Raw genomic sequence first — 120,557 nt, forward strand, 5'->3', positions numbered from 1 at the left:
CCGCCATTGGGGTGTCATGGCTGCCATTGAAGTGTCATGGCTGCCAATACCACCATGGCCGCCATTGGGGTGTCATGGCCGCCATTGAAGTGTCATGGCTGCCAATACCATCATGGCTGCCATCAGGGTGTCATGGCTGCCATTGGAGTGTCATGGCTGCCATTAGGGTGTCATGGCTGCCATTGGGGTGTCATGGCCGCCATTGGGGTGTCATGGCTGCCAATACCAACATGAGGGTCCTGGGGGTCCCTAATGGGGAAGGTTTGGGGGTCCTGGGGGGGGGTCCCTCATGGGGGAGATTTGGGGGTCCTGGGGGAAGGTTTGGGGGTCATTGGGGGACATTTGGGGGTCCTGGGGGGGTCCCTCATGGAGGAAGTTTGGGGGTCCTGGGGGGAAGTTTAGGGGTCCTGGGGGTCCCTTATGGGGAAAGTTTGGGGGTCCTGGAGGGGGTCCCTCATATGACATAAGGGGGAGGTTTGGGGGGTCCTGGGGGGAAGGTTTGGGGGTCCTGGGGGGAAGGTTTGGGAGTCCTGGGGGGGGGGGGGGGCCCTCCTGATGTGGCCCCGCCCCCTCCCGGATTAACCCCTCCTCCCCCGGGTCCAATCGGTGATGGGGGGGGCGGCTCTTAAAGGGCCCGCGCTATAATTAGTGTAATTAGTATAATTAGCCTAATCCGCTCAGCGCGTGCCTAAGCCGCTTTCCCGCCCCTCGCACGAGATCTCCCCCCCCCCAAATAAAAATAAATCCCGACATGCCCCGGGGCCGCGGGGTGGGATGGGAAGGGGGTCAAAGCCCCCCCACCCAAAAAAAATTAAAAAAATTGGGGCGCAAAGGATTCTGGGAGAGACCCCCGCCCACGCACCCCCCCCAATGGGGTGGATCTGATGGGGGGGGGTGGGATCCCCATCACCTTGGACCCCTCCCCAAATCCAGGGACCCCTTCACCTCCAGGGACCCCTCCCCAAATCCAGGGACCCCCCTCCCCAAATCCAGAGAACCCTCCCCAAATCCACGGACCCCCTCCACTCCTGGGGACCCCTCCCCAAACCGAGGGAAACCCCCCCTCCACCTCCAGGGACCCCTCCCCAAATCCAGGGACCCCCCCCAAAAATTCACGGACCCCTCCACCCCTGGGGACCCCTCCCCAAATCCAGGGACCCCTCCCCAAATTCAGGGACCCCCCTCCACCTCCAGGGACCCCCAGCCCTGGGTCCCCCCCCTATTAACTCCAGGTATCCAGGACCCCCCACCCAAAAAAAAAAAATTTCCCACTCAGACCCCCCCCAATGACCCCAGGACACCCAGGAGACCCCTGACCTCTGACCCCACCCTGAGACCCCCCATTTGGGGATCTCCCACTCCCCATATTGACCCCAAGGGTCTCAGGACCCCTCCCCACGACCCCCACCCACTGTGACCCCCCCCCCAACCTCCAGGTGACCCCAATTTTTGACCCCCAAGTCACCCAAATATCCCCTGAGACCCCCCGACCCCTCCCCAAATTAACCCCAAACCTCCAGATCCCCCGGGGAGGGGGGGGATCCCCCTGGAGACCCCCCAAAACCCACGACCCCCCCCTTTAATTCCTTAAAGACCCTCCTAAATCTCACCCCGGCCCCCCAAAGACCCCCGACCCCTCCCCAAATTAACCCCAAACCTCCAGAACCCTGGAGACCCCCACCCCTGACCCCACCACCCCCAAAACCCACGACCCCCCCCCTTTAATTCCTTAAAGACCCTCCCAAACCTCACCCCGCCCCCCCAAAGACCCCCGACCCCAAACCAGCCCGGCCCCCCGCGACCCCCGCCCCTCTGAGCACCCCCAGGACCCCCTGGGACCCCCTGGGGACCCCCCAGGACCCCCCGGTCTGACCTGCGCTCCCTCGGCGGGTCCCGGTGCCCCGGGGCCGGATTAGCCCCGCCCGGGGATTAAAATAAATAAATCCCCCCGGGGGCGGGGGCGGGACCCCCCCCCTAATCCACCCCTGGGGCTTCTCAGAGAGGGAGACCCCTCCTCAAATAATCCTGGGGGGGTTTGGGATATGGGACACCCCCAAAAAATTATCCCGGGACCCCCTTAATTAATCCTGGGGGGGTCAGGGATATGAGACCCCCCCCAAATTATCCCAGGACCCCCCTAATCCACCCCTGGGGCTTCTCAGAGAGGGAGACCCCTCCTCAAATAATCCTGGGGGGGGGTCAGGGATATGAGACCCCCCCCAAATTATCCCGGGACCCCCCTAATTAACCCTGGAGGGGTCAGGGATATGAGACCCCCCCCCAAATGGTCCCAGGACCCCCCTAATCCACCCCTGGGGCTTCTCAGAGAGGGAGACCCCTCCTCATATTAATCCTGGGGGGGTTTGGGATATGGGACCCCCCCAAAAATGGTCCCAGGACCCCCCTAATTAACCCAGGGGGGTCAGGGATATGGGACCCTCCCCAAAATGAACCCGAGACCCCCCAAAATGCTCCCGAGACCCTCCCAATTAACCTCAAGGACCCCTCCCCATTAATTTCAGGAGAGTCAGGGATCCAGGACCCCCCCCATGACCCTCAGGACCCCCCCCCCCAATTGGTCATGGAGGACCCTCCCCATTAATTCCGGGGGGTCTCAGGGGTCCGGGACCCCCTCCCTTAATTCCAGGGAATCCAAATGTCCCCCCAAATAAAGGGGGGGGGGTCTTGAGATCCCATGGGACCCCCCCCAAATGAACTGACCCCTCCCCATGGATTGGGGAAATCCCTGGGAATTGGGGACCCCTCCCATGAATTGGGGAATCCCCTGGGAATTCAGGACCCCTCCCCAAAAATCGGGGAACCCCCAGGAATTGGGGACCCCCCCCAGGAATTCAAGACCCCTCCCATGAATTGGGGAACCCCCCGGAATTGGGGAAATCCCAGGAATTCAAGACCCCTCCCCAAAAATCAAGAAAACCCTCGGTAATTTCAGGACCCCTCCCACAAATCCATGAACCCCCATAACTCAGGGACCCCCAGGATATTCCAGACCCCCCCTGGGATACCCAGGACCCCTCCCCACATCTCAGGAAGCCCCTGAGCCCCCCAGGGGGGGTTTCGGGGGGGTTTTGGCCGCCGCAGCCGCCGGGGACGCGCCGTTACCGGGGAGGCTCCAGCGCCGGGCCGGGAACGCGGCCCCGGACGGGCCTTTGGGGGCTTTTTTGGGGCTTTTTGGGGCTTTTGGGGGGCTTTTTTGGGGGCATTTTTGGGCTTTTTTGGGGCTTTTTTGGGGGCTTTTTTGGTTTTTTTGGGGGGGGCTTTTTGGGGTTTTTTGGGGGGCTTTTTTGGGCTTTTTTGGGGCTTTTTGGGGCTTTTTTTGGGTTTTTTGGGGGCTTTTTGGGGCTCCCCTGGAGCCTTTTTTTGCCCCCCCCCAAGATCCTTTTTTTGGGACCCCCCAGACCCTTTTTTTGCCCCCCCCCCCAATCCTCTTTTAGACCCCCTGGAGCCTTTTTTTAGGCCCCCCCAGATCCTTTTTTTGCCCCCCCCCCGACTCTTTTTTAGGCCCCCCCCAGACCCTTTTTAGGACCCCCCAGACCCTTTTTAAAGGCCCCCCCCGACCCTTTTTAGGCCCCCCCCAGACCCTTTTTAGGACCCCCCTGGACCCTTTTTAGGATTTTAGGACCGCCCCCAGACCCTTTTTTAGAACCCCCCCCGACCCTTTTTTAGGCCTCCCCCAGACCCTTTTTTAGGACCCCCCCAGACCCATTTAGGACCCCCCTGGATCCTTTTTTGCCCCCCCCCCCCCAAAATTTGAGCCCCCTCCCCAAATCTGAGAACCCCTGGACCTCCCCAAGAAATTTTGGGGCCCCCCTGTGGATTTTTGGGGACCCCCCCCAAAATCTGACCCCCCTCCCCTTTATGGAATTTTGGGGGCTTCTCTTGGATTTTTGGGGACCCCCGCCAAAATTTGGGGTCCCCCATTTTGAGGAGGGGTCTCTAAGGGTCTCCATTTCCCAGTTTGGGACTGGGAGAAGGAACTGGGAGAACTGGGATCCCCCCAAAGTGGGGGAGGGGAAGGGGCGGGGCCAGGTTTGACCTCGAGTGACCCTGCACAGGCCACGCCCACAATTAGCCCCGCCCCCTTCGTTTGTTAATTACAGACAGAGCGGCCTGGCTGGGCCCAGTGCTCCCAGTAAAGCCCAGTTCCCGTTCCCAGTGCTCCCAGTGCTCCCAGTAAAGCCCAGTAAATCCCAGTTGCCATTCCCAGTGCTCCCAGTTACACCTCCCAGTATTCCCAGTAACCCCACAGGGATTCCCAGTGCTCCCAGTTCCTGTTCCCAGTGCTCCCAGTGCTCCCAGTAACCCCCCAGTGCTCCCAGTTATCCCGCCCAGTGCTCCCAGTCCCTCCCAGTGCTCCCAGTAACCCCTCAGTCACTTCCCAGTAACCCCCCCAGTGCTCCCAGTTCCCATTCCCAGTGCTCCCAGTAACCCCCCAGTGCTCCCAGTAAATCCCAGTGCTCCCAGTCACCCCCCCAGTGCTCCCAGTCCCTCCCAGTGCTCCCAGTAACCCCTCAGTCACTTCCCAGTAACCCCCACCAGTGCTCCCAGTTCCCGTTCCCAGTGCTTCCAGTAAATCCCAGTGCTCGCAGTCATCCCTAGCCAGTGGTCCCAGTTCCCCCAGTATTCCCAGTTCCCATTCCCAGTGCTCCCAGTGCTCCCAGTAACTCCCCAGAGCTTCCCAGTAACCCCCCCAGTGCTCCCAGTTACACCTCCCAGTATTCCCAGTTCCCATTCCCAGTATTCCCAGTTGCCATTCTCAGTACTCCCAGTAAATCCCAGTATTCCCAGTAACCCCCCAGTGCTCCCTGTCCCCATTCCCAGTGCTCCCAGTCCCTCCCAGTGCTCCCAGTAACCCCCCAGTGCTCCCAGTCTCCATTCCCAGTGCTCCCAGTAAATCCCAGTTCCCCCAGTTGCCATTCCCAGTGCTCCCAGTCCCTCCCAGTCCTCCCAGTCCCCCCCACATTTCCCGCTCTGGCCCTTTAAGGCCCCTCCCCCACCCCCTCCCCCCAATCTCTCAATGGGGTCGGTGGGAACCGCCGCAGGAGGCCACGCCCCCTCATTACCACAGGGGCGTGGTTACTACAATTAACCCCCTTATGTGGCTGAAAGGGGCGTGACAAAGGGATGGGGCGGGGCTTGAGGGTGTGATGGGGGCTTAAAACCTCTGATTTGCATAAGGGGGCGTGGCTTGTGGGAGTCTATGGGTCATATTAGCATAAGGGGCGTGGCTTATGGGTATTTGGACTTACTATTAGCATAAGGGGCGTGGCTTGTGGGGGTTCGGGTGTTTATTTGCATAAGGGGCGTGGTTTTGTGGGATTTTGTGGTTCATATTAGCATAAGGGGCGTGGCTTGTGGGAGTTTGTGATGTCTATTTGCATAAGGGGCGTGGCTTGTGGGTATTTGGAGATCTATTAGCATAAGGGGCGTGGCTTTGAGTGTTATTTTCATTATTAGCATAAGGGGAGGGGCCAGGCAGATCCAACATGGTGTATTAGCATAAGGGGTGGGATATTTAGATATTAAAATGAGTTATTTGCATAAATTGCAGGGAAATGAGACTTTTAAATGTAATTAGCATAAAAGGCGGGGTGAGTGAGCTTTAAAATGAGTTATTAGCATAAGGGGTGGGGTGTAACTAATTAAAACCCAGTTATTGGCATAAGGGGAGGGGAATTCTGGGGGGTTATTAATGTCTATTTGCATAAGAGGTGGGGCTTGCCAGATTTAGGAAAAAACCTTATTAGCATAAAGGTAATGGGTGGTAATGGAAGGTAGATAATAAATAAATATATGGAATTTAAAATAAATGTAAATATAAATATAAATATAAATGTAAATGTAAATTATAAATATAAATGTAAATATAAATATAAATATATTTTTAAAATACAAAATGCAAAAAAACCCCCACAATAAATAAAAATAAGTATATAAAGTGCAATATATATTATATATATTTAATACATACATTGTATATTTTATATTATATAGTTGTAACTACTATATATGTATGTTTTTGCAAAAAATGGAAACGCATAAAAATAAAATATATATAAATATACACAGATATAAATATAAATATAAATATAAATATATAAATATAAATATAAATGTAAATATAAATATAAGTAGAAATAGAAATAGATGGTAATGAGACATAATAAGCAGATGCTTTAACAACCCTCATTAGCATAAATGGGCGTGCCCCATTTTAAACCCCCCTAATTACCATAATGGGCGTGGCCTTCTCTTTACCATCCAATCCCTAAACCTCTTTATTGGGGGGGGGTTTTCCAACCCGCTCTGTGGGCGTGGCCACGGCCCTTTATGGGCGTGGCCAACCAGCCCTGTGGGCGTGGCTTCGGCCCTTTATGGGAGTATCCAACCAGCCTTGTGGGCGTGGCTTCGGCCCTTTATGGGCATATCCAACCAGCCCTGTGGGCGTGGCCAACCAGCCCTGTGGGCGTGGCCAATGGGCTTTGTGGGCGTGGCCTCCGAGCCCATAAAGGGCCGCGCCGGTTCCCCCGCGGGGAGTCGCGGGTTCGAGTCCCGGCGCGGGCGGAGCCGGAGAGAAGCGACAGCCAGGGGGAGGGTGGGGGGGGATTAAAATAAATTAAATTAAAAATAAAAATAAAATTAAATTTAAAATCAAAAGGATAAGGAGGGAGCAGAGATGGCTCGGGACAAGGAGAAGAGGAGCTGCGGGCAGGTGGTGGCCGAGTGGAGGGAGTTCCTGTGGGACCCCCGAACCCGCCGCTTCCTGGGCAGGACTGGATCCAGCTGGGGTGAGTTTTATTCGGATTTTTGGGGGGGTTTTTTTGGTTTTTTTTGGTGGTTTTTATTTTATTTTATTTTATTTATTTTTTTAATTTTTTTAGGAATTTTTTGGGGGCTTTTTAGGGTTTTTTTTTTTAATTTTTAGGAATTTTTTTGGGGTTTTTTAGGGGTTTTTTTTGAAATTTTTAGGATTTTTTGGGGGGTTTTTTAGGGTTTTTTTTTGGAGTTTTTTTAGGTTTTTTTGGCGGTTTTTTTAGGTTATTTAGAGGGTCTTTTGGGGGTTTTTTTTGGGTTTTTTTAGGATTTTTTTTGGGGTTTTTTAGGGTTTTTTTTTTTGGTTTTTTAGGATTTTTTTGGGGTTTTTTTTAGGGGTTTTTTGGGGATCTTTTTAGGATTTTTTTGGGGATTTTTTAGGGTTTTCTTTAGGAATTTTTTTTTGGTTTTTTAGGGTGTTTTTTTTTAGGGATTTTTTTTTGGTTTTTTAGGGTGTTTTTAGGGTTTTGTTAGGAGTTTTTTAAGGGTTTTTTAGGGGTTTTGGGGTTTTTTTTTGTTTTTTTTTTGGGGGGGGTTTAGGTTTTTTTTTTGTTTTTTTGAGGTTTTTTTGGGGGCTTTTAAAAAATTATTATTTATTTATTTTATTTTGGGGGGCGGAGCTCGTTGGGACCACCCCCCTCCCTATTTTTTAATTTTTTTTGGATTTTATTAAACCCCCCCCTCCCCATTAATTAATAATCGATTTTTGGGGGAGGGGCTTCAATGGCACCTCCCCCTCCCTATTTTTATTATTTTTTAAATCTCATTAAAACCCCTCATTAATTAATAATCAATTTTTTAGGGGATTCCCCCTTTTCCTTTAAGCTCCTCCTTTATTTTTATTTTTTATTTATTTATTTTAGGGGGAGTTTTGCTTAGAGACCCCCAAATTTATTTTTATTTTTATTTTTATTGTTATTTTTATTTTTTTATTTTATTTTTACTTTTTATTTTTATTTTTATTTTTATTTTTATTTTTATTTTTTATTTTATTTTTACTTTTTATTTTTATTTTTATTTTTATTTTTATTTTTAAATTTTATTTTTACTTTTACTTTTTTTTATTTTTTGGGGGGGGTGGTGAGTGGGGGTGTTGCTTAAAGACACCCAAATTTATTTTTAATTTAAATTTAAATTTAATTTTAAATTTTAATTTTAATTTTTAATTTTTATTTTTATTTTTATTTTTATTTATTTTTTTAGGAGGGTGGTGAGTGGGGGTGTTGCTTAGAGACCCCCAAATATATTTATATTTATATTTATATTTATATTTATATTTATATTTATATTTATATTTTTTAGGGGGGTGGTGAGGGGGGTGTTACTTAGAGACCCCAAATTTATTTTTATTTTTATTTTTATTTTTATTTTTATTTTTATTTTTAATTTTAATTTTAATTTGGGTTCACAAACCCCTCCCCCCCCCCATCTGTCACTTTATTTTTATTTTTATTTTTATTTTTATTTTTATTTTTATTTTTATTTTTATTTATTTTTTGGGGTCACAAAACCCCCCCTCCCCCATCTGTCGCTTTATTTTTATTTTTATTTTTATTTTTATTTTTATTTTTATTTTTATTTATTTTTGGGGGGTGTTACTTAGAGACCCGAAATTTATTTTTATTTTTAATTTTAATTTTAATTTTAATTTTGGGGTCACAACCTCCTCCCCCTCCCCCATCTGTCGCTTTGAGGCTCCAAAAGTAGGTCACGCTCCGGGCTGGGGGATGGGCACCTCCAAAACCCCCCAAAAACCCCAAAATTTAAAATTTTCACCCAAAAAAACCCCCCAAATCACCACCAACACCCCTCCCTAAAATTAAAATAAAAAACCCAAAAAATCCCCCAAAAAATCTCAAAAAAATCCAAAAAAATCCCCAAAAAATAAAAAAAAATCCCCAATTTTTTTTTAATTAAAAAAAATTAAAATTTTCACCCAAAAAACCCCCCAAATCACCACCAACACCCCTCCCTAAAATTAAAATTAAAAACCCCAAAAAATCCTCAAAAAAATCTCAAAAAAATCTCAAAAAATCCCAAAAAAATCCCCCCAATTTTTTTTTTTAAATTAAAAAAAATTAAATTTTTCACCCCCAAAAAAACCCCCAAATCATCACCAAAAAATCCCCAAAAAATCCCCCAAAAAATCCCCCAAAAAATCTCAAAAAAATCCCAAAAAAATCCCCAAAAAAATCCCCCAAAAAATCCCCAAAAAATCCCCAAAAAATCCCCCAAAAAATCCCCAAAAAATCCCAAAAAAATCCCCCAAAAAATCCCCAAAAAATCTCAAAAAATCCCAAAAAAATCCCCAAAAAATCCAATTTTTTATTTATTTTTTCCCTTCCCCCCCCAGGAAGGAACAGATGGTTGTGATGAGGATTTAAATGTCTGGGGGAGGATTTAACGAGGAGATTTTTAATTTATTTTTATTTATTTGGGGGTTTGGAAAGTCCAAAATTTAATAATTTTTTATGGGTGAATTTTAGGAATTTTTATTTTTAACTGGGAGATGAAAAGTGGATTTTAAAGGGATTTTTAAAGGGATTTTTGGGGGAATTTGGGGGAATTTTGGGGAATATTTGATAATTATGGGGTAAATTAATGAGATTTTGGGGGTTTTTGGGGCATTTTTTGGGTTATTTGGGGGAATTTTAAGGAATATTTGACATTTATGGGGTAAAATAATGAGATTTTGGGGCAATTTTGGGGTTTTTTTTTGGGTAATTTTAAGGAATATTTGACATTTATGGGGTAAAAAAATGAAAATTTGGGGTTATTTGGGGCAATTTTGGGGGTTATTTGATATTTATGGGGTAAATTAATGAGATTTTTGGGTTATTTGGGGCAGTTTTTGGGAATATTTTATATTTATGGGGTAAATCCATGAGAATTTGGGGGTTTGGGGCAGTTTTGGGGGAAATTTTGGGTATTTTTGGGGATATTTGGGACAATTTTGGGGTTTTTTTATAGAATTAGGGCAATTTTAGGTATATTTTTAAGTCCTTGGGCCATTTTTGGGGATATTTTGGATAATTTTAGGGCCATTTTTGGGGTATTTTGGTGCCATTTGAGCATTTTTGGGATTATTTGGGGGATTCAGGGAAGGATTTTGGGGTTCTTTGAGTTCATTGGGGCAATTTTTGAGGGTTTTGGGGGAATTTTTGGGGTCCCAATCCCCAAAACTGAATTTTTTTTTGGTGATTTATCCCAAATTTTAAGGATTTTTTTCATCCTTTTTTGGGGGAATTTTGGGGTCAGAATTTCCAGGTGGAATTTTTGGGGTTTTTCCTCATGGGAATTTTATTTTTTGGGGTCCCAAACCCCCCAAATTTCCCATTTCGGGGCTGATCCTGCTGTTTTACCTGATTTATTTTGTGATTTAATCCCAATTTTGGGCCCATTTTACCCTTTTTTTGATGGAATTTTTTGGGATTTTTCACCCATTTTGGGGTCAAAATTTCAGGGTGGAATTTTGGGGGTTTTTTTCTCATGGAAATTTCATTTTTTGGGGTCCCAAACCCCCCAAATTTCCCCTTTTGGGGCTGATCCTGCTGTTCTACCTGATTTATTTTGGTGATTTATCCCCAAAATTCAGGATTTTTGCTCCATTTTGGGTGGAATTTTGGGATTTTTTCTCCTGGGGGGTTTTCCCTCATGGGAATTCCATTTTTAGGGGTCCCAAACCTCCCAAATTTCCCCTTTTGGGGCTGATCCTGCCCTAAAATCCCAATTTCTGGGCCTCTTTCATCCTTTTTTGGTGGAATTTTTGGGATTTTTCCTTATTTTGGGTGGAATTTTGGGATTTTTTCTCATGGGGGTTTTTTTCTCATGGGAATTTCATTTTTAGGGGTCCCAAACCCCCCAAATTTTCCCTTTTAGGGCTGATCCTGCTGTTTTACCTGATTTATTTTGGTGATTTAATCCCAATTTTGGGCCTATTTTACCCTTTTTTTGCTGGAATTTTGGGATTTTTCCTTATTTTGGGTGGAATTTCGGGGTCACCCACCCCTGGGGGGTTTTCCCTCGTGGAGATTCCATTTTTTGGGGTCCCAAACCCCCCAAATTTCCCCTTCCAGGGCTGATCCTGCTGTTTTATCTGGTGTTTTACGGGTTCCTGGCCGGGCTCTTCGCGCTCACCATGTGGGTGATGCTGCAGAGCGTCGACCCCCACGTGCCCAAGTACCAGGACCGGCTGCTGACCCCCGGTGAGACCCCCGTCTGCACGTGGTTTGCACGTGGTTTGCACGAGGATTTGCACATTGGGGGGTCCTGGATGGGGGGTTTTGGGATGGGGGATTTGGGGAAAAAATTGGGGGGAATTTGGGAAAAATTTAGGGGAAATTTGGGACACGCCTGGTGAGACCCTCGGGGGTTTGTACAAGAATTTGCACGTGGTTTGCACGCGGATTTGCACGAGGATTTGCACAAGGGGGGTCCTGGATTGGGGGTTTTGGGATGGGGGATTTGGGGAAAAAAATTGGGGGGAATTTGGGGTGGGAATGGGGAAAAAATTGGGGGGAATTTGGGACTCCCATTAGTCTTTGCATGGGGACTTACACAGGGATTTGCACGTGGTTTGCACGTGGTTTGCACGAGGATTTGCACATTGGGGGGTCCTGGATTGGGGGTCTTGGGATGGGGGATTTGGGGAAAAAAATTGGGGGGAATTTGGGAGCCCCTGGTGAGACCCTCGGGGGTTTGTATGGGGATTTATATGAGGATTTACACGTTGATTTACACAGGGATTTGCACGTGGTTTGCACGTGGTTTGCACAAGGGGGGTCCTGGATTGGGGGTTTTGGGATGGGGGATTTGGGGAAAAGTTTGGGGGGAATTTGGGACCCCCCGTGTCTCTCCCCCCTCCTGTGACCCCTCGTGACCCCGATGTGACCTTTGTGTCACCTCCCCCTTTGTGACCCTGTGTGACCTCCCCATGACCCCGATGTGACCCCGATGTGACCCCTGGTGGCCTCAGTGTCCCCCAATGTCCCCAATGTCCCCCAATGTCCCTGATGTCCCCAATGACCCCCAATGTCCCCGATGTCCCCAATGTCCCCAATGTCCCCAATGTCCCCCAATGTCCCCAATGTCCCCACTGTCCCCACTGTCCCCAATGTCCCCAATGTCCCCACTGTCCCCACTGTCCCCACTGTCCCCGATGTCCCCAATGTCCCCAATGTCCCCAATGTCCCCCAATGTCCCCACTGTCCCCAATGTCCCCAATGTCCCCGATGTCCCCAATGTCCCCAATGTCCCCACTGTCCCCAATGTCCCCAATGTCCCCGATGTCCCCAATGTCCCCCAATGTCCCCAATGTCCCCACTGTCCCCAATGTCCCCAATGTCCCCGATGTCCCCAATGTCCCCAATGTCCCCCAATGTCCCCCAATGTCCCCACTGTCCCCAATGTCCCCAATGTCCCCAATGTCCCCCAATGTCCCCCAATGTCCCCACTGTCCCCAATGTCCCCGCTGTCCCCAGGGCTGATGATCCGTCCCTGTGCTGAGGGTCTCGATGTCACATTCAATGTGAGCCAGAGCCAGACGTGGCTCCAGTACGTGAGAGCCCTGCACCAGTTCCTGGAGCGTGAGTGAACTGGGGGGACTGGGAGGGACTGGGGGGGACGGGGGGGACTGGGGGGGGACTGGGAGGGACTGGGATGGCCCTACCCCATACTGGGAATGACCTAACCCATACTGGGATGACCCTAACCCATACTGGGATGACCTTATCCCATACTGGGATGACCCTAACCCATACTGGGATGACCCCATCTCATACTGGGATGACCCTACTCATACTGGGATGACCTTAACCCATACTGGACCACAACAAACTCATACTGGGATGACTCTCCCCGTTCTGGAACACACCAAACCCATACTGGGACACACCAAACTGGTACTGGGCAGGCTCAGGGCGTCTCCCAGTCCACACTGGTGAACCCCTGACCTTCCCCCAGCGTACAACGACAGCGTCCAGGCCGCCCGCAACGCCGCCTGCCCGGCGGGGCGATACAACGAGCAGCCCGACGACAGCGTCCCCAACTACCCCAAACGCGCCTGTCGCTTCAACCGCTCCCTGCTGGGGCCCTGCGCCGGCCTGGGGCCGCACGGCGACTACGGCTACGCCTCGGGCCAGCCCTGCGTGCTCGTCAAGGTCAACAGGGTGGGTATTGAGGGGACTGGGGGGACTGGGATGGACTGGGATGGACTGGGAGGGACTGGGAGGGACTGGGAGGGACTGGGATGGACTGGGAGGGACTGGGAGGGACTGGGACAGACTGGGAGCACTGGGAGCACTGGGAGGTCACTGCTCAGTTGAGCTCCCTGCTCTGCACTGGTCCATACTGGTCCATACTGGTCCATACTGGTCCATACTGGTCTATACTGGTCCATACGGGCCCATACTGGTCCATACTGGTCTATACTGGTCCATACGGGCCCATACTGGTCCATACTGGTCTGTACTGGTCCGTACTGGCCCATACTGGCCCATACTGGTCCATACTGGTCCGTACTGGTCCCGCAGGTCATCAACTTCTTCCCGGGGAAGAACAAGAGCATCAACATCGTCTGCGCCGCCAAGGTGACGTCACCGTCCCCTCCCCGATGTCCCCAGTGTCCCCAATGTGTGTCCCCAAAAATGTTCTCTCGATGTCACCAAATGTCCCCAAATGTCCCCAATGTCCCCAAATGTCCCCAAAAGTCATTGATGTCCTCAATGTCCCCAATGTCCCCACTGTCCCCAGTGTCCCCAATGTCCCCAATGTCCCCCAATGTCCCCAATGTCCCCAATGTCCCCCAATGTCCCCAATGTCCCCCAATGTCCCCAATGTCCCCCAATGTCCCCAAATGTCCCCAATGTCCCCAATGTCCCCCAATGTCCCCAATGTCCCCCAATGTCCCCAATGTCCCCAAATGTCCCCAAATGTCCCCAAATGTCCCCAATGTCCCCTCACTGTCTCTTGTCTCTGTCCAGCGGCCCCGGACAAAGGGTGACCCGGTAAGGGGGGAGGTGCTTCCCAAAAAATCCCTCAAAATCCCCAAAATCCGCCAGTTTAGTCCCAAAATCCCTTTAGAATTCCTGGAGTTGGGTAGATCTGCCCCAAAAATCCTTCTAGGAATCCCCAAAATCCTGGAGTTTAGCCCCAAAATTCCCGTAGGAATCCCCAAAATTCATTAGTTTGCCCCAAAATTCCTGTAGAAACCCCAAAATTCACTAATTGCATCTCAAAATCCCTTTAGAATTCCCAGAATTGGGTAGATTCACCCTAAAATTCCTGTAGGAATCCCAAAATTCTGGAGTTTATCCCTGAAATTCCTCTAGGAATCCCAAAATCCTGGAGTTTAGCCCCAAAATTCCCATAGAAACCCCAAAATTCGCTTATTTCACCCCAAAATCCTTGTAGGAATCCCAAAATTCACTCGTTTTGCTCCAAAATTCCCGTAGAAACCCCAAAATTCACTTTTTTCACCCCAAAATTCCCATAGGAATCTCGAAATTCACTCGTTTCGTCCCAAAATTCCTGTAGAAATCCCAAAATTTGCTGATTTCACCCCAAAATCCCGCTGGGTGTCCCCAGAGCGTTTGTGTCCCCAATGTCCCCAAATGTCTGAAATGTCCCCAATGTCCCCAATGTCCCCAAATGTCCCCAATGTCCCCCAATGTCCCCCAATGTCCCCCCAATGTCCCCAGGTGTCCCCAGTGTCCCCAATGTCCCCCAATGTCCCCAATGTCCCCCAATGTCCCCAATGTCCCCAATGTCCCCAATGTCCCCCCAATGTCCCCCAATGTCCTCCAATGTCCCCCCAATGTCCCCAATGTCCCCAATGTCCCCAAATGTCCCCAATGTCCCCAATGTCCCCCAATGTCCCCAATGTCCCCAATGTCCCCAATGTCCCTCTGTCTCTCTCTCGCTGCCCGCGGGGCCCAGGGACACTCGGCCACCACCGTAAGGGACAAACTGGGATGAACTGGGACAAACTGGGACAAACTGGGGGGCACTGGGACAAACTGGGACAAACTGGGATAAACTGGGGGGGAACTGGGACAAACTGGGATGAACTGGGACAAACTGGGGAGATTTTGGGGGGGGGATTTAAAGGGGAATTTCTTGGGGTTTTTTTTCGGGGGGGTCCCAGGAAATATTTTAGGGGGTCCTGGGGGTATTTTGGGGGGTCTTGGGGGTATTTTGGGGTCACTTTCGGGGTCTTTTTTTGGGGGGGATTTAAGGGGAAATTATTGAGGGTTTTTTGGGGGGGTCCTGGGAGTATTTGGGGGGAATATTTTGGGGGGTCCTGAGGGTATTTTGGGGGGTCTTGGGGAGTTATTTTGGGGTCACTTTTGGGGTATTTTGGGGGGTTTAAGGGGAATTATTGATTTTTTTGGGGGGGGAGGGTCTTAGGAATATTTAAGGGAATTTAAGGGGGAGTTTTTGGGGGGTCCTGAGGGTGTTTGGGGGGTCTTGGGGGTATTTTGGGGTCACTTTTGGGGTCTTTTTTGGGGGGGATTTAAGGGAAAATTATTGAAGGTTTTTTGGGGGGTTCCCAGGAATATTTGCGGGGGGGGGAATTCAAGGGGGAGTTTTTTGGGGGAATATTTGGGGGTCTCTGGGTCTTTTGGGGGGTCCTGGGAATATTTTGAGGGGTCCCAGGAATATTTTGGGGGTCCTGGGAATATTTATGGGGGTCCTGGGGAATATTTTGGGGGGGGGGGGGATTTAAGGGGGAGGGTTTTTGGGGAATATTTTGGGGGGTCTCGGGAATATTTTGGGGAAATCCCAAATACATTTTTTTGGGGAGTTGTGGAGGTCCCAAAACCTTTTAAATCTTCATTTTTTGGGCTTCTTGGGGTGACTTTTATGGGGCATTTTATGGGATTTGGGGGGGTTTAAAAATAAGGGAATTTGGGGGTGGGAATGGGGGGATTTTTGGGGTGGGAATGGGGGGATTTTTGGGTGGGAATGGGGGGATTTTTTGGGTGGGAATGGGGGGATTTTTGGGTGGGAATGGGGGGATTTTGGGGTGGGAATGGGGGGATTTTTGGGTGTCCCCTCCCCTGTTTGGGGCCATTTGGGGACACCCCATGTCCCCCCGCAGCGTGAGGAGGACGCGGCCCTGCTGGGCCCCCTGCAGCTCTTCCCCCCCAACGGCTCCATCGACCTCATGTACTTCCCCTACTACGGGAAACGAGTCCACGTGAGCCCCAAAAACACCCCAAAAATACCCCAAAATACCCCCCAAAACCCTCCCAAAAATACCCCAAAAACACCCCAAAAACACCCCAAAAATACCCCAAAATACCCCCCAAAACCCTCCCAAAAATACCCCAAAAACACCCCAAAAACACCCCAAAATACCCCCCAAAACCCTCCCAAAAATACCCCAAAAACACCCCAAAAACACCCCAAAATACCCCAAAATACCCCCCAAAACCCTCCCAAAAATACCCCAAAAACACCCCAAAAACACCCCAAAAATACCCCAAAATACCCCCCAAAACCCTCCCAAAAATACCCCCAAAATACCTCCAAAAATACCCCAAAAATACCCCCAAAATACCCCAAAAATACCCCCCAAAATACCCCCAAAAATCCCCAAAACCCTCCCAAAAATACCCCCAAAATACCTCCAAAAATACCCCAAAAATACCCCAAAAATACCCCAAAAATACCCCAAAAATACCCCCAAAAAACCTCCAAAAATACCCCCAAAAAAACCCAAAAAACCCAAAAAAATCCCCCCCAAAATATCCCGAAAAATCCCCCCAAAACCCCCTAAAACCTCAAAAAAAGCCCCCCAAAAATCCTCCAAAAAATCCTCCCAAAAACCACCAAAAAAACCCCCAAAAAATCCCCCCCAAAATCCCCCCAAATTCCCCAAAATCCCCCCTAAATCCCCCCAAATGCCCCCAAAACCCCCCTAAATCCCCAAAATCCCCCCAAAAAACCCAAAATCCCCTCAAAATCCCCCTAAATCCCCCAAATTCCCTCAAAACCCCCTAAATTCTCCAAAATCCCCCAACCGCCCCAAAATCCTCCCCAGAACCCTCAAAATCCCCCAAAACCCCCCCCAAAAAACCCCCAAAATTCACAATTCCCACCCCACCCACCCCCATATATTTTTTTATTTTTATTATTTTTATTTTTATTTTTTTTATTTTTATTTTTATTCTTATTTTTATTTTATTTTTATTTTTGCTTTTATTTTTATTCATATTTTTATTATTTTTAATTTCATTTTTATTTTCATTTTTTAAATTTTTTTATTATTTTTAATTTTATTCTTATTTTAATTTTTATTTTAATTTTTTTTTATTCTTATTTTCATTTTTATTTTTATTTATTATTTTATTTTAATTTTTATTCTTATTCTTATTATTTTTATTTTCATTTTTATTTTCATTTTTTTAAAATTTTTATTATTTTTATTTTTATTTTTTATTTCTTTTTATATTTTTATTTTCATTTTCATTTTTATTTTCATTTTATTTTCATTTTTATTCTTATTTTCATTTTTATTTTTATTTATTATTTTATTTTTATTTTCATTCTTATTTTTATTAGTTTTATTTTCATTTTTATTTTCATGTTTTTAAAATCTTTATTATTTTTATCTTTATTTTTATCTTTATTTTCATTTTCATTTTCATTTTCATTTTCATTTTCATTTTTATTTTCATTTTTATTTTAATTTTATATTTTTATTTTTATTTTCCCCTCTCTCAGGTGAACTACACGCAGCCGGTGGTGGCCGTGCAGTTCCCCAACGCCACGGCCAACGTCGACCACCACGTGGAGTGTCGCCTCAACGCCGCCGGGCTCCGCACCGACGACGAGCGCGACAAGTTCGCCGGGCGCGTCGCCTTCCGCCTGCGGATCAACCGCGACTGACCCCGCCCCCTGCGCCGTAGCCCCGCCCCCTCCCCGCCCCCCCGGCCCCGCCCCGGCTCTAATCCCCTGGCCCGGCCTAATCTGAGCAGAATAAATGTACATAGATATTTTTTATATGAGGAATCTATTAAAAGGTGCAGTAGGGTTTGGCCCGTCCCTCTTTACAGTCTCGCTCTTGTCTCGTTTGATGGATTTTGGTGGTTTGTGGTTGGGATTTGAATTTTTGGAGGGGTTTGGGGGGTTTGGGGGGAGTTTGGGGGGTTTAAAGGGGTTTTTTGGGGGGTTTGGAGGGAGTTTGTTGATGTTGCGGGAGGGCAAGATGGCCGCCGAGTCGCTTGACAAGATGGCCGCCTGCCAAGATGGCCACCGGGTTGCTTTCAAGATGGCCGCTTGATGACTTTCAAGATGGCCACCAGGTCGTTTGCCAAGATGGCCGTCAAGTTGCTTTCAAGATGGTCGCCAGATTGTTTTCAAGATGGCCACCAGGCCAAGATGGCCGCCAGGTCGTTTGCCAAGATGGCCACCAGGCCAAGATGGCCACCAGGTCATTTGTCAAGATGGCCATCAGGCTGCTTTCAAGATGGCCACCAGGGACCCAAGATGGCCACCAGGGTTACAAGATGGCTGCCACGAATCCAACATGGCCTCCAGGTATTGAAGAGGGCCACCAAGATGGCCACCAGGGACCCAAAATGGCCGCCAGGAATCCAAGATGGCTGCCATGAATCTAAGATGGCTGCCAAGGACGCCATCTTGGATCCCTGGTGGCCATCTTGGATCCCTGGTGGCCATCTTGGGTCCCTGGTGGCCATCTTGGAACCCTGGTGGCCATATTGGATCTCTGGTGGCCATCTTGGAACCCTGGTGGCCATCTTGGGTTCCTGGTGGCCATCTTGGATTAATGGTGGCCACTTTGGATCCCTAGTGGCCATCTTGGATCCCTGATGGCCATCTTAGATTCATGGCAGCCATGTTGTGCCCCTGGCAGCCATTTTGGGTCCCTGGTGGCCATCTTGGATCCCTGGTGGCCATGTTGGATTCATGGCAGCCATTTTGGGTCTATGGTGGCCATCTTAAATTAATGGCGGCCATCTTGGGTCCCTGGCGACCATCTTGGAACCCTGGTGGCTATCTTAGATTCCTGGCAGCCATTTTAGGTCCCTAGTGGCCCTCTTCAATACCTGGTGGCCATGTTGGATTCATGGCAGCCATCTTGTAACTCTGGTGGCCATCTTGGATTCATGGCAGCCATCTCGGATTCCTGGTGGCCATCTTGGATTCCTGGTGGCCATCTTGGTGGCCATCTTCAACACCTGGTGGCCATGTTGGACTCATGGCAGCCATCTTGTAACCCTGGTAGCCATCTTAGGTCCCTGGTGGCCATCTTGGATTCCTGGTGGCCATCTTGGATTCATGGCAGCCATCTTGTGTCCCTGGTGGCCATCTTGGCTCCCTGGTGGCCATCTTAGATTAATGGCAGCCATCTTGGGTCCTTGTTGACCATCTTGTCACCCTGGCAGCCATCTTGGATCCTTGGTGGCCATCTTGGATCCCTGGGGGTCATCTTGGAACCCTGGTGGCCATCTTAGATTCCTGGCAGCCATTTTGGGTCCCTGGTGGCCATCTTGGTGGCCATCTTCAATACCTGGTGGCCATCTTGTCCCTCCGCCATCTTGAATTCTGATCCCTCCCCAAATTTTTGGGGGATTTCAGTGGGTTTTGATTAAATGGGGGGGCGAGGGGCATCCCTTTGATATTAAACCTCCAAATTTTGGTGAAAATCCCCAATTTTGGTGAGTTTTGGTAACTTTTTTGGACTTCAGGTGGCTTTTAGTGAACTTTTGGTAAATTTTTTTGTGTGTTTTCAGATGCTTTTGGTGTTTTATGGGGGTTTTTTTAGGGTTTTTTTGTGATTTTGGGTAATTTTTAAATTTTTGGTGCATTGGGGTCATTTTGGGGTGTTTTTTTTTTTTTAATTTTTTATGTTTGGGGTGATTTTGGGGTAGATTTTTTTTTATTCTTTCCTATTTTTTTTGCTGCATTTCACTGATTTTTTAGTAATTTTTTTGCTGGTTTTTTCTGCTTTTTGTCACTTTGATTTTTCCCATTTTTGTCCCTTTTTTGGCTGTTTTTTCCTGCTTTTTGTCACTTTGATTTTCCCATTCTTGACCCTTTTTTTGCTGTTTTTTCCCGTTTTTTCCTATTTTTTGGCAATTTTTTCCCCTCCAGGAGCAGCGAAAGGGCCTCGGCTCCGGTCGGGGGCGTTAATTAGGCCAGGGGGGGGTTGGGGCGTTAATGAGCTCGTTAGGGCGGCTCTGCCCGGGCCCGGTGCCCGCCCCTCCCCCCCCTTGGCAGGGGGACCCCCATTGACAAAGGGGGCGTGGCCTGGGCTGTGACGTCATCGGGGAGACGCCGAAATCGCCCCTGTTTGACCCAAATTTTCCTGTCTCTCCTCTAATTAACCCCTGAAATTAATGACCAAATTAACATCTCGAATCCTCTTTTTCCTAATGGATCCCTAATTAACACCCCCCAATTAATGGGTCCTAATTAATACCCCAAATCCACTTTTTCCTAATGGACCCCCTAATTAACAGCCCAATTAATGGGTCTTAATTAACACCCCTCCCAAATTAACACCCCAAATCCCCTTTTCCCTAATTAACAGCCCCCAATTAACAGCTCCTAATTAACACCCCCTCATTAATATCCTCCAGGAGACCCCCCCCAATTAACAACCCCCTAAAGATTCAGCACAATTAACGAATCCCTAATTAATAGTCCCTAATAAACCTTTCACTTGTTACCAGTCCCTAATTAATAACTGCTAATGGAGACGTCTAATTAATAGTCCTCTAATTAATAGCTCCCCATAGAAACCTTCAATTAACACTATTAATAGCCCCGAGATTTCTCAATTAACAATCTCCCTAATTAATAGTCTCTAATAGTCCTTTAGAGACTGATCTAAATGTCTGACCATAATTAATAGCTCTTAATTAAGCCTTTAATTAATCCCCCAACAAAAAGCCCTTAATGGAGGCCCCAAATCACCCCCCATTTATTAATAGCCCCTAATAGAAATACTTCTAATTAACAGCCTCTAATTGCTAATTAACAATCTGTGATTACACCTCCAATTAATAATATTAACGCCTCTAATTGCTAATTAATGATCCCAAATTAACCCCCCCAAAAGAGAAACCCTTCTAATTAAAAGAATAAATTTATTTTTAATTAATTGCTAATAAATACCCCTCCCAATGAAACCCCCTCACTTAATTAACCCTCCAATTAACAACTCTTTAATTAACACAATCTGCTCCCCCCCCACAGAGACCCCAAATTAACCCCTTTCTAATTAACCCTCCCCAAACGAATACATCCCAATTAATTAACCCCCTTAAAAATTAACATCTCCTAATTAATTAACCCCCCAAACTAACACCTCCTAATTAATTAACCCCCCCAAAAATTAACACCTCCTAATTAATTAACCCCCTCAAAAATTAACACCTCCTAATTAATTAACCCCCTCAAAAATTAACACCTCTTGATTAATTAACCATTAATTAACCATTAATTACAACCCAAATTTCCCCTCTGGAATTCTCCCCCCCCCCATTTAGTCCTATGGAATAACCCGCCCCCCCTTTAATTAATCCCCCCTTAATTAATCACCCCTTAATTAATCACCCCGCCAAATCACCCCTCCCTTAATTAGCGCATTAATTACCCCCCTCCCCTCCCCTCCCCCTCCTGACCCACATTGCCCTGGGGGGGGTGGGGGAGGGGCAAATCCCTCCTGATCCCCTCCCCCCCTTTAATCCCCTCCAGATGGTTCCTCCCCCCCCTTTTTTCCAGCCCATCCCCCCCTTTTTTTTTGGGATTTTTTGGGGGGAATTTGGGGGGTTTTGGGGCATCCCCGAATTTTTGGATTTTCCCGAGATTATCCCAGACCCCTCCCCAAAATCTGGGACCCCCCCGGAGCCCCCAAAATGGGTCCAAGGTCAAGTGAAGGGGACGGAGGAATTTTCCAGGCCGGGATTTGGCAGGAAATGGGAATTTGGGGGGGAAAAAAGGGGGGTTTGAGGCCACGCCCACCTTTAACCCCTCCCCGCCCAGTCGGGAATTGGAACTGGGACCAGTTAGAGCCGCCCTGTGGTCCCAGTGGGCTCCCAGTGACCCCAAACTGGGCTCCCAGTGACCCAAACTGGGCTCCCAGTGACCCAAACTGGGCTCCCAGTGACCCCAACTGGGACCTGCCTTCCCTCCCAGTAACCCCAAACTGGGCTCCCAGTGACCCAAACTGGGCTCCCAGTGACCCCAACTGGGCTCCCAGTGACCCCAAACTGGGACCTGCCTTCCCTCCCAGTGACCCAAACTGGGCTCCCAGTGACGCAAACTGGGACCCCAAACTGGGACCCACTTCCCTCCCAGTAACCCAAACTGGGACCTGCCTTCCCTCCCAGTAACCCCAAACTGGGCTCCCAGTGACCCCAACTGAGCTCCCAGTGACCCAAACTGGGACCTGCCTTCCCTCCCAGTGACCCAAACTGGGCTCCCAGTGACCCAAACTGGGCTCCCAGTGACCCAAACTGGGACCTGCCTTCCCTCCCAGTGACCCAAACTGGGCTCCCAGTAACCCGAACTGGGCTCCCAGTGACCCAAACTGGGACCTGCCTTCCCTCCCAGTGACCCAAACTGGGCTCCCAGTGACCCAAACGGGGACCCCCTTTCCTTCCCAGTGACCCAAACTGGGACCCCAAACTGGGACCCCAAACTGGGACCCCCTTTCCTTCCCAGTTACCCCAAACTGGGACTGACCCCAAACTGGGACCCCAAACTGGGACCCCAAACTGGGACCTGCCTTCCCTTCCAGTGACCCAAACTGGGCTCCCAGTGACCCAAACTGGGCTCCCAGTAACCCCAAACTGGGCTCCCAGTGACCCAAACTGGGCTCCCAGTGACCCCAAACTGGGCTCCCAGTGACCCAAACTGGGCTCCCAGTAACCCAAACTGGGACAGCTCAGATTTTAACTCCCTCCCCAGTGAGCTCAAAGTGGGACAGTCCAGAATTGCCCCGTCCCAGTTACCCCAAACTGGGACCCCCTTTCCTTCCCAGTTACCCCAAACTGGGACCTCAAACTGGGCTCCCAGTAACCCAAACTGGGACCCCAAACTGGGACCTGCCTTCCCTCCCAGTGACCCCAAACTGGGACCCCCTTTCCTTCCCAGTTACCCCAAACTGGGACTGACCCCAAACTGGGACCCCAAACTGGGACCCCAAACTGGGACCCCAAACTGGGAATCCCCAAACTGGGAATTCCCAAACTGGGAACTCCCTTTCCCTCCCAGTAACCCCAAACTGGGATTTCCCCCAAACTGGGACATCCCCAAACTGGGAATCCCAAAACTGGGACCCCAAACTGGGAATTTCCCCAAACTGGGAATCCCCCAAACTGCGACCCCAAACTGGGAACTCCCCAAACTGGGAATTCCCCAAACTGGGACTCCCCAAACTGGGAATTCCCCAAACTGGGACTCCCCAAACTGGGAATTCCCCAAACTGGGAACTCCCCAAACTGGGAATCCCCAAACTGGGATTTCCCCCAAACTGGGACCCCAAACTGGGAACTCCCCAAACTGGGAATCCCCAAACTGGGACCGGTATAAAAATTCCCTTTATTGTATAAAAAATGCTTTAAAAAACCGCGGGGGGGTGGGGGGGCGTGGCCAGGACTGAGGGGGCGTGGTCAGGTATGACGTCATGCAGGGCGAGGGTGGGGTTAATAAGGGGCGTGGCTAAAACCAGAAGGGGCGGGGTCTAAATCAAATGGGCGTGGCTAAAATACCGTGATTAGAAGGGGGCGTGGCTAAAGCAGTGATTGGTTGGTGGTTAATGAAGTGGGCGGGGCTACACAGGGCTGACCAATGGGAAGGAGGAATGGGTGGGGTGGGGTGGGGGAAGAAAAGGGGCGTGGTTTAGGGGAGGGGGCGTGGCCTCAGTGAAGGGGGCGGGGTCAGTCCGAGTCCCCCGACTCCCCCTTGAGCAGCAGTTTTTTCCCACGGGGCACCGGCCCCTCCCCCCGCGGGCGACGCCCCCTGGTCCTGGGGGGGGAGGGGGGAGTTAGAGACCCCCCCCAAAATATCTGGAGTCACGAATTAACCCAAAAAATCTAAATTGTACCCCCCAAAATTCTGGAGTTACAAATTACCCCCCAAAAAAACCCAAAATGGGACCCCAAGGCCCTCCCAACCCCCCAAATGTGACACCAACTCCCCCAAAGTGGCCCCAAACCCCCCAAAGTGACCCCAGGACCCCCCAAAGTGACCCCAAATCCCCCCCAAATGCCCCAAATTGCCCCCAAACCCTCCCAAAAGCCCCCAAATTGCCCCCAAACCCCTCTAATTGCCCCCAAATCCCCCCAAAGTGACCCCAAATCCCGCCAACACCCCCAAATTTCTCCCCAACCCCTCCCAACCCCCAAAATTGCCCCCAAATCCCCCCAAAATTGCCCCAAACCCTCCCAAAGTGACCCCAAATCTCCCAAATTTCCCCCAAACCCCTCCCAAGCCCCCCAAAGTGACCCCAACTACTCCCAGCCCCCCAAAATCGACCCCAAATCCCCCAAATTTCCTCCAAATCTCCCCAATTGCCCCCAAACCTTCCCCAAATCCCCCAAATTTCCCCCAAACCCCCCAAAAAACGACCCAATCCCCCCCTCCCCGGGGGTCTCACGTTCGGGGCACCGTCCCCCCGTCCTCGGTGGCCTCCAGGGCCTCGTTGATCATCCGCAACATCTCGAAACGTTTCCGGCCCCGAACCTGCCCCGGGACCCCCAAAAATGGGTCAGGGAGCCTCAAAAATGGGTCAAGGACCCCCAAAACGGGTCAGGGAGCCCCAAAACGGGTCAGGAAACCCCAAAAACGGGGCAGGGACACCCAAAACGGGTCAGGAAACCCCAAAAACGGGGCAGGGACACCCAAAAATGGGGCAGGGACACCCAAAACGGGTCAGGGACCCCAAAAATGGGCCAGGGAGCCCCAAAAATGGGTTAAGGACACCCAAAAATGGGTCAGGGACCGCCAAAAACAGGGCAGGGACACCCAAAAACGGGTCAAGGACCCCCAAAAATGGGTCAGGGATCCCCAAAAACGGGGCAGGGACACCCAAAAACGGGGCAGGGACCCCCAAAAACGGGGCAGGGATCCCCAAAAACGGGGCAGGGACACCCAAAAACGGGGCAGGGACCCCCAAAAATGAATGAAGATCCCAAAAGGGACCCCAAAAAAGGCTGGAGACCCTTCAGGGACCCCCAGAATGAATGGAGACCCTCAAGGACCCCCCAAAAATGGATAGAGACCCCTCAGGGACCCTCAAAAATGGCTGGAGACCCCAAAAGGGACCCCCAAAATTGGATGGAGACCCCCCAAAAATGGATGGAGACCCGTCAGGGACCCAAATTTCCCCCTTGAGACCCCAAATTCCCCCCCCCGGGACCCCAAATCCCCCCGGCCCCACCTGCAGGATGAAGATTTCGGGGTCGGGCTCCAGGACCCTTTTCTTGGAGCTCTCGGGGGCCTCGTCCGGGGGGGGCAGGGCTGGGGGAGGGACAGGCCACGCCCATTATTCATCAGCTGATTCCTCATCAGCATATTTAGCCACACCCCTTTTTGACCACACCCACTTGGCCACACCCATTTTAATTCCCATCCTCAGTTGGTTTGATCCCACCCTGCTTAAGCCACGCCCCCAGACCCTTCAAGCCACGCCCATCTCCATATTTGGAGCACTGGCCCCCACCCACAATCCAGCCAGTTTGGCCACGCCCCCTCCACTTTAGGCCACTCCCCCTCCATTTTAGGCCACACCCACTCTATGCCCTGTTTCCACCCAGGCTGAGGCCACGCCCCTTTAAGCCCAAGCCACGCCCACATTTGTCCCCACCCATCCTGCCCCAGGCCACGCCCACCTGGTCCCACCCAATCCCAGCCCATGCTTTCTACTCTTAGCCCCGCCCACCTGTCCCATCCAATCACAGGCCCCGCATTTACTCAATGTGACCACGCCCACCCAACCCCACCCTACTTTAAGCCCCGCCCCCAATTCATTGGCCACACCCACCCCAGGCTCAGCCCTCACATTGTGGTCACGCCCCTTTTAACAAGCCACGCCCCTTTATGTCCAAGCCACGCTCACCACCTTTATCCTCGCCCATCCTGCCCCAGGCCACGCCCACTTGGTTCTATCCAATCCCAACCCACACCCTTAGCCCCGCCCACCAGGCCCACCCAATCCCAGCTCACACCCTTAGCCCCGCCCACCAGGCACCAGCCAATCCCAGCCCACACCCTTAGCCCCGCCCACAGGCCCCACCCAATCCCAGCCCGCACCCTTAGCCCCGCCCACCTGGTTCTATCCAATCCCAGCCCACACCCTTAGCCCCGCCCACGGGCACCAGCCAATCCCAGCCCACACCCTTAGCCCCGCCCACCAGTCCCAGCCAATCACAGCCCGCACCCTTAGCCCCGCCCACAGGCACCAGCCAATCCCAGCTCACACCCTTAGCCCCGCCCACAGGCCCCACCCAATCCCAGCCCGCACCCTTAGCCCCGCCCACCAGGCAACAGCCAATCACAGCCTGCACCCTTAGCCCCGCCCACCAGCCCCGCCCAATCCTAGCCCACACCTTGAGCCCCGCCCACCAGTCCCAGCCCACACCCTTAGCCCCGCCCACCAGGAACCAGCCAATCCCAGCCCGCATCGTTAGCCCCGCCCACTATGCCCCAGCAAATCCCAGCCCGCCCTCACCTCTCTTGGCCCCGCCCCTGGCCCCGCCCCTCCGGGCCTGGTTTTCCTCCTCCAGGCGCCGATCGCGGCCGGGGCAGGCGCAGACCCGAACCTCGAAACAGCGTCTGCCCAGGGTCTGACCCCTGAAAACGGGGTTTGGGGACCCCAAAATTCATTTAGAGACCCCCAAAAATAATTTAGGGACCCTAAAATATCCCGGGAGCCCAAAAATCCCCACCCAAATCCACCCAGGGAAACACAAAATCCCAAATTTAAATTTTTATGAGCATAAAAAGCAGAATTTTGTGCAAAAAACCTCCAGATTTTTCTGCACAAATCCCAGATTTTTGGGCAAAAATCCCCAGATTTTTTGGGTTAAAGCTCCCAGTTTTTTTGGTGATGTAAAGACCCAAATTCTGGGACAATCCCACATTTTTAGGAGCAGAAAAAAACCAAATTTTTGTGCAGAAAAATCAGATTTTAAGTCCGAAAAATTAGATTTTTGTGTAGAAAACCCCAAATTTTCGGGTGAAAACCCCCAGATTTTTTAGGATTAAACCTCCCATGTTTTTGGTGTGAAAAGACCCAAATTTTGAGGTGATCTCACATTTTTAGGAGCAAAAAACCTCTTTTTTTTTGTGCAAAAAATCCAGATTTTTGTGCAAAAATCCATATTCTTTGGGGTTAAAGCTCCCAGGATTTTTTGGGGTGAAAAGATCAAATTTTGGGACGATCCCACATTTTTAAGAGCAGAAAAAACCCAATTTTTTGTGCAGAAAAATCAGATTTTAAGTCCGAAAAATCTGATTTTTGTGCAGAAAACCCCAAATTTTCGGGTAAAAAAACCCAAATTTTTTAGGATTAAACCTCCCAGATTTTTGGGGTGAAAAGGCCCAGATTTTGGGGTGTTTCTGGGTTGTTTTTGGGGCTCACCCCGGGCCCTCGAGGGTGAGGATGGTGAGGATGGGCCGGCGGTTCATGCCCCCCATGCAGGAGCTGTTGCACATGAAGTTGTAGAGGATCGTGGTGCACTCCGAGCCCACCTGGGATAGAGGGAAAAGGGATTGTTAGAGGAGAAAAAAAGGCAAAAAACAAGCCAAAAATAAACCAAAAATGGCCTAAAAACAAACATAAAATTGTCCTAAAAACAGCCATAAAAACCACCCTAAAAATACCCCAAAATTGCCCTAAAAACAGCCCCAAAACAGCCCAAAAATGAGCCTAAAACAACCCAAAATCATCCCAAAAATACCCCAAAAACAACCTAAAACAACCCTAAAATCACCCTGAAAATACCCCAAAACCGCCCTAAAAACAGCCACAAAATCGCCCTGAAAATACTCCAAAAATGACCCTAAAAACACCCAAAAATCATCCCAAAAATCACCCTAAAAACAACTCAAAACCACCCTAAAAATCATCCCAGAACCACCCTAAAAACTACTCCAAAATCATCCCAAAAATCACCTCAAAACCACCAGGAAAATCACCCCAAAACCACCTTGAAAATACCTCAAAACCACCACAAAAATCACCCTAAAAACAACCCAAAACCAACCCCAAAAATCATCCCAAAAATCACCTCAAAACCACCACAGAATCACCCCAAAAATCACCCTAAAAACACCCCAAAATTACCCCAAAAACCACCCCAAAAATCACTTAAAAACCACCCAAAAAACACCCTAAAACTACCCAAAAACCACCCCAAAAATACCCAAAAACTACTCAAAAAACACCTCAAAAACCCTAAAAACCACCCTAAAAAACGACCCCAAAACTCTCCCAAATTCTCAATTTGGGGCAATTTTGGGGTTTCCAAGGAAGTTCAGGAAGATTTTGTGGTCTCAGGTGGGTTTTGAGGTCTCAGGAGGATTTTTTTGGGGGTTCAGGGGGATTTTTTGGGGTCCCAGGGTGGGTTTTTGGGGTCCCAGGGTGGGTTTTGGGGTCCCAGGGTGGGTTTTGGGGGTCCCAGGGTGGGTTTTGGGGTCCCAGGGTGGGTTTTGGGGGTCCCAGGGTGGGTTTTGGGGTCCCAGGGTGGGTTTTTGGGGTCCCAGGGTGGGTTTTGGGATCGCAGGGTGGTTTTTTTGGGGTCACCTTGGGGGGAATTTTTGGGATTTTTTTTAGTTTTTGGGGTTTCTGAGTTTGGGGAGATTCAGGGGGGTTTCAGGGGATTTTTTGGGGTTCCAGGGTGGTTTTTTGGGATCCCAGGGAGGGTTTTGGGGGTCCCAGGGTGGGTTTTGGGTCACCTCGGGGGGGATTTTTGGGGGTTCTCTGTTCTCTATGAGTTTGGGTAAACCCAGGGTGATTTTTTAGGATTTCAGGGGGGTTTTTTGGGGGTTCAGAGAAGTTTTTGGGGCTCACCTCGGGGGGCTCGTAGGGCACGGCCACGCTGTGTCTCTTGGTGGTCTCGTCGTCCTGGTACCGGGCCTGGGGGTTCCCCTCCACCCGGATCAGGTGCTGGGCAGGGGCCGTGTCTGGGGGAGACCCCGAAACCAGCCCCAAAATTAACCCCAAAATTGACCTCAAAAGTCAAATAATCAGCCCCAGAAATCCCCAAAAATCAACTCCAAAGTCAGACTGAAAATTAACCACCAAAGTCCAAAAATCCCCCAAAATCGACCTCAAAATCAGCCCAAAAATTAATCCCAAAACTCCAAAAATCAACCCCAAAATTAACCCCAAAAGTCAAAAAGTCAACCCAAAATTAACCCCAAAAGTCAAAAAGTCAACCCAAAATTAGCCCCCAAAATCCAAAATCAACCCCAAAATCAGTCCAAAAATCCTCCTCACCACCTCGACCACGTGCTCCTACTTCTCACCCCCATTTTTTGAGGTCCTCTCCTCTTTTTTTGGGGTCCTCTCCCATTTTTAGGGTCTCTCACCCCCCTCATCCCATTTTTTAGGATCCCCACCCCATTTTTTTGAGGTCCTCTCCCATTTTTAGGGTTTCCCACTACCCCATCCCCATTTTTCAGGGTCCCCATCCCATTTTTGACCCCCCAAACCCCATTTTCGGGGTCCCCCACCCCATTTTTGACCCCTCCCACCCCATTTTTGACCCCCTCCCACCCCATTTTTTACCTCCCTCACCCCATTTTTGACCTCCCCCACCCCATTTTCATCCCCTCCACCCCATTCTTTACCTCCCTCACCCCATTTTTGGCCCCCAAACCCCATTTTTTGACCCCCCCACTCCATTTTTTAGCCCCCAAACCCCATTTTTAACCCCAAACCCCCATTTTTTGCCGTCCCCTCTCACCGTGGGGCGCGCAGCGCTCGTGGTGGGGACACCTCCTCACCACCTCGGCCACGTGCTCCGATTTCTTGTAGACGGCGACGGCCCTGAGCAGGGCCCCGGGGGGAGGGGGGACCCCCACCCGCACCTGCACCGGGCACGGCTTGGCCACGCGGCAGTACAGCTTGTTCAGCACCGGGGAGTACTGCCAGGCACCAACATTAAAAAAAAAAAACATTAAAATAGACATAGGTGTGAAAAATCCCCGTTAAAATAGACCCAAAAATAAAGAAACGCCATTAAAATAGAGCCAGTGATGAAAAATCCCCATTGGAACAGCCCCAGTACAGCTTGTTCAGCACCGGGGAGTACTGCCAGACACCAAAATTTTAAAAAAAAAACATTAAAATAGACCCAGGTACAAAAAATCCCCATTAAAATAGAGCCAGATATGAAAAATCCCCATTGGAATAGCCCCAGTACAGCTTGCTCAGCACTGGGGAGCACTGGGGGGAAAGTGGGGGTTACTGGGAGGGCTCAAAAACCCAAAAAAAACACCAAAATCCCCATAAAAATAGACCCAGGTATGAAAAATCCCCATTGAAATAGAGCCAGGGATGAAAAATCCCCATTGGAATAGCCCCAGTACAGCTTGTTCAGCGAGGGGGAGGACTGAAAGAGAACTGGGGGTTACTAGGAGGGCTCAAAATCCCCACAAAATAAAAAAAATCCCCATTAAAATAGACCCAGGTATGAAAAATCCCCATTGAAATAGAGCCAGGGATGAAAAATCCCCATTGAGATACATCGAGGAATAAAAAAACCCACAGTGAAACCACCCCAGTACAGCTTGTTCAGCACTGGGGAGGACTGGGAGACACCAAAATTAAAAAAATCCCCGTTAAAATAGACCCAGGTGTGAAAAATCCCCATTGAAATAGACCCCAAAGTAAAAAATCCCCATTGGAATAGACCCAGATATGAAAAATCCCAATGGAAATAGGACCAGGGATGAAAAATTCCCATTGGAATAGACCCAGATATGAGAAATTCTCATTAAAATAGACCCCAACCCCAAAAATCCCCATTGGAATAAACCCCAAAATAAAAAATCCCCATTGAAATAGACCCAGATATGAAAAATCCCCATGGAAATAGAGCCAGGTATGAAAAACCCCCATTGGAATAGACCTGACAATACCAAAACCACATTGGAATATCCCCAGTACAGCTTGCTCAGCAAGGGGGAGGACTGGGAGACACAAAAATTAAAAAAATCCCCGTTAAAATAGACCCAGGTGTGAAAAATCCCCATTAAAATAGACCCAGAAATAAAGAAACGCCATTAAAATAGAGCCAGGGATGAAAAATCCCCATTGGAATAGAACTGGTAGGGCTCGTTCAGTGATGGGAGGGACTGGGAGACACCAAAATTAAAAATATCCCCATTAAAATAGAGCCAGGTGTGAAAAATCCCCATTGGAACAGCCCCCAAGGTAAAAAATCCCCATGGAAATAGACCCAGATATGAAAAATCCCCATTGAAACAAACCCAGGAATAAAAAAAATGCAAAAAAATCCCCAGTACAGCTTGTTCGGTGATGGGGAGTCACTGGGAGGAAACTGGGAGACCCCAAAAACCCAGAAATTTTCCACCAGAATTTTTTTCACCCATTTTCCCTCAGAATTCCCTTTTTTTCCTATTTTTCCCCACACTTTTCCCCCAAAATTCCCACTTTCCCCTCAGAATTCCCATTTCCTCCCCCCCTTTTCCCTCAGAATTCCCATTTTCCACCCACTTTTCCCTCAGAATTTTCATTTTTTCCCATTTTTCCCTCAGAATTCCCATTTCCCCCCCACTTTTCCCTCAGAATTCCCAGATTTTTCCCCACTTTTCTCTCAGAATTCCCATTTCCTCCCCCCCTTTTCCCTAGGAATTCTCATTTTCCCCCCACTTTTCCCTCAGAATTTTCATTTTTTCCCATTTTTTCCCCCCACTTTTCCCTCACAATTCCCACTTTCCCCTCAGAATTCCCATTTTTCCCCACTTTCCCCTCACAATTCACATTTTTTCCCTCAGAATTCCTATTTTTCCCCTCATTTCCCCCCACTTTTCTCTCAGAATTCCCTTTTTTCCCCATTTTTTCCCCTCAGAATTCCCAGATTTCTTCCCTTTTTTCCCTCAGAATTCCCATTTTTCTCCATTTTCCCCACATTTTCCCCTCAGAATCCCCATTTCCCATTTCCCCCCATTTTTCCCCTCAGAATTCCCATTTTTATCCCCATTTTCCCCTCAGAATTCCCATTTTTACCCCCATTTTTCCCTCACAATTCCCATTTTTCCCCCATTTTCCCTCCACTTTTCCCTCAGAATCCCCATTTCCCATTTCCCCCCACAGAATTCCCATTTTCCCTCACTTTCCTCTCACAATTCCCATTTCCCCCCATTTTTCCCACAGAATTCCCATTTTTCCCCATTCCCCCCCATTTCCCCCCACTTTTCCCTCAGAATTCCCCTTTTTTCCCCAGAATTGCAGGATTTTTTCCTCACAATCGCCATATTCCCCATATTTCCCCCTCACTCACGGTGCAGGTGACAGACTTTGCCGTCCCGGTCTCCCTGAACTCCAGTCTGAAGTCGTGCTCCCCCCCATAGTCCTCCGTGCTCGGCACCACGGGCGAGGACAGCGGGAGGGGCGGGGCCTCCTCAGGGGGCGGGGCCAGGACAAACCCCGCCCCCTCCTCAGGCCCCGCCCCCTTTCCAGGCTCCGCCCCTTTTCCAAGCCCCGCCCCCTCCCCGAGGGGACTCAGCTCCTATTGGGGAAAAAGGAGAGAAATTTAGGAAAAAAATATTAAATTTCGTAAATTTTTTTTTTTTCGCAGGGAAAATAAAAATTGAGGGGTTTTGGGAGAAAAATAAAATTTGGGGGGTTTTGGGATTATTTTTTGGAGGGAAAAATATCAATATTTGTGATTTTTTCGGGGAAAAAATAAAAATTTGGGGATTTGGGATTAGTTTTGGGGGGAAAAATAAAAATTTTGGGGTGTGTGGGATAAGTTTGGGGGTTTTGGGACCATTTTTTAAGGGGAAAAATCCAATTTTGGAGGAAAAAAATCACTATTTTTTGGAGGAAAAAAATCCCATTTTTGGGGGTGAAAAATCTCATTTTTTGGGAAAAAAAATCCCATTTTTGGGGTGAAAAAATCCCATTTTTGGGGTGAAAAAATCCCATTTTTGGCGTAAAAAATTTCCCAACTTTTGGGGAAAAAAGTCCCTTTTTTGGGGGGAAAAAAATCTTATTTTTGGGGTGAAAAATCCAATTTTTTTGGGGTAAAACTCCCACTCACCCACTCGAGAGGATCCTCCGGGAGGGGGTTGATGGGATCCGGGAGCCTGAGGGGGGAAAGGTCAGAGGGCAAAGGTCACACAGGAGAGACCCCCACACCCAAAACACCCCAAAAAACCCCAAAATCCTCCCAAAAATCCCAAAACCCCCTAAAAAAACCCAAAATCGCCCCCCCAAAAAACCTAAAACTCCCCAACTCCCCCTAAAAAAACCCCCAAACCCCCCAAAATCCCCTTAAAATCCCCAAACTCCCCCTAAAAATCCCCCCAAAAAACCCTCCAAAACCCCAAGCCCCCCCAAAAAAGAACCAAAAAACCATCAAAAATCTCCTCAAAGAAAAAAACCAAATCCCCCTCAAAACCCCCAAATACCCAAAACCCCAAAACACCAAAACCCCCAAAATCACCCTTAAAAAAAACCCTCCAAAAACCCCAAAAGCCCCCCCAAAACCCCCAAAAATCCCCAAGCCCCCCCCAAAAAAAACCCCAAAAATTCCCAAATCCCCTCCAAAAACCTCCAAACGCCCCAAAACCCCCCAAACCCCCTAAAAACACCCCAAACCCCCCAAATTCCCCCCAAAATGTCACATTTTCCAGAGGTCCAGGAATCCTTCCCCTTCCAGCAGCGGCTCCAGGTCCTCGGCCATGGTGGGGGAGGGGCGGGCGGGGGGAGGGGCGGCCCGGAGCCCTTTGGGGGGGGGAGGGGAGGGGGGTCAGAGGTGTTTTTTACCCATTTTTGGGGTGAAATCCCCGTTCTTTGGGGTCTTTAAATCTTATTTTTTAAAGGGGGTCCCACTAAGTTCTGCTAAAGAGGGCGTGGCTTCACAAGCCACGCCCTTTTTTCATTTAAGCCACGCCCCCAAATAAAAATTGCGGGATTTTGGGGTAAAATTTGGGGTTTTTTGAGGGGGATTTTTGGGGATTTCCCCTCTCAGGACACCAAGACATTTTGGGGAGCCCCAAATTTCCCTTTTTTCCCCTCACGGAGGGGCCTGACAGCCGCGCCCCCTCCCCCTCCAGCCAAACCCCGCTGTCCCCATTGAACCCCCGGGACTGGGGGGACCCCCCTGAACCCCTGAGCCCCTCACGACCCCCCGGGACCCCCAAAATCCCCTAAAAAACCCCAAAATCCCCCCAAAAATCCCCCTCAAATGCCCTCCCCGGTACCGGCGGCGGCTCCCGCGCCTCACGCGTTGGGGAATCCCCTCTCCCGGCGTGCCCCGCGCGGGAGCGGGGCCGGAAGGGGCGGGGCTTGAAGCCGCGCCGCCATCTTGGTTAAGGGCATTATTTAATAGCGGGCGCCATTTTGAGTGCGGGCAAAAGGGGCGGCGCCATCTTGGATAGTGGAAAATGGGCGGCGCCATCTTGGGCGGCGCCATCTTGGACAACGGCCAATGGGCGGCGCCATATTTAATGAGGGCAAATGGGCGGCGCCATATTTGATGGTGGTAAAAAGGGGCGGAGCAACTCTCAGAAGGCCCCGCCCCTTCTCGCCGCCCTTTGCACGGGGTGGGGGAGGGGGAGGGGGGTCGAGGGGGGTCCATCATTAATTAACAGCCCCCCCTCCCCCCCTCACTGGGACACACGTGACCCCCCGCCCCCTCCAGGGGACTTCGCCCCCTCCCCCCCTCACCCCCCCCATCCCCAAAGCTGCCCCTGAGCTGCGGCAGGTACGGAGCGGGACGGGACACAGGGACCCCCCTGGGACCCCCCAAATCACCTGGGACCCCCCAGGACCCCCCCAAATCACCCTGGACCCCCCCTCTGGGACCCCCCAATCACCTGGGACTCCCCCCCTCGGGACCCCCAAAAAATCACCTGGGACCCTCCCCCAGGACCCCGCAAATCATTTGAGATCCCCCCCTGGGACCCCCCAAATCACTTAGGACCCCCCCAGACTCACTGCACCCCTGGGACCCCCCCAAATCCCATCAGGGTCCCTCAAATCCCCCTGGTGACCCCTGACCTTGGTGTTGTCTCCCCAAATTTTGGGACCTCCCCCTGACCCCCCCCCGTGTCCCTTTTTTTTCCCCCCAGGTCACTGGACATTGGGGACCCCCCCCAAAAAACACTCCTGGGTCACCCCTGACCCTCCTGTGACCCCTGAATTCTCCTGTCACCCCCCAGTGTCCCCTTGGTGTTCCCAGTGTCCCCCCAGTATCCCCCCAGTGTTCCCAGTGTCCCCTTGGTGTCCCCAGTGTCCCCCAGTGTCCCCCTGACCCCCATTTCCCAGTGTCCCTGTGTCCCCCTGTGTCCCCTGGGTGTCCCCTCAGTGTCCCCATGTATCCTCAGTTGTCCCCGTGTCCCCTGGCTGTCCCCATGTCCCCCCTGACCCCCCTTGCCCGGTGTCCCCATGTCCCCTCGGTGTCCCTGTGATCCCCTGACCCTCCTTGCCCGGTGTCCTTGTGTCCCCTGGCTGTCCCCGTGTCCCCTCAGTGTCCCCGTGTCACCCCTGACCTCCATTTCCCAGTATTGCTGTGTCCCCTCTGTGTCCCCTGGGTGTCCCCTGGGTGTCCCTGTGTCCCCTCAGTGTCCCTGTGACCCCTGACCCCCATTGCCCAGTGTCCCCGTGTCCCCTCAGTGTCCCCGTGTCACCCCTGACCTCCATTTCCCAGTATTGCTGTGTCCCCTCAGTGTCCCCTGGGTGTCCCTGTGACCCCTGACCCCCATTTCCCAGTGTCCCTGAGTCCCCTTGGTGTCCCCTCAGTGTCCCCTGGCTGTCCCTGTGACCCCTGACCCCCATTTCCCAGTGTCCCCTCGTTGTCTCTGTGTCCCCTCAGTGTCCCCGTGTCACCCTGACTTACATTGCCCAGTGTCCCTTTGCTGTCCCCTCGGTGTCCCCTGAGTGTCCCTGTGTTACCCCTGACCCCCATTGCCTGGTGTCCCCTGTCTGTCCCATTGCTGTGTGTCCCCCGTGTCCTCACTGTCCCCTGTGTGTCCCCTGTGTGTCCCCTGTGTGTCCCCTGTGTCCCCTGTGTTCCCATGTCCCCCCGGGCCCGCTGGCCGTTCCCCCCGGGCGCGCTGCCGGCGCTGTCGGGCGCGTTCCTGTGACCCCTGACCCCCATTGCCCGGTGTCCCCTGTGTCCCCTGTGTGTCCCCTGTGTCCCCTGACTGTCCCCTGTGTCCCCTGTGTCCCCTGTGCCCCTGTGTCCCCTGTGTCCCCGTGTCCCCTGTGTCCCCTGACTGTCCCCCGTGTCCCCTGTGTCCCCTGTGTCCCCTGTGTCCCCGTGTCCCCTGTGTCCCCTGACTGTCCCCTGTGTGTCCCCGTGTCCCCTGTGTCCCCTGTGTCCCCTGTGTCCCCGTGTCCCCTGTGTCCCCTGACTGTCCCCTGACTGTCCCCTGTGTCCCCCGTGTCCCCTGTGTCCCCTGTGTCCCCTGTGTCCCCTGTGTCCCCGTGTCCCCTGTGTCCCCTGACTGTCCCCTGTGTGTCCCCGTGTCCCCTGTGTCCCCTGTGTCCCCGTGTCCCCGTGTCCCCTGTGTCCCCTGACTGTCCCCTGTGTGTCCCCGTGTCCCCTGTGTCCCCTGTGTCCCCGTGTCCCCGTGTCCCCTGTGTCCCCTGACTGTCCCCTGTGTGTCCCCGTGTCCCCTGTGTGTCCCCTGTGTGTCCCCCGTGTCCTCACTGTCCCCTGTGTGTCCCCTGTCCCCCTGTGTGTCCCCTGTCCCCCCATGTCCCCCCGGGCCCGCTGGCCGTTCCCCCCGGGCGCGCTGCCGGCGCTGTCGGGCGCGTTCCTGTGACCCCTGACCCCCATTGCCCGGTGTCCCCTGTGTCCCCCTGTGTGTCCCCTGTGTGTCCCCTGTCCCCCCATGTCCCCCCGCTGGCCGTTCCCCCCGGGCGCGCTGCCGGCGCTGTCGGGCGCGTTCCTGCAGGTGGCGCTGGTGAGCGGCTCGGTGCGCGCCCTGGGGCTGTGCCTCCCGCCGCTGGGGGGCGCCTTCGGGGCCCCGGCCCGCGCCGCCGCCATGCTGGGAGCCTGCCCCCTGGCGGCGCTGCAGATGGGCGGTGAGAGAGTGGGGTAAACTGGGTTATACTGGGTTATACTGGGTTATACTGGGTTATACTGGGAGCCTGCCCCCTGGCGGCGCTGCAGATGGGCGGTGAGAGAGTGGGGTAAACTGGGTTATACTGGGATATACTGGGTTATACTGGGTTATACTGGGTTATACTGGGAGCCTGCCCCCTGGCGGCGCTGCAGATAGGCGGTGAGACCCCGGGGGAGGCTGGGGTAAACTGGGTTATACTGGGGTATACTGGGGTATACTGGGAGCCTGCCCCCTGGCGGCGCTGCAGATGGGCGGTGAGACACTGGGTTATACTGGGATAAACTGGGTTATACTGGGTTATACTGGGTTATACTGGGAGCCTGCCCCCTGGCGGCGCTGCAGATGGGCGGTGAGCAACCACAGGAGGACTGGGGTATACTGGGAGGGACTGGGAGGGGCTGGGAGGGGCTGGGAGGGCATTGGGAGTGACTGGGAGGGGACTGGGTTATACTGGGAGGTGATTGGGATGGACTGGGAGGGACTGGGAATGGATTCAGGGGGACTGGGTTATACTGGGACAAACTGGGAGGGACTGGGGGGGTGTGGGGGGGACTGGGAGGGGATTGGGGGGGACTGGGAGGGAACTGGGATGGAACTGGGAGCGCTGGGAGCACACAAAGGGGTGCCAGGGCCACTCTCAGTCCCCCCAGTCCCCCCCAGTCCCCCAGTCCCCCCAGTCCCCCCCAGTCCCCCCATACCCCCCAGTCCCCCAGTCCCCCCAGTCCCCCCCAGTCCCCCCATACCCCCCCAGTCCCCACATACCCCCCCAGTCCCCCCATACGCCCCCAGTCCCCCATACCCCTCTACCCCCCCCAGGCCCCCAGTCCCCCAGTCCCCCAGTCCCCCCAGTCCCCCATCCCCCTCTCCCCCCCAGGCCCCCTGGCGGCGGCGCTGAGCTCGCGGTTCGGGCCCCGGGCCGTGGCCATGGCCGGGGGGCTCCTGGCGGGGGCGGGGCTGGTCCTCAGCACCTTCGGGACCCGCCTGGAGCACCTGTACCTGAGCCTGGGGGCCCTCACCGGTAACGGGACTGGGGGGACTGGGGGGACTGGGAGGGACTGGGAGGGACTGGGTTATACTGGGATATACTGGGAGAGGATTGGGAGGGGTTGGGATGGACTGGGAGAGGATTGGGAGGGACTGGGAGGGGCTGGGAATGAAATTTAGGGGCATTGGAGGGCACTGGGAGGGACTGAGAGGGACTGGGAGGGGAGTGGGAGGGGAGTGGGTGGGATTGGGAGGGACTGGGTTATACTGGGAGAGGATTGAGAGGGATTGGGATGGACTGGGAGGAACTGGGAATGAGATTTGGGGGCATTGGAGGAGACTGGGATGGACTGGGATGGACTGGGAGGGACTGGGATGGACTGGGGGGGTACTCGTGTCCCCCACCCCATCACCATGACCCAGAACCCCCAAGTGACCCCACAGACTGACCCAGAACCCCCAAACAACTCCACAGACTGACCTAGAACTCCCGAATCTCCATTTCCCCAGGTCTGGGCTGGTCCTTTGCCTTCACCTCGTCGCTGGGCGCGGTGTCGGGGTGGTTCCCGCGGTGCCGGGCGCTGGCCACGGGCCTGGCCGTGTCCGGAGCCGCCGTGTCGGGCCCGGCCGTGGCGCCGCTGGTGCCGCTGGCGCTGCAGGCCCAGGGCTGGCGGGGGGCGCTGCTGCTGCTGGCGGCGCTGGCCCTGCACATGGTGCCCGCGGGGGCCCTGCTGAGACCCCCTGATCCAGAACCTCCAGAACGTTCTAGAGAACCGACAGAACCGTCAGAACGTTCTAGAGAAGATCCAGAGCTGGCCCTGCACATGGTGCCTGCCGGGGCCCTGCTGAGACCCCCCAGGGGATACAGAGAACATCCAGAGCGTTCTAGGGAACCAACAGAACCTCCAGAACCTTCTAGAGAACATCCAGAGCTGGCCCTGCACGTGGTGCCCGCGGGGGCCCTGCTGAGACCCCCCAGGGGATACAGAGAACATCCAGAACATCCAGAACCTTCTAGAGAACATCCAGAGCATTCTAGAGAAGATCCGGAACTGGCCCTGCACATGGTGCCCGCGGGGGCCCTGCTGAGACCCCCTGATCCAGAACCTCGGGAACCTCTGGAACATTCTAGAGAACATCCAGAGCTGACCCAGCCCCTGCTGAGACCGCCCAGGGGTTACAGAGAACATCCAGAACCTTCTACAGAACCTGCAGAGAATCATCCAGAGCTGACCCAGCCCCTCCTGATGAGACTGCCTGATCCAGAACCTCCAGAACCTCCAGAGAACCTCGCAGCCCTAACTGGGCTCCTCCAGCACCGCCCGCCCCAAGCCCCTCCAGAACCTCCAACTCCTCCAGAACCTCCAGAACCCCCAGACCCACCAGAACCATCAGAACCTCCAGAACTCCCAGAACCCCGAAAACCCCCAGACCCACCAGAACCTTCTCCAGAACTTCCAACTCCTCCAGAACCTCCAGAACCCCTCCAGACCCCCTTGGGCCTAATCCCTCTCCTCCACCACCCTCGTCTAGAACCTCCAGACCCACTGGGACCTCCAGAACCTCCTCTAGAACCTCCAGAACCCGTCCATCCCCCCTTGGGCCTCACCCAGCTCCTCCACCACCCTCCTCTAGAACCTCCAGAACCCCCAAATCCCCCAGGCCCTCCAGAACCTCCAACTCCTCCAAAATCTCCAGAACCCCCAGACCCACTAGAACCTCCAGAACCTCCAGAACCTCCTCCAGACCCCCCAGACCCCCTCCATCCCCCCTTGGGCCTCACCAGGCTCCTCCAGCACCCTCCTCTAGAACCTCCAGAACCCCCAGAACCCCCTCTAGACCCCCCATCCCCCGTCCATCCCCCCTTGGGCCTCACCCAACTCCTCCACCACCCTCCTCCAGAACCCCCAGACCCACTAGAACCCCCAGAACCCCCTCCAGACCCCCCACCCCCCCTCCACCCCCCCTCGAGCCTCACCGGGCTCCTCCATCACGGCGCTTTCCTGCGTTACTCGCTGGCCTTCGCCCTGCTGGACGTCGGTTACTACGTCCCCTTGGTCCACCTGGCGGGTCACGCGCTGGAGCTGGGCCTGGGCCGCGCCGGGGCCGCGCTGGGGGTCAGCGCCATGGCCGTGACCGACGGCCTGGGCCGCCTGATGTCCGGCTGGGCGGCCGGACGCCCCTCGGCCTCGCTGCTGACCCACCTGGCGGCCTGGACGGCGCTGACCGCGGCGGTCGCTCCGCTGTTCCCCGTGGCCGGAGGGGCGGCCGGGCTGGTCACTCTGGCGGCGATTTACGGGTTCTGTGCCGGGGCAGTGGCCACTCTGCAGTTCTCGGGGGTGGCCGAAGTGGCCGGAGCCGGACGGGAGGGTTTGGCCATCGGGGTCATGCAGATGGTGGAGAGCGTCGGGTCGCTGGCGGGGCCGCCGCTGGCCGGTGCGGATGGGGATTTCTTGGGGGTTTTTGGGATGATTTTTGGGGTGTTTTTGGGGGATTTGGGGCATTTGAGGGGGTTTGGGGAGAGTTTGGGAAATTTTGGGAGGATTTGGGGGGTTTGGGGGACAATTTTGGGGGGATTTTGGGTGATTTTGGGGAATTTGGGGTGATTTGGGGAGGATTTGGGGAGTTGGGGGAAATTTTGGGGGGATTGGAGGTGATTTGGGAGGATTTCAGGGATTTCAGGGGCTTTGAAGGGTTTTTTGGGGGATTTTGGGGAAATTTTGGGTGATTTTGGGGTGATTTTGGGTGGTTTAGGGGGATGTGGGGGGAGTTTTGGGTGATTTGGGCTGATTGGGGAGGGTTTGGGGTGATTTGGGTGATTTTGGGGGCTTCTGAGGGAGTTTGGGGGGATTTGGGGAAATTTTGGGGGATTTTTGGGTGATTTTGGGGTGATTTGGGGAGGATTTAGGGGTTTTTGAGGGAGTTTGGGGAGGGTTTGGGGGGATTTAGAGAATTTTGGGGGGTTTTGGGGGGATTTGGGGAAATTTGGGGTGATTTTGGGGTGATTTGGGGAGGAGATGGGGGATTTTGGGAGGATTTGGGGGCATTTTGAGGGATTTTGGGGAGGATTGGGGGGGTTGGGGGGATTTGGGGGGATTTTGAAGGGGTTTGGGAGGATTTGGGGAAATTTGGGGTGATTTGGCTGATTTTGGGGTGATTTGGGAGGAGATTTGGGAGGATTTAAGAGTGATTTTTGGGAGGATTTGGGGGGCTTTGGGGGGATTTGAGAGGATTTGGGGGGATTTTGAGGGAGTTTGGGGCTGTTGGGAGGTGATTTGGGGGGAATTTTGGGGGGGGTTTGGGTGATTTGATGAGGGGTTGGGGGGATTTGGGGGTTTTGGGGGGATTTGGGAATTGTTGGGAAAATTTGGGGGAGTTTGGGGGGATTTTGGGGAAATTTTGGGGGGTTTAGGGGGATGTGGGGGGATTTTTGGGTGATTTGGGGAGGGGTTGGGGGGGTTTGGGGGGATTTTGTGGGGATTTGGGGGGAATGAGGGGGTTTGGGGGAATTTTTGGGGGAATTTGAGGGAGTTTGGGGGGATTTTTGGGATGATTTGGGAGGGTTTGGGGGTTTTGGGGGTAAATCTGGGCTGATTGGGGGAACTCGTGGCTCCCCCAGGGTGGCTCCGCGACGTCACCGGCGACTTCGGCCTGTCCTTCGTGGTGGCCGGAGCCTTCCTGATGTCCAGCTGCCTCCTCATCCTCACCCTGCCCCGGGAGCCCCGGCCGGGACCCCCCCGGGACCCCCAAAACCCCCCCATTTAACAGGGGGGTTCTAGGTGTCCCAACGGGGGGTTCTAGGTGTCCCAACGGGGGGTTCTAGGTGTCCCAAAGGGGGGCTTGGGGGGGTCCAAAATGGATTTTTTTGGGGGGTTTTATTTTGGGTGATTCAATGGTTGGGGGGGGGTTGGTTTTGGGTCGTGGATTTTGGGGTCAAAATTTGTGGGGGTTGGTTCTAGATCAAGAATTCTGGGGGTGGGTTCTAGGTCACAAATTTTTTGGGGTCAAAATTTGGGGGGGGGGTCAGTTCTAGATCATGAATTTTGGGGGTCAAGATTTGAAGGGTCGGTTCTAGGTCATCGATTTTGGGGGGTCAGTTCTAGATCATGAATTTTGGGGTCACTGAGTTGGGGGTCAAAATTTGAGGGGTCAGTTCTAGATCAGGAATTTTGGGGGGGGGTCGGTTCTAGGTCACGGATTTTGGGGTCAAAATTCAAGGGGTCAGTTCTGGGTCGTTCATTTGGGGTCACCGATTTTGGGGGTAAAAATTTGGGGTCCCCCATTTATGGGCGTGGCCAATTCCACATCCCCCCCCCCCCCCCCCCAAAAAGAAATTTTAGCACAAAAGGTCACGCCGAGGTCAAGCCGAGCCTTTATTCCATTGGTTGCTGCCCTTGGAAGGGGCGTGGCTTCCCTGAGGGGGCGTGGCTTTGCCAATAAGGGGCGTGTCTTCCCTAAGGGGGCGTGGCTTTTCCATGAGGGGGCGTGACTTAGGCAATAAAGGGCATTTATTTCCTGAGGGGGCGTGGCTTTGCAGAGAAGGGGCGGGGCTTAGACAATAAAGGGCATCTATTTCCTGAGGGGGCGTGGCTTTGACAAGAAGGGAGTGCCCTTGCTGAGAGGGGGCGTGGCTTTGTCATTAAAGAGCATTTATTTCCTGAGGGGGCGTGGCTTTGATGAGAAGGGTGTGGTCTTGCTGATGGGGGGCGTGGCTTCACAGAGAAGGGGCGTGGCTTCCCCGAGGGTCTTGTCTTTGGCAAGAAGGGGGCATGGCTTTGCAGGAAAAGGGGTGTGGCTTTACATAGTGGGCGTGGCTTTCCAAAGGGGGTGTGTCTTTTAAAAAAGTGCATTGTTTACATAGTGGGCGTGGCTTTGCAGAGAATGGGCGTGTCTTTCTGGGGGTGTGGCTTTCTCGAGAGTGGGCGTGGCTTTCCCAGGGGGCGTGGCTAGAGGGTGGGGTGCTTTGTGGGCGGGGCCCGGGCCAGTCTCTCGGGGTGGTCCGAGGCCATCAGGGAAATGTCCCGGAAGATGTCGAGGTAGGTGTCGTCACCTGGGGGGGAAAATCCAAAATTTGGGATCCAAAAATATGGGGGTTCATCCTAAATATTGGGATTCTGCCCCAAAATGGACAAAATTGGGGATTTCACATTAAAATATGAGGGTTTCACCTCAAAATTCCCATGGAAATACTTGAAAATTCAGGAATTCCAAACACAAATCCAGAGATTTCACCCCAAATCCAGGGATTTCACCCCAAAAATCCCATGGGGACCCTCCAAAATCCAGAGATCCCCCACAAAAATCAGGGATTTCACCCCAAAATCCAGGAATTCACCCCCAAATTCCCATGGAAATACTTGAAAATCAAAAAATCCACCCCAAAATCCAGGGATTCCCCCCAAAATCCCCTCAGGACCCCCCAAAATCCCTCCAGGACCCCTCAAAACCCCTCAGGACCCCCCAAAATCTCCTCAGAACCCCCAAAAATCCCAGAGAAATCCCCCCAAAATCCCAGAGATTCCCCCAATTCCCCTCAGGACCCCCCAAAATCCAACAATTCACCCCAAAATCTCCTCAGGACCCCCCAGCACCCACCGCTCTGTCCCTGGGCCACCTCCAGCTCTCTCATCTTGGCCAATCTCAGCCTGGGGAGAAGGAAGGTCAGATTTGGGGTGTCCCCCACCCCAAAAGCCCCCCCCAGCACCCAAGGGTGCCCCCCCGGGCTCTCACAGGGTGACGATGTCGGCGTTGGCCAAGTCCATGGCGATGCTCAGGGGGTCCCGACCCTCGGCGTCCCGGGCGTTGACGTCGGCGCCGCGTTTCAGGAACAGGCAGGCCAGGCTGGAAGAATTTGGGGGGATTTGGGGAGGGGGAGACTTTTTGGGGACTTTCTTGGGACTTTTTGGGGGGATTTTGGGGTCAGGGGGATGTGGGGATTTTAAGTGAGGTTGAGGTCACCCATCCAGGTGAGGACCGAGGCTGGCCCTGCTTAGCTTTAGGGAATGGGAAACTGTGCCAAAAAAAGGGGAGATTTTGGGGGATTTGCACCCCAAAACTGAACAAGGACCCCCCCTAAAAGGGGGAATAAGGACCCCCAAAATACATAAAAAACTCTTTAAAAAAAAAGAAAAAAGCTCCTTCAATGAACCCAGTTCAGGTCACCCATCCAGGTGGAGACCGAGGTGGGACCTGCTTAGCTTTGGGGAGTGGGAAAACTGCCAAAAAAAGGGCAGATTTTGGGGGGTTTTGCACCCCCAGAAAAGAAAAGGGACCCCCATAAAAGTAGGAATAGGGACCCCCAAAATAAATAAAAAACTCTTAAAAAAAAAAGAAAAAAGCTCCTTCAATGAACCCAGTTCAGGTCACCCATCCAGGCCCTGACCAGGGCAGACCCTGCTTAGCTTTGCCCACAGCTGCTTTAGGGGTGAGCACTGTCACCATTCACACTATGGGGGTGAATCAGGGCCCCCTCCCAGTTCTCTCCCAGTTCATCCCAGTCCCCTCCCAGTTAATCGGAGTCCCTCCCAGTACATCCCAGTCTCTTCCCAGTTCATCCCAGTCCGTCCCAGTCCTCTCACAGTCCATCCCAGTTCATCCCAAACCTTTCCCAGTTACCCCAAACCCTCTCCCAATCCCATCCCAGTCCTTCCCAGCCCCCTCCAGTCTCTCCCAGTCCTCTCCCAGTCCATCTTAGTTACTCCCAGTCCCTCCCAGTGCTCACCCAGTATGTCCCAGCACGGTGGCGTGGTGCAGGGGTCCCCTCCCCTGGCTGTCGCTCTGGTTGACGCTGGCGCCGTTCTGCAGCAGGAACTCACAGGCCAGCAGGGAATTCTCACAGGGGGATCAAATTTAGGGGGGGACAAATTTAGAAATCACCCCTCAAACTCCACCCCAGCACCATCCCAGTGCCCTCCCAGTGTCCCCCAGTTTACCACGGCCACGGCCTCCAGCAGGGGGGTGCGGTTGCCCTCGGCGGGGTTGACCCAGCCGGGGTCGGCGCCGTGGGCCAGAGCGTCGGCCATGGTGGGCAAACGGCGCCGCCGCGCGGCCCAGAAGAGCAGAGCCCCGGGGTGCAGGCAGGGGGCGCCCTCGGGGTCACCGGGATCTGGGGGAGGAGCTTTGGGACACGCCCATGTCACATTAGACACGCCCATCTCACATTAGACACGCCCATCACCAAAAAGACACGCCCACCATCATGGCTGCCACCCCAGTAAAAGGAAGGTGGGAGGGGTTTGGGGTTTAAGCCACGCCCACAAGGCCAGGGAGCAGCAGGGGGCGCCCTCGGGGTCACCAGGGTCTGGGGGAGGAGCTTTGGGACATGCCCATGTCACATTAGACACGCCCATCTCACATTAGACACGCCCATCACCAAAAAGACACGCCCACCATCATGGCAGCCACCCCCAGCAAAGGGGAGGAGGTGGATAAGCCACGCCCACCCAGTGGAGGACACGCCCACAAGCCCAGGGAGCAGCAGGGGGTGCCTTCGGGGTCACTGGGGTCTGGGGGAGGAGCTTTGGGACACGCCCATGTCACATTAGACACGCCCATTTCACATTAGACACGCCCAGTAAAAGGAAGGTGGGAGGGGTTTGGGGTTTAAGCCACGCCCACAAGCCCAGGGAGCAGCAGGGGGCGCCCTCGGGGTCACTGGGCTCTGGGGGAGGAGCTTTGGGACACGCCCATCTCACATTAGACACGCCCATCCCCAAGGAAGACACGCCCACTTGTGTTAAGACACGCCCACCATCATGGCGGACACCCCCCAACAAATAAAAGCAGGGAGGGGGTTGATTAATAAGCCACGCCCACAGTGAAAGCTCCACCCACAATGTCCAAGCCCCACCCCTTGGTGGAGAAGCCACGCCCACCCCAAGTGTGCCAGCCAATCAAAATCCAAGTCTTACAAAAGCCACGCCCCCTGTGCAAGCTACACCCCTAAACAACACCCACATAATTAACTCCTAACACAAGCCACACCCCTTTCCATTAAACCACGCCTTTACACAAAGCCCCGCCCCTTCGCACCAAGCCACGCCCCCTTCACAACCCCACCCCATTAAAATCAAGCCCCACCCCCTTTAAGGTTCTACCCCTTTAAAACAAGCCCCACCCCTTCAGAACAAGCCACGCCCATTTTGTGCTAAGCCACGCCCCTTAATTTAAAAATAAATCTTTTTCCAAACCACGCCCCCTTTACACCAAGCCACGCCCCTTTTCTTTGCCCCACCCCTTTACCTGTATCGGGGCCGGCCCTGGGGGCGTGGTCAGGGCGAGGGGCGTGGCCTTGGCGTTGTGGGCGTGGCCTGGGGGCGTGGCCGGCCACACCCCTCAGGAATTTCTTCTCCACGTATTTGGCCCGGATCCAACTCTCCCGCTGGGCCCTGGGGGGGTTGGGGGGATTTGGGGGGATTTGGGGGGTCCTGAAGGAATTTGGGGAGTCCTGGGGGGATTTGGGAGGTCCTGGGAGGGGATTTGGGGGGTCCTGGGAGGTATTTGGGGGGGGGTTGGGTGCTCTGGGGAATTTTGGGGGTCCTGGGGGGTCTTGGGGGGGGTTTTGGATGGGATTTGGGGGGGGCTGTGGGGTCCTGGGGGAATTTGGGGGATCCTGGGTGGGATTTTGTGGGTCCTGGGGGGTCCTGGGGAGATTTTTGGGGATCCTGGGGGGGATTTGGGGGGTCCTGGGGGGGATTTGAGGGGGTCCCATTTGGGATTTTGGGGTCCCATTTTTGGGGTCTCACTGAGAACAGCCCGGGGGGGGTTTGGGGGGTCCCAGGTGGGTTTTGGGGGTCCCATTTGGGGTCTCACCGGGAACAGCCCAGGGGGGGTCTCAGGGGGGGTTTGGGGGTCCCAGGGGGATTTTTGGGGTCCCATTTGGGGGTCTCACCGGGAACAGCCCAGGGGGGGTCTCAGGGGGGGTTTGGGGGGTCCCAGGGGGTTTTTGGGGTCCCATTTGGGGGTCTCACTGGGAGCAGCCCGGGGGGGGTCTCAGGGGGGGTTTGGGGGTCCCAGGGGGGTTTTGGGGTCCCATTTGGGGGTCTCACCGAGAACAGCCCGGGGGGGGTCTCTTCACCCCCATCTCCTCCACTCGCGCCTCGTAGATCCCGTTCAGGGCCCGGTTCCCCAGGGCGCACATCAGCTGGGGACCCCAAAGGTCACCCCAAAAATCCATAGAGACCCCCCAAAAACCTCCCCAGGGACCCCCAAAATCCCACAGGGACCCCCAAAAACCTCCCCAGGACCCCAAAATTCCCCAAAATTCCCCCCAGGACCCCCCAAAACCCCACAGGGAAACCCCAAATCCTGCCAGGACCCCCCTAAATCCCCCCAAAATCCCATCAGGACCCCCCAAATCCCCACCAAAATCCCCCCAAAATCCCCCCAAGACCCTCCAAATCCCCCCAGGACCCCCCAAATCCCCCCAGAATCCCCAAATTCCTCCCAGGACCCCCCAGATCCCCCCCAAGACCCCCCAAAATTCCCCCCAATTTCCCCAGGACCCCCAAAATTCCCTCCAAAATCCCCCAAATCTCCCCAAAATTCCCCCAAATCCCCCCATGACCCCCAAAATTCCCCCAAAATTCTCCCAAAATCCCCCCAAAATTCCCCCAGGACCCCCAAATTCCCCTCAGGACCCCCCAAATCCCAAAAAAAACCCCCAAAAATCCCCTCCCAGTATCTCCCAGTTTATCCCAGTCTGTCCCAGTCCAGGCTCACCTTGACCAGTTCGGGCTCCCAGGAGTCCAGGGTGAGGGATCGGACCTTGGACAGATGGACCCCCAAACTCCTGCCGGGATCATTTTTTGGGACATTTAAAATCAGATTTTAATGCGATTTTTTTTTTTTTTTTTTTTTTTTTTTAATGCGATTTTTATGGGATTTTTTGGGGGATTTTTTCGGGATTTTTTCCAGTGATAATGTTGGGATTTTTGGGATATTTTTGGGGTGTCCCACCTGTGGATCCCCGAGCACTGGATGCACAGGACGAGCCCGAATTTGGGATTTTTATGGGATTTTTTTCATTTTTAATGCAATTTTTACGGGAATTTTTTTGGGATTTTTGGGAATTTTTTGGGGGGATTTTTTGGGGGGATTTTTTTGGGATTTTGGGGTTCCCCACCTGTGAATCCCCGAGCACTGGATGCCGAATTTGGGATTTTTATTGATTTTAATGGGATTTTAATGGGATTTTTTCATTTTTAATCCGACTTTTACGGGGATTTTTTTGGGGATTTTTTTTAGGAACATTTTTGGGATTTTTGGGATATTTTTGTGGTGTCCCACCTGTGGATCCCCGAGCACTGGATGCACAGGACGAGGCCCAGGTTTGTGATTTCTATTGATTTTAATGGGATTTTTTTGATTTTAATGCTATTTTTGGGGGGATTTTTTGGGGATTTTTTTTTTGGACAATTTTGGGATATTTTTGGGATGTTTTGGGGTATTTTTAGGATGTCCCACCTGTGGATCCCCGAGCACTGGATGCACAGGACGAGGCCCAGAATTGACATTTTTATTGACTTTAATGGGATTTTAATGGGATTTTTGGGGGAATTTTTGGGGGGATTTTTTTTAGGATTTTTTTGTAGGAATATTTTGGGATTTTTGGAATATTTTGTGGTGTCCCACCTGTGAATCCCCGAGCACTGGATGCACAGGACGAGCCCGAATTTGGGATTTTTATGGGATTTTTTTTGATTTTTATGGGATTTTTAGGGGGATTTTTTGGGGGATTTTTTTAGGAACATTTTTGGGATTTTTGGGATATTTTTAGGGTGCCCCACCTGTGTATCCCCGAGCACTGGATGCACAGGACGATGCCCAGGTTGACACTGGCCCACTGGGGCTGGGGCTCCCCGCAGTCACAGCAGGTCCCGTTTCCCTCCAGCCCCAAAATCGGCCCCAAAACCTCGGGGGGTCCCGGGGGGGGCCCCGACAGCGGCTCCAAACCCGGGGGGGGCTGGGGAGAAAATTGGGGGGTTAGAGGGGGGTTTGGGGGGAAATTTGGGGGAAAATTGGGGGGATTTTGGGGATTTTGGGAGAATTTTGGGGAAAAAATGGGGATTTTTGGGGGAATTTTGGAGAAATTTGGGGATTTTTGGGGGGATTTGGGGAAAAATTGGGGGAGAATTGGGGATTTGGGGGAAAATTTGGGGATTTTTGGGGGGATTTGGGGGATTTTGGGAAGGTTTGGGGAGATTTGGAGGGATTTTTGGAGAAATTGGGGGATTTGGGGGGGTTTGGGAGAAATTTGGGGATTTTGGGGGTTATTTTGGGGTTATTTTGGGGCTATTTTGGGGCAGTTTTGGGGGCATTTAGGGACAGATTTTGGGGCGTTTTTTTGGGTTATTCAGGGATGGATTTCTATGTTACTTTATGGGTATTCATGGATGGATTTTGGATTATTTGAGATGGATTTTTGGGTTATTTTGGATTATTTTGGGGTGATTTTGTGGGGATTTTTGGGGATATTTTGGGGTGGATTTGGGGTTATTTTGGGACAGTTTTTGGGGTATTTTGGGATGGGTTTTGGGATGGATTTTTGGGTTATTTTGGGTTATTTTTGGGGCTATTTCTGGGCTATTCCGGGATGGCTTTCAGAGTTATTTGGGATGGATTTTGGGGTTATTTTGGGGTTATTTTGGGTTATTTTGGAGTGTTTTTTTTGGGGCTATTCCGGGATGGCTTTCAGGGTTATTTGGGATGGATTTTTGGGTTATTTTGGGTTATTTTGGGGCTATTTTGGCCCCTCTCACCTGCCCCAGGCCGGTCTCGGTTCCCCCCCGGCCGAAGGCGCTGGCGATGCCGCTCTGAACCGCCCGCAGCCACCGCAGCTGCCCCGGGGCTGATTCTGCCTGCAGCACACACAGCCTGGGGGAGAAAAAATGAGATTTTGGGGGGATTTGGGGACCCCCAGGGGGGTTTGGGGTTTTTTTGGGGGGATCTGGGAGAGTTTTGGGCAGATTCTGGATTTTTTTAGGGGATTTTTTAGTAAATTTTGGGATTTTTGGGGGTTTTTTAAAGGATTTTTGGGGGAATTTCAGGGTTTTTTTGGGGTCTCCCAGGAGGAGTTTGGGGGGTCCCAGGGGGGTTTGGGGTTTTTGGGGGAAGATTTGGGGTTTTTTGGGGGGGATTTTTTAGTGAATTTTGGGGGTTTTTAATGGGAGTTTTGGGAAGATTTTGGGGATTTTTGGAGGAAATTTGTGGGGTTTTTTTTAGGGATTTTTGGGGGATTTTGGGGATTTTTGGGGGGAGATTTGGGGGATTTTTGGGGAATTTGGGGGCGTTTTTTTGAGTTTCTTTGGGGGAGATTTAGGGGGAGATTTGGGGTTTTTTGGAGGGGATTTTGGGTTTTTTTGGGGGGGGATTTGGGGTCCCTTGGGGACTTTGGGGATCCCCAGGGGGGTTGGAGATTTTTTGGTATTTCAGGGAATTTTTGGGAGGAGATTTAGGGGTTTTTGGTGAATTTTTGGGGGGAATTTGTGGGTTTTTTGGAGGATTTTTGGGAGGATTTTGAGGGTTTTTGGGGAGAGATTTGGGATTTTTTGGGGGTTTTTTTGGGGGCGATTTTGGGGCTTTTGGGGGGGGCTTTTGGGGAGATTTTTGGATTTTTGGAGAAATTTGGGAACCCCCAGGGGTTTCTTGGGATTTTTGGGGTTTTTTAGGGGGTTTTTTTGGATTTTTTCAGGTGATTTTTGGGCAGATTTGTGGCTTTTTTAGGTGATTTTTGGGCGGATTTTGGAGTTTTTTGGGGAGATTCGGGTGGATTTTGGATTTTGGTTTATCATTATTATTATTATTATTGGGGTTTTGGGGTGTTTTTTTGGGTGTTTTTTGGGTATTTTTGGGGTGTTTTTTGGGGTTTTTGGGTATCTTTGGGGGTTTTTTGGGGTTTTTTGGGTATTTTTGGGGTTTTTTGGGGGTTTTTCGGGTATTTTGGGGTGTTTTTGGGTCTCACTTGTTGGGGGACACGACCTCGAAGCAGAAGCGCCGCTCCAGGTCGGGGCAGGGTTTGACTGTGCAGAGCCTCAGGTCCTCCACCACCACCCGGGGGGGGTCCTGGGGGGCCAAAAAATACCAAAATGTCACCCCAAAAATTCCCAAAATATCACCCCAAAATTATCAACAACCCCAAAAAAAATCTGGGGTTAAAATAAGCCAAAAATGGCCCCAAAAAACCCCCAAAAACGGCCCCAAAATACCCCAAAAAATCCCCAAAATTCCCCCAAAATTCCCCCAAATTCCCCCAAATCCCTAAAAATCCCCAAAGTTTTCCCCAAATCCCCAAATTTCCCCCAAATCCCCCCCAAAATCCCCAAAATTCCCCAGAATTCTCTTAAAATTCTCTTAAAATTCATAAAAATTCCCCCAAAAATCTCCCCAAAATCCCCCAAAATTTCCCAAAATCCTCCCAAGACCCCCCAGATTTTCCCCAGGACCCCCCAAAATCCCCCAAATCTCCAAAATTCCACAAAATTCCCCGGAATTCTCTTAAAATTCTCTTAAAATTCATAAAAATTCCCCCCAAAATCCCCCAAAATCCCCCCAAAATTCCCTCCAAATCCCCCAAAATTCCTAAAAATCCCCCAAATTCCCCAAATTTTCCCCAAAATTCCCCCCAGTCCCCACCTGGGCCCGTTTCAGGTACAGCAGTTGGTTGCTCTGGATGAAAAACCAGCGCCTGGAAAAAATGGGAAAAAATGGGAATTTTGGGGGATTTTGAGAATTTTGGGGGAATTTGAGGGGAATTTTGGGGGGATTTTGGGGGATTTTGGGGGAATTTGGGGAACTTTGAGGAAATTTTGGGGGAATTTTGGGGAATTTTAAGGGATTTGGGGGGAATTTTGGGGGAATTTTGGGGAAATTTTGGGGGAATTTTGGGACTTTTTTTTGGAAAATGGGAATTTTTGGCGAGTTTTGGGGCGGTTTTGGGGCACTTTGGGATATTTTGGGGTGTTTTGGGGGTAATTTTGGGATATTTTGGGGCTTTTTTAGGCAATTTGGGGCTGGTTCAGGGTGGGTTTGGGGTGATTTTGGGGTATTTGTGGAGTTTTTGGGGCAATTTTGGGCTGTTTCAGGGTGTTTTGGGATGTTTTGGGGTGGTTTTTAGGGTGATTTTGGTGGTTTTAGGGGTATGTCAGGGTATTTTGGGGCTATTTTGGGCCATTTCAGGGTGATTTCAGGGTGATTTTTTGGTATTTTTGGCAGTTTTGGGTGATTTTGGGGTATTTTGGGCCGTTTTGGGGCTATTTTGGGGTGATTTTGGGTAATTTTGGGCCATTTCAGGGTATTTTAGGGTGATTTTGGGGTATTTTGGGGTATTTTGGGGTATTTTGGGGGTATTTTTGGGGTATTTTTGGGGTATTTTGGGGTATTTTGGGGTATTTTTGGGGTGTTTTGGGGTATTTTTGGGGGTATTTTGGGGTATTTCCCCCCTGACCTGCTCCAGGTGCGGAAGGCGTTCCGGGCCCTCTTGTACAGGTAACCCTCAATGGGCGTGGCCACAGGCCCCGCCCCCTCCGAGACCACGCCCACCTCCTCCTGCGACAGGTCCTGAGAGCCGCCAATCAACACAGGCCACGCCCACCCAGAGTCGCCAATCAACACAGGCCACGCCCACACAAACCCGCCAATCAACACAGGCCACGCCCCCTCCACAATCGTCAATCAACACAGGCCCCGCCCCCCTCCAGAGCAGCCAATTAACACAGGCCACGCCCACCAAAACCCGCCAATCAACACAGGCCACGCCCCCTCCACAATCGTCAATCAACACAGGCCCCGCCCCCCTCCAGAGCAGCCAATCAACACAGGCCACGCCCACCAAAACCCGCCAATCAACACAGGCCACGCCCACACAAAGCCACGCCCCCTCCACAACTGTCAACCAATCTGGCTCCACCCCGAGCTGTCAATCAAAGTTTGGCCACGCCCATCAGCCACATATTGGTTCAAGGATTTAAGCCCCGCCCATTTTTTGAGTTGTCAATCAATCTGCCTCCACCCCTGAGCTGTCAATCAACTCATTCCCAGCTGTCAATCAAATCCTGGCCACGCCCCTCATCCCATATTGGTCCAAGGGGGTTTAAGCCACTCCCATTTTAGGAGATGTCAATCAAATTAGCACCAGGCTGAGCTGTCAATCAATTCCATGACAGGTGTCAATCAAAGCCCAAGCTGTCAATCATCAAAAAAATGGGATAAAAACACCAAAAAAATGGGAAAAAAAACCCTCAAAAATGGGAAAAACCCCCAATAAATTGGGATAAAACACCCAAAATGGGATTAAAAATCCCAAAAATGTGATAAAACCCCCAAATGGAATAAAATCCTCCCAAAATTGAGATAAAACACCCAAAAATGGGATTAAAACCCCCAATATGGGATTAAAAAAACCCCCAAAATGGGATAAAAAAAATCCCAAACTGGAATAAGCCCACACAGAAATGGGATAAAAACCTAAAAAATGGCCAAAAATGAAATAAAAATGGGATTAAAACCCCCAAAAATGGGATAAAACCCCTCAAACTGGGATAAAACCCCCTCAAAATCAGAATAAACCACCCCAAAACGAGATTAAAACCCTCCAAAATTAAATCAACCCCCCAAAAATGGGATTAAACCCCCCAAAAACAGGATCAAAATTGAGCCTGAACCTCCTTGATCACCTGTCAATCAACCGTGACCACGCCCCTTTATGACCTGTCAATCACACAAAGCCACGCCCACAACAATGACCACACCCACCTAAGCCACGCCCATTTTTAAACCCACACCCAGTTTTAAAAAATCAGATTTTTCCATTTGATTTTTAGGCCACGTCCCCATGTTTTGACCACACCCCATTGGAGGCCACGCCCATTGAGGCCACGCCCGCCCTGAGGCCACGCCCACCCTGAGGCCACGCCCATTTTCAGGCCACGCCCACCTGCTGCAGCAGGAGGTGATGTCGCTGCTCCAGGTCCCGGCGACGTCGAGCCCCTTCCAGCTCCCCCCGCTCCAGCTGGGAGCCCAAAAACAGCCCAAAATTAGACCAAAAACAGCTGAAAATTATCCCAAAAATATCCTAAAAATAGCCCAAAATCAGCCCAAAATTATACCTGGGATAGCCCAAAATTATCCCAAAAATATCCTAAAAATAGCCCAAAATCAGCCCAAAAATACACCAAAAAATACCCCAAAAATTACACCTGGGACAGCCCAAAAATAGCCGAAAATAACCCAAAAAATATCCAAAAAAACACCCCCAAATCACCCAAAAAATATCCCGAAAATATCCCCAAAAATTATACCTGAGACACCCCAAAAATATCCCCAAAATATCCCCAAAAATTATACCTGGGACTCCTCAAAAATATCCCAGAAATAGCCCAAAAAATATCCAAAAAATATCCTGAAAAGAGCCAAAAAATAGCGAAAAAATATCCCAAAAATTACACCTGGGACACCCCAAAATAACCTCAAAAAATATTCCAAAATTACACCTGGGACACTCCAAAATCATCCCAAAAATAACCCAAAAATCACATCTGGGACACCCCAAAAATATCCCAAAAATTCCAAAAAAATTTCCCAAAAATAGCTCAAAAATTACACTTGGGACAGCCCAAAATAACCCCAAATTCACCCCAAAAATATCCAAAAAATACTCCCAAAATACCTCCAAAGATTACACCTGGGACACCCCAAAAATACCCAAAAAAAATACCCCAAAAACACCCCAAAAATATCCCAAAAATATCCCAAAAATACCCCAAAATTACACCTGGGACACCCCAAAATAACCCCAAAAATAACCTGAAAAATACTGTGAAAATATCCCAAAAATATCTCAAAATTACACCTGGGACACCCCAAAATACCCCAAAAATACCCCAATAATAATTTTGTGGTAATTTTGGGGTGGTTTTGGGTAATTTTGGGGAGTTTCGGGCTGATTTTGGGGAGTTTTGGGGTAATTTTCGGGGTATTTTGGGGCTTTTTAAGGCGAATTTCGGGTGATTTTGGGGTGATTTTCGGGGTAATTTTGGAGCGATTTTGGAGTAATTTTAGGGTGATTTTTGTGGTGATTTTGGGGTGATTTTGGAGTGATTTTGGGCTATTTTTGGAGGTTATTTTGGGGTATTTTTGGGTTGATTTTGGGTTGATTTTGGGGTTATTTTGGGGTATTTTTGGAGCTGATTTTGGGCTATTTTTGGGCTGGTTTTGGGGTTATTTTGGGTTATTTTTGGACTGTTTTTGGGGTTATTTTGGGGTATTTTTGGGGCTGATTTTGGGCTATTTTGGGGGTGATTTTTGTGGTGATTTTGGGTTGATTTTGGGCTGGTTTTGGGGTTATTTTGGGGCTGTTTTGGGGGTTATTTTGGGTTACTTTTGGGCTGTTTTGGGGGCTTATTTTGGGTTATTTTTGGGCTGGTTTTGGGGGTTATTTTGGGTTATTTTTGGGTTTTTTGGGGGGTTATTTTGGGCTATTTTTGGGGGTTATTTTGGGGTATTTTTGGGCTGTTTTTTGGGTTATTTTGGGGTATTTTTGGGGCTGATTTTGGGCTATTTTTGGGGTGTTTTGGGGGTTATTTTGGGTTATTTTTGGGCTGTTTTTGGGGTCCCACCTGCGCCCCCAGGCGCGCGCGGTACTCGCGGGTCTCTGTCGCCCCCTGGTGGCCGCGGCTGAAAAACGCCGCCTGAGCCTCCAACAGCGCCAGGACCTGGGGGGGGAAATGGGGGAAATTGGGGGGTCTGGGGGGGTCCAGGGTGGGTTTGGGGGGGTCTGGGGGGGTCTGGGACCCCCAAAAACCCCCCCGGGACACCCCGGAGACCCCTAGAGCCCTCCCCAAATAAAGAGATCCTGAATAGACTCATTGGATTCTCCAGGAAAATGGATCCTGGTGGTCACTGAAATCACCTGGGACCCCCAAAAATCTTCCTGGGACCTCCAAAACCTTCCCAGGGACCTCCCAAATCCACCCCAGACACACCAAAACCCCCCAGAACTCCCCAAAACCTTCCAAGAACATCCTTAGGCCTTCCCAGGACCCTCCAAAACCTCCCAGGGACCACCAAAACCTCCCGGGACACCCCAAAGCCTCCCCAGAACACCCTCAAAATCTCCCCAGGACCCCCAAAGCCTCCCCAGGACACCCCAAAACAACCCGGGACCCCCAAAAACCTTCCCAGGACCCCCCAAAACTGCCCCAGACACCCTCAAAACCTCCCCAGGGACCCCAAAACCTCGCCAGGGACCCCTAGAAACCCCCAAATCCAACCCTGGACCCCCCCAGGACCTCAAAATCCAACCCAAGGACCCCCAAATCCGACCCAGAGACCACCAAATCCACCCCAGGAACCCCAGGACCCCCAAATCCAACCCAGGACCCCCCAAATCCCCCCAGAGGCCCCTAAATTTTCAGGGCCCCCAAAAAATCCCCAAAAGGGCCCAAATTTGGCTCACAAACTGCAGGATTTCGGTTTTTTGGCTGTCCTGGACCACGTTGAGCTGAGAGGAGGGGAGGGGCGGGGTGAGGGTGTGGTCAGGCCACGCCCCTTGAAGCCACACCCACTCAAGCCACACCCATTGCTATGTGGTTGAGCCACACCCATGTAAAACCACGCCCACATCATTCAGGCCACGCCCACATTTATTGCACAGCCCGGCTCCCATTTCTGGCCACGCCCATCCCATTTAAGCCCAGCCCAGCCCAATTAAGCCCCTCCCACACCCTCATTTAAAGCCCCGCCCACCTTTAGTATGTAGTCCAGCCCCCGTCTCTGACCACGCCCACCAGTTAAGCCCCGCCCACTTTTAGAACACACCACATCCCATTGGTCCAGCCCGATTAAGCCCCGCCCACCTTTAGCACATAGTCCAGTCCCCTTCTCTGGCCACGCCCACCCCAGTTAAGCCCCGCCCACCTTCAGCACATAATCCAGCCCTCGGGCTCTGGCCCCGCCCATCAGTTAAGCCCCGCCCACCTTTAGACCACACCACATCCCATTGGTCCAGCCCGATTAAGCCCCGCCCACCTTTAGCACCTAGTCCAGTCCCCAGGCCCTGGCCCCGCCCACCTTTAGCACATAGTCCAGCCCCCGGGCCCTGGCCCCGCCCACCCCTCACTAAGCCCCGCCCACCTTCAGCACATAGTCCAGCCCCCGGGCCCTGGCCCCGCCCACCTTTAGCCCATAGTCCAGCCACCGGGCCCTGGCCCCGCCCACCTTTAGCACATAGTCCAGCCCCCGGGCCCTGGCCACGCCCCTGGCCACGCCCACCTTTAGCACATAGTCCAGCCCCCGGGCCCTGGCCACGCCCACCTTTAGCACATAGTCCAGCCCCCGGGCCCTGGCCACGCCCCTGGCCCCGCCCAGCGCTGCCGCGGCCTCCCGCGCCTCCAGGGGGCGTTTCCGGGGAACCTCCGCGTGGTGCTGCAGCGCCCCCTGCAGGAGCTCCACTGCGCGTGCGCGGTCCCGCCCCGCCGCGCGCAGCCCGCGGAGAGACCTGCGGGCGGGAAATGGGGGGAAATAACAGAAATGTGAGGGAAAAATATCCAAAAATGGGATTAAAACTGAACTTGAGATCCCTGAGAGCCCTGGGGGGGGCCGAAAATGGGGTTAAAATGCCCCAAAATGGGTCAGAAATGGGTCTGAATTCACTCTGCAGCCCGCGGAGAGACCTGGGGGCGGGAAATGGGTGAAAATAACAGAAAAATGAGGTAAAATATCCCAAAAATGGGTCAGAAACTGAGCTTGAGACCACTGAGAACATCTCTGGACTCATAAAACCCGCAAAATGGGGTAAAACAGCCCAAAAATGAGGCAGAAATGGGGCTGAATTCACCCCAAGACCGCACAGGGCCCTGGAAATTCCCCCAAATCCCCCCCAAATCTCCCAAAATTCCCCCAAATCCCCCCAAAATTCCCCAAAATCCCCCAAATTTCCCCCAAACTGCCCAAATACCCCCAAATTTCCCCCAAATCCCCCCCAAATTTTCCCCAAAATCTCCCAAAATTCCCCCAAATCCCCCCAAAATCCCCCAAATTTCCCCCAAACTGCTCAAATCCCCCCAAATTTCCCCCAAATCCCCCAAATTTCCCCCAAATTTCCCCAAATTCCCCCCAGATTTCCCCTCGAATCCCCCAAATCCCCCAAATTTCCCCCAAATTCTTCCCAAATTTCCCCCAAAATCTCCCAAATCCCCCCCAAATCCTCCCCAATGCTCCCAAATCCTCCTCAAATCCCCCCAAATCCTCCCCAAAATCCGCCCAAATCCCCCTGAATCTCCCCAAATTTCCCCTCCAAATCCCCAAAATCCTCCAAATCGCCCCCAAGTCCCCAAAATCCCCCCAAATTTCCCCCAAACCCCCCCAGTTGTCCTCACTCTCTGAGCAGGGGCTGCAGGTGCCTCCTCAGGGCGCTCTGGGTGGAGCTCAGCAGCTCCTGGGGGCGGGGCCACAACAAAAGGGGCGTGGTCAGGACACAAAGGGGCGTGGTCATGCCAGAAAGGGGCGTGGTCATGCCAGAAAGGGGCGTGGCCAAGCCAGGAAAGACACTTACCGTGTCTTTTGGGGCGTGGCCAAGCCAGAGAGGGGCGTGGCCAGAGAGGGAAAGGCAGAGGGGGCGTGGCTAAGCCAGAAAAAGGGCGTGGCCAAGCTATAAAATGGGCGTGGCCAGACAAGGAAAGGCAGGTGTGAATTGAGGGGGCGTGGTCAATTAGGAAAGGGGCGTGGTTATGAGAAAAGGGTGGGGTCAAGCCGGAAATGGGTGTGGCTGCGTGGAAAGGGGCGTGGCTAGTGCGAAAGTGGGCGTGTCTTAACAAGGGGAGAGGGTGTGTCAATGAAAAAAAGGGGCGTGGCTTTGTGGGAAGGGCGTGGTCATGGGGAATGGGTGTGGCTTTGGTGGGGAAATGGGCGTGGCTTTTGTGGTCAGTTTAGCTGGGTGTGGCCTAAATATTATAATGATTATGCAAATGAGCAGGTGGGGTGTGAGGGTTAATGGGTGTGGGCCTCAAAGAGGGCGTGGCCTGAATAAAGAGTGTAAAGGCAAAGGGGCGTGGCTCAAAGGGAAATGGGCGTGGCTTAACTTAATTGGGTGTGGTTTAAAGGAAATGGGTGAGGCTTAAAGGGAATGGGTGGGGTAATGAAAAGGGGCGTGGCCTGGGCAGGGGGCGGGGCCTGACCTGGTGACTGTCCATCATCTGCTCCAGGGAGTCACAGACCTTCCCCAGCGCCTCCTGCGGGGATTGGGGGGTTTAGGGGACCCCAAAATAATCCCCAGGGACCCCAAAATCCTCAAAATCCACTCCTGGGACCCCAAAATTCACTCCTGGGACCCAAAATTCACTCCTGGGACCCCCCAAAAACCCCCAAAATTCACTCCTGGGACCCCCAAAACCACCTGGGACCCCGAAATTCACTTCAGGGACCCCAAAATTCCCCTCAAGGACCCCAAAAACCCCCAGGACCCACAAAATTCATTCCTGGGACCCCAAAATTCCCCTCAGGGACCCCCAAAATTTTTTTCAGGGATTTTCGGGGGTCTGACCCCTCCCCAAATTTGGGATTTTTGGGGGTTTTACCCTCCCAGGGACCCCAAATTTGGGATTTTTGGGGTCTGACCTCCCCAAATTTGGGATTTTTGGGGGTTTTACCCTCCCAGTGACCCAAAAATTGGGATTTTTGGGGTTTTACCTCCCCAGTGACCCCAAATTTGGGATTTTGGAGTTTTACCCTCCCCAGATTTGGGATTTTTGGGGTCTGACCCTCCCAGTGACCCCAAATTTGGGATTTTTGGGGTCTGACCCTCCCTAAATTTGGAATTTTTAGGGTTTTATCCTCCCCAATGACCCCAAATTTGGGATTTTTGGTGTTTTACCCTTCCCAAATTTGGGATTTTTCGGGTTTTACCCTCCCAGAGACCCAAAATTTGGGATTTTTGGTGTTTTCCCCTCCCCAAATTTGGGATTTTTGGGGGTTTTACCCTCCCAGGGACCCCAAATTTGGGATTTTTGGGGTTTTACCCTCCCCAAATTTGGGATTTTTGGGGTCTGACCTCCCCAAATTTGGGATTTTTGGGGGTTTTACCCTCCCAGTGACCCAAAAATTGGGATTTTTGGGGTTTTACCTCCCCAGTGACCCCAAATTTGGGATTTTTGGTGTTTTACCCTCCCCAGATTTGGGATTTTTGGGGTCTGACCCTCCCAGTGACCCCAAATTTGGGATTTTTGGGGTCTGACCCTCCCTAAATTTGGGATTTTTAGGGTTTTATCCTCCCCAATGACCCCAAATTTGGGATTTTTAGGGTTTTATCCTCCCCAATGACCCCAAATTTGGGATTTTTGGGGTCTGACCTCCCCAAATTTGGGATTTTTCGGGTTTTACCCTCCCAGAGACCCAAAATTTGGGATTTTTGGTGTTTTCCCCTCCCCAAATTGGGATTTTTGGGGTTTTACCCTGAGCAGGGGGTCCCCCCTGGGGATCCCCCCCAGTTCCCTCAGTCCCGAGGCCAAAGCTCTGCTGGAACCTTCCAGAACCTTCCCGGCCTCCAGCACGGCCGAGCAAAGCTTCAGCACCTGGGGGGGAAAAAATGAACAAAATTAGCTCAAAATTTGCTCAAAATTTGCTCAAAATCTGCCCAAAATCCAGGAAAAAATTCCCTAAAAAACCACCGAAATCCAGCAAAAAATTTCCCTAAAAATCACTAAAATTCCACCCAAAATTCTCCCAAAAAATCACCAAAATTCATGTTAAAAAGCCCTTAAAAATCACAAAAATTCCACCTAAAAATCCAACCAAAATCGACCTAAAAATCCCCTAAAAATCACCTCAAAATCACCCCAAAAATCCACCCAAAAATCCCTTAAAAAGCACCAAAATCTGCCCCAAAATCTCCTAAAATTCCAGCCAAAATCCACCCAAAATCTACCCCAAACTCTAAACAGAAATTCCCTAAAAAAAGCACCAAAATCCCCTAAAAAATCACCAAAATTCTTCCAAAATCCACCCAAAATTCCACCCAAAATCCGCCCAAAAATCCCCTAAAAATCACCCCAAAATCCCCCCCAAAAAAACCCAAAAAACCTTCAAAACCCCCAAAAATCCACCCAAAAAATCCGTAAAAAAACCCCAAAATCCACTCAAAAACCCCCTAAAAATCCACCCAAAAATCCCTAAAAAAACCCCAAAATTCCACCCAAATTCCCCCCAAATTCCCCCCAAAATCCCCCCAAAAACCCCCTAAAAATCACCAAAAATCCCTCAAAAAATCCCCTTAAAAAAACCCCAAAATCCCTTAAAAAACCCCAAAAATCCCCCCAAAAAATCCCCCAAAATCCCCAAAAAATCCCCCAAAATCCCCTAAAAAACCCCCAAAATTCCTAAAAATTCCCAAATTTCCCCCAAATTTTGGGTTCCCCCTTTACCTTTTCCAGGTGAGTCTCGAGTTCGGCCGCGTCCGACTCGGCCTCTTCCAGAGCCGCCCTGGGGAGGAAATTTGGGAATTTTTTGGGAATTTTGGGGAGATTTTGGGAATTTTGGGGGGTCCTGGAGGGATTTGGGGGATTTTGGGGTTTTTTTGGGGGATTTTTGGGGGGATTTTGGGGGTTTTTTAGGTGATTTTTTTGATTTTTTAGGGCATTTTTGGGTGTTTTTAAAGAGGATTTTTTGGTGGATTTGGGTGTTTTTTTAGGGGATTTTTGGGTGGATTTTTGGGTGTTTTTAAGGGGGATTTTTGGGTTTTTTTAGAGGATTTTTTTGTGGATTTTGGGGGTTTTTTGGGTGGATTTTTGGTGTTTTTTTCAGGGATTTTTGGGGGTGTTTTGAGGGGTCTTGGGGGGAATTTGGGGGGGATTTTGGGGGGGGGAATTTTGAGGAATCCCAGAATTTTGTGGGATTTTTGGGAGGATTTTTTGGGATTTTTTGGGGGGTCCTGGGGGAATTTGGGTCAATTTTGGGATTTTTGGGGCGATTTTTGTGATTTTTGGGGGGTCCTGGTGTCGGATTTTGGGGAATTTTTGGGTTTTTTTCGTGCTCTGAGGGGGGAGGGGCGGATTTTTGGGCCGATTTTTGGGGTTTTGGGGGCGGGGCCGGATTATGAGGCGGTTTTTGGGGTTTTTGGGGCCCTTCCGGAGCCTCTTCCGGAGGAGCCTCAGGGATGGGGGAGGGGAAAAAATAAAAATCTCATTTTCTGGGTAAAAAAAATCCCATTTTCGAAAAAAAAAAAAACTTTTTTTGGATTAAAAATTCCATTTTTTTCATTAAAAAATCCCATTTTAGGGGGATTTTGGGGGGTCCTGAGGAAATTTTGGGGGAAATTTGGGGGTCCTGGGGGGATTTTGGGGGTCCTGGGGGGGATTTTGGGGGAAATTTGGGGATTTTTGGGGTCCCAAGGAGGATTTTGGGGTCCCAAGGAGATTTTTGGGGGTCCAGGGGGGATTTTGGGGGTCCCAGGAAGGTTTTGGGGGGTCCTAGGGGAGGTTTTTTGGGGAATTCTGGGGATTTTTGGGTCCCAAGGAGCATTTTGGGGCTCCAGGGAGGTTTTGGGGGGTCCAGGGGCAGATTTGGGGGAATTTTGGGGGGTTTTGGGGGGTCCTGGGAGGGATTTTGGGGATTTTTGGGGGTCCAGGGAGGTTTTGGGGAGTCCCAGGGAAGTTTTTTGGGGGAATTTTGGGGGTTTTGGGGATCCCAGGGAGGTTTTTTGGGGGAATTTTGGGGGGTTTTGGGGGTCCTGGGAGGATTTTGGGAGAATTTTTGGGTTTTTGGGGGGTCCTGGGGAGGTTTTTTGGGGTCTCAAGGAGGTTTTGGGGGGTCCAGGGGGGAATTTGGGGGAATTTTGGGGGTCCCAGGAAGGTTTTGGGGCTCCAGGGATGTTTTTGGGGGTCCCAGGGGGAATTTGGGGGGGTTTTGGGGGTCCCTGGGGGGAATTTTTGGGGAAATTTGGGGTTTTGGGGGTCCCAGGGTGGATTTTGGGGGAATTTTGGGGGTTTTGGGGGGTCCCTGAGGGGATTTGGGGAGGATTTGGGGGGTTTTAGGGGGTCCCTGGGGGGGGTTTTGGGGGAATTTTGGGGGTTTTTGGGGTACCTGAACCAGGGCGAGTCCCTCAGACACTCCTCGAAGTCCAACTTGACCGTCATGGCTGGGGAGGGGGATTTGGGGGGATTTTGGGGGGTCCTGGGGAGTTTTTGGGGTCCCGGGGAGGTTTTTGAGGGTCCTGGGGGGAATTTGGGGGTCCCGAGGGGGATTTTGGGGGTCCCAGGGGGGATTTTGGGGGTCCTGGGGGGAATTTGGGGGTCCCGAGGGGGATTTTGGGGGTCCCAGGGGGGATTTTGGGGGTCCTGGGGGGGATTTGGGGGTTCTCAGGGGAGATTTGGGGGGATTTGGGGGGTCCTGGGGGGATTTTGGGGATCCTGGAGAATTTGGGGGGGTCCCAAAGGGTTTTTTGGGGTTCCCAGGGCGGATTTTTGGGGGTCTCGGGAGGGATTTGGGGGAATTTTGGGGGGTCCTGGGGGGATTTTGGGGTTCCCAGGGCGGATTTTTGGGGGTCTCGGGAGGGATTTGGGGGAATTTTGGGGGGTCCTGGGGGGATTTTGGGGTTCCCTGGATGATTTTGGGGTGGCTTTGGGGGTCCCAGGGGTATTTTGGGGATATTTTGGGGGTCCCTGGATGATTTTGGGGTGTTTTTAGGGGGTCCTGGGGGTATTTTGGGGAGGATTTGGGGGTCCCGGGGGTATTTTGGGGCTCCCAGGAGAATTTTGGGGCTATTTTGGGGGATTTGGGGGGGTTTTGGGGTCCCAAGGGTATTTTGGGGCGGTTTTAGGGGGTTCCCGGGGGTATTTTGGGTCAATTTTGGGCTGTTTTGGGGGTATTTTGGGGTCCCGGGGGGATTCGGGGATCCTGGGAGGGATTTGAGGGTCCCCTGGGGCTATTTCGGGGTATTTTGGGGCTATTTTGGGTTCCCAGGGGTATTTTAGGGCAGTTTTGGGGGGTCCCGGGGCTATTTTGGAGCTATTTTAGGGGTCTCAGGGGGATTTTGGGGGGTCCCGAGGGTATTTTAGGGGTCCCAGGGATAATTTGGGTCTATTTTGGGGGATTTTGGGGCTATTTTGGGGTCCCGGGGATATTTTAGGGCGGTTTTGGGGGGTTCCCGGGGGTATTTTGGGTCTATTTTGGGGGATTTTGGGCTATTTTGGGGTCCCAGGGGTATTTTAGGGCGGTTTTGGGGGGTCCCGGGGGTATTTTGGGTCTATTTTGGGGTATTTTGGGGCTATTTTGGGGGTCCCGGGGGGGCCGTACCGGTGCCGGGTCGTGGCTGGCGCCGCCGGGGCCGCAGCGGCTCCGCCCCGGGGAGGGACCGGGGACGGGAAAAGGGAAAAAAAATCAGAATTTTGGGGGTTCCGGAGTGAATTTTGGGGGTTTTGGGGGGAATTTGGGGGATGGAGAGGGAATTGAGGGGGAATTTGGGGGGATTTTGGGGGATTTTTGGGGGATTTTTGGGGGATTTTGGGGTTTTGGGAGGATTTGAGGGTGATGGAGAGGGAATTGAGGGGGATTTTTTTGGGGATTTTTGGGGTTCGGGGAGATTTTGGGGGGTTTGGGGGGATATTGGGGTGATGGAGGCAGAATTTTGGGTTTTTTTGGGGGGATTTTGGGAGGCTTTAGGGGGTTTTTGGGGTTTGGGGGGGATTTTGGGGGTTTTAGGGTGATGGAGAGGGAATTTGGGGTGATGGAGAGGGAATTTGGAGGGGTTTTTGGGGAGGATTTCGGCGGATTTTGGGGGATTTTAGGGGAAATTTTGTGATTTCCAGGGGGTATTTTGGGGTTTCGTGGGGATTTGGGGAAATTTCGGGATTTCTGGGGGGTATTTTGGGGATTCCAGGGGGGAATTGGGGTCATAGAGGGAGATTTTGGGGTGAATTTGTGGGATTTTGGGGATTTGGGGTGATTTTTTAGTGATGGAAACAGAATTTTGGGGAATTTCGGGGGTTTTTGGGAATGTTTTGGGGGGATTTTGTATAACCCAATCTGAACTAGTCTGTCCCAGTATAAACCAGTACAAACCAGTATAACTCAATCCAAACTGGGTTGAAAAAACACCTTTAAAACTTTATTCGCATTAAATAAATAATTGACCAATCAGAGCTCGCCGCGCCTGCCGGGGGCGGAGCTTCACGCCCACTCAGCCAATCCCGTTATGCAATTTAGCGTTGGCCAATCGCAGATTTTGATTGACATGACCCGTCTGGATTCTAACCAATCCGATCACAGGGCGGGTTTAGGGGGGCGGGATTTTTTGTCGCCTTAGCCAATCACGACGCGCGCGGGGCGTTTCCCGCTGTTTTCCCCTCAGCGCGGGAGCCGCCATGGAGCCGCTCCGGCCTTTACTCGTCCCGTTCCTGCTGCCCGAGCGCTGCTTCGACCAATTCTTCCTGCGCTTTCAGCTCCTCGATGGTACCGGAGAGACCGCGGGGAGCGGTTTTGGGGCTTCTAGGGGCTTTCCGGGAGGTTTTGAGGGGGATTTAGGGGCGACTTTCAGCGATGTGGGGGCGGCCGCCATGATGGTTACGGGTGGAAGTGATGACAGGGCGCCGCCATCTTGGTTACGGGCGAGAGTGCTGAGTGGGCGCCGCCATTTTTGTTTTGGGCGCGGGAAAACCATGGGCGCCGCCATCTTTGTTTGTGGCCGTGAGGCGACGCTGCCGCCATCTTTGTTTTGGGTGTGAGGGGTTTAAATTTTGAGGCATTTTTTGGGAAATTTTGAGAATTTTGAGGAATTTTTGGTATTTTTGGGGTCGCATCAACTCAACTTTTTATTTTTTTTCCACAGTTCCGTGTCTGAAAATCCTCCTGAGCAAAGTCCTGGGTTATGGGATTGTGGCGGGCTCAGTCCTGGGTAAGATTTATTTTTTGAGGATTTTGAGGGAATTTTTGAGGAATCCAGAGAAAATTTTGGGAATTTTGGGGTCCAATATTATTTTAGGATTTATTTTGGGTATTTTTAGATGAGTTTGGGGTTTTTTTTAATGTTTTTAACCCATTTTTTCCCCCCCAGTGAAGGTGCCTCAGGTGCTGAAGGTTTGGGGCTCCCTGAGGGGGAATTTTGGGGCATTTTAGGCACATTTTGGGCTATTTTAGGGACATTTTGAAATATTTATGGACATTTTGAGTTATTTTAGGAACATTTTGAGTTATTTTAGGAACATTTTGGGATATTTTTGGGTATTTTAGGGACATTTTGGCATATTTTAGGGCTATTTTTTTGCTGTTTTGGGCTATTTTGGGGTATTTTTTTGCCATTTTTTGCCATTTTAAGGTAAATTTTTGGGATTTTTTAATTTTTTAACTCTTTTTTCCCCCCCAGTGAAGGTGCCCCAGGTGCTGAAGGTTTGGGGGTCCCTGAGGGGGAATTTTGGGGTAATTTAGGCACATTTTGGGCTATTTTAGAAGCATTTAGGGTTACTTTGGAATATTTTAGAGACATTTTGGAGTCATTTAAAAACATTTTGAGATGTTTTAGGGTAATTTAGGGACATTTTTGGGTGTTTTAGGACCATTTTGGGCTATTTTAGGGCTGGTTTAGGATATTTTTTTGCCGATTTTTGCGATTTTGGTGCAGATTTTTGGGATTTTTTTAATTTTTAAACTCATTTTTCCCCCCAGTGAAGGTCCCGCAGCTGCTGAAGGTTTGGGGGTCCCGCAGTGGGGGGGGGCTCAGCCTCCCCTCGGTGCTGCTGGAGCTGCTGGCCCTGGGGGGCTCCGTGAGCTACGGCTGGGCCAGGGGCTTCCCCTTCAGGTCTGGGGGGATTGGGGGATTTTTGGGGGGGTCTGGGAGGGATTTGAGGGGATTGGGAGGGATTTTGGGGGGTTTGGGGGCTCTGGGAGGGATTTGGGGGAGTTTGGGGGATTTGAGGGGGATTTTGGGGCTCTGGGAGGGATTTGAGGGGTTTAAAGGGGGTTTGGGACAAATTCGGGGGGTTTTGGGGGCCTCGGGGAGGGATTTGGGGAGATTAAAGGGGGGTTTGGAGGGATTTGGGGGGATTTGGGGAATTTGGGGGGCGGGTTGGGAAGTTTGGGGGGATTTTGGGGGATTTGAGGGGGATTTGGGGGATCTAGGAAGGATTTGAGGGGTTTAAAGGGGGTTTGGGGTGGATTTGGGGGGGTTTGGAGGGATTTGGGGGGATTAAAGGGGGCTCTGGGAGGGGTTTGGGGGGATTTGGGGAAGTTTGGGGGGCGGGTTGGGAAGTTTGGGGGGATTTGAGGGGGTTTGGGGGCCCTGGGGGAGATTTTGGGGGATTAAAGGGGGGTCTGGGTGGGATTTGGGGGGGTTTGGAGAAGTTTGGGAGGGATTTTTGGGGATTTGAGGGAGTTTGGGGGCTCTGGGAGGGATTTGGGGGCATTAAAGGGGGATTTGGGGGGGGTTTACAGGGGGCTTGGGGGGTTTCAAGGGGATTTGGGGGGATTTGGGGGGGATTTTGGGATTTTAGGGGGGTTTGGGGGGGATTTTGGGGGATTAAAGGGGTGTTGGGAGGGGTTTAGGGAAGTTTGGGGGGCTTTGAGGGGATTTGGGGGGGGGTTGGAGGGGATTTTTGGGGACTTCAGGGGGTTTGGGAGGGATTTGGGGGGATTAAAGGGGGATTTGGGGAAGTTTGGGAGGGATTTGGGGGGATTTGGGGGCTCTGGGGGAGATTTTGGGGGATTAAAGGGGGATTTTGGGGGGGTTGGGAGGGATTTGGGGGGATTAAAGGGGGCTCTGGGAGGGGTTTGGGGTGGATTTTGAGGGGATTTTGGGGATTTGGGGGGTTTAAAAGGCAGGTTTGGGGGGGTTTGGGGAAGTTTGGGGGGATTTTGGGGGATTAAAGGGGGATTTGGGGGGTTTAAAGGGGGGTTTGAGGTGGATTTGGGGGATTTGGGGGGGTCTGGGAGGGATTTGGGTGGGTTTAAAAGGGGGTTTTGGGGATCTGAGGGGAAATTTGGGGATTTTTGGGGGGTCTGGGAGGGGTTTGGGGGAGTTTGGGGGATTTGAGGGGATTTGAGGGGATTTTGGGGGGATTTGAGGGGGTTTGGAAGGGATTTTGGGGGATTAAAGGGGGTTTTGGGAGGGATTTTGGAGGGGTTTGGGGGAGTTTGGGGGAATTTTGGGAGGGATTTTTGGGGATTTGAGGGGGTTTGGGGACTCTGGGGGAGATTTTGGGGGATTAAAGGGGGATTTGGGGGGGGTTTACAGGGGGCTTGGGGGGTTTCAGGGGGATTTGGGGGGGTTTTGGGGATTTTTGGGGGGATTTTGGGAGGGATTTGGGGAAGTTTTTGGGGGCTCTGGGAGGGATTTTTGGGGGATTTTGGGAAGTTTGGGGGGATTTTGGGGGGATTTGAGGGGGTTTGGGGGCTCTGGGGGAGATTTTGGGGGATTAAAGGGGGGTCTGGGTGGGATTTGGGGGGGTTTGAGGGGTTTGGGAGGGATTTTTGAGGGGTTTGGGGGGATTTGCTGAAGTTTGGGGGGGTTTGGGGGGTCTCTGAGAGGGATTTAGGGGGTTGGGGAGGGATTTTTTGGATTTGAGGGGTTTTGGGAGAGATTTTGGGGGATTTGAGAGGGTTTGGGGTGGATTTTGGGAGCTCTGGGAGGGATTTTGGGAGGGATTTTGGGGATTTGGGGGGTTTAAAATGGGGTTTTGGGGGGGTTTGGAGGATTTGAGGGGGTTTGGGGTGGATTTGGGGAAGTTTTTGGGGCTCTGTGAGGGATTTTGGGATATTTGGGAGGGATTTGGGGGGATTAAAGGGAGGTTTGGGGAATTTGAGGGGGGTTTTGGGAAATTTGGGGGGGTTTGGGGAGGGATTTAGGAGGATTTGGGGGGATTTTTGGGGAATTTTGGGGATTTTTGGGGGGGATTTTTGGAGGTCCCGAGCCTCCCAAACCAATTTTTAGGGGTTTTGAGACCTCCCAAACCCATTTTTGGGGGTCCCGAGCCCTCCCTGAGCCCCCCAAATCCCCCCACAGTGCCTGGGGGGAGTCCCTGTTCCTCCTCCTGCAGAGCCTCACCCTCCTCTTCCTCATCCTGCACTTCGGGGGCCGCTCCGGACGAGGTTTGGGGCAAAATCTGGGGAGATTTTGGGGAAACTCGGGACATTTGGGGGGAATTTGGGAAGATTTGGGGGGATTTGAGGAAGTTTTTGGGGGATTGGGGGAAGTTTTGGGGGGATTGGGGGAAGTTTTGGGGGGATTTGGGGGGATTTTGGGGAAGTTCTGGGGGGATTTGGAGATGTTTGGGGGGATTTGGGGAGTTTTGGGGGATTTGGAGAAATTTTGGGAAGATTTGGGGGGATTTGGGGCAGTTTTGGGGGATTTGGGGAAGTTTTGGAGGATTTGAGGAAGTTTTGGGGGATTTGGAGAAGTTTTGGGGGATTTGGAGAAATTTTGGGGGGATTTTGGGGAAATTTTGGGGGATTTGGGGAAGTTTTGGGGGGAATTTGGGAAGATTTGGGGGGATTTGGGGAAGTTTTGGAGGATTTGAGGAGATTTTGGGGGGATTTGGGGACATTTTGGTGGAATTTGGGAAATTTGGGGGGGGAATTCGGGGGAAGTTTCAGCGGATTTTGGATAATTTTGGGGGATTTGGGGAAATTTTGGGGGGGTCTGGGAACATTTTGGGAGATTTGGGGGGATTTTGGATGATTTTGGTGGAATTTTGGGAAATTTTGGGGGGATTTGGGGACATTTTTGGGATGTTTTGGGGGGATTTGGGGACGTTTTGGGGACATTTTGAGGGGATTTGGGAACATTTTGGAGGATTTGGGGAAACTTTTGGGAAGTTTTGGGGAAATTTTGGGGGATTTGGGAAGTTTTGGGGGGGGATATTGGATGATTTTGGTGGAATTTTGGGACATTTTGGGGTTTTTTTGGGACATTTTGGGGTTTTTTTGGTACATTTTGTTGGGATTTTGGTACATTTGGGGTGAATTTGGGCCATTTTGGTGATTCTGTGCCCCCCTGACCCCCTTTTCTCCCCCAGGGCTGTTCCTGGTGTTGATTTTTGGGGCGTTTTTGGGGCTTTTGGTGTCTCCTCTGACCCCCCTGAGCCTCATCACGGCCCTGCAGGCCCTGAACCTGCCCATCATCATCCTCAGCAGGGTGGGGACCTGGGGGGAGTTTGGGGAAGATTTGGGGGATTTTCGGGGGTCCTGGAGGAATATTTGGGTTTTTTTGGGGATTTTGGGGAGCCCGGGGGGGGTTTGGGGGGTCCTGGGGGGGATTTTGGGGGGTCCCGGAAAGATTTGGGGGGGTCCTGGGGGGGTTTGGGGGATTCTGGGGGGGATTTTGGGGGGTCCTGGGGGGATTTGGGGGGAATTTGGGGGGTCCTGGAGAGGATTTGGGGTTTTTTTGAGGATTCTAGGGGGGTCCTGGGGGGATTTTGGGGGGATCTGGGGGGGTTGGTTTTTTTGGGGGGAGATTTTGGGGGGATTTTTTGGGATTTTGGGGGGGGTCCTGGAGGGATTTTGAGGGATCCTGGGGGGATTTGGGGGGTCTTGGAGGGGTTCTGGAGGAATATTTGGGTTTTTTGGGGGATTTTGGGGGGTCCTGGAGGGGTTTTGGGGGATTCTGGAGGGGATTTTGGGGTTTTAAGGGGGATTTTGGGAGGTCCTGGAAAGATTTGGGGGAGTCCTGGGGGGGTTGGGGGGGATTTTGGGGAGTCTTGGGGGGATTTTGGGAGAATTTGGGGTTTTTTTTGAGGATTCTAGGGGGTCCTGGGGGGGATCTGGGGGGTTCCTGGGGGGATTTTGGGGGGATTTGGGGGGTCCTGAAGGGATTTGGGGTGTCCTGGGGAGGATTTTTTATGAACAATTTTGAGAAAAAAAATTCAGATTATCAAAATCCCACAATTATTTTCAGCCAATTTTTTGCTTAAAACCTCAATTTTTTTCCCCGGGGAACATTTTAAACCTTCCAAATTTTTCCAGAAACCTCCAAAATTGTCCAAAATTTGCCCAAATTTTCCCAAAATTTGTGTTTTTTCAGGTGATCCAGATCGTGACCAACGCGCGGCAGGGCCACACGGGGCAGCTCTCGGGGGTCACCACGGGGCTCCTCTTTGGGGGGGCCCTGGCCCGGATCTTCACCTCCCTCACGGTGAGACCCCTCCCCAAAATAACCCCAGATCATAAAAAATATCCCCAAAAAAATCCTGGATTAAAAAACTCAAAAATCCCTGAATTTCTACCCAAATTCAGTGAAAATTTGCCCAAAATTTGGTGAAAATTCGCCCAAAATTCGCACAAAATTCCTCCCAAAATTCATTTAAAATCCTCCCTAAATTCACTCAAAATTTGCCCAAAATTCATTTAAAATTTTCCCAAAACTCACTCAAAATTCACCCAAAATTCACCCAAAATTCACCCAAAATTCCTCCCAAAATTCACTCAAAATTCACCCAAAATTCACTCAAAATTCACTGAAAATTCCCCCCAAAATTCACTCAAAATTCACCCAAAATTCACCCAAAATTCACCCAAAATTCCCCCCAAAATTCACTCAAAATTCACCCAAAATTCACTCAAAATTCACTGAAAATTCCCCCCAAAATTCACTCAAAATTCACCCAAAATTCACTCAAAATTCACTGAAAATTCCCCCCAAAATTCACCTCCCTCACGGTGAGACCCCCACCCAAAATAACCCCAGATCATAAAAAATATCCTCAAAAAAATCCTGGATTAAAAAACCTAAAAATCCCCCCAAAAATCCCCAATTTCCCCCCAAATTTCTTCAAATTTCCCCCAAAATCCTCCAATTTTTTCTCCAAATTTCCCCAAACCCCCCAAAATGCCCCAAATTCCCCCCAAATCTCCCAAATTTCCCCCAAATCCCCCAACCCCCCCAAAATCCTCCAAAATTCCCCAAAATTTCTCCAAATTCCCCCAAATTCCTCCAATTTCTCCCAAAATTTCCCCCAAATCCCCCAAATTTTCCCTAAATTTCTTCAAATTTCCCCCAAAATCTCCCAAATTTCCCCCAACCCCCCCAAAATTCCCCAAAATTTCTCCAAAATTTCCCCCAAATCCCCCAAAATTTCCTCCAAAATCTCCCAAATTTCCCCATTTTTCCCCAAAACCCCCAAATTTTCTCCCCAAATCCCCCAAAATTTTCCCAATTTTCTCCCCCAAACCCCCCAAAATCCCCAAATTTTCCCCAAAACGCCCCAAATTTCTCCCAAAAATCCCCCAATTTCCCCCCAAAACTCTCCCAAACCCCCCAATTTTTTCCCCAAACTCCCCAAAAACCCTAAAAATCCCCAAAATTTCCCCAAAATCCCCAAATTTACCCCAAATTTCCTCCAAATTTTCCCCAAAATCCCCAAATTTCTCCCAAAAATCCCCCAATTTCCCCCCAAAACCCCCCCAAATTTTTCCCCAAACCCCCCAAAATCCCTGAAAATCCCCAAATTTCCCCCAAAATCCCCAAATTTCTCTAAAATCTCCCCAAATTTCCCCGCAGGAAACCGGGGATCTCCTCCTGGCCTCGACCTTCGCGGCCTCGGCCTCGTGTAACGGGGTCCTGCTGGCCCAGGTGCTGCTCCTGGGGGGCTCCAGGGACCCCCACCCCAAAAAAGAGTGACCCCAAACCCTCCAGCGCCCCAAAAAACCCCAAATCCCAAAAAATCCCCCCCAAAATACCCCAAAATCCAGATTTTTAAGGGTTAAAAATGAGATTTTTTTTTTTGGGTTCGTTCCTTTAAAATCTCACCTGGGATGAGCCAAAAATTTTGATGGGACCCAAAAAATTTATTGTGGGACCCCAAAATTTATCCTGAGACCCCAAAATTTATTTTGGGACCCAAAATTATTTGGGAATCCACAAAATTGGGATTTTTTTAGGGTTAAAAATGAGATTTTTTGGGTTCGTTCACTAAAAAATCTCATTTGGGATCAGGAAAAAGTTTATGGGACCCTCAAATATTTTTTGGGACCCCAAAATTTATTCTGGGACCCCAAAATTAATCCTGAGACCCCAAAATTTTTTGGGAATCCCCAAAAATTGCCCCAAAATCAGGATTTTAAGGGTTAAAAATGGGATTTTTTTTGGGTTCATTCCATTAAAATCCAACATGGGACCCAAAAAATTTATTGTGGGACCCTCAATGTTTTTTCTGGGACCCCAAAATTTATCCTGAGACCCCAAAATCCCCCCCTGGGACCAAGGTGGGGGAGGGGCTGGCCCCGCCCCCCAGGTGGGAAATGGGCGTGGCCAAAGGAGGCCCCTCCCCCTCCCCCAAATAAATTTGGGGTCCCCCCATTGCAGGGGGGGCATCCCCCCCCTTTGTCTGGGGCTGAATTAATTAATTACGGGGGGTAATTAATGGGGGGGGGGGAGGGGATGGGGTGGGGAGGCCACGCCCATAATAAACCACGCCCACCATTCACAAATCCCGCCAAATAAGCCACGCCCACATTAATAAGCCACACCCACCATTATTAAACCACGCCCATAATTAATAAGCCACACCCATAATTAATAAATCAATCCCACCATTCACAGATCCCGCCAAATAAGCCACGCCCACAATGTTCAAAGCCCCGCCCACCGTTCATAAACCACGCCCACAATTAATTTAAAGATAATCAACTAAGCCACGCCCACATTAATAGGCCCCGCCCCTTATGCGAATCCCACCCAATCATAAGCCCTGATTGACAAGCCACGCCCATCATCCGTAAGCCACGCCCATTTATAAGCCCCACCCATTGGTAGACCTGGATAAGCCACGCCCACATTAATAAGCTCCGCCCCTTATGCAAATCCCACCCAATCATAAGCCCTGAATGACAAGCCACGCCCACAAACCACAAGCCCCGCCCCTTATGCAGATCCCACTCAATAAGCTCTGATTGACAAGCCACGCCCACAAACCACAAGCCCCGCCCACCACCTTCCAAACCTGGCCCATTAATGAGTTGCACTTAACAAGCCACGCCCCCATTCATAAGCACCGCCCATTGATCACTAATATAGAGCCACGCCCATAAAGTATAAGCTCCGCCCACAATTTGTAATTCCCACCCTATTAATAAGCCCTGGTTATCAAGCCACGCCCACTATTGATAAGCTCCGCCCACAGCTCATAAATTCAGCCAAGCCACGCCCATAAAATAATAAGCCACGCCCACAAGTCATAAATACTGTCAAAGCCACGCCCAGTATTCACAAACCACGCCCACCATTCACAAACCCCGCCCCCATTCATAAATCCCGCCCTCCATTCACACCCCCGCCTTGGCCACGCCCCCGTTGTGTCTTCTCGCTTCTGATTGGCTGCTGCTCCCCTGACTCTTCCCACGCCTCTTTTCGACCCCAAAATCTCCCAAAATCTCCCCAAATTCCAATTCTGGGGCGGTTCCGTGTGCTGTGACCCCTCCAGGACCCCCCAAATCCCCCCAAAATCCTCCAGGACCCCCCAAATTCACCTCAAACCATTCCTGGAACCCCCAAAATCCTTCAGGACCCCCAAAAATTCCCCCCAAAATTATCCAGGACACTCTAAATTTCACCAAAATCTCCCCCAGGACCCCCCAAATTCACCTCAAACCCTTCCTGAAAGCCCCAAAACCCTCCAGGACCCCAAAAATTTTACCAAAATCCCCTCCAGGACCCCCCAAATTCCCCTGAGACACTCCAAATTTCCCCAAAATCTCCTCCAGGACCCCTCAAATCCCCCCAAGCCCCTCCAGGACCCCCTAAAAATCCCCCAGGACCCCCCAAAGTCCCCCAGGACCCCCCAAATTCCCCCCAAATCCCTTCAGGCTCCCCCTAAATCTCCCCCAAGCCTCTCCAGAACCCCCCAAAACCCGCCAAGACCCCCCAAAATGCCCAAAAAATTCTCCAGGACCATCAAAATTCTGCCAAAATCTCCTCCAAGATCCCCCAAAAATCCCCCTGGACCCTCCAAATCCTCCCAAAACCCCTCCAGGACCCCCCAAATCCTCCCAAAAACCCCTCCAGGACCCCCCAAACTCTACAAAAATCCCTTTTGATACCAAAAAAAGTCTCAAAAAAACCCCCTAAGCCCAAAAAATTTTGGATTTTTGAGATGTCCCGCCCCCCACCCCCCAAAAAAAATCCCAAATTTTTCCCCTCCCCCCCCCCAAAATTCCAGCCTCTCCATCGCTTTTTTTTTTATTCCCACAATTTCCAGAAATTTCTATGCAAAATACTCTCATCTCCCCTCCCCCACCCCGCCCCTCCCCCTTTTTTATAATTTAAATTTTTTAAATTATTTTTTTGTCTTTTTTTTTTTTTTTTTTTTTTTTTTCCCACGTCGAGGGGGGAGGGGAGGGGGGGAAGGGGGGGGAGGGGCCCCAAAAATTTTGGGGGGATTTTTTTTGAGGGGCTGAAGGGGGAAAAAAAAAACCCCCAAAAAACCCCCTCAACCCTTTCCCAAAAATTCCCCCAAAATTTTTTTGGGTCGTGGGAGGGGCCAAATCGAGGCCCCGCCCCCTCCCCCCACCCCAGAGGGGGGAGGGGCGTTACAAATATAGATTTAAATATATACAAAAAAAAAAACCAAAAAATCAAATAAAATGAAGAAGAAGAAGAAGAAGAAAAGTCCAAATTTAAATTTTTTTAGGGGGGGATTTTTGTTTTTTAAACCCCCCCAAACCCCCCCCCAAAAAAACCCCAAAAAAACCCCCAAAAAAAGGGAAAAATTGGGGGAGGGGCCCCCCCAAAAAAACCCCTCCCCCACCTCATTATTTATTATTATTTTTCCCTTCCCCCTTTTTTAATATTTTTAATATTTTTAATATTTTTATTCTTTATTTTTTTTCTTCAACATTTGAAGAAAAATTAAATTTTTTTTCGATATTTTGGGGGGGAATTTTTAATTTTTTTTTTTTTTTTTTTTAGGTTTTTTTGGGGGGGATTTTTTTTGAGGTTTTTTTTTTGGGGGGGGGCGATTTTTTGGGGGGGTTTTTTTGGGGGGTTTTTTTTTGGATTTTTTTTTGGGGGGGGGTTTTTTTGAGACCCCCTAAAGCCTCTCTCGGGCCGGGACCCAAATGAAAGGTCCTGAAAGGTCCTCGATGACTCGTTTGACTTTGTGATAAATCTCCTCGAAGCTGTCGCCTTCCACCATGGCTGGGGAGAGAAAAAATGGCATTTTAGAGGAAATTTTGAGGTTTTTGGGGGGTTTTGGGGGATTTTGGGGATATTTAGGGGATTTTTGGGGATTTTTCAGGGATTTTTAGGGGATTTTTTGGAATTTTTGTGGAAATTTTGGGGATTTTGGGGGAATTTTCGTGGATTTTTGGGGAAATTTTGGGGATTTTGGGGGAATTTTCGTGGATTTTTGGGGAAATTTTGGGGATTTTTTGGAAAATTTTAGGGGATTTTTGGGAATTTGGGGAATTTTGGGAGGGTTTGGGTGGGGTGGAAACACTTAGAGGTGGAAAAAGTGGGAATTTTAGGGGATTTTTTGGGATTTTGGGGGGATTTTTGGCGATTTTCGGGGATTTTGGGAGGGTTTGGGGTGGGTGGAAACCCTTGAAAATGGAAAAAAAGGGAATTTTGGGGCTTCCAGGGTGGGTTCGGGAATGTTTAAAGGTTTCCAGGTGTCATTTTGGGTGTCTCAGGTGCATTATTGGTGTCCCCAGGTGTCCCCAGGTGTGTCCCAGGTGTTCCCAGGTGTGTCCCAGGTGTGTCCCAGGTGTGTCCCAGGTGTTCCCAGGTGTGTCCCCAGGTGTGTTTTGGGTGTCCCAGATGTCCCCAGATGTGTCCCAGGTGTTCACCAGGTGCTCCCAGGTGTATCTCAGGTGTATTTTTGGGTGGCTCAGGTGTGTTTTTGGGTTCCCCAGATGTATTTTGGGTGTCCCAGCTGTCCCCAGAGGTCCCCAGGTGTCCCCAGGTGTCTCCCGGTGTATTTTGGATTCCCCAGGTATATTTTTGGGTGTCCCAGGTGTGTCCCAGGTGTGTCCCCAGCTGTATTTTGGGTGTCCCCAGGTGTATTTTCTGGTTCCCCAGGTGTCCCCAGGTGTGTCCCAGGTGTATTTTGGGTGTCCCAGGTGTCCCCAAGTGTCCCCAGGTGTGTTTTCAGGTGTCCCCAGCTGTCCCAGGTGTACCCAGGTGTATTTTGGATTCCCCAGGTATATTTTTGGGTGTCTCAGGTGTCCCCAGCTGTTCCCAGGTGTGTCCCCAGGCGTGTCCCAAGTGTCCCAGGTGTATGTTTGGGTATCCCAGGTGTGTCCCCAGGTGTGTCCCCAGGTGTGTCCCAGGTGTGTTTTTGGATTCCCCAGGTGTGTGTTTGGCTGCCCCAGGTGTTCTCACCTGAGAAGCACTCGGTGAACTCCTGCTCCAGTTTCGTGGCTCTGTCGAAGGCTTTCCGCGCCTGCTCCTCGCTCACGCGCTTGGAGATCTCCCTGGGGGCGGGGCCACACAGGGACACGCCCATCGCGCGTGGCCACGCCCCTGACACGCCCACAGCCCGACCAGACACGCCCACCACACCTGGCCACGCCCACAAACCTTCCCAGACACACCCATTACACCTGGCCACGCCCACAAACCTTTCCAGACATGCCCACCACACCTGGCCACGCCCACAAACCTTCCCAGACACACCCAGCTCACCTGGCCACGCCCACAGACACGCCCACATCGTGTGGCCACGCCCACAAACCTTCCCAGACACACCCACTGCACCTGGCCACGCCCACAAACCTTCCCAGACACACCCAGCTCGCCTGGCCACACCCACAAACCCCAGGACACGCCCACAAGCCCATCACAAGCCCCGCCCATTCACTAATTCAAGGCCCCGCCCATTCACAAAGCCACGCCCACCTTACACCTGTCAATCACAGAGCCCTGCCCAGCAATTGGACCAGATAAACCCCGCCCATTATGCAAATTAGCCACTTATTTTAATGAGGTGGCCACGCCCCCTCCTGCCTCAGTTTCCCCCTCTCTGTGCCCAAACCACGCCCCAAAAATCCCTCAAATCACACCCACAAAATGGTGGCCAGGTGTCCCAGGTGTGTCCCCAGGTGTGTCCCAGGTGTGTCCCCAGGTGTCCCCAGGTGTGTCCCAGGTGTCCCCAGGTGTGTCCCAGGTGTGTCCCCAGGTGTGTCCCAGGTGTGTCCCAGGTGTCCCCAGGTGTCCCAGGTGTGTCCCCAGGTGTCCCCAGGTGTCCCAGGTGTGTCCCCAGGTGTCCCCAGGTGTGTCCCCAGGTGTCCCCAGGTGTGTCCCAGGTGCCCCCAGGTGTCCCAGGTGTGTCCCCAGGTGTCCCCAGGTGCCCCCAGGTGTGTCCCAGGTGTGTCCAGGTGTGTCCCAGGTGTCCCCAGGTGTCCCCAGGTGCCCCCAGGTGTGTCCCAGGTGTCCCCAGGTGCCCCCAGGTGTGTCCCAGGTGCCCCCAGGTGTGCCCAGGTGTCCCCAGGTGTCCCAGGTGTGCCCAGGTGTCCCCAGGTGTCCCCAGGTGTGTCCCAGGTGTGCCCAGGTGCGCCCAGGTGACTCACAGCACGTTCTGCAGGGATTTGGGCCGGATGAAGATGGCGATGGGGTGGAGCTGGGCCGCCTGGAGGCGCCGCACGGCGTTGGCCGACACGTCCAGGATGCAGTGCTTGCCCTGCAGGGGGACAGGTGAGGCCCAGGTGAGACAGGTGAGGCTCAGGTGTGACCCAGGTACCCCCAGGTGAGGCTCAGGTGAGGCAGGTGAGGCTCAGGTGTGACCAGGTGTATCCCAGGGGTGTCTCAGGTACCCCCAGGTAAGGCTCAGGTATGACCAGGTGTGCCCAGGTACCCTCAGGTGTGACCAGGTGTGTCCCAGGTCTGCCCAGGTGTGTCCTAGGTGAGCTCAGGTGTGTCCCAGGTGTGCCCAGGTGTCCCCATGTCACCCCCCAGGTGTCCCCAGGATGCAATGCTTGCCCTGCAGGTGGGACAGGTGAGACAGGTGAGGCTCAGGTGAGGCAGGTGAAGCTCAGGTGTGACCCAGGTACCCCCAGGTGAACACAGGTGTGACCCAGGTGTGTTCCAGGTACCCTCAGGTATGTCCAGGTGTGACCAGGTGTGTCCCAGGTACCCCCAGGTGTATCCCAGGTGTATCTCAGGTGTGTATTTACCTGTTCAGCCACCTCCCGCACCGATTGGACGCTGGTCCCGTACAGGTGACTGTTGTACTGCCCTGCCCCAGGTGTGTTCCCACACTCCCCCAGGTGTGTGTTTACCTGTCCAGGTGTGTATTTACCTGTCCAGGTGTATCTCAGGTGTGTATTTACCTGTTCAGCCACCTCCCGCACGGACTGCACGCTGGTCCCGTACAGGTGACTGTTGTACTGCCCTGCCCCAGGTGTGTTCCCACACTCCCCCAGGTGTGTGTTTACCTGTCCAGGTGTGTATTTACCTGTCCAGGTGTATCTCAGGTGTGTATTTACCTGTTCAGCCACCTCCCGCACCGACTGGACGCTGGTCCCGTACAGGTGACTGTTGTACTGCCCGGCCTCGATGAACTTGTGGCCCTGGATGTCTTTCTCCATCCGCTCCCGCGACGCCACAAAGTGATAATCCCGCCCGTCCACCTCGTACTCGCGCTTGGGCCGCGTCGTGTCTGCAGGTGAGACAGGTGAGACACACCTGGGACAGGTGAGACACACCTGGGACAGGTAATGGGTGAGTTACAGCTCAGACAGGTGTGTTACAGGTGATAAATGTGGGATAAGTGTGTGATAAACAGGGCCCAGGTGTGATAGTTTGGGCCATGTTGTGTCTGCAGGTGGGACAGGTGAGACACACCTGAGACAGGTGAGACACACCTGAGACAGGTAATGGGTGGGTCATAGGTGTTAAATGTGGGATAAATGGGGCCCAGGTGTAGTCCCCAGGTGTGTCCCCAGGTGTCCCCGGTGTGTTTTGGGTGTCCCAGGTGTGTCCCAGGTGTGTTTTGGGTGTCCCAGGTGTCCCCAGGTGTCCTCAGGTGTGTTTTGGGTGTCCCAGGTGTATTTTTGAGGTCCCCAGGTGTGTCCCAGGTGTATTTTGGGTGTCTCACGTGTCCCCAGGTGTGTTTGGGTGTCCCAGGTGTGTCCCAGGTGTGTCCCAGCTGTCCCCAGGTGTATTTTGGGTGTCTCAGGTGTGTCCCCAGGTGTCCCAGGTGTCCCCAGGTATATTTCGGGTGTCCCAGGTGTATTTTGGGTGTCCCACGTGTCCCCAGGTGTGTCCCAGGTGTCCCCACGTGTATTTTGGGTATCCCAGGTGTCCCAGGTGTGTCCCAGGTGTGTCCCAGGTGTATTTTGGGTGTCCTCAGGTGTGTCCCAGCTGTCCCAGGTGTGTCCCAGGTGTGTTTTGGGTGTCCCAGGTGTGTCCCAGGTGTGTTTTTGGTGTCCCCAGGTGTATTTTTGATGTCCCCAGGTGTATTTAGGGTGTCTCTGGTGTATTTTAGGTGTCCCAGGTGTCCCCAGGTGTGTCCCAGGTGTCTCAGGTGTGTCCCCAGGTGTATTTTTGATGTCCCCAGGTGTATTTTGGGTGTCCCAGGTGTCCCAGATGTATTTTGGGTGTCCTCAGGTGTGTCCCAGCTGTCCTAGGTGTGTCCCAGGTGTATTTTGGGTGTCTCAGGTGTCCCCAGGTGCGTCCCAGGTGTGTTTTGGGTGTCCCAGGTGTGTCCCAGGTGTGTTTTGGGTGTCCCAGGTGTGTCCCAGGTGTCCCCAGGTGTGTCCCAGGTGTCCCAGGTGTCCCAGGTGTGTCCCAGGTGTGTTTTGGGTGTCTCAGGTGTCCCCAGGTGTGTCCAGGTGTATTTTGGGTGTCCCAGGTGTCCCAGGTGTGTCCCAGGTGTGTTTTGGGTGTCCCAGGTGTGTCCCAGGTGTCCCCAGGTGTGTCCAGGTGTGTTTTGGGTGTCCTCAGGTGTCCCAGGTGTATCTCAGGTATCCCCAGGTGTGTCCCCAGGTGTGTTTTGGTGTCCCGGGGACTCACGGGGGACGCAGGACCCGAATTTCTCGGGGAACTCGGAGAGGAGATCGTCGTTCACTCGGTCCTTGGTGGGGCCCAGGATGATGATCGGCCGCGCGTAGTGAACTGGGGACACAAAAATACCCAAAATTACCCAAAATTGCCCAAAATTACCCAAAATTCCCCAAAATTCTGAAATTCCCCCAATCCCCAAACTTCCCAAAAAACCCTCCAAAATTCCCCAAAATTCCCAAAATTTTCCAAAATTTCTGAAATTCCCCAAAATTCACGAAATTTCCCAAAATTCACGAAATTTCCCAAAATTCTCCAAATTTCCCCAATTTCCAAAATTCCTCAAAATTCCCAGAAATCCCCCAAAAAATCCCCCAAAATTCCAGAAATTCCAGAAAATTCCCCAAAATTCCCTAAATTTCCCCAAATTTCCAAAATTTCCCCAAAATTTCCCCAAATTTCCCCAAATTTCCCAAATTTCTGAAATTCCCCCAAATCCCCAAAATTCCCGAAAAACCCCCAAAATTCCTGAAAAAAACCCCCCAATTCCCAAAATTTCCTGAAATTCCCCCAAAACCCCCAGAATTCCCCAAATTCCCAAAAAAAAATCCCTCCAAAATTTCCCAAAAAATCCCCCAAAAATTCTGAAAATTCCTGGAAAAAAAAAAAAAAACAAACAAACAAAAATTCCCCAAAAATCCCCAAAAGTCCCAAAATAATCCCCCCAAAATCGCCCCAAAATCTCCCCAAATTCCCAAAATTCCCAAAATTCCCAAAAAAACCCCAAAAAAAGGGATTTTTGGTCAAAGTTCACCTTCCATTTGTGTCACGGTCTCGTAGCTCAGCACGGCGTCCTCACGGCCTGCGGAGAAAAAACACAAATTTTGGGGAATTTTGGGAGAAATTTTGGGATTTTTTGGGGTTTTTTTGGATTTTTGGGGAATTTTTGGGATCTTGGGGAATTTTGGGGAAATTTTTTTGGATTTTTGGGCAAATTTGGGGAATTTTTTTTTATTTTTTGGGGGATTTTTGGGGGGAAATACGGGGAACTTTCGGGATTTTGGGAAGATTTTTTGGGGGGAAATTTTTGGGGGAAATGTTTGGAATTTTGGGGGGAATTTTCAAGGGTTTTTGTGGGAATTTTTGGAGGGATTTTTGGGGGATTTTTGGGCAAATTTTGGGGGAATTTTGGGGATTTTTGGGGGAAAATTTTTGGGATTTTTGGGGGAAATTTTTGGAATTTTGGGGAATTTTCAGGATTTTTTGGGGAATTTTTGGGGGGAATTTTTGGGAATTTTGGGGGAAATTTTGGGGATTTTTGGGGGATATTTTTGGGATTTTTGGGGGGAATTTTTGGGGATTTTTGAGGCATTTTGGAGATAATTTGGGGGGATTTTTGTGGGAAGTTTTTTACGGGGAATTTTCAGGATTTTTGGGGGGGAATTTTTGGAATTTTTGGGGGGAATTTTTGGGGGGTTTTTTTTGGGAATTTTGGGACCATTTGGGGGGAATTTTTGGGGGAATTTTTTGGGAATTTTGGGATCATTTGGGGGGAATTTTTGGGGGAATTTTTGGGATTTTGGGGGGAATTTTTTGGGGAATATTTTGGGGAATTTTCAGGATTTTTTGGGGAAAATTTTGGAATTTTTTGGGGTGAATTTTGGGATTTTTTTGTCCCACCTTGAGCTCCCGGGCCCCGATCTTTGGCCTTGAGCCGCGTCCACTCCCGGCGCTCCACCCTGCACCAGTACGGACCAGTTTGGACCAGTTTGGACCAGTCTGGACCAGTTCACCCCTCCCAGCAGCCCCCAGTGAGGCTCCAGTTCCTTCCCAGTGGCTCCCAGTTCATCCCAGTATAAACCAGTAAAGGCTCCAGTGGCCTCCCAGTATAAACCAGTATAAACCAGTATAAACCAGTGGCTTCCGGTCTGTTCCAAAGCTCCAAAACTCCTTCCCAGTATAAACCAGTATAAACCAGTGCCATTAAACCCCATTGTAACACAGCAAAACTCACTCCCAGTATAAACCAGTATAACCCAGTGACTCCCAGTGACTCGTGGTCTATCCCAGTGAGTCCCAGTCACCTCCCAGTGCCCTCCCAGTATAAACCAGTGCCATTATAACCCATTAAACCCCATTAAACTCCATTAAACTCCATTGAACCCCATTGAACCCCATTGAACTCCATTATAACGGCTCCGAACCCACTCCCAGTATAAACCAGTAACTCCCAGTACAAACCAGTACAACCCAGTGACTCCCAGTGACTCGTGGTCTATTCCAGTGAGTCCCAGACACCTCCCAGTGGCTCCCAGTGCCCTCCCAGTATAAACCAGTGCCGTTAAACCCCATTAAACCCCATTAAACCCCATTGAACCCCATTGAACCCCATTGAACCCCATTATAACAGCTCCGAACCCACTCCCAGTATAAACCAGTAACTCCCAGTATAAACCAGTACAACCCAGTGACTCCCAGTGACTCGTGGTCTATTCCAGTGAGTCCCAGTCACCTCCCAGTGGCTCCCAGTGCCCTCCCAGTATAAACCAGTGCTGTTAAACCCCATTAAACCCCATTGAACCCCATTGAACCCCATTGAACCCCATTATAACAGCTCCGAACCCACTCCCAGTATAAACCAGTGCTGTTAAACCCCATTAAACCCCATTGAACCCCATTGAACCCCATTGAACCCCATTATAACAGCTCCGAACCCACTCCCAGTATAAACCAGTAACTCCCAGTATAAACCAGTATAACCCAGTGACTCCCAGTGACTCCCAGTGACTCCTGGGCTATTCCAGTGACTCCCAGCCACCTCCCAGTGACTCCCAGTGCCCTCCCAGTACCATTAAACCCCATTATAACCCATTAAACTCCATTATAATGGCTCCGAACTCACTCCCAGTATAAACCAGTATAACCCAGTGACTCCCAGTGACTCCTGGTCTATTCCAGGGAGTCCCAGTCACCTCCCAGTGCTCCTGAACCTGCTCCCAGTGACTCCCAGTGCCATTAAACCCCATTAAACCCCATTGAACCCCATTGAACCCCATTAAACCCCATTGTAACCTATTGTAACCCACTCCCAGTGACTCCCAGTATAAACCAGTATAACCCAGTGGCTCCCAGTGTCTCACCGGCGCTTGCTGGGCACGAAGCCGATGTCGGGGGGCTGCTGGGGGGGCAGCACCAGCCGGGCCTGCCACCACTCCTCGTCGGAGGCGTCCAGGACGTGCAGAACGTCCCCGAAACGGAAACTCAGCGCCTGGCTCAGGAACCCGACGTCCTTGGCCTTGTCGTAGTCAAAGAGCGCCCTGGGGGGGCATTTGTCACCTTTGTCACCTCCCTGGGGACATCCTGAGACCCTCCCAGTTCATCCCAGTTCATCCCAGTATGAACCAGTTCATGCCAGTTCTGCCCAGGGCTCCCAGTGTCCCCATTGTCCCCTCATGTCCTTGGCCTTGTCGTAGTCAAACAGAGCCCTGGGGGGGCATTTGTCACCTTTGTCACCTCCCTGGGGACATCCTGAGACCCTCCCAGTTCATCCCAGTACAGCCCAGTATGAACCAATTCATCCCAGAGCTCCCAGTGTCCCTCAGTGTCCCCATTGTCATTGGCCTTGTCACAGTCAAACAGAGCCCTGGGGTGGCTTTTGTCACCTTTGTCACCTTTGTCACCTCCCTGGGGACACTGGGGACATCCTCAGACCCTCCCAGTTCATCCCAGTATGAACCAGTTCATCCCAGTTCTGCCCAGGGCTCCCAGTGTCCCTCAGTGTCCCCCCAAGTCCTTGGCCCCAAATCTGAAAAAATCCCCCCAAAAAAACCCACCCAAAAAATCACCCCAAAAAATCACCAAAAAATCCACAAAAATTATAATAATAATAAGAAATTCTCCAAAAAATTATCCAAAAAGTCCCTCCAAAAATCCCCCAAAATTCCACACAAAATTCCAAAAAATTCTTCCCTCAAAAATGCAAAAAAAAAATCCCCCCTAAAAATTCCCACAAATCCCAAAAAATTCCGACCCAAAAATCCAAAAAAATCCCCTCTAAAAAAATCAAAAAAAATCCCCCAAAATCCCCAAAAATAAAATTAAAAAAAAAAAAAATCCCAAAGTCACCAAAAATCCAGAAAATTCCCCAAAAAATCCCCCCAAAATCCCAAATCCTTTCAGTGTCCCAGAATCCCTCAATGTCCCCAAGGCCCCAAATCCCCCAAATCTAAAAAAAAATCCTTTGAAAATTCGCAAAAAATTCACTAAAAAATCACGAAAAAAAATCGCGAAAGATTCGCAAAAAATTTAAAAAAATCACTAAAAAATGACTAAAAAATCCCCAAAAAAATCCGAAAAAAAATCTGAAAAAAATCTGGAAAAAAATCCCAAAAAGTGAAAATAAGAAAAATTAAGAATAAAATTTTTTTAAAAAAATTAAATTTTAAAAATCTCTAAAAAATCTCCAAAAAAATCCAAAAAAATTCACAAAAAAATTCGCGAAAAATCACAAAAAAATCTAAAAAAATCGCAAAAAAAATTGCAAAAAAATTGCAAAAAATTCCTAAAAAAATCCCCCAAAATTCCCAAATGTCCCCAAGTGTCCCCAAATGTCCCCACCGGACGTAGAAGCCCCGTTTGGGGTCACTCCTGAGGGAGCCCAGAGATCCCAAATCCCCCAAAAACCCCCAAATCCCCAAAAAATCCCAAAAATCCCAAATCCTTTCAGTGTCCCAAATCCCCTTGATGTCCCCAAAAGTCCCCAAAACCCCAAATCTCCCAAAAATCCCTCAAAAATTTGTAAAAAATTGGCAAAAATTTCACAAAAAAATCCGTGGAAAATTCGCAAAAAAAAATTTCGCGGAAAATCTCAAAAAATACCCCGAAAAATTTCCAAAATTATCTGAAAAAAATCCCAAAGAAACCCAAAAAAAAAAAAATCTCAAAAAATCACCAAAAATTCCCAAAAAAATAAAAAAATCACAAAAAAGTCACAAAAATTCATTAAAAAATCATCAAAAATTAGCAAAAAAAAATCTTTAAAAAATCACCAAAAAAAAAAAAAAAACGTTCAGAAAAAAAAAAAACCTTTGCGAAAGATTCACAAAAAAAAATTTCGCGGAAAATCTCAAAAAATTCCTTAAAAAATCCCCCAAAAATCCCCCAAAAATCCAAAAAAAACCGCCCAAAAATCCCCAAAATTAAATAATAATAATATTTAAAAACAAATAAAAATTAAATAATAATAATTTTTAAAAGTAAAAAAAAAACTCAAAAAAAATCACAAAAAAAATCACAAAAAATTCGCGAAAAATCGCAATAAAATCCCCTAAAAAAATCCAAAAAAAATCCCAAAAAATTCCCAAAAATTCCCCAAAATTCCCAAATGTCCCCAAGTGTCCCCAAATGTCCCCAAATGTCCCCACCGGACGTAGAAGCCCCGTTTGGGGTCACTCCTGAGGGAGGCGCTGCCGGAGCCGAGGCTGCTGCTCAGGAGCTGCTCCCGCAGGTCGTGGATCTTGGCCTCGAAACGCCCGTACTCTGCAGATTTTGGGGGAAAATTTGGAGATTTTGGGACATTTTTGGGATTTTTGGGGTCATTGGGATGTTTGGGATAAAGGAGGGGTTTGGGGAATTTGAAATATTTTGGATTTTTGGGGATATTTTGAGATTTTTGGGGAATTTTTGGGGATATTTGGAGGATTTTGCCCGGGAAACGTCAGAAAATGAGAAGATTTTGGGGGAAAATTTGGAGATTTTGGGACATTTTTGGGATTTTTGGGGTCATTGGGATGTCTGGGATAAAGGAGGGGTTTGGGGGATTTGGGATATTTCAGATTTTTGGGGATATTTTGGGATATTTGGGAATATTTTGGGATTTTTGGGGATATTTAGGACATTTTGGGGATATTTGGGGGATTTTGGGGGAAAATTTGGGGGATTTTGGGACATTTTTGGGATTTTTGGGGTCATTTGGATGTTTGGGATAAAGGAGGGGTTTGGGGGATTTGAAATATTTTGGATATTTTGAGATTTTTGGGGATATTTTGGGGGATTTTGGCCTGGAAATGCCCGAACTCTGATAGGGGAGATTTGGGGGAAATTTTGGGGAATTTTGAGAGATTTTTGGGATAATTTGGGGGGATTTTTGGGGTCGTTGGGGACATTTGGGATATTTTGGGGGAGATTTGGGACATTGGAGGATTTTTGGACCCCTGGGGACACTTGGGAACATTTGGGGACAAGGTTGGGATGGGCAAAACAGGGAAAAATTGGGGAAAATTGGGAGAAAATCAGGGAAAAATGAGGGAAAAATTGGGGAAAATTTTGGGGAAAAATCAGGGGAAAATCGCTAAAAAATCAGGGAAATTATTGGGAAAAATCAGAGGAAAATTGGGGAAAAATCAGGAAAACATTGGGAAAAATGGGGGAAAAAATGGGGAAAATCAGGAAAAAAATGGGGGGAAAGGACATTTGGGGACAAGGTTGGGATGGGCAAAACAGGGAAAAATTGGGAGAAAATCAGGGAAAAATGAGGGAAAAATTGGGGAAAATGAGGGAAAAATTGGGGAAAAACAGGAAAAAATAGGGGAAAATCAGGGAAAAGTGGGGGGAAAATGAGGGAAAAATAATGGAAAAAATTGGGGGAAATGAGGAAAAAATCAGGAAAAATCAGGGAAAATTTGGGAAAATCAGGGAAAATTCAGGGGAAATCAGGGAAAATTGGGAAAATCAGGGAAAAATCAGGGAAAAATCAGGGAAAAATTGGGAAAAAATGGGAAAAAATCAGGGAAAATTGGGAAAAAAATCAGGGAAAAATAGGAGAAAACCAGGGGAAAATCAGGAAAAATCGGGAAAAAATCAGGGAAAAATCAGGGAAAATCAGGGGAAAATGGGGAAAAGACACTTGGGGACACTTGGGGACAGTTGGGGACAGCGTTGTCACCTTCAGGCCGGTACTGGGCCACGATGGTCACCGACTGGCCGGCGTTCTTGAGGGCCAGAGCCGCCTGCTCGTGGGTGGCCCCGCGGAGATCGACCCCGTTCACCTGTGGGGACACCTGGGTCACACCTGGGACACACCTGGGACACACCTGGGACAGGTGGTGGCACTTGGGGACACTTGGGGACAAAGTTGGTACAGAGGGAAATGGAGAAAACGGGGAAAAATTGGAGGAAATGGGGAAAAATAGGGGGGAAAGGACATTTAGGGACACCTGGGGACACACCTGAGGACACCTGAGGACACCTGGGGACACCTGGGACACACCTGGGGACACCTGGGGACACCTGGGGACACCTGGGACAGGTGGTGGCACCTGGGGACACACCTGGGGACACCTGGGACACACCTGGGGACACACCTGGGACACACCTGGGGACACACCTGGGGACACACCTGGGGACACCTGGGGTCACACCTGGGACACCTGGGGACACCTGGGACACACCTGGGTCACACCTGGGACACCTGGGACACACCTGGGACACACCTGGGTCACACCTGGGACACCTGGGACACACCTGGGACACACCTGGGACACCTGGGACAGGTGGTGGCACTTGGGGACACTTGGGGACAAAGTTGGTACAGAGGGAAATGGAGAAAACGGGGAAAAATTGGAGGAAATGGGGAAAAATAGGGGGGAAAGGACATTTAGGGACACCTGGGGACACACCTGAGGACACCTGAGGACACCTGGGGACACCTGGGACACACCTGGGGACACCTGGGGACACCTGGGGACACCTGGGACAGGTGGTGGCACCTGGGGACACACCTGGGGACACCTGGGACACACCTGGGACACACCTGGGACACACCTGGGGACACACCTGGGGACACACCTGGGGACACACCTGGGGCACACCTGGGACACACCTGGGACACCGGGGACACACCTGGGGACACTCCTGGGGACACTTTGAGCACACCCTTCTCATGGTGAGGATGACGACAATGATGACCAAAGCCCCAAAAAACCCAAAAAAAACCCCAAAAAACCCCCAAAAAACCCCAAAAAACAGCCCAAAAAAACCCCCAAAAAATCCCCAAAAAAATCCCCAAAAATAAAAGAAAAACTCCCCCCAAAAAAACAGCCTAAAAACCCCCCAAAAACCCCAAAAAATCCCAAATAAATTCCCTCCAAAAAATCCCAAAAAAAACTCAAAAAATCCCCCCAAAATCCCTAAAAAACTCAAAAAAATACCTTAAAAAACCCTCAAAAATCAAAAAAATCCCCCCAAAACCCCAAAAAACCCCCAAACCTCCCCCTTCCACTGCCACCCCCAACGTCCCCTGACGTCCCCCGATGTCCCCAGGTGTCCCCAGGTGTCCCCAGGTGTCACCCACCGAGAGGATCTGGTCCCCCTTGCGCAGTTCCCCGCTGAGGTCGGCGGGGCCCCCGGCCAGGATGAAGGAGATGAAGATCCCCTCGCCGTCCTCGCCCCCCACGATGTTGAACCCCAGACCCGTCGAGCCGCGCGGGATGACGATGCGCCGGGGCTCCCTGGGGACATGGGGACATTGGGGGACATCCAGGGGGATTGGGGACATTGGGGTGTTTGGGGCACTGGGGACATTGGGGACTTTGGGGACATTTGGGGACAACGGGGACATTGGGGACAGCCAGGGGGATTGGGGACATTGGGGTGTTTGGGGCACTGGGGACATTGGGGACTTTGGGGACATTGGGGACATTGGGGACATTGGGGACGTTTGGGGTTATTGGTGGTGTTTGGGGCACTGGGGACATTGGGGACATTTGGGGACATTGGGGACATTGGGGACTTTGGGGACATTTGGGGACAACGGGGACATTGGGGACAGCCAGGGGGATTGGGGACATTGGGGACATTTGGGGATATTGGGGGCATCCAGGGGGATTGGGGACATTGGGGACATTGGGGACGTTTGGGGTTATTGGTGGTGTTTGGGGCATTGGGGACATTGGGGACATTGGGGTGACATCCCCAGTGGAGTCGCGGGGGATGACGATGCGACGGGGCTCCCTGGGGACATTGGGGACATTTGGGGGGATTGGGGACTTTGAGGGCATTGGGGACATCAGCAGGACAGTGGGGACATCAGGGACATTGGGTGCATTGAGGACATTGGGGAGATCCAGGGGGATTGGGGACATCAGGGGACATTGGGAGTATTAGGGACATTGGGGACATCAGAGATGTTGGGGGCATTGGGGACATCGGGGACATTGGGGGTATTGGGGACATTGGGGAGATCCAGGGGGACATTGGGGGCATTGGAAGCATTGGGGACATTGGAGGTATTGGGGACACTGGGGACATTGAGGAGTCCTTCGGATGTCCCCAATAGGTGGGGTGTGACCCCCTTGGGGACACTGGGGACAGCCCTGGTGACACTCCAGGGACATTGATGACACTTGTGGACACTCAGGGGCGTTGGGGACACCCCTGAGTGACCCTTGGGGACACCAGCGACACCCTTGGGAACATTTGGTGACACTTGGGGACAGACCTGGGGACGTCGTCATGGGGCAGCAGCTCCTTGAGGCCGGGCGAGAAGGGGACACTGGGGATGGGGGGACCCTTGGGGACATTTAGGGACCCTTGGGGACACTTGGGGACATTGGGGACACACCTGGGGACGTCGTCGTCGGGCAGCAGCTCCTTGGGGCCGGGTGGGAAGGGGACACTGGGGACATGGGGACCCTAAATGAAGCCTGGGGATATCTGGGGACCCTTGGTGACCCCTGGGGACACTTGGGGACACTGGGGACAGACCTGGGGACGTCGTCGTCGGGCAGCAGCTCCTTGGGGCCGGGCGAGAAGCGCCGGGGGGACGTCGGGGTCAGCGCCGGGGGGAACTCGGGGCCCAGGAAACTCTGCGGGGGCAGCTCCGAGTCCAGGTGGGCGGAGTAGGCTGGGGACACACGGGGACATTGGGGACATCAGGGGACATCGGGGACATTGGGGACATTGGGGACATTGGGGACATTGGAGACATTGGGGACATCAGGGACATTGGGGACAGGAAGCTGGAGGGGCAGCTCCGAGTCCAGGTGGGCAGAGTAGGCTGGGGACACATGGGGACATTGGGGACATCAGGGGACATTGGGGACATTGGGGACAGTGCAGGGGATTTGGGGATAAAAGGACATTTGGGGACATTGAGGACATTGACAGGGACACAAGGACAGGGGGGTCCCACCGCCAATGCCCCTCCCCAACTCCCCTCAATGTCCCCAACACCCCTCAATGTCCCCAATGTCCCCCAATGTCCCCAATCCCCCAGTGTCCCCAAACCCCTGATTTCCCCAGTGTCCCCAATCCCCCCAGTGTCCCCCATGTCCCCAATCCCTCTGGCTGTCCCCCATGTCCCCAATGTCCCCAGTGTCCCCAATCCCCCAGCTGTCCCCAATGTCCCCAGTGTCCCCAATCCCCCAGCTGTCCCCAATGTCCCCAGTGTCCCCAGGGTGGTGTCACTCACAGCCGGTGACATCGGGGGGCCCGTAGGTGTCCCCAATCCTCCGGCTGTCCCCAGTGTCCCCCCAGTGTCCCCAATGTCCCCATGTCCCCAGGGCAGTGTCACTCACAGCTGGTGACGCTGGGGGGCCCATAGGTGTCCCCAATCCCCCAGCTGTCCCCCATGTCCCCAATGTCCCCAGTGTCCCCAGTGTCCCCAGGGCGGTGTCACTCACAGCCGGTGACGTCGGGGGGCCTGTAGGTGTCCCCAGTGTCCCCAGTGTCCCCCCAGTGTCCCCATGCCCCCAGGGCGGTGTCACTCACAGCCGGTGATGTCGGGGGGCCCGTAGGTGTCCCCAGTGTCCCATGTCCCCAATCCCCAGTGTCCCCATGCCCCCAGGGCGGTGTCACTCACAGCCGGTGACGTCGGGGGGCCCATAGGTGTCCCCATGTCCCCAGTGTCCCCAGTGTCCCCAGTGTCCCCCCAGTGTCCCCATGCCCCCAGGGCGGTGTCACTCACAGCCGGTGACGTCGGGGGGCCCGTAGGTGTCCCCAGTGTCCCCAATCCCCTGGCTGTCCCCCATGTCCCCAGTGTCCCATGTCCCCAATCCCCAGTGTCCCCAGTGTCCCCATGTCCCCAGGGCAGTGTCACTCACAGCCGGTGACGTCGGGGGGCCCGTAGGTGTCCCCAGTGTCCCCAATCCCCTGGCTGTCCCCCATGTCCCCAGTGTCCCCCCAGTGTCCCCATGTCCCCAGGGCGGTGTCACTCACAGCCGGTGACGTCGGGGGGCCCGTAGGTGTCCCCCAGGCCGGGCAGGGTGGCCTTGGCCACGCGCAGGTAAACCACGTCGTAGGTGTTCTTGAGCGCCGCCACCGCGTCCTCGTGCATCACGTCCTCCAGGCTGACGTTGTTCACCTGGGGACACCGGGGACATTTGGGGACATTTGGGGACAGCGGGGACACTGGGGAGATTGGGGACAGCCAGGGGATTGGGGACATGAAGGACATTGGGGAGATGGAGAGGATTTGGGGACATCATATATCACGTCCTCCAGGCTGACATTGTTCACCTGGGGACACCGGGGACATTTGGGGACAGCCAGGGGATTGGGGACATCAGGGACATTGGGGACAGCTGGGGATTTGGGGATAAAGGGGACATTGAGGGGACATTGAGGGGACATGGGGCATCACGTCCTCCAGGCTGACGTTGTTCACCTGGGGACATTTGGGGACGTTTGGGGACATTGGGGACATCAGGGACGTTTGGGGACATCCAGGGGATTGGGGACATTGGGGACATCGGGGGGATTTGGGACATCCGGGATAAAGGGGACACTGGTGGGATTTGGGGACATTGAGGGGACATGGAGCATCACGTCCTCCAGGCTGACGTTGTTCACCTGGGGACATTTGGGGACACTGGGGACACTGGGGACATTGGGGACATTTGGGGACAGCCAGGGAATCAGGGACACTGGGGACATGGGGACAGCCAGGGGATTGGGGACATTTCAGGGATCTGGGGACATTTGGAGCGATTTGGGATGTTTTGGGCATTTGGGGACATTTGGGGACATGGGGGATGTTGGGGACACTGGGGACAGCCAGGGGACTGGGGACATCTCAGGGATTTGGGGACATTTGGGGACATCAGGGCCAGGGGGGGGGTCTGTGGACACACAGGCACAGGGGAGGGGACATGGGGACAGCAGTGCCACCGCCCCCACCCCGGCCACCCCCCAATGTCCCCAACAGCCCCAAACCCCCCCAAAGTCCCCAAACCCCCCAAAGTCCCCAATTCCCTCCAGTGTCCCCAAAAGTCCCCAAAGTCACCCCAATGTCCCCAATCCCCCCAGGTGTCCCCAATCCCTCCAGTGTCCCCAACCCCCCCTGATGTCCCCAATGTCCCCAATCCCCCCAATCCTCTAAATGTCCCTAGGTGTCCCCAACTCATGGCCAGGATCTTGTCCCCAATCCCCCTGATGCCCACAATCCCCTCAATGTCCCCCAATGTCCCCAAGGTCCCCAAACCCCCCCAGTGTCCCCAATGTCCCCAATGTCCCCAATTCCCCCAGTGTCCCCAATTCCCCCAATGTCCTCAGTGTCCCCAATGTCCCCAATGTCCTCAGTGTCCCCAATCCCCTCAATGTCCCCAATGTCCCCAATGTCCCCTGTTGTCCCCAGTCCCCCCAATGTCCCCAATCCCCCCCGGTGTCCCCAGGTGTCCCCAGGTGTCCCCAACTCACGGCCAGGATCTTGTCCCCGACCTGCAGCCGCCCGTCCTTGTGCGCCGCCCCCCCCTCGATGACCTTGGTGACGTAGATGCTGTTGTCCCCCGGGATGTGCTGGTTGCCCACGCCCCCCGCGATGCTGAACCCCAGACCTGCCCGGGGGACACGGTGTCACCTCCCCCCCGGTCACCTGTCACCTGTGTCACCTGTGTCACCTGTGTCACCTGTGTCACCTCCCTGTGTCACCTGTGTCACCTGTGTCACCCCCATTGCCCCCCGCGATGCTGAACCCCAGACCTGCCCGGGGGACACGGTGTCACCTCCCCCCCGGTCACCTGTGTCACCTGGGTCACCTGTGTCACCTGTGTCACCTGTGTCACCTCCCCCCGGTCACCTGTGTCACCTGTGTCACCCCCATTGTCACCTGTGTCACCTGTGTCACCTGGGTCACCTGTGTCACCCCCATTGCCCCCCGCGATGCTGAACCCCAGACCTGCCCGGGGGACACGGTGTCACCTCCCCCCCGGTCACCTGTCACCTCCATTGTCACCTGTGTCACCTCCCCCCCGGTCACCTGTGTCACCTCCATTGTCACCTGTGTCACCTCTCATTGTCACCTGTGTCACCTGTGTCACCCCCATTGTCACCCCCGCGATGCTGAACCCCAGACCTGCCCGGGGGACACGGTGTCACCTCCCCCCCGGTCACCTGTATCACCTGTGTCACCTCCCTGTGTCACCTGTGTCACCTCTCATTGTCACCTGTGTCACCCCATTGCCACCTCTTCATTGTCACCTGTGTCACCTGTACCATCTGTGTCACCCTCCCATTGTCACCACCCCATTGTCACCTGTGTCACCTCCATTGTCACCTGTGTCACCTGTGTCACCTCCATTGTCACCCCCGCGATGCTGAACCCCAGACCTGCCCGGGGGACACGGTGTCACCTCCCCCCCGGTCACCTGTGTCACCTCCTGTGTCACCTGTGTCACCTGTGTCACCTCTCATTGTCACCTGTGTCACCCCATTGCCACCTCTTCATTGTCACCTGTGTCACCTGTACCATCTGTGTCACCCTCCCATTGTCACCACCCCATTGTCACCTGTGTCACCTGTGTCACCTCATTGTCACCTCCATTGTCACCTGTGTCACCTCCCCATTATCACCTCTGCCATTGTCCCCTCCTCATTGTCACCTGTGCTATTGTCACCTGTGTCACCTTTGTCACCCCCTTGCCACCTCCTCATTGTCACGTGTGTCACCTGTGTCACCTCCCCATTGTCACCTCCCTCATTGTCACCTGTGTCACCTGTGTCACCTCCCCATTGTCACCTCCCTCATTGTCACCTGTGTCACCTGTGTCACCTCCCCATTGTCACCTCCCTCATTGTCACCTGTGTCACCTGTGTCACCTCCCCATTGTCACCTCCCTCATTGTCACCTGTGTCACCTGTGTCACCTCCCCATTGTCACCTCCCTCATTGTCACCTGTGTCACCTGTGTCACCTCATTGTCACCTCCATTGTCACCTGTGTCACCTCCCCATTATCACCTCTGCCATTGTCCCCTCCTCATTGTCACCTGTGCTATTGTCACCTGTGTCACCTTTGTCACCCCATTGCCACCTCCTCATTGTCACCTGTGTCACCTGTGTCACCTCCCCATTGTCACCTCCCCATTGTCACCTTTGTCACCTGTGTCACCTCCCCATTATCACCTCCTCATTGTCACCTGTGTCACCTGTGTCACCTCCCCATTGTCACCTCCCCATTGTCACCTTTGTCACCTGTGTCACCTCCCCATTATCACCTCCTCATTGTCACCTGTGTCACCTGTGTCACCTCCCCATTGTCACCTCCCTCATTGTCACCTGTGTCACCTGTGTCACCTCCCCATTGTCACCTCCCTCATTGTCACCTGTGTCACCTCCCCATTGTCACCTTTTGTTGTCACCTGTGTCCCCCCCACTGTCCCCTCCCCACTGTCACCTCAGCAGGTCCCCAAACGCCCCCGAGGTCCCCAAATTTTAGGGCTCCCGGGGAGATTTGGGAAGAATTTTGGGGCAAATTTTGGGAATTTTGGGGATTTTGGGGAATTTTGGGGCTTCTAAGGGAGATTTTGGGGTAAATTTGGGGGATTTTGGGGTGGATTTGGGGGTTCCCAAGGGGATATTGGGGAGAATTTTGGAGTTTCCAAGGGAGATTTTGGGGTAATTTTGGGGCAATTTTGGAGTAATTTTTGGATAATTCTTGGGATGATTTTGGCGTGATTTTTTTGGGTAATTTTGGGGTAATTTTGAGATAATTTTGGGATAATTTTTGGGGTAATTTTGGCATGATTTTGGGGTAATTTTTGGGGTAATTTGGGCATAATTTTGGCATGAGTTTTTTGTGTAATTTTGGGATAATTTTGGGGTAATTTGGGATAATTTTGGCATAATTTTGGCGTAATTTTGAGATGATTTTTGGGGTGATTTGGGGATGATTTTGGGATAATTTTGGGATAATTTTTGGTGTAATTTTGGCGTTATTTTGGGCTGATTTTGGGGTTATTTTGGGATAATTTTGGGGTAATTTTTGGTGTAATTTTTGCAGTAATTTTTGGACAATTTTTGGGGTATTTTTGGAGCGATTTTGGGATAATTTTGGGATAATTTTGGCGTGACTTTCTGTATAATTTTGGGATAATTTTGGGATAATTTTGGGGTAATTTTGGTGTAATTTTTGGGATAATTTTGGGATAATTTTGGGATAATTTTGGCGTGAATTTCTGTATAATTTTGGGATAATTTTGGGGTAATTTTGGTGTAATTTTTGGGATAATTTTGGGATAATTTTGGCGTGAATTTTTGTATAATTTTGGGGTAATTTGGGATAATTTTGCGGTTATTTTGGGATAATTTTGGTGTAATTTTGGGATAATTTTTGGATAACTTTGGGATAATTTGGGGATAATTTTGGGATAATTTTGGCGTGAATTTTTGTATAATTTTGGGATAATTTTGGGGTTATTTTGGGATAATTTTGGGATAATTTTGAGATAATTCTTGGGACGATTTTGGCGTGAATTTTTGTGTAATTTTGGGATAATTTTGGGGTAATTTGGGATAACTTTGGCATAATTTTGGCGTAATTTTGAGATGATTTTTGGGGTGATTTGGGGATGATTTTGGGATAATTTTGGGTTAATTTCGGTGTAATTTTTGGGATAATTTTGGGATAATTTTATGATAATTTTAGGATAATTTTTGCGTAATTTCGGGGCGATTCTGGGGTACCTTTGGGCCCTTTGATGAGCTTGACCTCCACCACCCTCTCGGCCGGGACTTTCCTCCTCATGACGTAGAGTCTGACCACGGCCCCGGCCTCCTTGAGCGCCTCGACGGCCGCCGAGTGCGGCACCTCCCGCACGTCGGCCTCGTTCACAAACAGGATGCTGTCGTTCACTCTGCAATGAAAAAAAAATTGGGGGAAAATTAGAGATTTTTTGGGAATTTTTTCAGATTTTTTTCGGATTTTTTTCGGGTTTTTTTTGGATTTTTTTTAGATTTTTTTCGGATTTTTTTTCGGATTTTTTTCAGATTTTTTTTCGGATTTTTTTTTTAATTTTTTTTTTTTTTTCAGATTGTTTTCGGATTTTTTTTCGGATTTTTTTCAGATTTTTTTTTGGATTTTTTTAAAATTTTTTTCGGATTTTTTTCAGATTTTTTTCGGATTTTTTTCAGATTTTTTTTTTTGGATTTTTTTCAGATTTTTTTCGGATTTTTTTTCGGATTTTTTTCTGATTTTTTCGGATTTTTTTTTAAATTTTTTTCGGATTTTTTTTCAGATTTTTTTCAGATTTTTTTCGGATTTTTTTTAAATTTTTTTCTGATTTTTTCGGGTTTTTTTTAAATTTTTTTTTCTGATTTTTTTCTGATTTTTTTTGGATTTTTAAATTTTTTTTTTTTTTTAATTTTTTGGGGTATTTTTCAGGATTTTTTTTTTTCAATTTTTCTTATTTGAAATTATAGAAATTTTTTTTAGAATTTTTTTAGAATTTTTGGGATATTTTTCAGGAATTTTACGAAGTTTGGGGTGGATTTGGGAGGATTTTGGGGTAATTTTGGGTGAATTTTGGGCGTTTTCTCACCTGAGCCTCCCGTCCTGGGCGGCAGCTCCTCCGGGGATGATTTTGGTGATGAATTTTGGGGTTTTTAGGGTTTTTAGAGCCATTTTTGGGGTTTTTGATGGTCCCAAAGCAGATTTTGGGTGAATTTTGGGTGTTTTTGGGCGTTTTCTCCCCTGAGCCTCCCGTCCTGGGCGGCGCCTCCTCCGGGGATGATTTTGGGGATGAATTTTGGGTTTTTGGGGCATTTTTCAGGTGAATTTTTGGGTTTTTTAGGGCTGTTTTTGGGGTTTTTGAGGGTCCCAAAGCTGAATTTCGGATGAATTTTGGGCATTTTCTCACCTGAGCCTCCCGTCCTGGGCGGCGGCTCCTCCGGGGATGATTTTGGTGATGAATTTTGGGTTTTTTAGGGTTTTTAGAGCCATTTTTGGGGGTTTTCGAGGCTCCCAAAGCAGATTTTGGGTGAATTTTGGGTGTTTTTGGGCGTTTTCTCACCTGAGCCTCCCGTCCTGGGCGGCGGCTCCTCCGGGGATGATTTTGGGGATGAATTTTGGGTTTTTTGGGGAGGATTTTGGGGTTTCTGGGGTGGTTTTTGGGGTTTTGGGGGTGGATTTTGGGGGTTTTCAAGGGTCCCAAAGCAGATTTTGGGTGTTTTTGTGCATTTTCTCACCTGAGCCTCCCGTCCTGGGCTGCAGCTCCTCCGGGGATGATTTTGGGGATGAATTTGGGGGTTTTTGGGGTCAATTTTAGGGTTTTTTGGGCTCCTGAAGCAAATTTTGGGATGAATTTTGGGGTAATTTTGTGCATTTTCTCACCTGAGCCTCCTGTCCTGGGCGGCGGCTCCTCCGGGGATGATTTTGGGGATGAATTTTGGGGTTTTTAGGGTTTTTAGAGCCATTTTTGGGGGTTTTTGATGGTCCTGAATCTGATTTTGGGGTAATTTTGGGTGTTTTTGGGCATTTTCTCACCTGAGCCTCCCGTCCTGGGTGGCGCCTCCTCCGGGGATGATTTTGGTGATGGATTTTGGGTTTTTTAGGGTTTTTAGAGCCATTTTTGGGGGTTTTCGAGGCTCCCAAAGCAGATTTTGGGGTAATTTTGGGTGTTTTTGGGCATTTTCTCACCTGAGCCTCCTGTCCTGGGCGGCGGCTCCTCCGGGGATGATTTTGGGGATGAATTTTGGGTTTTTTGGGAGGATTTTGGGGTTTCTGGGGTGGTTTTTGGGGTTTTGGGGCTGGATTTTGGGGTTTTCGAGGCTCCCAAAGCAGATTTTTGGGTGAATTTTGTGAGTTTTCTCACCTGAGCCTCCCGTCCTGGGCTGCAGCTCCTCCGGGGATGATTTTGGTGATGAATTTTGGGTTTTTTGGGAGGATTTTGGAGTTTCTGGGCTGTTTTTTGGGGGTTTTTGAGGGTCCCAAAGCCAATTTTGGGTGATTTTTGGATGAATTTCGGGTGTTTTTGTGCATTTTCTCACCTGAGCCTCCCGTCCTGGGCAGCGGCTCCTCCGGGGATGATTTTGGGGATGAATTTTGGGTTTTTTGGGATGAATTTTGGGTTTTCTGGGGTCAATTTGGGCATTTTTGGGGCTTTAAGGGCTGTTCTTCGGGGTTTTTGATGGTCCCAAAGCCAATTTTGGGATGATTTTGGGTGAATTTTGGGCGTTTTCTCACCTGAGCCTCCCGTCCTGGGCGGCGGCTCCTCCGGGGATGATTTTGGGGATGAATTTCGGGGTTTTGGGACATTTTTCAGGTGAATTTTTGGGTTTTTTAGGGCTGTTTTTGGGGTTTTTGAGGGTCCCAAAGCTGAATTTCGGATGAATTTTGTGCATTTTCTCACCTGAGCCTCCCGTCCTGGGCGGCGGCTCCTCCGGGGATGATTTTGGTGATGAAGATCCCGGGGTCGTCCCCGACGTGGGGGTTGTCGGTTCCCCCCGCGATGCTGAACCCCAACCCCGAGTTCCCCTGCAGAATTTGGGGCTTTTGGAGGACCCAAAACACCCCAAAAAACCCCAAAATCCACCCCCAAACCCCCCCCGGGACAGGCAGGAATTAAATTTAAAAAACCCCAAAATATCAAAAAAAAATCCCATTAAAATTGCTAAAAAAATAAGAAAAAAAGGGAATTTTTGGTGTTTTTTTAAAATGGGATTTGGGGGTCCCATGAGCTCCAAAAAACCCCCCAAAAATCTAAAAAAAATCCATTAAAAATTGCTCAAAAAAGAACAAAAAAAGGGAATTTTTGGGATTTTTTTTGGATGGTTTTTGGGGGTCCCACAAGCTCAAAAAAATCCCCCAAAAATTTCCTAAATTTAAACCCCAAAATTCCCTCCAAAAACCTCAAAAAAATCCCCATAAAATCGCTCAAAAAATAACAAAAAAATAGAAATTTTGGGTTTTGTTTTGATGGGTTTTGGGGCTCCCACGAGCTCAAAAAATTCCCAAAAAATTCCTAAATTTAAACTCCAAAATTCCCCCCAAAAACCTCAAAAAAATCCCCATAAAATCGCTCAAAAAATAGCAAAAAAATAGAAATTTTGGGGGTTTTTTTGATGGGTTTTGGGGGGGTCCCACGAGCTCCAAAAATCCCTAAATTTAAACACCAAAAACCTCAAAAAATCCATTAAAAATTGCTCAAAAAACAATTTAAAAAATATATTTTTGGGGTTTTTTTGGATGGAATTTGGAGGTCCCACGAGCTCAAAAAATCCCCCCAAAATTCCTAAATTTAAACCCCAAAATTCCCCCCAAAAAACCCTCAAAAACTCCATTAAAAATCACTAAAACAATAACAAAAAAGGTAATTTTGGGGTTTTTTTTTAATGGATTTTGGGGGTCCCACAAGCTCAAAAAATTCCCAAAAAATTCCTAAATTTAAACCCCCAAAATTCCCCCCAAAACCTCAAAAAAAACCCCATTAAAAACAAAAAAAAGAAAAAAATTAAAAGAAATCCCATTAAAGGAGAATTTTTGGGCTCTGGGAGGATTTTTTGGGGGATTTTTTGAATTTCCAGGTGGATTTTTGGGCTGATTTGGGGTTTTTTTGGGGTTCCCAGGTGGATTTTTGGAGTTTTTTGGGATTCTCAGGTGGATTTTGGGATAATTTTAGGGGTTTTTTGGGTTCCCAAGTGGATTTTTGGGTTTTTTTTGGGATTCCCAGGTGGATTTTGGGGTTCCCAGGTGGATTTTTTTGGTTTTTTTGGGGGTTCCCAGGTGGATTTTTGGAGTTTTTTGGGATTCCCAGGTGGAATTTTAGGATTTTTGGGGTTCCCAGGTGGATTTTTGGGCTGATTTTGGTGTTTTTTGGGATCCCCACTTGGATTTTTGGATTTTCTTGGGGTTCCCAGATGGATTTTTGGGGTTTCCAGGTGGATTTTTGCTGATTTTTGGGGGGAATTTTGGGGTTTTTTGGGATTCCCAGGTGGATTTTTGGGCTGATTTTGGGGTTTTTGGGATTCCCAGGTGGATTTTGGAGCCCCCAGGTGGATTTTGGGGATCCCAGGTGGATTTTTGGGCTGATTTTGGTTTTTTTGGGATTCCCAGGTGGATTTGGGGTTCCCAGGTGGATTTTTGGGTGGATTTTGGGGTTTTTTGGGGCTCTCACCCTCTCCAGAGTGATCTCCTCGTACTCCATCTCCCCCTCGGTGCCGTTCACCTGCAAAGGACAAAAAAAATGGGAAATTTGGGAATTTTGGGAGAAAATTTGGGGGATTTTTGGGGAATTTAGGGAAGATCTGGGGGGGGAAATTCAGGGCAGATTTTGGGGGATTTTGGGGAAGATTTTGGGAGATTTTTTGGGGAATTTTGAAGGAATTTTGTTGGAATTCTGGGAGGATTTTTGGGGAATTTTGAGGGAATTTTGGGAGGTTTTTTGGGGAATTTTTTTGGGGTTTTGAGGGGGATTTTTGGGCAGTTTTGGGGGTGAATTTTAAAGGAATTTTGAGGGATTTTGGGAGTTTTTTTGGGGATTTTTTTTTTTTTTGAGATTTTGGGGAGGATTTTTTGGCAGTTTTGGGGGTGAATTTTGAGGGAATTTTGGGAAGATTTTGAAGGAATTTTGGAGTGAATTTTGAGGGGATTTTTTGGGTGAAATTTGGGGAATTTTGGGAGAATTTTGAGGGAATTTTTGGGGGAATTTTTTTGGGAATTTTGGGACGGATTTTTGGAGGAATTTTGAGGAGAATTTGGGAGGATTTTGATGGAATTTTTTGGGAATTTTGGGGTGATTTTGATGGGATTTTTGGGGGATTTCGGGGTGAATTTTTTTGGGAATTTTGGGATGGATTTTTGGGGGGATTTAGAGGTGAATTTTTGGGGAATTTTGGGGTGAATTTGGGAGGATTTTGATGGATTTTTTTGGGGATTTTGGGGTGATTTTAATGGAAATTTTGGGGGAATTTTTTTGAATTTTGGGGTGAATTTGGGGTGATTTTGATGGAATTTTTGGGGGAATTTCAGGGTGAATTTGGAGGGAATTTTTAGGGAGATTCCAGGAGGGTTTTGGAGGGGATTTGGGGGAATTCCAGGCTGGATTTTTTGGGGGATTTTGGGTGATTTTGATGGATTTTTGGGGGGATTTTGATGAAATTTTGGGGGGATTTTGGGGTGAATATTTTGGGATTTCGGGGGGTGATTCCAGGAGGATTTTGGGATGGATTTGAGGGATTTTAATGGAATTTTTTGGGGAATTTTGGGGGGATTTTGATGGAATTTTTGGGGAATTTCGGGGTGAATTTGGAGGGAATTTTGGGACGGGTTTTGATGGAATTTTGGGGGATTTTTGGGTGATTTTGATGGAATTTTTGGGGGGGTTTTGAGGGAATTTTGGGGTAAATTTCAAGGGGATTTTTGGGGTGAATTTCGGAGGATTTTGACACAATTTTTGGGGTGATTTTGATGGAATTTTTTGGGGATTTCAGGGTGAATTTGGAGGGATTTTTTAGGGAGATTCCAGGAGGGTTTTGGGATGGATTTGAGGGATTTTAATGGAATTTTTTGGGGAATTTTTGGGGTGATTTTGATGGGATTTTTGGGGGAATTTCGGGGTGAATTTGGAGGGAATTTTGGGACAGGTTTTGATGGATTTTTGGGGGGATTTTGATGGAATTTTTGGGGGATTTCAGGGTGAATATTTTGGGATTTCAGGGGGTGATTCCAGGAGGGTTTTGGGATGGATTTGGGGGATTTTAATGGAATTTTTTGGGGAATTTTGGGGTGATTTTGATGGAATTTTTTGGGGATTTCAGGGTGAATTTGGAGGGATTTTTTGGGGAAGTTTCAGGAGGGTTTTGGGGTGGATTTTGGGGCGGATTTGGGGGATTTTGGGGCTCACATAGGCCGGGGCCTCCAGGGTGTCGGTGTTGACGATGACGGGGGGAGAGTTGGCCTGGGGGGGAGGGGAGAGGTCAGAGACCCCCAAACCACCCCCAAAACACGTCCCATAATAGCCCAAAACACCCCCAAAATTATCCCAAAATTCCCTGAAAACTTCCCCAAAATTCACCCAAAATTAACCCCAAAATTCCCAAAAAATTCTCCCAAAATTCACCCAAAAAAATTCCCCAAAATCCCCCCCAAATTTCCCCAAAAATTCTCCCCAAATTCTCTCAAAATTCCCAAAAAATTTCCAAAAAAAAATTTCCCAAAATTCCTTCAAAATTTCCCCAAAATTCCCTCAAAACTGCCTCAAAATCCATTCGAAATTCCCTCAAAATTCCCCCAAAAATTCACCCAAATTTTCCCAAAAAATTCCCTCAAAATTCACACAAACTCCCCCAAATTTTCCCAAAAAATTCCCCCAAAATTCTCCCAAAATTCCTCCCAAAAAATTCCCCCAAAATTCTCCCAAAATTCCCTCAAAATTCCCCAAAAAATTCACCCAAATTTTCCCCAAAAATTCCCCCAAAATTCGCCCAAAATTCCTCCAAAATTCCCTCAAAATTCTCCCAAAAATTCCCCCCAAATTCCCTCAAAGGGGGCGTGGCCTTTCCATATATGGACATTACCTGTCCCCAAAGGGGCGTGGCCTCGGGGTGGGCGTGGCCTTACCTGGCTGGGCAGGTGGGCGGGGCTCTGCTCCAGGGGGGGGCTGTCCTCATCTTGGTACCGGTATTTCTGATGGGAATATGCAAATTTATGCAAATTAGCACCAAAAACATGCAAATACAAAGGGATTTATGCAAATGAGGGGGTTTATGCAAATGAGGGGGTTTAGGAGGCCCCGCCCAGTTAATCCCAGTTAATCCCAGTTTGGGATTTGGGGGTTGGGAAGGGATTAAACTGGGAGGGACTGGGAGGAAACTGGGTCAGGGCTGGGGGCTCCCAGTGCTCCCAGTTTGGGACTGGGGGGGTCCCAGTGCTCCCAGTTTGGGACTGGGGGGGTCCCAGTGCTCCCAGTTTGGGACTGGGGGGGTCCCAGTTTGGGACTAGGGGGGTCCCAGTATGGGACTAGGGGGGTCCCAGTGCTCCCAGTTTGGGACTGGGGGGGTCCCAGTATGGGACTAGGGGGCTCCCAGTGCTCCCAGTATGGGACTGGGGGGTCCCAGTGCTCCCAGTTTGGGACTGGGGGGGTCCCAGTGCTCCCAGTTTGGGACTGGGGGGGTCCCAGTATGGGACTAGGGGGGTCCCAGTGCTCCCAGTTTGGGACTGGGGGGGTCCCAGTATGGGACTAGGGGGGTCCCAGTGCTCCCAGTTTGGGACTGGGGGGGTCCCAGTATGGGACTAGGGGGGTCCCAGTGCTCCCAGTTTGGGACTGGGGGGGTCCCAGTGCTCCCAGTTTGGGACTGGGGGGCTCCCAGTGCTCCCAGTTTGGGACTGGGGGGGGTCCCAGTGCTCCCAGTTTGGGACTGGGGGCTCCCAGTGCTCCCAGTATGGGACTGGGGGCTCCCAGTGCTCCCAGTATGGGACTGGGGGGGTCCCAGTGCTCCCAGTTTGGGACTGGGGGGGTCCCAGTGCTCCCAGTTTGGGACTGGGGGGGTCCCAGTGCTCCCAGTTTGGGACTGGAATGGACTGGGAGAGACTGGGAGGGTCCCAGTGCTCCCAGTATGGAACTGGGGAGGTCCCAGTGCTCCCAGTTTGGGACTGGGGGGCTCCCAGTGCTCCCAGTTTGGGACTGGGGGGGGTCCCAGTGCTCCCAGTATGGGACTGGGGGGGGTCCCAGTGCTCCCAGTATGGGACTGGGGGGGGTCCCAGTGCTCCCAGTATGGGACTGGGGGGCTCCCAGTGCTCCCAGTTTGGGACTGGAATGGACTGGGGGGCTCCCAGTGCTCCCAGTTTGGGACTGGGGGGGTCCCAGTTTGGAACTGGGGGGGTCCCAGTGCTCCCAGTATGGAACTGGAGAGGTCCCAGTGCTCCCAGTGCTCCCAGTATGGAACTGGAATAGACTGGGAGAGACTGGGGGGGGTCCCAGTGCTCCCAGTATGGAACTGGGGGGTCCCAGTGCTCCCAGTATGGGACTGGAATAGACTGGGGGGGTCCCAGTGCTCCCAGTATGGGACTGGAATAGACTGGGAGGGTCCCAGGGCTCCCAGTTTGGGACTGGGGGGGTCCCAGTACGGAACTGGAGAGGTCCCAGTGCTCCCAGTGCTCCCAGTATGGAACTGGAATGGACTGGGAGAGACTGGGGGGGTCCCAGTGCTCCCAGTATGGAACTGGGAAGGTCCCAGTGCTCCCAGTATGGAACTGGCGGGGTCCCAGTGCTCCCAGTATGATCCTGGAGTGTCCCAGTACAGTCCTGGGGCAGCTCCCAGTGCTCCCAGTATGGTCCAGTGGGGTTCCCAGTGCTCCCAGTCCATCCCAGTCCATCCCAGTTTATCCCACCTTGCAGCTGAAGGCCAGCGAGAGGCTCCAGTCCCTCCCAGTGCTCCCAGTTCCCTGTTCCAGCCCCTCCCAGTGCCCCCCAGTCCATCCCAGTCCATCCCAGCATCCCCAAATCTCATTCCCAGTCCATCCCAGTTCCCTCCAGTGCCCCCAAATCTTGTTCCCAGCCACCCCCAGTCGCCTCCCAGTCCCTCCCAGTCCCCCCAAATCCTCTCCCAGTCCTTCCCAGTCGTCCCCAGTCCCCTCCCAGTCCATCCCAGTCCCCCTAAATCTCCATCCTGGTGCCCTCCAGTCCTCCCCAGTCCATCCCAGTCCCTCCAGAGCCCTCTCCCAGTGCTCCCAGTCCATCCCAGTGCCCCCAGATCCCCCCCCAGTCCATCCCAGTCCCTCCAGTGTGTCCCACCTTGCACCTGAAGGCCAGGGAGAGGTTCCTGTCCCTCCCAGTGCTCCCAGTTCATCCCAGTCCCCCTAAATCTCCATCCCAGTCCCCTCCAGTGCTCCCAAATCCCCCCCAATCCCTCTAGTCCATCCCAGTCCATCCCAGTGCCCCCAAATCTCGTTCCCAGTCCCACCCAGTTTATCCCAGTCCCTCCCAGTGCCTTCCAGTCACCCCCAGTGCCCCCAAATCCACTCCCAACCCATTCCAGTCCCCTCCAATCCCCCCAGTCCATCCCAGTCCCCCTAAATCTCCTCCAGTCACCCCCAGTCTCTCCAGAGCCCTCTCCCAGTTGATCCCAGTCCTTCCCAGTTTCCCCCAGTCCATCCCAGTGCCCCTAAATATCCATCCCAGTCCCCCCAAATCTCCTCCCAGTCCCCCCAAATCTCCTCCCAGTCCATCCCAGTCCATCCCAGTCCCCCCAAATCTCCTCCCAGTCCATCCCAGTCCATCCCAGTCCCCCCAAATCTCCTCCCAGTCCATTCCAGTCTATCCCAGTCAATTCCAGCCCCTCCAAATCTCCATCCCAGTCTATCCCAGTCCATCCCAGTCCATCCCAGTGTCCCCCACCTTGCAGCCGAAGGCCAGGGAGAGGCTCCTGTCCCTCCAGACCAGGCGACACTGACACAGCAACGGCGAGAAACAGCCGGGACCCCCCCGGGACCCCCCCCCGCACCCCGGGGACACCCCCGGGACCCCCCCCGGGACCCCCCCGAGCCCCGGGAGCCCCCCCGGGACCCCCCCCGGGATCCCCCCCGGGCCCTTCGGGGCCGCTCCCGCCATCGGCCCCCCCGGGACCCCCCCGGGACCCCCCCCCGGCACCGGGACCCCCCCCCGGGAGGCCCCGGATTAACCGGGATTAGCGGGGGGGAGGGGATTAGGGCGGGGGAGGGGCTGGGGGAGGGGCTGGGGGGGAGGGACATGGGGGGGGGCACAGAAATGCATCTGGGGGGTCCAAAATACACCTGGGAGGGTCCAAATACACCTGGGACACCCCGAAATGCACCTGGGAGGGCCCAAAATACACCTGGGACACCCCAAAATATAAATGGAAGACCCCAAAATGCACCTGGGAGGCACCAAATATACATGGGGGATCCAAAATATACCTGGGAGGGTCCAAAATATACCTGAGACACCATAAAATATACATGGGACATTCCAAAATATACCAGGGACACTCAAAAATATAAATGGGAGACCCCAAAATACACCTGGGAGGGCCCAAAATGCACCTGGGAGGGCCCAAAATGCACCTGGGGGGTCCAAAATACACCTGGGAGGGCCCAAAATGCACCTGGGGGGTCTAAAATACACCTGGGAGGACCAGGAGAGCCCCGGGATCATAGAGAGACCCCCCAAAACCATAGAGAGACCCCCAGGAGGGACAGAGAGACCCCCAAAACCATAGAGAGACCTCCGGGATGGACAGAGAGACCCCCAAAACCATAGAGAGACCTCCGGGATGGACAGAGAGACCCCCAAAACCATAGAGAGACCCCCAGGAGGGACAGAGAGACCCCCAAAAGCATAGAGAGACCCCCAGGGGGGATAGAGAGACCCCCAAGACCCCCAAAATAAATAAAAGGAGCACCAGGAGCACAAAACGACCCTCAGGATCCCCCCAAGGGCATTGAGAGGGGCCCAGAGAGACCCCCCGAGACCCTCAAATCATAGAGAGGGGCCCAGAGAGACCCCCGAGACCCCCAAAATAAATAAAAGGAGCACCAGGGCCTCAAAACGACCCCCAGGACCTGAGAAGCCCCTCAGGAGCCCAGAGAAATCCATAAAAACCTCCAGGAGACCCCCAAAAACACAAAGACCGCCAAGATCACCAAAAGGGGCCTCAGAGACCACCCAAAATTACTAAGAAAAGGCCTAAAACGACCCCCAGGACCCCCCAACTCCGCCCACCTCGTACCTGTCCTCGTTTGACCCCTCCGGGCCCCCGTTCCCGCCTTTTTTTCTCCTCATAAGCCCCGCCCCTTTTCCCCTCACGCAAACCCCGCCCCCTCGCCGTCTCCATGGCAACGCGCGGCCACGCGGGAAAGGGGGGCGGAGTGGGCGGGGCCTCCGCTTTTGGCGCGGCGTTACCACGGCAACGAGCGCGGGAAGGCGTTGCCGGGGCAACGGGGGAGGGGGCGTGGCTTCGGTTGCCGCGGAAACGGGGAAAAGGGGCGGGGCTTCGGTTGCCGCGGGAACATAAAAGGGGCGGGGCCTCGGTTGCCGCGGCAACGGCGTGGGAATGGCGGGAGGGGGAATTTCGGGGCCAATTCTGAGGGAATTTTGAGGGAATTTCGGGTGAAATCGGGAATTTCTGAGGGGAAAGTTGGGGTGAAAAAAGGGATAAAAGCGAGGGAAGGGTTTTTGGGGGGATTTCAGGTGAGTTTTGGGGTGGTTTGTTTTTTTTTTTTGGCGGATTTTTGGAGAGATTCCGGCAGAATTTCCAGGCCTGTTCCTGGAGGTTTTGGGTGAAATTTGAATTTTGAGGAGTTTTAGGTGGATTTTGGGGATTTAAGGTAAAATTTGGGGGATTTCAGGTGAATTTTGGGGATTTCAGGTGAATTTTAGGGAATTTCAGGTGGATTTTGAGGAGGTTCAGGTGAATTTTTGGGTGTTTAAGGCGAATTTGGGGGATTTGGAGGATTTTTGGGCGATTTCGGACCAAAATTTGGGGGGTTTGGGACCAATTTAGGGCAGTTTTGAGGCAAATTTTGAGGATTTAGGACAAATTTGGGGGATTTTGGGCCAATTTCCAGGAATTTGGGACAATTTGGGATATTTTCGACCAATTTAGGGAAATTTGGGGTCAATTCTGGGGATTTTGGGCCAAATTTTGGGGCTCCTGGGGCTGATTTTGGGGCATTTTGGAGGTTTAAGGGACGATTTTTGGGATTTTGGGGGTTTTAGGGCCGATTTTGGGATTTAAGGGACGATTTTGGGTCTAATTTGGGGTTTTTTGACGGAGTTTCAGGCTGAATTTTGGGGATTTTGGGGAGTTTAGGGGCGAATTTGGGGGATTTGGGTTTTTTTGAGGGGTTTTAGGGCCAAATTTGGGGAATTTTGAGGGAGTTTAGGGCCAAATTTGGGGGATTTTGGTGGATTTAGGGACAAATTTTGGGGGAATTTGGGCCAATTTTGGGTTTTTTCGGGGCTCTCTGGGCTGATTTGGGGCCAATTTAGGGGGATTGAGGATTTTAGGGCCGATTTTGGGGCTTTTAATGCCAATTTTTGGGGTTTGGGGGCAGATTTTGGGGTTTTTTGGGGGGATTTGGGGGTTTTAGGGCCGAATTTTGGGGTCTAGTGATTTTTAGGGGCATTTTTAGGGGATTTAAGGGGGATTTGGGGCCGATTTTGGAGGGTTTAGGGCAAGTTTAGGGGATTTTGGGGTTTTAAATGCCAATTTTGGGGTATTTGGGGGGTTTTAATGCTGATTTTGGGGTTTTAAATGCCAATTTTGGGGTATTTGGGGGGTTTTAATGCTGATTTTGGGTTTGAAATGCCAATTTTGGCGTCTTTCAGGGGTTTCAATGCAGATTTTTAGGGATTTTAGGGCCGATTTTGGGGGGTTTGAGGGTTTTAGGAATTTATAGGGTCAATTTTGGGGGTTTTAGGGCCGATTTTTGGGTCTTTTAAGGCAGATTTTGGGGTTTTCGGGGGTTTCAATGCCAATTTTGGGGGGTTTAGGGCCAATTTTGGGGTATTTGGGACGGATTTTGGGGTATTTTGGGTGGTTTTAGGGCCGATTTGGGGGTATTTTGGGGTTTTAGGGCCGAATTTGGGAGGTTTAGGGCCAATTTTGGGGTATTTGGGGCGGATTTTGGGGTATTTCAGGGGTTTCAATGCCGATTTTGGGGGTTTAGGGCCAATTTTGGGGGTATTTGGGGAGTTTTAGGGCCGATTTTGGGGGTTTGGGGCGGATTTTGGGGTATTTTGGGGATTTTAGGACGGATTTTGGGGTTTAAAATGCCGAATTTGGGGTAATTTGGGGGTTTTAGGGCCGATTATAGGGTTTTAGGGTCAATTTTGGGGTTTAAAATGCCAATTTTGGGGCATTTCAGGGGTTTTAGGGCGGATTTTTGGGTATTTCGGGCGGATTTTGGGTATTTTGGGGGTTCTCCCCCCCCGCCCCCACGTGGCCGCCGCCCCTCCCCCCCCGTTGCCGTGGGAACGCGGCGGCCCCACGTGGTGACACCCCCGGGGGGGGAGGGGACACCGCCCCGCCCCCACCCCGCGCCCCAAACACACCCGGGCACCCCAAAATTCACATTGAAACCCCCAAAATCCGACCGGGACACCCCAAAAATCCACAAAATTCAACCAGAAACCCCCAAAAAAATCCACAAAATTCACCTAAAACCCCAAAAATCCAACCGGGAACCCCCAAAATTCACCTAAAAAACCCAAAATTCACCCAACCCCCCCAAAAATAACCCCCACAATCCAACCGAGAACCACCAGAATTCATCCGAGAACCCCCAAAATTCACCTAAAACCCCCCAAAATTCACATAAAACCCCCCAAAAATTCAGCTAAAACCACCAAAATTCACCTAAAACCACCAAAATTCCACCTGAGACCCCCCCAAAATCCAACCGGGAACCCCCAAAATTCACCTAAAACCCTCCAAAATTCATCTAAAACCCCCCAAAATTCATGTAAAACCCCCAAAATTCCACCTGAGACCCCCCAAAATTCACAACGGCGCCTTTGGGGGGGTCAGAGACACCCCAGGACCCCCCAAAATCCCCCCAAATTCCCCAAATCCTCTCCAGGACCCCCTAAAACGTCCCCAAATCTATTCCAGGCCCCCCAAAATCCCCCCTGGAGCCCCAAAATCTCCCCCAGAGGCCCCAAAACGCCCCCAGACCCCCCTAAATCCCCTCCAGGACCCCCCAAATCTTTCCGGAGCCCCTTTAGGACCCCCCAAAATCCCCCCCAGAGCCCCCAAACCCCCTCCAGACCCCCCCAAATTCCTCTAGGACCCCCCAAATCCCCCCCAGGGCCCCCAAAATCCACTCGGAGCCCCCAAAATCCCCTCTAGACTCCCCCAAATCCCCTCCAGAGCCCCCAAAACGCCCCCAAATCCTCTCCAGGACCCCTCAAAATCCCCCCAAATCCCCTCCAGGACCCCCCAAATCTCTCCGGAGCCTCCCCCAGGACCCCCCAAATCCCCCTCAGAGCCCCCAGAACGGCCCCAAAATTCACTCTGAGCCCCCAAAACGCCCCCAAATCCCCTTCAAGATCCCCCAAATCCTTTCCAGACCCCCCAAATCCTCACCAGAGCTTCCAAATCCCCTCCAGGACCCCCCAAATCCCCCCTGGAGCCCCCAACCCCCCCCAAATCATCCCCAAACCCCCTCCAGACCCCCCTAAATCCCCCGGATCCCCCCCAGGACCCCTCAAATCACCTCCAGGACCCCCCAAAATCCCCCCCGGAGCCTCAAACCCCCCCAAAATCCTCCTCAAATCCTCCCCAGACCCCCTAAATCCGCCCCAGGACCCCTCAAATCCCCTCCAGGATCCCCCTAAATCACCCCCAGGACCCCCCAAACCCCTCCAGGACCCCTCAAATCCCCCTCGGAGCCCCAAATCCCCCCCAAAATCCCCTCCAGCACCTCCAAATCACCTCCAGAGCCCCCAAAATCCCCCTGGATCTCCCCTAGGCCCCCCCAAATCCCCTCCAGGATCCCCCAAATCACCCCCAGACCCCCCAAATCCCCCTCCAGGACCCCCCTAAATCCTCCCCCGGAGCCCCAAAACGCCCCCAAATCATCCCCAAATCCCTCCCAGACCCCCCCAGGATCCCCAAATCCCCCTCCAGGACCCTCCAGGACCCCTAAAATCCCCCCGGACCCCCCAAAATCCCCCCAAATCCTCCTTAAATCCCCCCCCAGGACCCCCAAACCCCTCCAGGATCCCCAAAATCTCCCCCAGACCCCCCAAATCCCCCTCCAGGACCCTCCAGGACCCCCAAAATCACCCCCGGACCCCCCAAAAACCCCCCAAATCCCCCTCAAATCCCCTGAACCCCCCCCAAAAAATCCCTCCCCTCCCCCTCTCTCCCCTCCCCCTCCCCCCGCGGTGTTTTTGGGGTGATTTCGGGGGGGATTCGGGGGGTCCCGGGGGTACCTTGGTGGTGACGATGCACAAACAATCCATGGCGGCCGCTCATGGGCCGGGGGGGCCCCGCGGGAGGACGAGGAGGAGGAGGAGGAGGAGGAGGATGGAGAGGGGGAGGAAGGCTCGGGAGGAGGGGGGAGGGAAGGAGGAGGAGGATGGATGGAAAAAAAAAAATTAAAAAAAAAATGGGGGGAGGAAGGTGAGGAGGAGGAGGATGGAAAAAAAAAGGGGGAGGAGGATGAGGATGGAGGGATGAAGGGATGAAGGCTCAGGAAGGAGGAGGAGGAGGAAGAAGGAGGGAGGGATGAAGGCCCAGGAGGAGGAAGGTAAAAAAACCGGGGGGGAGGAAGATGAGGAGGAGGAGGAGGGGAAAAAAGGGGGGGGGAGGATGAGGATGAAGGGATGAAGGCTCAGGAAGAGGAGGAGGAGGAAGAAGGGAGGGATGAAGGCCCAGGAGGAGGATGAGGAGGAGGAAGGTGAAAAAAACCAGGGGGGAGGAAGGACCGGGAAGAGGAAAAGGAAAAAAAAGGGGGAGGAGGATGAGGAGGGAGAGGATGAGGGGATGAAGGCTCAGGAAGGAGGAGGAAAAAAAACCGGGGGGAGGAAGGACCGGGAGGATGAGGAGGAGGAGGAGGAGGAGGAGGAGGATGAAGGCCCAGGAGGAGGAGGAGGAAGGTAAAAAAAAACGGGGGGGAGGATGAGGATGGAGAGGATGAAGGGATGAAGGCTCAGGAGGAGGATGGAAAAAGGGGAGGGGGAGGATGATGAGGATGGAGGGGATGAAGGTTCAGGAGGGGAGGGAGGAAAAAGAGGAGGAGGATGGAAATGAGGAGGGGGAGGAGGATGAGGATGGGGAGGATGAAGGGATGAAGGCTCAGGGGAGGAGGAGGAGGAGGATGAAGGGATGAAGGCTCAGGAAGAAGAGGATGGAAAAGGGGGGGGGGGGATGAAGGACCAGGATGGAGGAGGAGGATGAGGATGAGGATGGAGGGGATGAAGGGATGAAGGCTCGGAGGAGGGAGAGGATGGAAAAAGGGAGGAGAGGAGGATGAGGATGGAGGGGATGAAGGCTCGGGGGGGAGAGGATGAAGATGGAAGGGATGAAGGCTCAGGGAGGATGGAGAGGAGGAGGAAGAGGAGGATGGAGGGGATGAAGGGATGAAGGCTCGGGGGGAGGAGGAGGAGGATGGAGGGGATGAAGAGCCGGGGGGAGGAGGAGGAGGAGGAGGAAGAGGAGGAGGAGGAGGAAGATGCGGCAGCGGGAAGGGAGGAAGAGCGGGAGGAGGAGGAGGAGGAGGAGCAGCGGGAGGAGGAGGAAGGCCCGGGGGGAGGGACCTGCGGCAGCAGCAGCAGGAGGAGGAGGAGGAGGAGGAGGAGCGGGAGGAAGGCCCGGCTGGAGGAGGAGGAGGAGGAAGATGAAGACGCCGAGGGGATGAAGGAGGAGGAGGAGGAGGAGGAGGAAGATGAAGGAGCCCCCGGTGAGGGGGGGGAGGAGGAAGAGGAGGAGCAGCCCAGGGAGGAGGAGGAGGGAGAAACCACAGCGATGAAGGCTCGGGGTGAGGAGGAGGAGGAGGAGGGAAAAGCGGGATGAAGATGAAGGCTCAGGGGGGAGGATGATGAAGGACCGGGATGACGATGAAGGCTCAGGGAGGAGGAGGAGGATGATGAAGGAGCGGGAGGATGATGAAGGCTCGGGGAGGATGATGAAGGCTCAGGAGGAGGAAGAGGATGGAAAAGGGGAGGAGAGGAGGATGAGGATGGAGAGGATGAAGGGATGAAGGCTCGGGAGGAGGAGGAGGATGAAGATGAAGGCTCAGGGGGAAGGAGGATGATGATGATGAAGGACCGGGAGGAGGAGGAGGATGGAGAGGATGAAGGGAGGAAGGCTTGGAGAGGAGGATGATGAAGAAGAGGAGGTGAGGAAGGCTCAGGGAGGAGGAGTAGGAGGGAAAAGCGGGAGGAGGATGATGAAGGCTCGGGGGAGGGGATGAAGGCTCGGGAGGAGGAGGAAGGAGCCGGGAGGAAGAGGAGGGGGAGGAGGAGGAGGATGAAGGCTCGGGGGAGGAGGAGGAGGATGATGAAGGAGCGGGAGGTGAAGATGAAGGCTCAGAGGATGATGATGATGATGATGATGAAGGGATGAAGGCTCGGGTGAGGATGAGGAAGGAGCCGGGAGGAGGAGGAGGAGGAGGGGGAGGGATGAAGGCTCCTGGCGGGTGGGAATTCGGGAATTTTGGGGAAAAAATCCGGGATTTTTGGGGGAAAAAAATGGGAATTTTGGGGGGAAAAAATGGGAATTTTGGGGGAAAAAAAGGGAATTTTGGGGGAAAAAATTGGGATTTTGGGGGGGAAAAAATGGGAATTTTGGGGGGGAGAAATTGGGATTTTTGGGGATTTTTTTTTGGGAAAATACGGGAAATTTAGGGGTAAAAGTTTGGGATTTCTGGGGGGATTTGGCGACAAAAAATTGGGATTTTGGGGGGAAATTTGGAATTTTTTGGGGGGGGAGAAATTGAGATTTTTGGAGGGAAAAAAATTGGGATTTTGGGGGGAAAATTTTGGGATTTTGGGGAGAAAATTTGGGATTTTTGGGGGGAAATTTTGGGAATTTTGGGGGAAAATATTGGGATTTGGGGGGTGAAAAATTTGGATTTTAAGGGGGACAGTCGGGAATTTAGGGGGGAAATTCGGGAATTTTGGGGGGAAAAATTGGGAATTTTGGAGGAGAAATTTGGGATTTTGGGGATTTGGGGAAATTTTGGGGATTTTGGGGGGAAAATTGGGGGGTTTGGGTGGATTTTGTGGGTTTTTTTTTGTCGGGATTTTTGGGTTTTTTTTGGGCGGATTTGGGGGCAATTTTGGGATTTTTTTGGGTGGAATTTTAGGGGGAATTTTTGAGGATTTTCAGGCGGGAATTCTGAAGATTTTTGGGGGAATTTTGGGAATTTTTTGGGGGAATTTTTTTTGGGATTTTGGGGAGAATTTTGAGGATTTTTGGGGAAATTTTTCGGGATTTTTTGGGGAATTTTTCGGGATTTTTGGGGGATTTTTTTGGGATTTTCAGCGAGAATTTTGAGGATTTTTGGGGGGGTTTGGGGGGACTTTTTGGGGTAATTTTGGGTATTTTGGGGGGATTTTGGGGTTACCCTGTGGCGGGGGGAGGGGCCGCTCACGGAGGTCTCGTAACTCTCCTGGATGTCTGGGGGGGGGAGGGGAAAAAAGGGGGTGAGACCCCCCAAAATCCCCCCAAAATCCCCCAAATCCCCCCAAATCCCCTCCCCATCCCCCAAAATCCCAATTTTCCCCCCAAAATTCTGCATTTTTCCCTCCAAATCCCCCCCCAAACCTCCTCAAATCCCCCCAGGCCCCCCCCAAAAACCATCAAATCCCTCAAATTCTCTCCCAGGACCCCCAAAATCCCGAATTTTTCCACCCAAATCCCCCCAGATCTTCTCCCCATCTCCCCAGTTCCTTCCCAGACCCCCCAAAATTCCCCAAATCCCAAAATTCCCCCCCAAATCCTCCCAGATCTCCCCCAGGACCCCCTAAACCTCTCTAAAATCCCCCCAAAATCCCCCAAATTCCCCTAAATCTCTCCCAAACTTCCTGAAATTCCCTTTTTCCCCCAAAAAAATCTCCCCCAAACCCCCTCAAATTCCCCCCCGGGACCCCCAATTCCACCCCTGACCCCCCAAATCCCCCCCAAAATCCCCCAAATTCCCCCCAAATCCTCCCAAATCCCCCCAAACTTCCCAAAATCCCTTTTTTCCCCAAAAAATTCCCAAAATCTCCCCTAAACCTCCCCAAATCCCCCCCAGGACCCCCAAATCCCCCAACCCCCCCCCAGAACCACCCAAAATCCCCCCCAAACCCCCTCAAATCCTCCCAAATCCCCCCAAATCCCTCCCAGACCCCCCAAACCCCCCCAAAATCCCAAATTTTCCCCCAAAATCCCATTTTTTCCCTCCTTACCGAGCAGGGCCTGGAAGAGGGGGCTCTGCAGGACCCCCCAAACCGCCCCCAAAACCTCCCCAAACCCACCCAGGACCCCCCAAATCCTCCCCAGGACCCCCAAAACATCCCCAAATTCCCCAAATCCCTCCCAAACTTCCCGAAATTCCTTTTTTCCCCAAAAAAATTCCCCAAATTCCCCAAAATCCCCCCTTAAACCTCCCCAAATCCCCCAAAATCCTCCTCAGGACCCCCCAACCCCTCCCCAAATTCCCTCAAATCCTCCCAAATCCCTCCCAAACTTCCCCAAATCCCAAATTTTCCCCAAAAATCTCATTTTTTTTCCCTCCTTACCGAGCAGGGCCTGGAAGAGGGGGCTCTGCAGGACCCCCAGGAGCTGCTGGGCCCGGAGCCGGGGGGGGGGTCCCAGAGCCTCGGCCAGGAGCCGCCGGGCCCCCAGCCCTGGGACCCCCAAAAATGGGTTAGAGACCCCAAAAATCGGGTTTGGGACCCCCAGAAATGGGTCAGGGACCCCCAGAAATGGGTTAGAGACTCAAAAAATGGGTTTGGGACCCCCGAAAATGGGCTTGGGACCCCCAAAAATGGGTTAGAGAGCACCAAAATTGGGTTAGGGAACCCCAAAATCAGGTTTGGGACCCTCAAAATTGCGTTTGGGACCCAAAAAATGGGTTTGGGACCCCCAAAAAGGGGTTTGGGACCCAAAAAATGGGTCTGAGACCCCTGAAAATGGGGTTGGGACCCCCGAAATTGGGTCAGGGACCCCCGAAAATGTGTCAGGAGCCACATAAATGGTTTTGGGACCCCCAAAAATGGGTTTGGGACCCCAAAAAGGGGTCTGGGACCCTCGAAAATTGGTTAGAGACCCCCAAAAATGGGTTTAGGAGCGCCAAAATTGGGTTTGGGACCCCAAAATTGGGTTTAGGAGCCCCGAAATTGGGGCTGGGGGCATCGAAATCTCATCAGGGAACCCCAAAACCAGCCCTGGGACCCCCAAAATTGGGTTGAGACCCCCAAATCACCCCTGGGACCCCCAAATCCAATCAGGGACCCCCCAAAAATGGGGTTTGGACCCCTAAAACCCCCCCGGGAACCCCAAAAATTGGGGCTGGGACCCCCCAAATCCCCCCAAATTTCACAGGGACCCCCCAAAATTCTCCCAGGGACCTCCCAGGTGAAATTGGGACCCCCAAACCACCCTGGGACCCCCAAACCCCCCCCAAACCCCCCAAGGGCCCCCCTAAGGGCTTCAAAATGCCCAAAAATCCCCCAAATCCCCCCAAAAATCCCCCCAAATTTCTCCGGGACCCCCCAAATCCCCCCAAGACCCTCCAGGTGAAATTTGGACCCCCCAAACCCCCCTAAAATCCCCCCCAACACCCCCAGGGCTTCCAAATGCCCCAAAATTCCCCCAAATCCCCCCCCAAAATCCCCCTAAATTTCACCAGGACCCCCCAAATTCCCCCCAAATTTCCCTGGGACCCCCCAAAACCCCCCCAGGACCCCCCCAGGTGAAATTTGGACCCCCCAACCCCCGCCAGGGCTTCAAAATGCCCCCAAATCCCCCCAAAATGCCCCCAAATCCCCCCAGATTTTCCCGGGACCCCCCAAAATTCTCCCAGGGACCCCCCAGGTGAAATTAGGACCCCCAAAACCCCCCTGGGACCCCCAAAACCCCCCCCGGGACCCCCCAAACCCCCCCCCGGGCCACCGAAAGGGCTTCAAAACGCCCCCAAATCCCCCAAAATTCCCCCAAATTCTCCCCAAAAATCGCCCCAAATTCCCCCCAAATTTCTCCAGGATCCCCCAAATTTCCCCCAAATTTCCCTGGAACCCCCCAAACCCCCCCCAGGACCCCCCAGGTGAAATTGGGACCCCCCAAAACCCCCCCCCAGGGCTTCAAAATGCCCCAAATCCCCCAAATCCCCCCAAAAAATCCCCCTAAATTTCACCGGGACCCCCCAAATTCCCCCCAAATTTCCCCGGGACCCCCCAAATCCCCCCCGGGACCCCCCAGATGAAATTGGGACCCCCCAAACCCCCCTAAACTCCCCCCAAAACCCCCCAAGGGCTTAAAAATGCCCCAAATCCCTCAAATCCCCCCCAAAATCCCCCAAAAATTCCCCCCAAATTTCACCGGGACCCCCCCAAAACCCCCCCGGGACCCCCCAAAACCCCCCAGGCCTCCCCAAGGGCTTCAAAATGCCTTAAAATCCCCCCAAATCCCCCAAATCCCCCCAAAAAATCCCCCTAAATTTCACCGGGACCCCCCAAATTCCCCCCAAATTTCCCTGGGACCCCCCAAATCCCCCCCGGGACCCCCCAAAGCCCCCCCGGTCTCACCCCTGGGCGGCAGCGCCATGGCCGGGGGTTAATCCGGGCTCGGGGGGGGTTGGGGGGATTTTCGGGGATTTTCGGGGATTTGGGGGGGGGCGTGACCCCCCCGTGACCCCCCCCCGGCCCCGAGGGATTCTGGGAAATGGAGTTTAAAAAAAAAAAAAAAAAAAAAATCTGGAAAAAAAAGGGCAAAGGAGTCGATTTTTTGTGAATTTTTATTGAATTTTTGTTTATTTTTTTTCTTGGGTTTTTAATGGAATTTTTGGTGGTTTTTTAGTTGAATTTTTTTTTGGATTTTAATTGATTTTTTTTAATTTTTTTATAATTTTTATCGAATTTTTAATTGATTTTTTTTTGTAATTTTTATCGAATTTTTAATTATTTTTTGAGTTTTTATTGACATTTTTATTGAATTTTCATTGATTTTTTAATTGAGTTTTTATTGACATTTTAATCGGTCTTTCATTGATTTTTTATTGAATTTTTATTGAATTTTCTATTGAATTTTCATTTTTTTAATTGAATTTTTATTGACATTTTTATTGAATTTTCACTGATTTTTAAATTGAATTTTTATTGAATTTTCATTGATTTTTAACTGAATTTTTATTGACATTTTTATTGAGTCTTCATTGATTTTTATTGACGTTTTAATTGAACTTTCACAGAGTTTTTATTGAGTTTTATTGACACTTTTATTGAGTTTTTATCAACATTTTTATTGAGTTTTTATTGACATTTTTATTGAATTTTTTACATTTTTTTATTGACTTTTTATTGTATTTTTAAGGCGATTCACGAGGCACAAACGGAGGAAAAATTTTGGGGGAAAAAAAAATCCCCAAATTTCGGGAAAAAGGCACAAAAAAACCCCAAATAAAGGGAAAATTCCCCAAAAATTGGAGGGGAAACCCCAAATCTGAGAGACCCAAAAATGAGGGGAAAACGCCCCAAAAAAATTGAGGGAAAAATAAAAATTCCCTGAGACTTAAAGGGAAAAAAATCCTCCAAAAATGAGGGAAAATCTGTTAAAAATTTTCAGGAAAATTCCTTAAAATTTCAGGAAAATTCCCTAAAAAATTAAAGGAAAATCCCTGAAAATTTCCTAAAAAATTAAAGGAAAAATTCCTTGAAAATTTCAGGAAAATTCCCTAAAAAATTAAAGAAAAATTCCTTCAAAATTTCTGGAAAATTCCCTGAAAATTTCCTCAAAAATTCAAGGAAAATTCCTTAAAATTTGAGGAAAAATCCCTCAAAAATTCAGGAAAATTTCCTTCAAAATTTCAGGAAAATTCAAGGAAAAATCCCTCATAAATTAAAAGGAAAGTTCCTTAAAATTTCAGGAAAAAATCCCTTAAAATTTCAGGAAATTTTCCTTAAAAAATTAAAGGAAAATTCCCTCGAAAATTAAAGGAAAAAAAATCCCTGAAAATTCCAGGAAATTCCTGGAAAATTTTCAGGAAAATTCCCTAAAAAAATTAAAGGAAAATTCCTTAAAATTTCAGGAAAAATCCCTGAAAATTTCAGGAAAATTTCCTTCAAAATTTCAGGAAAATTCAAGGAAAATTTCAGGAAAATTCAAGGAAAATTTCAGTGGAAAAAAATTTCCCCAAAATTCCAAAGTTTCACCCCAAAAATTCAAGAAACCCCAAAAATTAAGGCAAAAAAAAAAAAAAAAAAAAAAAAAAATTTGGGGGTCCTGGGGGGGATTTTTGGGTTTTGGGGTTTTTTTGGGGTTTTGGGGCTCCTGGGGGGGATGTTGGGGGGATTTTGGGGTTTTTTGGGGATTTTTGGGGCTCTCAAGGGGATTTTGGGATTTTTTTTTTGTTTTTTTGGGGGATTTTTGGGGGTCCTGGGATGGATTTTGGGGCTCAGGGGATTTTGGGATTTTTTTTTGTTTTGTTTTTTGGGGGATTTTGGGGCTCTCAGGGGGATTTTTTTGGATATTTTTGGGGTTTTTTGGGGGGATCTCAGAAGTCCAGGGGGGAATTTGGGGTTTCTGAGTGAGATTTTGGGGTAAATTTTGGGTTTTTTGGGGTCTCTCAGAAGCCCAGGGAGGTTTTT

At 51.4% G+C, this 120,557-nt stretch overlaps 6 protein-coding genes across 9 annotated transcripts; 3 read left to right on the plus strand and 3 right to left on the minus strand.

Moving 5' to 3' along the window:
• The first annotated feature begins 6,439 nt into the window (after positions 1 to 6,439).
• Positions 6,440 to 17,818, plus strand: ATP1B2 (ATPase Na+/K+ transporting subunit beta 2). 2 transcript variants are annotated; one of them, XM_083881604.1, is made up of 7 exons: positions 6,440 to 6,809; positions 10,911 to 11,039; positions 12,315 to 12,419; positions 12,796 to 13,001; positions 13,365 to 13,421; positions 15,935 to 16,033; positions 17,563 to 17,818. In XM_083881604.1, exons 1-7 carry the CDS (start codon positions 6,698 to 6,700, stop codon positions 17,725 to 17,727), a joined length of 873 nt encoding a protein of 290 aa, XP_083737730.1. In that variant the 5' UTR covers positions 6,440 to 6,697; the 3' UTR covers positions 17,728 to 17,818. The 2 variants fall into 2 exon arrangements, with proteins under 2 accessions (XP_083737730.1, XP_083737731.1); XM_083881605.1 differs by lacking the exon at positions 15,935 to 16,033.
• A 5,576-nt stretch (positions 17,819 to 23,394) lies between these two features.
• TP53 (tumor protein p53) lies at positions 23,395 to 33,768 on the minus strand. The gene is made up of 10 exons (XM_083881496.1): positions 33,694 to 33,768; positions 33,108 to 33,153; positions 32,346 to 32,573; positions 29,784 to 29,964; positions 28,886 to 28,998; positions 27,455 to 27,564; positions 26,543 to 26,664; positions 25,253 to 25,332; positions 24,470 to 24,555; positions 23,395 to 23,838 (listed from the first exon to the last, which is right to left on the minus strand). The coding sequence occupies exons 1-10, from the start codon at positions 33,750 to 33,752 to the stop codon at positions 23,751 to 23,753; spliced, it is 1,113 nt and encodes a 370-aa protein (XP_083737622.1). The 5' UTR covers positions 33,753 to 33,768; the 3' UTR covers positions 23,395 to 23,750.
• A 4,297-nt stretch (positions 33,769 to 38,065) lies between these two features.
• Positions 38,066 to 39,388, plus strand: LOC310921445 (monocarboxylate transporter 4-like; the record flags this gene model as incomplete). The annotated part of the gene is made up of 3 exons (XM_083881574.1): positions 38,066 to 38,161; positions 38,638 to 39,194; positions 39,311 to 39,388. The coding sequence occupies exons 1-3, from the start codon at positions 38,068 to 38,070 to the stop codon at positions 39,386 to 39,388; spliced, it is 729 nt and encodes a 242-aa protein (XP_083737700.1). The 5' UTR covers positions 38,066 to 38,067.
• Positions 39,389 to 43,058: 3,670 nt separating this feature from the next.
• On the minus strand, positions 43,059 to 64,451 carry ACAP1 (ArfGAP with coiled-coil, ankyrin repeat and PH domains 1). The gene is made up of 23 exons (XM_083881575.1): positions 64,408 to 64,451; positions 63,196 to 63,250; positions 61,539 to 61,596; positions 60,570 to 60,689; positions 59,298 to 59,351; positions 58,500 to 58,558; positions 57,320 to 57,619; positions 57,193 to 57,220; positions 55,740 to 55,835; positions 54,059 to 54,133; positions 52,571 to 52,683; positions 51,760 to 51,811; positions 51,089 to 51,189; positions 49,887 to 50,001; positions 48,915 to 49,090; positions 47,848 to 47,917; positions 47,175 to 47,269; positions 46,369 to 46,514; positions 45,060 to 45,232; positions 44,849 to 44,958; positions 43,858 to 43,968; positions 43,723 to 43,772; positions 43,059 to 43,177 (listed from the first exon to the last, which is right to left on the minus strand). The coding sequence occupies exons 2-23, from the start codon at positions 63,246 to 63,248 to the stop codon at positions 43,074 to 43,076; spliced, it is 2,259 nt and encodes a 752-aa protein (XP_083737701.1). The 5' UTR covers positions 63,249 to 63,250; positions 64,408 to 64,451; the 3' UTR covers positions 43,059 to 43,073.
• A 965-nt stretch (positions 64,452 to 65,416) lies between these two features.
• MPDU1 (mannose-P-dolichol utilization defect 1) lies at positions 65,417 to 73,380 on the plus strand. 3 transcript variants are annotated; one of them, XR_014592120.1, is made up of 9 exons: positions 65,419 to 65,562; positions 65,939 to 66,004; positions 66,473 to 66,495; positions 66,795 to 66,904; positions 69,104 to 69,189; positions 70,116 to 70,234; positions 71,120 to 71,230; positions 72,596 to 72,976; positions 73,160 to 73,379. XR_014592120.1 is itself a non-coding variant. In XM_083881499.1 (8 exons), exons 1-8 carry the CDS (start codon positions 65,475 to 65,477, stop codon positions 72,713 to 72,715), a joined length of 723 nt encoding a protein of 240 aa, XP_083737625.1. In that variant the 5' UTR covers positions 65,419 to 65,474; the 3' UTR covers positions 72,716 to 73,379. The 3 variants fall into 3 exon arrangements, 2 of the variants coding, with proteins under 2 accessions (XP_083737626.1, XP_083737625.1); XM_083881499.1 differs by having other exon boundaries at positions 72,596 to 73,379; XM_083881500.1 differs by lacking the exon at positions 66,473 to 66,495 and having other exon boundaries at positions 65,417 to 65,562; positions 66,772 to 66,904; positions 72,596 to 73,380.
• Positions 73,381 to 76,121: 2,741 nt separating this feature from the next.
• On the minus strand, positions 76,122 to 112,491 carry DLG4 (discs large MAGUK scaffold protein 4; the record flags this gene model as incomplete). Its single annotated transcript, XM_083881503.1, has 20 exons — positions 112,197 to 112,491; positions 103,859 to 103,924; positions 103,143 to 103,196; positions 101,415 to 101,465; positions 99,651 to 99,775; positions 96,988 to 97,157; positions 93,725 to 93,861; positions 92,246 to 92,390; positions 90,794 to 90,932; positions 89,382 to 89,538; positions 87,975 to 88,077; positions 86,455 to 86,569; positions 84,172 to 84,348; positions 82,712 to 82,770; positions 81,846 to 81,893; positions 81,044 to 81,145; positions 79,516 to 79,688; positions 78,601 to 78,710; positions 77,414 to 77,505; positions 76,122 to 76,228 (listed from the first exon to the last, which is right to left on the minus strand). The coding sequence occupies exons 1-20, from the start codon at positions 112,224 to 112,226 to the stop codon at positions 76,122 to 76,124; spliced, it is 2,160 nt and encodes a 719-aa protein (XP_083737629.1). The 5' UTR covers positions 112,227 to 112,491.
• Positions 112,492 to 120,557: the final 8,066 nt, after the last annotated feature.

The sequence above is a fragment of the Zosterops lateralis genome (genome assembly GCF_965231275.1).
Source record: "Zosterops lateralis genome assembly, chromosome: 34".
Lineage (NCBI taxonomy): Eukaryota > Metazoa > Chordata > Aves > Passeriformes > Zosteropidae > Zosterops > Zosterops lateralis.

Excerpts from the sequence above, each read along its gene's own strand:
- TP53 (XM_083881496.1), bottom strand. The coding sequence starts at position 33,752 with ATGGCCGAGGACCTGGAGCCGCTGCTGGAAGGGGAAGGATTCCTGGAC. Across the intron at positions 26,665-27,454 it reads CTCACCCTCGAGGGCCCGGG|GGGTCAGACCCTGGGCAGAC; the intron begins GTGAGCCCCAAA and ends CCCCGTTTTCAG. Across the intron at positions 25,333-26,542 it reads CAGGGGCGGGGCCAAGAGAG|CCCTGCCCCCCCCGGACGAG; the intron begins GTGAGGGCGGGC and ends TCCCTCCCCCAG.
- ACAP1 (XM_083881575.1), bottom strand. The coding sequence starts at position 63,248 with ATGACGGTCAAGTTGGACTTCGAGGAGTGTCTGAGGGACTCGCCCTGG. Across the intron at positions 57,620-58,499 it reads CTGCAGCCCCTGCTCAGAGA|GTCTCTCCGCGGGCTGCGCG; the intron begins GTGAGGACAACT and ends TCCCGCCCGCAG. Across the intron at positions 50,002-51,088 it reads GAGGTCGTGTCCCCCAACAA|GCTGTGTGTGCTGCAGGCAG; the intron begins GTGAGACCCAAA and ends TTTCTCCCCCAG.
- ATP1B2 (XM_083881604.1), top strand. The coding sequence starts at position 6,698 with ATGGCTCGGGACAAGGAGAAGAGGAGCTGCGGGCAGGTGGTGGCCGAG. Across the intron at positions 11,040-12,314 it reads GGACCGGCTGCTGACCCCCG|GGCTGATGATCCGTCCCTGT; the intron begins GTGAGACCCCCG and ends CGCTGTCCCCAG. Across the intron at positions 13,422-15,934 it reads ACATCGTCTGCGCCGCCAAG|CGTGAGGAGGACGCGGCCCT; the intron begins GTGACGTCACCG and ends GTCCCCCCGCAG.
- MPDU1 (XM_083881500.1), top strand. The coding sequence starts at position 65,475 with ATGGAGCCGCTCCGGCCTTTACTCGTCCCGTTCCTGCTGCCCGAGCGC. Across the intron at positions 66,905-69,103 it reads GCCAGGGGCTTCCCCTTCAG|TGCCTGGGGGGAGTCCCTGT; the intron begins GTCTGGGGGGAT and ends ATCCCCCCACAG. Across the intron at positions 70,235-71,119 it reads CCATCATCATCCTCAGCAGG|GTGATCCAGATCGTGACCAA; the intron begins GTGGGGACCTGG and ends GTGTTTTTTCAG.